The following is a 143751-nucleotide window of genomic DNA, read 5'->3' as shown; positions in this document are numbered from 1 at the left end:
TCTGGAACTTGTAATCGGGTAGAGATATGTACACTATGAAAATTTACATAGTCAATGTTGAGATGATTTTCAATAAGTATGAAAGATTTGAGGACCCTAATGGGTCCATAGTCTGATCCATGGGGCTTAAAAGTTGTTGTTGTATGTCAAATTTTGTTCAGCTTGCCAAACAGTCATTTATGGACTTTAGAACTCGCAAAACCCTCCAAATACATGCGGAAATGTCCAGTGTGTCTCAAACGGTTTATGAGATATTGGACTTACATCGACTTTTTTTTGAAAACTTTTGTCGAGGTATGGTCGGTATTTCTGAAATATAGCTATCCGTTCAAAAGTTCCAAAATTATTTCCAAAATTTTTTGATTTGGCAAAACTGTGTCGTTAGCTTTAGTGATAGGTTAGGTTAGCTTTAAGTGGCAGTCTGCCATCAGGCTCACTTAGACGTTTTCGTCCATTGTGATACCACAGGAACCGAAGAAGGAAGATGCCTTCTAGTTCCTACCGTTGAAACATCCAGATCGCTTTAAAAAGCCCAATAACTTGCGAATGTTCACATCCGCTAAATCAAAACCTAAAGTGGAACTCCTTCTAACTGCTAGTACGGGACACACACACAGAAGGTGTTCTATAGTCTCTTCTTCTTCGATGTCCCTACAGATTCTGCAAAAGTCGTTGCTGGCAACCTTCAGTCTGTCAGCATGATTTCCGATTAGACAGTGATTTATCATGACGGACACAATGACTGAGACGTCTGTTCTAGCCAATGACTGCTTTGCTGTCATTGTCTAGATGAGGCCACGAGGCCATGAGTTTTGGAATGCTCATAGCCCCCTCTTTGTGACCATCTATCATTCGTTGTCCTTCGGGCGTGGTCCTAAAAACTTAGTTTATATGTCGCTAGAGGTATACCCACAGATTCTAGTGTCCCTGGAATGTGTAAGATAGTTCTTAGTCTCGCAAGCTCGTCTTCCTTAGAATTCACTGGGATATCTCGGTGGCCCGGCACTCAGAACAGGTGAATTTTGAACTGTTCAGCCATCTCGTTGAGAGATCTGCGACAGTCAAGGGCGGTTTTTGTGTTCAGAAATACGTTCTCCAGGGATTTAATGGCTGCCTGGCTGTCTGAGAAGATATTTATGCCAATCGTCGTAATGACATTATATCTTAGCCATTCCACCACTTCCTTAATTGCAACGATCTCTGCTTGATACACACTGCAGTGACCGGGTGACCTCTTCGATATGACCAGTTCTAGATCATCAGAGTACACCCCAAAGCCCACCTGGTCGTTTAGTTTAGAACCATCCGTATAGAAGTCTATGTAACTTTTGTTACCAGGAATATCGTAGTTCCAATCGGTTCTGTCAGGAATAATGGTACAGTACTTTTTATCAAAAAGCGGCTCAGGTAGGGTGTAATCCACATTGTCTGGAACAACGGATATTCTATCAAGTATAACACAGTGTCCGTAGCCGCCACATGACCAATGAGAAAGCTCCCTTCACCTCATGGCAGTAGTCGCTGCCTCAATGTCCAGGGGCATAATATGTAGCATTAAATTCAGTGCATCAAATGGTGTCGTCCTCAGTGCGGCTGTGATGCACAAACAAGCCATCCTTTGGATCCGGTTTAGTGTTGAGCAGTAGGTGGATTTTTGGAGCGCCGTCCACCAGACCACAACACCATATAGCATTATAGGTCTGACAACTACAGTATATACCGAATGCATGACACGCGGTCTAAATTCCCAACTTTTGCCAATGGCTCTCTTGCAGGTTATAGGGGAAAAGTGGCCTTTCTTGCCCTTTCTAAAATGTTGGATTCGAAGTTCAGTTTCCTGACCAGCAAACACCCAGATATTTCGCGCTTCTGTAAATGGAACATTCCACTGTAGGCACCTTGTATCTCCTGTTGAAAAGAACTACTTCTGTCATACAAGGATTTAAACCCAGACCACTTTCGGTAGCCCACTTTGCTGTTGCACGTAGAACTTCCTGAAATATATCTATAAGAGTGCTGAGCAACTTTCCGGGCCCGCTCCGCTGCGCCTTATTTTACTTTATAAGGAACAAAGGTTTCCTTGGAATATTTATTTTCGACAATTAAAGATATTTTAGTGAAATACCATGCTAACTTGACTAACAGTTTAACAACATAAGTGCCTTTATCTGAATCCCATATGATCTTTATTGGTCTACGAATTTAAGTTTGGATGTGAGGTGTACTCCATTCTTAAAATACTTCATTTCAGCCCGATATTCTCATGATGTCTGATTTAGTGGTGTTTTCGGGGGAGAGGTGGTCCCCCAGATACTTGGCCCTGAAAAAATATCAGCATCGTGCTTTTCTCTCAAATACCGTTTAATTAAACCCCATATTGCCATTGGCTTAAGAGGAGTTTACAGGATGAGGCGTCCCCCAAACACATGGCCCCAAAATAGATTATCAAATTCGTTTTCTAATCTCAAATACCTTTCATTTGAGCCACATATTGACATGGTCGAAAATTTTTTTCCCTTTGAGGATGTTTTGGGGAAGGGGTGATGCCCTAAATACATGGTTCTACATTTGGATATCAAATTCGTATTCTAATTCCAAATACCTTTATTTGAGCCCCAGATTGCGATGGTCAGTAAAAAATTGCTGTTTGTGGGGTATTTTGGGAAAGGAATAGACCCCCAGAAAATTGGTCCCGAAAATGGGTATCAATTCTTGCTCTACCCCCGAAAACCTTTCATTTAAGCTCGACATCCACATGGTCGGTAAATATGCCCGATTAAGGGGTGTTTTGGGGATTGGGGTGGTCCCCCGAACACTAAGCGTGGAAAATATATCAGCAACGTGTTCTATTCTCATATATCTATATATCATTTATTTGAACCCCATATTGCCATTGCCCTCAAAATTGTATATCAAATTCGTTTTCTAATCTCATTTAAACTCCTTATCAGCAAATATGGCCGGTTTGGGTTATTGGCACTAAAAACTATGAATATTTAGTTCCCCTCTCTTTAAGACCCAAATTGTCTTGGTGAGCCAATACGTCCTACTTGGGGGTTGTTATGGTGGTGGGACGTCCGCTAGACAGTTGGCCCCTAATGCTGATATCAGATACGTGGTCTACTCCCACATACCTTTAATTTGAACCCCATATTTCCATAGTCGGCAAACATGACCGGCCTGGGGAGTGTTTATCGGATTCGTGTTCCACTTTAAAAACCATCTTATTTGAGCCTCATATTGCAATAGTCAGAAAATACTTACTATTTGGGTGGGGTTGTGGGAGTGGCATGGCCCCGTAGACACTTTTCCCGAATATTGATATCAAATTCGTGCTTTACTCCCAAATACCTTTCATATGAGCCCCATATTGCTATGGTAGTAAATTTGTCCCCTTTGGGGGATGTTTTTGGGGAGAGGCGGCCCCTCAAACACTTGGTCCCCTATTTGGATATCAGATTCGTATTCTATATTCAAATACCTTTATTAAAGCCCCATATTCCCGCGGTCAGTAAATAAGTCCATTTTGGAGGGGTTTTAGGGAAGGGGTGGACCCCCAGAAACGTGGTCCCACATTTGGATATCAGATTCGTATTCTACTCGCAAATACGTTTCATTTGAGTCCCATATTGACATGATCGGTAAATATGCCCGATTTAGGGGTGTTTTGGGGCAGTCCCCCCAGTACATGGTCCGACAATTGGATATCAGATACGTTTTCTTATCCTAATTACCTTTCATTTGAGTCCCATATTGTTGTGATTGGTGTAATATATGTTTGGTAGGTTTTAGGGTGGGGCAGCCCCCCTAGGTACCCCATCCGAAATTTGGATACCAAATTTTTATTGTATTTTTAGGGTACTATATGAGAGCACACAAAATTTCGCTTAAATCGCACCACCCATCTCCGAGATCTGGCGTTTCTGAAAATTAAGGTAAGGGGGAGGGTCCGCCCCCCCCTTCCCTTCAGATATCAAAAAATGTAGTACCCTATTTTCACCACGGGGTCATAATGCACCATCTGTGAAAATTTGAAGAAAATCGGTTCAGCCGTTTCTGAGTCTATAAGGAACACACAAACATACAAACAAACAAACCTACAAACAAACACAAATTGATTTTTATATATAAGATATCGTCCATTTTGTATGCATTTCCATTTGCTTTACAGTACTTGGTGTATTGAATAGTCGCCTCTCACCGACTTATGCCCTTTTGACTTCATAATTTACCGATAAATAGCATTATTGATACTTAGTATTAAAGGGTTTCATCTAAAGTACATTTGTTGACATAAATAATGCGATTAGATTAAAAAAGTAACAATATCAAATCTATTGTGTATGGTCGAGTGTAGTAATCACATCATGTATAGAAGCGTTGAGTTCAAACCATAACTATCACCAAAGATTCTATCAGAAATATATACACTCAAATAATTAATGGGCGCTACACCTGAGAAAATAAGTTTGCTGATATCAGCAGACACGGCCACGAAGCGTGTGTGGTAAATTTCATGGAAATTACATTATTTGTTTGAAGGCTATTGCATCTATAATGTCGAGAGTCAAGAGAAAATCCTTCCTGCCATATTTCGAAAGAATCGATTAACAAATAACCATTTGACTGCAAATCGGACAAACATATATATATATGGGAGCTATATATAAATCTGAACCGATTTCGAGCAAACTTTATAGACATTGTGGATGCCGCCGAGGAAAGCGTTGCACAAAATTATGGGAAGATTGGTCAATAAATACGCTTGCAGTGGCTCTAGGAGTGAAAATCGGGCGATATATATATATGAGAGCCACATCTAAATCTGAACCGATTTCCATGAAACTCGCCATTAATGTCGAGAGTCAAGAGAAAATCCTTCCTAACAAATTTCAAGAGAATCGGATCACAAATGACCATTTTATTGCATTATTGCTGCAAATCGGACGAACATATATATGGGAGCTATATCCAAATCTAAACCGATTTCTATGAAATTCACATGTAATGTCGGGAGTCATAAGAAAATACTTTCTGCCAAATTTCGAGAGAATCGGGAGAGAATGCAGTATTATTGCAAATCGCACGAACATATATATGGGAGCTATATCCAAATCTGAACGGATTTTTTAAAATTTCAATAGGCTTTGTCTCTAGGACGAAAAACAAGCCCATACCAAATTTGGAGACGATCGGATGAAAATTGCGACCTGTAGTTTGTACACAAATTAACATGGACAGACGGACAGACAGATGGACATAGGTAAATCGAATCAGAATGTGATTCTGAGTAGATCTGTATACTTATCAATGGGTCTATCTCTCTTCTTTTTCGGTGTTACAAACAAATTCACTAAGTTATAATACCCTCTACCACAGTAGTGGTGTAGGGTTTAATATATTTAATATATACGATATAGCCCATCTTCGAACTTAACCAGCTTATGGACAAAAAAAGAGTCTGTGCAAAATTTCAGCTCAATATCTCTATTTTTAAAGACTGTAGCGTGATTTCAACAGACAGACGGACAGACGGACAGACGGACGGACATGTCTAGATCGTCTTAGATTTTTACGCTGATCAAGAATATATATGTATACTTTATAGGGTCGGAAATGGATATTTCGATGTGTTGCAAATGGAATGACAAAATGAATATACCCCCATCCTTCGGTGGTGGGTATAAAAACAGCTGAACCGATTTTCACAGATGATGTAGAAAGGTCCAGTGCTGAAACTGGAATGCTACATTTTTATACCCACCAACGACGGATGGGGCTATTACCGTTTGCAACAAATCGAAATATCCATTTCCGACCCTATTAAGCATATACACTCTTGATCGTCATAAAAATCGAAGACGATTTATCCATGTCCGCCCGTCTGTCTGTTGAAATCACGCTACAGTCTTTTAAAAAAGACATATGAGCTGAAACTTTGCACAGATTCTTTTTTTTTTTTCATAGGCAGGTTAAGTTCGAAGATGGGCTATATCGGACTACATCTTGATATAGCCCCCATATAGACCTATCCGCCGATTTAAGGTCTTAGGCCCATAAAAGTCACATTTATTATCCGATTTTGCTGAAATTAAGTACAGTGAGTTGTATTTGGCCACTCGACATCCTTCTTCAATGTGGCCCCGATCGGTCCGGATTTGATAATAGCTGCCATATAGACCGATTTCTCGATTTAAGGTCTTGGCCTCATAAAAGGCGCATTTATAGTCCAATGTCGCCGAAATTTGGGACAGTAAGTTGTGTTAGGCTCTTCGACATCCGTGTCGTATATGGTTCAGATCGGTTTATATTTGGATATAGCTACCAAAAAGACCAATATTTTGGTCTATAAAATTTAACATTGACTTATTAGTTACTTAGTTACTTACTTATTAGACTACTCAATGTCCGTGCCGAATTTGGTCCAAATCATACCATATTTCGATGTAGCTCCTATGAGGGCATAAATTTGCATTTTTCTACGGATTATGACAAAAGTTGGCTTACGTATATACCCACCACCTCGGGTATCCAAAGTTCGGCCTGGCCGAACTTAACGTCTTTTTACTTCTTTGATATCTGAAGGTGGAGGGTCCCCCCTTTTCCTAAATTGAAAAGTGCCAGGCCTCAAAGATCTTCTCCAGATCAAACAAATAGTTTAGTATCCAAATTTTAGGCTGCCTTGCCTCTAAAGCTCACCAAAGGGATATGTAGACCAATCACGACTAAAATGAAAGATAATTGAGAGTAGAAAAGGAAACCAATATTCAAATGTGGGTCGCCGCCACGCAGCATGACTATGTCAAGGGAAGGTTGGTAGAGACCGCCCTGCATGAGGTTATGAAAGAGTCCTTCGATGGCAAGACAAACACATTGGGTGTATACATTGACATCCAGAGGGCTTTAAACAATGTAAAGAGCGATACACTCATCCAATCCTTAGACCAGTACAGGGTTGATCAAGTCCTTAGAGATTGAATAAACCGCATGCTAAGGAATAGATGGTTGAATTGTGGGTCTCATGACATAAGTATAAGGGACAAAGTAGAAAAGGACGTGCCACCGCGAGAATTTTATTGCCACTCCTATGGGTCTGGTGTGTCTACACTACTGTTATATTACTTTTAAGGGGTAGGTGTCCGAATCAGCTATTAGAAAGGTCGATAGGGTATTGGAGATGAATCACGAATGTGGGTCTGAATGTAAGCCTAGAGAAGATTGAAATCCGCCTGTTTACGAGGAAGACGAAGATTGGCCAATTAGAGGCGCCACATTTCCTCAACAGAAAGATTGGATAGAAAATGGAAACGCAACATCTTGGAGCGGATGTAGACGAGCGGTAAGCTCAAAATGGGTTGCCTCATTAGTACGAGGCAACTATGCCTCAACTATTGCAACTATGAGACTTAGACGATGGGAAAATGGATAGAGGATAGGAGAAGGTCATACCATCGCGATATAATTGTGGCAACGGTGAATGAATGGTTCGGATCGGATTCTTAAGACGACACTTGGCGTCGAGTCCGAGGCACTTATGCCTGCTGCTCGGGCTGGGAATGACGATACTGTGCTATTGCCATCTGGAAGTCCAAGCAAACCGGATGAATCAAAGCTAGAAGACAGAGTGGGCCTGAGAGCCGACATTGAGGACTTATGGACTGAGATTCGTTTCCGAAGGCGGAGATCCGGTCAATCATGGTATGCGTGAGATGGTAGCGTGTTTATGCGAGAAAGTCGAAAGTAAACATCTTTACATCCAGTAAACTGGTCATCAGAGCTATAACAACCAACCGGACCATGGCGAAGTAAAGCGGATCGAAAGGGTAGACGAATTGAGGGGGATGCTGTCAGTAAACTTAGTGAATGCAAACATTTTAGTGGCAACTCAGTCCGAGTTAAGGACGTGGGCAAAGAACGCATATAGCACTGTGGAACAGTGGGTAAGACGACGAAACCCTAATGGAGAGATCCGGATCTTGAGAAAACGAGGCTATTGATGAGAGGAAGTAAGAAAGACATCAGTATAGCTTAAGATATAATTACGGGTCACATAGGAATACGGCCGCACTTATTCAGAATAGGCGCGACAAGGGAGAACGTGTGTAGGACATGGGGGGGAAGCAGATGAGGCGTTGAAACGTTTCCTGTTACAATGCGGCGTTTCCTTTCGCGAAAAGGGTACAAGACTTGAACAAACCAGGGGCTATTTTTCGGATTTATGTGTACGTATATTTTGTTGGGTCTCAAAACATTACTTCGATGACTTACAAACGGAAGGACGGTGTTAGTATTACTTGAAGGGCACAAGATAATTATAGTTGAATAAATAAATGCTTTTCGAAAAAAAAAAATTAAAATAAAATCATCAGACTCGTATATCCATAGTGGCATGGGCGGATAAGAATCCACACCATTTTTTTTTCAACCTTAACTAACTGTTTGTTTACCTTGTAATTTTTTATATTCACCATCATAGTACACTTGCAGAACTTAAAATATTGATGTGCGACCCCATAAAGTATATATATTCTTGACCATTTTGAATTTCTAGCTTGTCCGTCTATCGAAATTACAATAGCTGTCGAAAGAATAAAGGAAACTTGAAAATTTTACACTTCTCAATGATATAGGTCGTTGGGAACAGCAATCGGTCCAGATTTGGATATAGCTCCCATATAAAGTTATCCATCGACTTGACTTCTAAAGCCCCTGGAAGTTTGGGTCAAATTTGGTATGTGATGTACGTTTATGCCTTCCAATACCCACACCAAGTCCCGCTCAGATAGGTTCATAAAAAGATATATTCCCCATTCAAACCCCCCATCCACCCTATTTGAAGCCTTAATTTTAGTCCCATTTAACTAAAATTGGATACATGAAGCACGTTTATACCCATAAACAAACCCTCGACAACCGTGGCAAATATATGTAGTCCAAATCGGTTTATATTTGGATATCGACCATATATGTATATCGAGCTTACGGTCTTGGACATTTTAAAAGCTGGTATATAGACCGTACTCCCTATTTCCGTTCTTGTGCCCTTAAAAGCAGTATTTAACACTCAACTTCTTTGATATTTGAGATCCCCCAAATTCTTATCAAATATAGTCTGATCTGCTTTATTTTGATATTACTGCTATACATATTGCTCTTCCGATTAAGGTCTTGAACTCTTGAAAAACACATTGCTTGCTCGATTTCGTTGAAATATGGAACAGCGAGATGCATAGTTTGGCCTAGATCACACCATCATTTGATATATTGTATTTTACTGCTAGAGACAGGGATCCGGAGCGTGTATTTTTTTCTATGCGGCAATTTTTTTTCGTTCCCCTCCGCTCCCGCTCCTTTACAATTAAATCGACTATTTTTCACATTTTCATTGGGAAAGAGATATACATATTATTTTTGTTCTTTCGATTACAACATCAAGCAATATTCAACTCCGATTATATATACTCTTAATCGCCGTCTGTTTCGGATTATATCTTTATAAAACGCCCATATAAACCGATCTCCCGAATAGATTTCTTAATCCTCTAGACGGCGCAATTCCCATCCGATTTGGCTAAATCTTTGCAAATCTGTTTCATTTATGACTTTTAAAATTCTTGTTAAGTATAGTCCCAATCGGTCCATAACCGTAAATAGCTTTTAAACCAAACTTCCGATTTTATTTCTTGAGCCTCTTAAGAGAGCAATTTTTATTCTATTTGGCTGAAATTTTGTATAATTCCTTCTAAGACTCACATATAATCCGACCTCTCGATTTAAATTCCCAAGCCTCTAGAGGGCGCAATTCTTATTTGATTTGGCTGAAATTTTGCTAAATGATTTCTGCTATAACGTCCAACACACATGCCTAGCAGGGTTTGAATCCGTATTGCTCCCATATAAAAACGGATCATCGAGGTTTACTTCTTAAGCATACACTGGAAGCAATTCTTAACCAAATTTTTTAAAAATGTTTGTTTTTTGATCATATTTAGTTTCTGCCTATAAAGAAAAACCGTGCAAAGAACTTGACAAATGCGATCAATGGTGGATGGTAACTATTGGGTTGCCCAAAAAGTAATTGCGGATTTTTTAAAAGAAAGTAAATGCATTTTTAACAAAACTTAGAATGAACTTTAATCAAATATACTTTTTTTACACTTTTTTCTAAAGCAAGCTAAAAGTAACAGCTGATAACTGACAGAAGAAAGAATGCAATTACAGTGTCACAAGCTGTGAAAAAATTTGTCAACGCCGACTATATGAAAAATCCGCAATTATTTTTTGGGCAACCCAATAGATTCGTCCCGATCCAACTTAGCTCGTTTTTACTCAAGACTAAACCTTTCTTAAATGCGTTTTCCATAACGATTTAATGAAAGTTAACTCTAAAGTTATATCGTGTTAACTTATTGACCAGGTCTCGACAATGCAAACAAGACCAACGGAGACCTTTAGTCTTATCGATAACAAAATCAAAATGTCAACCTTTAAAGCCAGCACATTTAAGAAGCATGTACTTGTCACATTAATAACAAGACGATTGGTGACGTTTTTCACGTTACAATTCCTATGAGAGCAAGACATTTCCCCCAAGAATATCATTAACCGCCTAAAAGTATGCTTTAGAAATGCAACATTCAAGTTGCCTCAAGTTGTTAAGTTTATATTTATTGAGCCTTTTTATAACAATGAAAGAAAATTAAACATAATAAAGTAAACTTATGACTTTAATGTATTATCTCACAACTAGGTATGGTAACAATGTTAAATCAATTTACTGTACAGCCTAAAGTTATGCTAAGAAAACAACAAAACAAGACAAAGAAAACCAAAAACAAACGTCAAACAAGATAGAAACACTATAGCACAAAAGAAAAAAACAAACACTGCAAATTATGGGCAAAATATTGGGTTGCCCAAAAAGTAATTGCGGATTTTTCATATAGTCGTCGTTGACAAATTTTTTCACAGCTTGTGACTCTGTAATTGCATTCATTCTTCTGTCAGTTATCAGCTGTTACTTTTAGCTTGCTTTAGAAAAAAAGTGTAAAAAAAAGTATATTTGATAAAAGTTCATTCTAAGTTTTATTAAAAATGCATTTACTTTCTTTTGAAAAATCCGCAATTACTTTTCGGGCAACCCTAAATCAAATGTGTTGAACAAATAATAACACTTGTTCGACGAAGACTTAGTACTCTTGAAATACAGCACAATATGTTTAATCGATATAGCATTATTAAAAAATTTTAATTATTACATTTGTTCCGATGATATACAAAAAACACTTGTATATATCCCTTTTTTATTAAAACTCCATTATATCCATAGATATATCCAAATATGGACCTATTTGTATCATTTTCGGTTTACATGGCAAGAATATTTATATTTCAGCGAAATCGAGCATCAAAAGTGTCTGTTATGGGCTTACGACCGTTATGGGAACAAGTTGGTCTAAATGGCAGGCTTTGTACAAGTCACTGTTTCCAATTTTAAATCTGATAATAAATGCGCTTGTTATGGCTATAAGACCCGATATCGAGACCATATTTGGTATGGATGTAGAGGCCTTTGGGTTCCAATTTGCAGCGAAATCGGTTAATGCGTGCGCTTTTTATAAGCTTTGAACCTTAAATAGGCGAATCGGCCTATATGGCAGCTGTATCTAACTAAAGTCGTATGTGGATTATACTCGGTCCGTATATAGAGAGACCTTTTCCACCTTTCAAGAAAATTGGGTAATAAATGCGACTGTTATGGCTTATGACCCTATACCTGGGTAATACATAGGATTTTCCAATGCTTTAGACCCAAAACCGCCATATCAGTCTATTTAGCAGCTATATCTAAATATAGCACGACCTGGACCACAACTCATTCTTTAAAATTTTAGCGAAATCGGCTTATAATTGCCCATGGTATGGCATATAGACCTTATACCGGGAGACGGCCTTTATTGCAGCTATACCTAAACATAGTCCAATCGTGACTATATCCATATATGGTCCCATTTAGCCTTATTACGAACTTGTGCATGTGTATGCCCAGCACGGTTTGTAAAATTAAATAAATAAAAACACATTTTTCGAAGTGATCCTTAATAACTTTGGTCAAGTCCGTCAGAGATCCGTGCCGACACCCTCATTTATTTTGTCCGGTCATAAGGCGACGCAACCGACAACTAACAAAAGGTCTCCTGGTTCCGCTGACCATGCTGTGACCTGCGCAAGGGTCCAGGAGAGCTCTGACAGGAAAATAACGGTCACCACGTAACAGTTGGATTACCGTGGTAGTAGCAAATTGGGGGCTGAAAGCTATCATTTAGCCGATTGGCCACGGGCACATCGTGCTTACCTACATGAACTTTAGAAATCCTACCCCGTTGGGTTGTCTTGGAAGGACGTGGGGCAGTTTCGGATGGAGAAGGGTGCGCTTGAAAGCGTTGGCACAATTTCTCAACGTGTGTTCCGGGATCAAACAGTTTGAGCAGCACCGATGCAATACAACTCTGCGCAGCCTCTTCTCCAACGTCATACTCATGAACAGTCCACAGTTGCGGAGGTACTTCAGATGCCCAATCAGACTTTTCCAAAGGTACTTCAGGGGGGAGGGCGGTAAAACTTTTCTCCAAAGAGGTGTCGCACTGCAGCACGCCGTTCGGACTCGACTATAAAAAGGAGGCCCCATATCATTGAGCTTAAAAACTTGAATCGGACTTCACTCATTGATATGTGAGAAGTTTGCCCTGTTTCTTGGTAGAATGTTCATGGGCAAAATTTGCAAATTTGTATTTTTACTTCAGAGGGGAAAGACATATTAGAAATGGGGGCCTTGCCAATAAGTGGGATTAATGTTTCTGTGTGAGGCGTAACCTTCATTACCATTGTATAGCTGCTCTTTTCCTCATCAGACAAGGGGACATCATCCTCGTAGTCGGGAAGATTAGCGAACATTTTGCTTAGATGCTGTTGAAAAACGGTCAAACGGTGGAAAAGAACAATAGGACCAACTTAACCACGGATCGTCTTACCCGGATGAACTTCGGCTACCTATCTAATTTTCACGAAATGGGACATGGAACGCAGTTTCCATTGGCGAATGGTAAACAAATCGTCACATAAAAAGGAAAAACGTACGATAAAACTCGTAAAGCTCTATCAAAAGACGAAAATCTCTCGAGAATATCAACATATTCCGTGAAAATGAAGCGTGGCTTCAAACCACTAGCATTTCCAAATTGGTACCAAGATTGGACAGGTCCGGAGTATCCCACTTTAAACTGTCTAAATGGAGCCAGTGTGGTCCGTGCCACCAGATCTGTGACTCAGCAAGTTCAACGGGGGGAACAACTCGGCTATCCAAATCCACAGGGTTTTTCTCAGTACGTGATACCACCTGTGATCACCAACATTCCCCAGGACGGTGTTGACACGATTAGCAATGAATGTTGTCCATGTAGAAGGACTTTTGTGAAACCAAAAAACGATTGTAGAATCCGTTCAACAATAAATTTTAGAAAATGTCACTGCCAACTCACAGTTTTAAACAATTCGTAGGCCAATACGGCTCCACACAGTTCCAACCGTGGCAAACTTATCGATTTCAGGGGAGCCACCTTCGTTGTGCAAGAAAGTAAATTCGTAAAAATTTTAACATTCTCATCAAAAACACGAATGTATACTGCTCCCGCGTATGCTTTTTCCGAAGCATCAGAAAATAAATGAAGTTCAATCGTACAACTGGGAGAATAATCAATCCAACAAGGTATCCGTAAGGAGTTTACTTCCTGATAAGTGTTGAAAAATGTTTGCCAATCACAACCCGTCGAAGACTATAAAACCATTTCGTTTTTTTATACCCATCACCGAAGGATGGGGGAATATTCATTCTGTCATTCCGTTTGCAACACACCAAAATATGCATTTCCGACCCTATAAAGTATATATATATTCTTGATCAGCGTAAAATCTAAGACGATCTGGCCATGTCCGTCCGTCTGTCTGTTGAAACACGCTCTTAAATAGAAATAAAACTTTGCACAGATTCTTTTTTTGTCGATAAGCAGGTAAAGTTCGAAGATGGGCTATATCGGACTATATCTTAATATAGCCCCCATATAAACCGATCCGCCGATTAAGGGTCTTAGGCCCATAAAAGCTACATTTATTATCCAATTTTGCCAAAGTTTGGGACAGTGAGTTGTGTTAGGTCTTTCAACATCCTTCTTCAATTTGGCCCAGATCGGTCCAGATTTGCGTATAGCTGCCATATAGACCGATCCGCCGATTTGGGGTCTTAGGACCATAAAAGCCACATTTATTATCCGATTTTGCTAAAATTTGGGACAGTGAGTTGTGTTAGGTCTTTCGACTTCCTTCTTCAATTTCGCCCAGATCGGTCCAGATTTGGGTATAGCTGCCATATATAAAAGGCGCATTTATTGTCAGATGTCGCAGAAACTTGGGACAGTGAGTTAAGTTAAGCCCCTCGACATTCTTCTGCAATATGGCACAGATAGTACCAGATTTGGATATAGCTGCCATATACATCGATATCTCGTTTTTAGGTTTTGGGCCAATGTTACTTGTAGCGTACCCATATCATGGAATCAATGCCACAATCAACAAGAATGGTTCAAACATAGAGAGTGTCAAATTACACTAAGCAACACCCAACATGAGTGAATGTCCAAACTAGGCATAAACAGCAATATGAAAATGCTTCATCATGGTTGCCAGTGAACTCTTTTCACTGTCACGGCCGCTAAACTCTTTGTGCTGATATTGCTACAATACTTATGCACTTTTCGGGAGAATGCAAAAGCATTGACCTTATAAAGAAATGGACTTCATAAATGCGCTGGATACATATTTTGTACAAAGACTTAGATGTAAGAGATATTTGCATGTATTGAAAATATTGCTTCTATGGTATGAATGCATGAGTACGCTACAAAGGGATGAAAATTCTAGTAGAAATTTATTAGTTCTGTTGGCTTTGACCTTAGATTTGAGTACAGTGAAATATTATTTAAAACATTTTAAAATTAAGTTTCTGAATTTTTTATTTTCTTTTACGAAAATCTTTTCACTATGAAAAGATTTTGCGAGTAATGATTTCATTGTGTGTCATGTACGAAAATCTTTAATGAAAGGTGGGTTTGAGTTTCACAGTAAAATACCCATGATTTTCACGATTACTACAAAACTAATACAAAATATCACTGATAACATAACACTTTTATTAAAATTTCATAAATCATAAATAACGGGAATGCTTCAATGAATGAAATCAAAATCTGTTATCTACGCAGATTTAAACCGTACTTAGCACAGCTGTTGGAAGTCAAAAAAGAACACTATACTTCAGCCAAATCGGACAAAAATTGCGGCTTCCATGGGCTCAAGAAGTCAAATCGGAAGATCGGTTTATATGGGAGTTATGTCAAGTTCTTGACCGATTTGGATCATACAGCACGATTTGGACCGTAGCACAGTTGTTGGAAGTCATAACAGAACACTTTGGCTTCCAGGGGCTCAAGAGATCGATTTATACGGGAGCTATATCCAAATCTGAACCGATATGGCCCATTTGTAATCCCCAACGACCTACATCAAAGTATCGGTGCAAACATTCAAGCGGCCAACTCTACGCGTTCGACCGCTATCATGATTTCGACAGACGGACGGACGGACATGGCTCGTTCAAATCAGGATGTCGAGAGGATTTAGAATATATATACTTTATAGGGTCGCAGATCAATACAAACGGAATGACTAGATTAGTATACCCCCATTCTATGGTGGTGGGTATAAAAATATCAATTTTCACTGTGAAACACGAACTTAATATACAGCTTAAGTGGGAAAATCTGTTAAAATAACATTAGTCAGCAGACTTTTATCAATGACAACAAGTTTTTAAAAGGGTAATTTTTTAGTTATTATCTTTTTGGCAACACCGGTTTGAACAGTTCACTCACGTTTCGATGTTGTAGCCACATTTTCATGTGAAGATGGCGATCCTCGTGAAGCTCGCTCAAGGTGAGCAAGCTCCTTCCGGTACAAAGAACCAATCGCGAACCTCATAGGCACTCAGAGCCTGAGTGCCTATGAGGTTCGATAGTTTATTGAGAATATATTTCAATTTCTTCTTCACGGAATGTCCACCTATCTTGCCCAGAAAGTCTTCCACCTCTTCTGAATACCATCATATTTGAGTTATCTATATTGACTATCAGATTCCGTTTTTCACAGTGTCCCAAATTAGATATCATTTTTTGCATTATGTGTCTGTCTTCTGCCAGAATAACGACGACATCTGCATATAGTAGTATTCTGATATTAGTATCATCAATATACAAATCCCTTTTTAGGGCATCATGCAAATAATAATAGCGACTATAGGTATTGCCATCTGGAAAATCATGTTACACGGATGGATCAAAGCTAGAGGACAGAGTGGGCTTGTGGGTTTATATTGAGAACGAGGGACTGAGATCTGTTTCAGACTGCCTGACCATAATACGGTCCTGCAGGTGGAGATCCGGGCGATTATGGAATGCGTGAAGTGGTGTGGTGCTAACGCGAGGACGTCGAGTGTGAACATCTTTACCGACAGTAAAATTACCATAAGGGCAATAACAACCAGGATGGTAAGGTCACGAACAGTCTTGCAGTGTAAGAAGGAGATTAACGCCTTCTCTGAGGATAGGAGTAAGGGGAAATGAAAGGGCAGATGATTCGGTGGTGAAGGCCAGAGGACTGCCGTCAATAAACTTGGTTAATCCGGAGCCTTTCGGATGGACCCAGTCCGAGTTTAGAGAGTGGGCGAAGAATGCGCATGCAACATTGTAGAACAGCGAAACTGTCGGTAGGACGGCGAAAATCCTATTGGGGGATCCAGATCGTGAGAAGACGAGGCTATTAATGAAAGGAAGCAAGAAGGAAGTCAGTATAGCTATTGGTATCATAACGGGACACATAGGACTACGAGCTCACTTATGTAAATTCGGTGCGGCAAGTGATAGCCTGTATAGGGCATGCGGGGAAGATGATGAGACGTTGGAGCATTTCCATTGTCATTGCCTGGCTTTCGCGTCCAACAGATACCGGCACTTAGGTGGAGACACAATATCAGACATGAACCAATGTAGGGGAGTGGTATTGAAAACAATTAAGGATTTTGTAAGTAGCACGGAATTCCTAACCTTAACATTTTTTTAGAGGTTACTTTATAGTTTTTAGAGCGCACAACAAGCCGTTTACTGGCTTAGGTGTATGTCCATAGTGGCATGGGCGGATTAATATCTGCACCCTCTTTTCAACCTAACCTAACCTTTCCAGTCCAAACAGCTGACTCTATTGTTCGATAAATGCTTCCTATTATCCCAACATATTTGGATAAAAGGCCCATTTGGTGCAGTTTAAAAATTAATAAGCTTCTTGAAATGCTATCGAAAGCTGCACTAAAATCGTCAAAGTAAACATAAACCTTCTTCCTTTCATCCACGCTATATTATTCAATATATATTATCAATTGTAGAGTACTTTTTTCTAAAGCCAGATCGGTACTTAACTGAAATTGTTCATCCGTCCATTTAACCAATCTTTCATTTAACAGGCCCATGAATATTTTCGCTATGGAATTCATGAAAGATATTACTCTGTAGTTATTTACATCTCCCTTTTTATGGATTAGAAATATTACAGTCTTTGTGATAACTTCATCAATATTAAGAAATGTTAAATTGAACAAAGTCCCTGGAGAGGATAGAATATCTTTTGAAATTTTTGTCAACGCCAATGATCATTTTCTTATACAGTTTGCTAGAACGTAATTGATATGGTGGTCCGGCCATATAGTTTCATCAACACAAAAACTGTCGACATGTGAGCAAGTTCTAAGACGTCGAACAAAAATCATTTACAGATTTCCCTACAGCGCATAAAAAAGTGTATTTTCCGACCTAATCACCTTTGTCTGTCCGTTTAATATTAAAAGGTTTTGTTCGTTATAGTTATCCAAAAAATTCGACCCTTGCTAGTGTCCTCTTTATCCATTAACTTTCTTGCATGAGTACCCGACAGAAAACTCTCTCTACATACATCCAGGATACTCTGTGATAGATCTCCTATCCTCACGTTAAGGTCTCCCATTATCACCAAGCTATCATTATCACCAAGATTTAATGAAATTTCTGATTATTCCAAATCTCATTCCATTATTTTCAATATCCACTGCTATAATTTCATTATAGGAGGTAAAAGCATTTTTTATATCGTATTTTAGCAGAGTTCTTTTAATTGCTAATATATTTTACAGTAACAGAAGAATTTTGGCAGTTTTCAATTTTGAAAAAATGTGGGGAGTGGTGCTCCCCCCCCCAAAAAAAAAAATTAAATCTTGGCTACGTCCCTGGGCGTGGGCATCAAAAAAAACGTCGATTGGCACGTTATCACAACTTTCGTCGGCTGGCTTATTTTCTTGGGTTTCTTTTAAATCTGAATTTTGCGGATCGGCAGATCTTCTTGTTATCATTTCTTCATCCGCTTCACCTTTGGCTCCGATTTGGATTAAAGGTTTTCTTGGGTGTGGGTAACATGTCCATGTCTTCGACACTGAACGCCTCAGTAACAATTTCGCCGAGAGCATCAGCAAAAAAAATCAGTGATGGCTGTCTCCTCCTAGTGCTCCCTTATCATTGAGCTTAAAGTTTAATCGGACAGCACTCATTTATATGAGAGAAGTATCCCCACTGTTCCTTAATGTAATTTTCATGGGCAAATTTGCATTATTCATGTGCGATTAAATATGTAATGCTCATAAACATTCTCATCGCACATTTCTTCTTCCACGGTATATTTCTAACTATGGCCAAGTTCCTGATCGACGGCTTTTGATCGATGGAATCACATCTTGTAACAAGTCCAGTGTTTCGATATCGGTGTACATTCAGATAAAGCTTCTATATATAAAAGAAACTGAAATTGGAAATAAAATTTTTTAACAATTTTTTATAAATTTTATTACAACGGCGGGTTGTATTTTTTCATCTTTTCTAAATTTGGTCCATATTAATTTCTTTCACCTCTTACTACAAAAATAAAATTTCGCCGAAGTCGCTTTAAATAGGTACCATAACATGTATATGTAGTTCCCAATTATACTCAACTAGCTGAATCCGGCCCGCATCGCTGCGCTTCGATTTACACCATATGTATCATAACTTTTTTCAATTACTCTTCTTTGCATTCACTAAGCTACGTACATATTTTGCGGCCAGATTTTTATAGAACTTCTAGACTATTGTGAAAGCTTGTCCCAGGGTAAGAGTGTTAAAAAAATAAAACCGAAAACAGTTAAAGGTTAGTTCCTTTCTTTTATTTATTCGTACTGTACTTCTCGCGCTCTTTTTCTTTGTTAGGGTTGGCTTTGCTATTCAAATTATTTCTACCCCCAATAGATGGCGCTGAATTTGTTGTTGGTGATGCTCGCTGTTGATTCCCATCAAGTTGTGATCATTTTGTCTATTTTTTGAATTCAATCGAATTTCTACTGTCGGCCTATCTAATGTCACCCTTGCGCATGGGTAAGTATCATCGGCTTACCCATGGTATAGATATCACAACAAATTTTCTGCACTGAATATTCCTTCAATAATAGTTGCGACAATAATCATTATTCATTTAAGACTTCAGTACAAAAACTTAGGCCGTAAGTTTTTTTTAAGACCACTAAATTTGTCTTTTTTTATACCCTCCATCATAAACTAATTTCGTCATTCCTCATTCCGTGTAAAGCATCGAAATATTCACAAAACATATATGTATATTTTTGATCGTCTTGACATTCTAAGTCGATTTAGTCATGTCAGTCCGTCCATCTCTCGAAAGCACGCTAACTTTCGAAGGGATAGAGCTAGGCGCATGAAATTTTGCACAAATGCTTCCTATTAGTGTAGGTCAGTTGGGATTTTAGATGGGTCACATTGGTCTATGTTTTGATATAGCTGTCATATAAACCGGTTTTGGATGAACTCTTGAGCCCCTAAACGCCTCAATTCTTATTGAATTTGTCTCAAATATTGTATAAGATATTTTGTTATGACTTCCAACATTTGTGCTAAATATGGTTCAAACCGGTTTAAAACTTGATATAGCCCCCATATAAACCGATCTCCTAATTTAACTCTTTGAGCCTCTAGAGGGAGAAATTCTTATGCGATTTGGCTAAACATTATTTTAACGACTTCTTCTACGACCTTCCACATACGTGCCAAATATGGTCTGAATGGGTCCATAACCTGATATAGACCGCATATGAACCGATCCCCCGATTTTAATTCTTAAGCCACTATAGGGCTCAATTATTATCCATGTTTGGCTGACATTTTGCACAATGACTTCTACTTTGGTCTCCAACAAGTCCAAACCAAGTATGGTCCGAATTGGTTGGTTACCTTAAATAGATCCAATAGCTTTGAATTTTTTATTCATTATCATTTGTTTGCCTATAAAAAGATATCGGGCAAAAAAAATGGCAAATGAGATCAATGGTAGAGGGTATATAAGATTCGGCCCTGCCGAACTTTTCACGCTTTTACGAATCGAGTGACAAAACGAAAAAAATGTGTGCTTATCGGCACGCCACTTGGAGGCTTCTCATCTTTGAGCTAAATTTTCAATCAAACCCGCTCCACTGAGCTGTCACCTCTGTAACGTAACCTACTCTCCAATAGCTCTGATTCTGTGTACGTTCGTTGAGCTTTCCCCTCTAACAGTTTAACACAAACTTGGATATTCGGACTGTACTAAATAAATTTTTATCTATGGCAAAGATAGCGACTTAAACTACCTGAAGCACTTATTGTTAAGGTCCATCTTACGGTGGGAAATTTACAAAATAATACAGCAAACAACCGCAACGAAATTTACTGTACTTTATTTTTCCTTATTTTACGGGCCCTCTCGGTCGGTTGCCATTACACAAATAAATGGTGCATGATCAATTTTTACCACTCTGGCTTCTGTCTCTGTTCGTGGTGGGCGATAAGGGAAAGGTTTAGACTTTGATACCCAAAATAACTTAAAAGTTCCCCATTCCATGTCACCCCGGATCCTTGGGCATTCGCATATAAACGACTGAGAATTTGACATTTCTCCCATCTGTTAGAGCTTTTTTGAACATATTGTTATGAGTCCTTTATCTATGCTGATACTCGCTTGGAGCGGCTTAGCGCCTATAACATTGATCATCATGTTAGTTGTCTATAACTGTCTATATGGCTACCTGTTGAAGTCATAAATTTAGTCTTTTTAAAATCAAATCAAATTGCCATATTAAAACGATTCTCAGTGGTAAAGAACTAATTTGCCTGTCTTTATTAGGTGCGGTGGCGACAGGTCTTAGTAATTAAGCCGTGTAAAACTTTTGAACCTAAAAGTGTTGCCCAGCAGCACGTTGTTTGGGCTTTTCTAGGAAAAGATGGCTCCTTGTCGATGAGCTAAAAATGGCAGACACCTTGACGTTAAGGTTTGCAACTACTCCTATCACACGGGGTATGGCGGCAGTGTCCTATTAGGTCTTTATAATTGAACAATTGTTTTGGGGTGAGGTGGTCCGCTAGATATATGAGCAGAATAAAGATATCGATATTCGCAGTCCACAACCTTATACTTTGAATTTAACCCCATATTGTCATAATCACACGGGGTATGGCGCAGTGTCCTATTAGGTCTTTATTATTGAACAATTGTTTTGGGCTGAGGTGGTCCGCTAGATATATGAGCAGAATAAAGATATCGAAATTCACAGTCCACAACCTTTTGTTTTGAATTTAACCCCATATTGTCATAATTGGTGTATACAGCCGTTTAGTGTGGGCGCCTCACTCCATCTGCCACTTGAGCACAAATTTGAATGACGCACTCCACTTAAAAATACATATCTATCACTTGATCCCCCATTGCTTTAATGGATCAAATAAGCTATGGGAGGCGACTAGGTTCTTGGTCACAAAGTTTAATGTCATATTCGTAGTCTGTTACCAAATGCCTTTAATTTGAGACTCATCTAGCTAGGATCGAATTATATTCCCATTTGTAGCTGGGGCGACCCCCAATTACTTGGAACTCATTTTTTATGTCATATCCGCAGTCTAGTCCCGAATACCTTTCATTTAAGTCCCATATTGATATTTACGTCCAATATGCATGTTTGGAGGAGCTTTTGGGGTTGGACGACCCCTCGCTACTTGATCCCAATTTTTCATACCATATTCGTATTCTACTCCCAAATACCTTTCATTTGATACCCATATTGTCCCTAACGGTCCACTTTTGATTTTAAGTGGTGTTTTTGGGGTTACGGGGGAGGGTCCACCCCCTTCCAATATCAATAAACCTGATCATTTTCGTTATCTACTCCTGAATACCTTTCATCAAGTCCCATATTGTGATTATCGTCCAATAAACCTATTTTAGGGGGTTTTGGGGTCGGGGCGGCCCTCCATTTAGTAGTCCACACCTGAATACCTTTCATTTGAATCTCATATTGTCCCGATCTGTTCACTTTTTTTTTGGGTCGTACTTTTAGGGTAAGGGGGAGGGTCCGCCCCACTACCAATATCACTAAGTTATATAGTCTATTGCTCCTTCCGGACCACTCCCCAAATAAATTTACAAACCCACAATCAAACAAACATACAAACACAAATTCATTTTTATATATATACAATAGATACACGATCTCCGCTAATTTTAGCACAGAGAGATTTTTATATACTTACTTAATTAATATGAAGTTTTATTGCGGAGAGAGAACATAGTACCACCCTTAATGCTAGAAAAAGCCAACTTATTCTTTGGGATCTTAAAAAATTTATTTAAACACTTTTTCTAATAAAAAAAAAAAAAACAAGTAAAAGCGTGCTAAGTTCGGCCGGGCCGAATTTTATATACCCTCGCATTTGTCGAGTTCTATGCGCGGTATCTCTTTTTAGGCAAACAACTAATATTGAATGAGAATTGTTATGCTATTGTAGCTATATCAAGTTATAGTCCGATTCGGATCATAAATGAATGCTGAACATTGTAGAAGTCATTGTGTAGTATTTCAGTTCATTCGGATAAGAATTGCGCCTCGGAGGGGCTCAAAAAGCAAAATCATGAGATAGGTTTATATGGGAGCTGTACAAAGCTATTGATCGATTCAGACCATATTAGACAAGTATGTTGAAGGTCATAAGAGAAGGCGATGTACAAAATTTCAGCCAAATCGGATGGGAATTGCGCGCTCTATTGGCTCAAGAAGTCAAGATCCAAGATCGGTTTACATGGCAGCTTTACCAGATTATGAACTGATTTAAATCATAATTAACACAGAAGTGTTAAGTGTTGGAAGTGATACCAAAACACCACATGCAAAATTTCAGTCAAATCGGGCCAGAATTGCGCCCTCTAGAGGCTCAAGAAGTCAAGACCCAAGATCGGTTTATATGGCAGCTATATCAAAGCATGGACCAATTTGGCCCATTAACAATCCCAACCAACCTACACAAATAAAAAGTATTTGTGCAATATTTCAAGCGGCTAGCTTTACTCCTTCGAAAGTTAGCGTGCTTTCGACAGACAGACGGACGGACGGATATGACTAGATCGACTTAAAATGACATGACGATCAAGAATATATATACTTTATGGGGTCTCAGACGCATATTTCGAGGTGTTACAAACAGAATGATGAAATTAGTATACCCCCATCCTATGGTGGAGGGTATAAAAACATTATATTTTTCTGGGTAAAAATATCATAAACACTTTTAAGAGCACTTGATTACATCAATATGAATTGTACACATTTTCTTTAATTCGTTACTAAATTTGAAATTTTAGCTGGAATAAATCAAGGTACAATAGTGATTGATTTCGACTTTACCATAGCCACTAATTTATTAGCTCCATTGCCGTTGCTTTCTTGATAATATGGAAGAGATTCCATGCGTTTTATCCAGGATGTCAATTTGGGAAATTTCGTACCGTCAATATCCTTATAGGCTACCAATGATGTTACAGTTGATATTAAGCTGAAATCAGCGATGGTCAGTTGATTTCCGGCCATGTATATCGTATCCATGAGAAATGTTTCCAAGAAATTGTAAATATCCACAATGACATCAATATGATGCTGAGGAATTTCCGTTTGATTTCTAAAAAGCAATGGTTCCGTAATGCTGCGGAGACCACGTTCAAAAGCAACGCCAGTGTCAAAATGTAGACGTTGATCGACCACAGCCCGTTTCAATATATCTTTGGGATAGAGCGTATCATCTTTGCCATATTTACTAACCAAATAAGCCATAATGGCATGGGAATCCCAAATGAAATGACCATCGTCTTCCAAAGTGGGTACTGTGTGTTGGGGATTCTTTTTCAAATATTCCTCAGACAAATGTTCCTTCTCCAGCAAATTCACTTGTTTGATGTCAAAGAGCAAGTCCAATGCCTTTAAGCTTAGCAAGCAGGCACGCACCGGTGGGCTAGCTTCCATACCATATAACGTCAATCTCACCATATTTTGCACCGACAGCGTTTAGCGTTTCGTCCGATAACTAGTTGTGCTTGCAGGCAAGCAGAGATAGCTAATAATATCAGTGGTTTCAAATTCATTACGAAATATTCTTGCTACGCGCAAGAGATTCAGTGTTGTCAATTGAATTGGGTGATTTTTGGTCAGTATTAAAGCTTAACTGATTTTAGGAGATAATTTAGAAGAGAATAAATTATATTGTTCTGAAAAATGCTTAAGTTATCCTATTATACCCTACACCACCACTGTGGTAAAGGGTATTACAACTTTGTGCATTTCTTTGCAACGGTAAGAAGGAGAAGAACTAGACCCATTGATAAATATACCGAACGGCTTAGAATCACTTCCTGATTCGATTTAGCTATGTCCGTCTGTCTGTCTGTCCATGTTTTCTTGTGCTACCGTCTTTAAAAAAAGAGATATTGAGCTGAAACTTTGCACAGATTCTTTTTTTGTCCATAAGCAGGTTAAGATCTATGATGGGCTATATCTTGATATAGCCCCCCTATAGACCGCTCCGGCGATTTAGGGTCTTAGGCCCATAAAAGCCACATTTATTTTCCGATTTTGCTGAAATTTGGGACAGTGAGCAGTGTTAGGCCACTCGACATCTTTCTTCAATTTGGCACAGATTGATCCGGATTTGAATATAGCTGCCATATAGACCGATCTCTCGATTTAAGGGGTTTTGCCCATAAAAGGCGCATTTATTGTCCGATGTCGCCGAAATTTGGTACAGTGAGTTGTGTTAGGCCCTTCGACATTCTTCTTCTTTAATTTGGTTCAGATCGGTCCAGATTTTGATATAGCTGCCGTATAGACCGATCTCTCGATTTAAGGTTTTGGGTTTTTGCCGATTTAAGGGTTTTTGCCCATAAAAGGCGCATTTATTGTCCGATGTCGCCGAAATTTGGTACAGTGAGTTGTGTTAGACCCTACGACATTCTTCTTCAATTTGGCCCAGATTGGTCCAGATTTGCATATAGCTGTCATATAGTCCGATCTCTCGATTTAAGGTTTTGGGCCCATACAAGGCGCATTTATTGTCCGATGTCGCCGAGATTTGGTATAGTGAGTTGTGTTAGGCTCTTCGAAATATTTCTGCAATTTGGCCCAAATCGGTTCAGATTTGGATATAACTGCCATATAGACCGACATCTCGATTTAAAGTCTTGGCCTCATAAAAGGTGCATTTATAATCCATTTTAACTGAAATTTGACACAGTTGGTTTACATATATACCCGAGGTGGTGGGTATCCTAAGTTCGGCCCGGCCCAACTTAACGCCTTTTTACTTGTTTAATTTAAAACCAACTTATATTTGGCAAGGCCAAACTTTTTTGGATTGGTTCATATGACGTTGTTATTTAAAACAAGTAATAACGTGCTAAGTTTGTCCGGGCCGAATCTTGGGAACCCATCACCATGAATTCTGCAAAATAGATTTAGTTGAAGGGCATAATTTTATTCTATATACCAAACTTCTATCAAACCAGCAAAAATTAAACCTTCTAGGAGCCGAAAAAGGATGATCGAGAGACCGATTTACATGGGAGCTATATCAGGTTATAGACTGATTTGGGTCGTATTTGGCACATTCGTTGGAAGTCGTAACAAAACATAGTATGCAAAATTTCAGACAAATCGGACAAAAATTGCGACTTGTAAGGACTAAAGAAGTCAAGTCGGGAAATCGGTTTATATGAGTGCTATATCAGGTTATAGACCAATTTAAACTGTACTAGGCAGAGCTGTTAGAAGCCATAACAAAACACTACATGCTCAATTTAAGCTAAATCGGACGAAAATTGCGTCTTGTACGGGCTCAAGAAGTCAAATCGGGAGATCGGTTTATATGAGAGCTATATGTAAATCTGAACCGATATGACCCATTTGCAATCCCCAACGACCTACATCAATATTAAGTATCTGTGCAAAATTCCAAGCGACTAGCTTTACGCGTTCGACCGACCGCTATCGTGATTAAGACAGACGCTATTCTTGAGCCTCTGGAGTGCGCAGCATTATCCGATTTGGCTGAAATTTAGCATGAAGTTATCTGATATAACCTGATATAGATTCCATATAAATCAATCTTCCGATTATAGTTCTTAAGCCTATAGAGGAAGCAATTCTTATCCAATTTGGCAAAAAATTTTTCACAACGACTTCTCCTATGACCTTCAACATGCGTGTCAATTATGGTCTGGAACGGTCTATAACCTGATATAGCTCCCCTATAAACCGATCTTCCGATACTACTTCTTAAACCCTGATAGGGCTCTTTTTTATACCCACCACCGAAAGATGGGGGTATATTCATGTTGTCATTCCGTTTGCAAAACATCGAAATATCCATTTCCACCTCTAACAAGTAAAAAGGCGTTAAGTTCGGCCGGGCCGAACTTTGTATACCCACCACCTCGGGTATATATGTAAACCACCTTTCATCAAAATTCGGTGAAAATTTCATACCTTATACTCATAACTCATACCGATCTGAACTATATACGACACGGATGTCGAAAAGCCGAACATAAGTCACTGTGTCAAATTTCAGTGAAATCGGATTATAAATGCGCCTTTTATGGGGCCAAGACTTTAAATCGAGATATCGGTCTACATGGCAGCTATATCCAAATCTGGACCGATTTGGGCCAAGTTGCATAAACATGTCGAAGAGCCTAACACAAAGCAGTGTCCCAAATTTCGGCGAAATCGGACAATAAATGCCTCTTTTATGGCAGCTATATTCAAATCTGGACCGATCTGGGCAAAATTGAAGAAGGACGTCGAAGAGCCTAACCAAACTCACGGTCTCAAATTTCAGCAACATCGGACAATAAATGCGTCTTTTATGGCCCCAAAACCTAAAACCTAGATATCGGTCTATATGGCAGCTATATCCAAATCTGGACCGATCTGTGCGATATTGCAGAAGTATGTCAAGGGGCTTAACTTAACTCACTGTTCCAAATTTCGGGGACATCGGGCAATAAATGAGCATTTTTTGGCCCAAAACCATAAATCAAGAAATCGGTCTATATGGCAGCTATATCCAAATTTGAACCGATCTGGACCAAATTGAAGAAATATGTCAAAGAGCCTAACACATCTCACTGTCCCAAATTTCAGCAAAATCGGATAATGAATGTGGCTATTATGGGCCTTACACCATAAATCGGAGGATCGATCTATATGGCAGCTATATCCAAATCTGGACTGATCTGAGCCAAATTAACGAAGGATGTCGATGGGCCTTACACAATTCACTGCTCCGAATTTCATCAAAATCGGATAATAAATGTGGCTTTTGTGGGCCTAAGACCCTAAACCGGAGGATCGGTCTATATGGCAGCTATATCCAAATCTGAACCGATCTGGACCAAATTAAAGATGAAGAATGTCGAAGGGCCTAAGACTACTCACTGTCCCAAATTTCAGCGAAATCGGATAATAAATGTGGATTTTATGGGCCTTAGACCCTAAATCGGAGGATCAGTCTATATGGCAGCTATATCCAAATCTGGACCGATCTGGCCCAAATTGTCGAAAGATGTCGAGTGGCCTAACACAACTCACTGTCCCAAATTTCAACAAAATCGGATAATAAATGTGGCTTTTATGGGCCTAAGACCCTAAATCGGCGGATCGGTCTATATGGGGCCTATATCAAGATATAGTCCGATATAGCCCATCTTCGAACTTAACCTGCTTATAGACAAAAAAAGAATCTGTGCAAAATTTCAGCTCAATATCTCTATTTTTAAAGACTGTAGCTTGATTTCAACAGACAGACGGACAGACGGACGGACATGGCTAGATCGTCTTAGATTTTTACGCTGATCAAGAATATATATACTTTATAGGGTCGGAAATGATATTTCGATGTGTTGCAAACGGAATGACAAAATGAATATACCCCCATCCTTCGGTTGTGGGTATAAAAAGTATATAAATTCTTAATCAGCGTAAAAATCTAAGACGATCTAGACATGTCCGTCCGTCTGTCTGTTGAAATCACACTAAAGTCTTCAAAAATAGAGATATTGAGCTGAAACTTTGCACAGATTCTTTTTTTGTCCATAAGCAGGTTAAGTTCGAAGATGGGCTATACGGACTATATCTTAATATAGCCCTCATATAGACTGATCGGCCGATTTAGGGTCTTAGGTCCATAAAAACCACATTTATTATCCGATTTTGCTGAAATTTGGGACAGTGAGTTGTGTTAAGCCATTATGGCACAGATCGGTCCAGATTTGAATATAGCTGCCATATAGACCGATCTATCGATTTTAGGTTTTGGGGCCAAAAAAAGCCGCAATTTGGGACAGTGAGTTATGTTAGGCCCTTCGACATCCTTCTTCAATTTCACTCAGATCGGTCCAGATTTGGATAATGCTGCCATATAGACAGATCTCTCGATTTAATGTTTTGGGGTCATTAAAGGCGCATTTATTGTCCGATGTTGCCCAAATATGGGACAGAGAGTTTAGTTAAACCCCTCCACATATTTCTGCATTTGGTCTAGATCGATCAAGTTTTGCATATAGCTGCCATATAGACCGATATGTCGATTTAAAGTCTTGGCCCCAAAAAAGGCGAATTTATAATGCGATTTAACTGAAATTTGACACATTGACTTATGTTAGGCTTTCGACATCCATGTTGTATATGGTTCAGATCGATTTACTTTTAGATATAGGTACTAAAAAGACCAATATTTTGTTATACACAATTGAACAATGACTTGTACTTATTAGTATTTGGTCCAAATCGGATAATATTTCGATAAACTGCTATAGGGCATAAGGTATGCAATTTTCATCGGATTTCGATGAAAGGTGGTTTATATATATACCCCAGGTGGTGGGTATCCAAAGTTCCGCCCGGCCGAACTAAACATCTTTTTACTTGTTTATTTTGTGCATATATATACTGGGGCAATTTGTGGGAGATTTCCAGTGCCCAGCAGTCCAAATGTCTGTCATATCTGACATTGTCTTCAAAGGCTTCTCTAAGACAATTTGAATTTTGTCACCGATATGGTATTTTTGCTGACATGTATTGCATAATATCCATTATAAAATTTTAAAGTCGCCAAATTCACTAACCGTGTCACCAAACCACTAACCGTGTCAAAAACCAAACAAATCAGCAATGTTTTTTCATTTTCTCTCTCTCGTACAACATTTAAACAATTTACTCTGTAGGGGACATCTTAACAGACCGCGTCGCATAAACCGTCATCTAACAAAAAAAAAAAACTTTGTTTTGTAGACTATGAAGAAGTTATCTAACTGTAGGAAGAAGAAGAAGAATGTAATGGAACGTGACCAAGTAATTTGAGTATCAACGTCATGTAAATGTTCATAAATTTAATTTTTTTTAAAAGAAGCCATAAAAGAAGAGCCTTTGGATGATGCAAAAACTGCATTTATGGAAAACTAACACCAGCCATAAACAAAATACCCGGGAACAAAAGGAGAAACAAAATTAAATAATATCTTATAAAAATTTAATTATTTTTTTGTGTATGAATACAATTTTAAAAATAAATAAATTAATCAATAATAACATTTTTTGATATCGAAGTCAAACTTGCAGAAATTTTGTTATATTGTCATTAACAAATATATGAGATATAACATATCTGTATTCATTGAAGACACGTTCGTTCACAATGTCGCTTAAAATGTCTTGCATGATTTTCGCGACTACTATATGAAAATGTCATCAACGATTTCTATGGGCTGTCGACAATATGTCTTCAACTATAAAACATGGTCATGCACCCGTCTTGACGACACGGCCTGCTGGGTTGTTTCTTTATTTCCACATTTGATAAATGTATGGCATACACATTATTAAACAAATTGTGTGAATTCTAAAAATAAAGAAGGAGAATACATATGACATCATGGTTTAATGAAATCGTCTGCTGATTGTGATCTGGAATTATCTGTTATATGTGTTTCGTTCAATAATAAAATTCTGGAATTAAAGTATTTCTGTATTTAAGAGCGTTTTTTACAAACATAACCAATTGGCATTTTCATCACCATTTAGCCGAAACATTGTTGCTCTATCTGTTAGGAACTGACTGCCTAAATAATATGATCTGATTCTTTTCAGCACTGGACGTCTGCCGACAAAATGTTTTTGCATCCATTTAAATAAAGGCAACCTGCTTTTGTTGCTCTGATTATAATCGGTATTTGCTGCTGTGTGGAGTTTTCGTTACAATAGCTAACACCTTTTGTTACATCGAATGCCTTGTAAAGTTATGGCTACTTCTTCGGTTGTTTTCAAAGTGTTTATCTATTATATATCTTATATATAAAAATCAATTTGTTTTTGTATGTTTGTGTGTTCCTTATAGACTCAGAAACGGCAGAACCGAATTTCTTGAAATTTTCACAGATGGTGCATAATGATCCCGTGGTGAAAACAGGGGATATCTGAAGGGCCAGCGGACCCTCCCTCTTACCCTTATTTGGTGGTGCGTTTTAAGAGAAATTTTGTGTGACCTCTTATAGTAACCTACAAACAAAAATATGGGGTACCCAGGGGGGGGGCGCCCAACCCCAAAACCTACCAAATATCTATATACACTAATCACAACAATATGGGATTCAAATGAAAGGTATTTAAGATTAGAAAACGTATCTGATATCCAATCGTCGTACCAAGTGTTTGGGGGACAACCCCAACCCCCAAAACACCCCTAAATCGGACATATTTACCGACCATGGCAACATGGGACTCAAATGAAAGGTATTTGCGAGTATAATACGAATCTAATATCCAAATGTGGGGCCACGTTTCTTGGAGTCCACCCCTTACCCAAAACACTCCCCAAACAGGACTTATTTACTGACCATGGCAATATGGGGTTTAAATAAAAGGTATTTGAGTGTAGAATTCGAATCTAATATGCGACCAAGTGTTTGGGGGGTCGCCTCTCCCTAAAAACATCCCCCAAAGGGGACAAATTTACGACCATAGCAATATGGGGCTCAAATGAAAAGACTTTGGGATTAAAGCACGAATCTAATGTCAATATTCGGGATAAGTGTATTGGGCCACCCTACCTCCACAACACCACCCAAACAGGAAGTATTTGCTGACTATTGCAATATGAGTCTCAAATCAGAGGGTTTTTAGAGTAGAACACGAATCCGATATATATATTCAAGCCCATCCCCATCCCACGTATCTGATATCAACATTAGGGACCAACTGCCTAGGGGTTGTCCCACCACCATAACAACCCCCAAATAGGATGTATTTGCTCACCACGACAATTTGGGTCTTAAAGAGAGTGGAACTAAATATTTTTAGTTTTTAGGGCCAATACCCCAAACGTGGACATATTTGCTGACTTTTGCAATAAGGAATTTAAATGAGATTAGAGAACGAATTTGATACCCAATTTTGAGGACAATGACAATATGGGGTTCAAATAAATGATATATAGATATATGAGAATAGAGCACGTTGCTGATTTATTTTCCGGGCTTAGTGTTTGGGGGACCACCCCAATACTCAAAACACCCCTAAATCGGGCATATTTACCGACCATGTCAATGTGGAGCTTAAATGAAAGGTATTGGGCGGTAGAGCAAGAGCTGATATCCACTTTTGGGGTCAATTTTCTGGGGGTCTACCCCTTTCCCAAAATACCCCACAAACAGCAATTTTTTACTGACCATCGCAATATGGGGCTCAAATAAAGGCATTTGGGAGTAGAATATGAATGTGATATTCAAATGTAGGACCTTGTATTTACGGCATCACGCCTTCCCAAAAACACCCATAGGGTAAACATTTTTTCGACCATACCAATATGTGGCTCTAATCAAAGGTATTTGAGATTAGAAAACGAATTTGATAACCTATTTTGGGGCTATGTATTTGGGGGACGTGTGTCCCTCAAACAGACATCATGAGAATATTGGGCTGAAATGAAGTATTTTAAGAATGGATTACAATTTACATCCAAACTTAAATTTGTGGACCAATAAAGAACAAATGGGATTCAGATAAAGGCATTTATATTGTTAAACTGTTAGTCAAGCGATATACTATTTTCGTAGCAATGTATTTCAATAAAAGCTCTTTATTGTCGAAAATAAATATTCCAAGGAAATTTTTATTCCATATATAACTAGTTCCAAAGAGTACTACTTTTTTGCCTGTTTTTCGGATACTTCTTTCAGACGATTGCAAAAAATATTATTATACGCTTCATGGAAAAATATTTTTTCAACCGTGATTCACAAGTTTTTCGTGAGTCGTGCGTGAGTGTAAAATTCTTGTCTAGTGAGCGTGCGTGAACGTGAGTCGACATAAAAAAGTAGTGCGTGAATTATTTTTTGTCTCGTGAGCACATCTCTACTTTCGACAACTGGAATAAGAATGAATACTCTTATTAAACTTTTACCATATATAAGTATGGGAGTGTCCAACTGAATGAAATCATCAAGTTTTTGTGCTTAAATATCTATTGTTGAAAAAACTAATAGCGATAAAATAAATAGCCTTTCAACGCGAAAAGCAAACAAATTACCAGCTTTAATCATAAAACAGCAGACTTTTTTGAGTCTTAAAAATTTAATTTAATTAACACTTTTTTGTTGTTTACAACATACTTATTTTAACAAGTAAATAAAAGGGTATATATGTAAACCCCCTTCCGTCACAATCCGGTGAAAATTGTATATTTTATGCACCCAAATTCGGCAATTTCAGCGAAATCGGATAAAAAATAAAGCTTTTATGGGTTTCATAGCCTTTATCAGGAGATCAGTCTATATGGCACCTATATCTAAATATAATCCGATCCAAACCATATTTGAGACGGATATCGGGAGACCTAAAACTACCCACTGTTTCAAATTTCAGCGAAATTGGATAAAAAATAAAGCTTTTATGGTCTTCAGACCCTTTATCGGCAGATCGGTCTATATAGCAGCTATATCTAAATATATTCCGTCCTCAACCATATTGAGTTCGCATATCGGGAGGCTCAAAACAACTCATTGTTTCAAATTTCAGCGAATTTGGGTAATAAAGAAAGCTTTTATGGGCTTTAGGCTCATTATCGGCAGATCGGTCCATATGGCAGCTATATCTACATATAGTCAGATCTGAACCAAATTTGGATCGTATATTGGGAGGTATGAAACAACTCACTGTCTCAAATTTCAGTGAAATCGGTTAAAAAATAATGTTTTTATGGGCTTCAGACCCTATATTTAGAAATCGGTCTATATGGCATCTATATCTAAATATAGTCCGACATCAAGCATATTAAGTTCGGATATCGGGAGGCTTAAAACAACTCACTGTTTCAAATTTCAGTGAAATCGGATAAAAAATAAAGCTTTTATGGGCTTCAGACCCTTTATCGGCAGAACGGCCTATATGGCAGCTATATCAAAATGCAGTCAGCTCTGAACCGTATTTGGATCCTATATTTGGAGGCATAAAACTACTCACTGTTTTAAATTTCAGCGAAATCGGTTAAAAAAATGTTTTTATGGGCTTCTGACCCTTCATTTGGAGATCGGTCTATATGGCAAATATATTTAAATATAGTCCGATCGGAACCATATTTGGGTCAGATGTCGGAAGGCTTCAATTAACCCACTGTTTCGAATTTCAACGAAATTGGGTAATAAATAAAGCTTTTATGGGCTTCAGACCCTTTATCGACAGTTTGGTACATATATGAACCATATTTAGGTTAGATGTCGGGAAGCCTTAAACTTCTCACTGTTTCAAATTTTAGCGAAATTGGATAAAAAATAAAGCATTTATGGGTATTAAACCCTTTATCGGCAGAACAGGTCTTTGTAGCATCTATTGGGTTGCCCAAAAAGTAATTGCGGATTTTTTAAAAGAAAGTAAATGCATTTTTAATAGCTAAAAGTAACAGCTGATAACTGACAGAAGAAAGAATGCAATTACAGAGTCACAAGCTGTGAAAAAATTTGTCAACGCCGACTATATGAAAAATCCGTAATTACTTTTTGGGCAACCCAATTTATCCAAATATGGTCCGATCTGAACCATATTTAGGTCAGATGTCGGGAAGTCTTAAACAACTCACTGTTTCAAGTTTTAGCGAAATCTGATAAAAAAATAAAGCATTTATGGGTATTAGACTCTTTATCGGCAGATCGGTCTATATAGCATCTATATTCAAATATGGTCCGATTTGGCCCGTTCAAGGACTTAGCCTGCGTGCATCAAAAAGACGTATCTGTGCTAAATTTCTGCTCAATATCTGAATTTTTGAAGGCTGTAGAGTGATTACAACAGACGGACGGGCAGACACATGGGCATCGTTAAATCGCCTTAGAATTTTACGACGTTCCGAAATATATATACTTTGTAGGGTCGGAAATTGATATTTCGATGTGTTGCAAACGAAATGACTAAATGAATATACCCCCTATCCAACGGTGGTGGGTATAAAAACACAAATTACAAACACGTTTAAGAACCTCTACATCTCTATGCACCAAATGAACTCGGCCTTTATTTACATTACTGAATTTAAGTTGCAATAAATCAAGGCACAATTGTGATTGATTTCGACTTAATCATAGCCATTAATTGCTTAGCTCCGTTGCCATTGGTTTCTTGATAATATGGAATCGATTCCATGCGTTTTATCCAGGATGTTAATTTGGGAAATTGCGTGCCGTCAATATCCTTAAAGGCTACCAATGATGTTACATTTGATATAATGCTAAAATCAGCGATGGTCAGGTGATTTCCAGCCATGTATGTCGTATCCATGAGAAATGTTTCCAGGAAATTGTAAATGTCCACAATGACATCAATTCTTTGTTGGGGAACTTCCGTTTGATTTCTAAAAAATAATGGTCCCGTTATGCTGCGAAGACCACGTTCAAACATAACTCCAGTTTCGAAATGTAAACGTTGATCGACCACAGCACGCTTCAATAGATCTTTGGGATAGAGCGTATCATCTTTGCCATATTTACTAACCAAATAAGCCATAATGGCATGCGATTCCCAAATGAAATGACCATCCTCTTCCAGGGTAGGCACAGTGTGTTGAGGATTTTTTTTCAAATATTCCTCTGACAAATGTTCCTTTTGCATCAAATTCACTTGCTTGTAGTCAAATGGCAAATTCAATGCCTTCAAGGTTAGCAAGCAGGCACGAACCGGTGGGCTTGCATCTATGCCATACAACGTCAATTTCCCCATTTTTTACACCGACAGTGCTTGGCGTTTTGTCCGATAACAAGTTGTGCTTGTAGGAAAGCAGAGATCGCGACTACCATCAGTAGTTTTAAATTCATAAGTTCATGTTAACGAAATATACTCTCGTGCATAGGAGAGATTCAATGTTGTCAATTGGATTGGGTGATTTGTTGTCAGTTCTATAGCAGATAATTCATTGTCAGAAGAATAAATTATAGTTTTCTCAAAGATTGATATAATAATCATTTCTCTCTATTGATAAGACTTCTATTAAGGGGCATGCACACCCATATTTCAATTAAATATAATGAAAAGAGATACACGGTGAAAAAAGTCTAAAAGTTTAAACAAATTTTAAATTTAAAACAAGTAAAACTAACTTATTTTGATTTGAGCAGGGCAAACTTTCCTATAACCTCTACTATGGATTTCGGCGAAACTATCAATGTAAACCTTGTATATTAGACTTTCATAAGAATGAGCCGTTCGAGAGCTCAAGAAGGCAATTTGAAAAGTTTGTCTATAGTAGTAGTACGTGAACAGTACTTGGAATAGACTTATAATTCATATACACCTCCTGTGCTCTGAAGAAATACAATTAAAAGATTGGTTATATGTGTATCATACATAGCACAAACATAGAAGGGCCGTATAGAACTCACCATACCAAAATGTTATCGAAACTGAAAAAAATATACTCTGCGCCCTTGGGAAATAAAATCTTGAGATCGATTCTTTCAGGGCCGTCGTACCAAATTTTGGACTTATGGTACCACTATTGGCGTAGCCAGACTTTTTCGCAGCCTAACCAAAATCAAAGAAAAATTGACTGCTGCAAAATTTGTTTGGACTAAGAAATGCACATTTGTGGTCTGATTTTTATAACCTTCACCATAGGATGGGGGCATACTAATTTCGTTATTCTGTTTGTAAAACCTCGAAATATGCGTCTAAGACCCCATAAAGTATATATATTCTTGATCGTCATGTCATTTTAAGTCGATCTAGCCATGTCCGTCCGTCTGTCTGTCGAAAACACGCTAACTTTCGAAGGAGTAAAGCTAGGCTCTGGAAATTTTGCACAAATACTTTTTAGGTCGCTTGGGATTGTAAATGGGCCAAATCGGTCCACTCCTTAAGTGGCCAGGCCCTGATGATGTTTCACCGGTTGAATTACAAGCTCTGTCTGATAGACTGCTTCCCTGGCTTAGGGAGATACATTATGCTTGTGTTAGCATGTCATATATACCTGTGGGATGGAGGGTCACGAAGTTTACTTTCATTCCGAAAGCAGGAAAACCTTACCACACGAAGGCGAAAGACTTTCGTCCTATTAGTCTGTCATCCTTTATGCTGAAGACTTTGAGAGGTTGATAGAAACATATCTTAGGGTAAAGATCCCTGGAGATCGCCTGTCGCGGCAGTAGCATGCATATAGTAAAGACAAATCCGCTGAAACAGCCCTTCACGACCTAGTCGGCTACATAGAGGGTTCTCTTGCTGTCAGGGATTATACAATGGTAGAATTTTTTGACATAGAAGGTGCTTTCAATAATGTAAAACCGACGTCAATCATGAAGGAGTTGGAGTTTCTAGGCATCAACTCTACCGTAAGAAATTTTATTAATAATTTACTTACTAAAATATGCTTACGGCAGGCTTGGGATCTGTGGATCTAAAAAGATGGGTCAGCAGAGGAACATCTCAAGGAGGTGTACTATGTCCTCTACTTTGGAATATAGCCATTAACAATATATTATTGTCTCTGGGAGAAAAAGTTGTAAAAGTGGTGGCGTATGCTGATGACATGGCAATTGCGGTTAGGGGAAAGTTTCACAGCATTCTAAGAGATATACTTCAGGAAGCTGCAACAGCGAAGTGTACTACCGAAATTGGACTAGGTATAAATCCGTGCAAAACGGAACTAGTTCTTTTCAGCTTTAGAAAAAAGTTGTCCACAGTGGCACCTGTCTCATTCGGAGGAGAGAATGTTCCATTTACAGAAAGGTACCTAGGTGTTTTGCTGGACAGGAAATTGAACTCCAAATCCAACATTTTGGAAAGGGCACGAAAAGCAACTCTTGCCCTATACACCTGCAAGAGAGCCATTGGCAAAAGTTGGGGGTTTAGACTGCGTGTCATGCATTGGGTATATATTGCAGTTGACAGACCTATAATGTTATTTGGTGTTGTGGTTTGGTGGACGGCGCTTCAAAAGTCCACCTACTGCTCAATACTCAACCGAATCCAAAGGATGGTTTGCTTGTGCATCACAGCCCCACTGAGGACGACACCATCGGATGCACTGAATTTAATGCTACATCTAATGCCTCTGGACATTGAGGCTAGACAAATTGCAGCGACCAATGCAGTGAGGTTAAGGGAGCTTTCTCTTTTGGCGGCTACGGCAGTGTGGATTACACCCTACTTAAGCCGATTTTTGTTAGAAAGTACTGTACCACTATTCCTGATAGAACCGATTGGAACTACGATATAACTGCTAATAGATGTTTTATAGACTTATATAAGGATGGTTCCCAACTAGACAACCTGGTGGGCTTTGGGGTGTACTCTAAAGATCTAGAACTGGTTATATTAAATTGAAAGACTACTGCAGCGTGTATCAAGCAGAGATCCTTGCAATTAAGGAATTGGTGGAATGGTTAAGATATAATGTCATTATGACGATTCGCATATCTTCTCAGACAGCCATTAGATCCCTGGAGAATGTATTTCTGAACACAAAAACCGCCCTCAACTGTCGCAGATCTCTCAACGAGATGGCTGAACAGTTCAAAATTCACCTGTTCTGAGTACCAGGCAACAGAAATATCCCAGGGAATTGTAAAGCGGATGAGCTTGCGAGACTATGAATTACGTTACACATTTCAGGGAAACTGGAATCTGTGGGTATGACTCTGGCTTTTTGGGTTCTCCTATCTTTGAGAACCTGTCTGATTTCACGGATGTGAACATTCGCAAGTTGTTGGGTTTTTTAAAGCGATCTGGATGGTTCAACGGTAGGAACTAGAAGTCATATTCCTTCTTCTGTTCCTGTGTTATCACATGGACGAAAACTTCTAAGTGAGTCTGATGGCAGAGCTTTAAGCTTTAAGAGCGCGCAATTCTTATCCGATTTAGCTGTAATTATGCACGTGGTATTTTGATATCACTTACAACAACTTTGCTAAGTATGATTCAAATCGGTTTATAACGTGGTATATAAACCGATCTGGGATCTTGACTTCTTGAGCCGCTGGAGTGCGCAATTCTCATCCGATTTGGCTGAAATTTTGCATGAGGTATTTTGTTATGACTTCCAACATCTGTGCTAAGTATGGCGTTAATCGGTACACAACCTGATATAGCTTCCATATAAACCGATCTTGGATCTTGACTTCTTGAGCCTCTAGAGGGCGCAATTCTCATCTGATTTGGCAGAAATTTTGTTCAACGCTTTCTCCCATGACCTTCAACATACGTGTCTAATATGGTCTGAGTCGATCTACATCTTGATACAGATCCCATATAAACCGATCTTCCGATTTTACTTGTTGAGCCCCTACAAGGCGCAATTCTTTTCCGCATGAGCCGAAATATTACACATTGGATTCTACAATGTTCAGCATTCAGTTCATTTATGGTCCGAATCAGACTATAACTTGACATAGCTCCAATAGCATAAAGTTCTTATTCATTATTCTTTGTTTGCCCAAAAAGAGATACCGCGAAAAGAACTCGACAAATGCGATCCATGGTGCAGGGTATATAAGATTCGGCCCGGCCGAAATTAGCACGGACTTCAATCGGATAATAATTGTGCCCTCTAAAGGCCTAAGAAGTCAAGATCCAAAAATCGGCTATATCAAAACATGGACCGATATAGCCCATTTATAATCTCAACCTACCTACACTGATAAGAAGTATTTGTGCAAAATTTCAAGCGCCTAGCTTTACTCCGGACATGGCTAGATCGAGAAATGACATTACTATCAAGACTATATATATTTTATGGGGGCGTAGGCGAATATTTCGAGGTCTTACAAACGAAATGACGAAATTAATATACCCCCATTCTATGGTTAAGGATATAAAAATCGCAAGAGCAAACAAGAAAAGACTATTAACAATCGGACCACAATGGTGCCTATTGTCGACCAAAGCCTTAGTCTGATTCAATGATATATGGGTTGATTTCATCTGTCTTTTCGTGCAGCGGATCCATGTGTTTTTCGGGCGTCCCCTCCTTCACTGTCCTTGCGGGTTGCAGTCTAGGACATTTCTCGTTATATGATCGCGAGGTCGGCGTAAGCTATTACCCAACCAAGTCCACTTTCTCTTTCGGATTCTACATTAATGACTCGTCAACACCACGCATGTGGTGTTTACGGTGCAATGTTAGCTGAATTTTCGGTTTAGGTTAGGTTTAAGTGGCAGTCTGCCATCAGACTCACTTAGACGCTTTCGTCCATTGTGATACCAGAGAAACAGAAGAAGGAAGATGCCTTCTAGTTCCTACCGTTGAAACATCCAGATCGCTTTAAAAAGCCCAATAACTTGCGAATGTTCACATCCGCCAAATCAGACAGGTTCTCAAAGAAAAGAGGATCTAAAGTGGAACTCCTTCTAAAGGGACACACACACAGAAGGTGTTCTATAGTCTCTTCTTCTTCGATGTCCTCACAGCTTCTGCAAAAGTCTTTGCTGGCAATCTTCAGTCTGTCAGCATGTTTTCCGATTAGACAGTGACCTGTCATGACGGACACAATGACCGAGACGTCTGTTCTAGCCAATGACAGTAAAGCAGAAGACCTCTTCAAGTCTAGATTAGTCCACATAATTTTGGAATGCTCACAGCCTCCTCTTTGTGACCATCTATCATCAGTTGACTTTCGGGACTGGTCCTAAAAATTTAGCTTGCATGTCGCTAGAGGCCTATCCACAGATTCCAGTATCCCTGGAATGTGTAAGGTAGTTCTTAGTCTCGCAAGCTCGTCTGCTTTACAATTCCCTGGGATATCTCTGTGACCCGGCACTGAGAACAGGTGAATTTTGAATTGTTCTGCCATCTCGTTGAGAGATCTGCGACAGTCGAGGGCGGTTTTTGTGTTCAGAAATACGTTCTCCAGGGATTAAATGGCTGCCTGGCTGTCTGAGAAGATATTTATGCCAATCGTCTTAATTACATTATATCTTAGCCATTCCACCACTTCCTTAATTGCAAGGATCTCTGCTTGGTACACACTGCAGTGGTCGGGTTACCTCTTCGATATGACCAGTTCTAGACCTTTAGAGTACACCCCAAAGCCCACCTGGTCGTTTAGTTTGGAACCATCCGTATAGAAGTCTATGTAACTTCTGTTACCAGGGATATCGTAGTTCCAATCGGTTTTATCAGGAATAGTGGTACAGCAATTTTTATCAAAAAATGGCTCAGGTAGGGTGTAATCCACACTGCCTGAAACATCGGATATTGTATCAAGTATAATACAGTGTCCGTAGCCGCCACATGACCAATGCGAAATCTCCCTTAACCTTACGGCAGTGGTCGCAGCAATTTGGGTAGCCGCAATTTCCAGAGGCATAAGATGTAGCATTAAATTCAGTGCATCAGATGGTGTCGTCCTCAGTGCGGCTGTGATGCACAAACAAGCCATTCTTTGGATCCGGTTAAGTATTGAGCAGTAGGTGGATTTTTGAATCGCCGTCCACCAGACCACAACACCATTTAGCATAATAGGTCTGACAACTGTAGTATATACCCAATGCATGACACGCGGTCTAAATCCCCAACTTTTACCAATGGCTCTCTTGCAGGTGTATAGGGCAAGAGTGGCCTTTTTTGCCCTTTCCAAAATGTTGGATTTGAAGTTCAGTTTCCTGTCCAGAAAAATGCCCAGGTATTTTGCGCTTTCTTTAAATGGAACATTCTCCCCTCCCAAGGAGACAGATTCCACTGTAGGCAACTTGTACCTCCTGCTGAAAGGAACTACTTCTGTCTGCCTAGACCACTTTCGGTAGCCCATTTCGCTGTTGCACGTAGAGCTTCCTGAAGTATATCTCTTAGAGTACTGGGAAACTTTCCCCTAACTGCAATCGCCACGTCATCAGCATACGCAACCACTTTTACACCTTTTTCTTTCGCCACAGTTCAGTGTTCAAAACTTTGGCAAAATTGGATGACAAATGGGTCTTATATGGTTTTTAGACTATAAATTGAGAGATCGATATATAGGCAGCTATATTAAAATCCAGCCTACATCATATTCGGAGAGGATGTATAGGAGTTTAATTTATGTAGATCATAGTCGGCACCAATGTCGGAAGTCTTAGCGCAATTCAATGTGCCAAAGTTGAGCGAAATCGGCTAATTAATGTGGCTTTGAAAGGCCTTTATTCAGAAGATAGCGCCATATAGAGACTATATTAAGATATAGACCGATTCGAACCATACTCGGCACTAAGATCGAAGCTCACTGTGTTAATTTAAAGGAAATCGATTAATAAATGCGGCTTTGATGGGCTTAGGAAGATATAGACAGATTTCGGCGATCTTAAACTCAGCAAAATTGAGTAATTTTATGGGTCTAAGACCTTAAATCATGAGATCGGATTTTGTCAAGATATAGTCCATCTTCCAACTTTACCAGCCAATGGACAAAAACAGAGTCTGTGCATAGTTTTAGATCAAAATCTTCATTTTAAAACACTGTAGAGTAATTTCAGATGGACATGGCTAGTTTGGCTTAGATTTTTACGATGACAAAGAATATATATACTTTTTAGAGTCGGAAATGAATATTTCAATGTTTTGCAAACCAAATGACAAAGCGGATATACCCCCGTTCTTCTGTAATGGGCATAAAAAACAAATTTAGGGCGATAGTCCGACTACTTTGGACTACATCTACGAGTTTATATAAATAGGATCAACATTCACTCTTCTGCGTCAAATGGTATTAGAATAAAAACGAAAATAGGGAGATATACATATTCAGAGTGGGTCTATATAACCATGAATAAATAATACATATACAGAAGAAGGAGATATACAAAGACCCATTGTTAGGTATACCAATAGACTCAGAATCACTTCCTGAGCCATATCCGTCTATTCCTCCTTGTACTTTTGTGTATAAGGTACTGATCGCATGTTCGATTGAATTATCTTAAAAATTTTGCACATGGGATTTTTGAGGTCTAGAAGCGAAATTAGAAGAAATCAATTCTGACATAAATATATTTGCCATATTTAAGTATCAGCTAATTTACATTGACAAAAACATTTGTTTGTACGTTTAATTATTGTTTTACTCTATAATATAAACTTTTTTTTAAATAAGAATATTGAGAGCACTGAGTTTTGCTTCCAATTTTGGTCGGCTAGGTAAGGATATGATAGGTTATCTTCGCAAACTTTTTGTCCGGATTTTTTTTCTAGTGGCAGCACTTGTCCTAAATAAATATGGTTAGAGCTTGTGGAATTATGCCAAAGTATTTATTAAAAGCATTTAAGGCTTAGATATACTTATGGAAAAAACTTCCAATAAATTATACAGCTTCTCATTTCACCACACTCCCTATTGCTTTGCAAATAAATAATGCTAACAACTTTCGTAAACAAGTAAAATTTGCCTCAACTGTTTATTCTAAGAATAGAAAGATTTGAAATTGTACATTGGAATACAATTAATAGTTAACAGTGGTTAATACTTACTGAGCGGTGCTACAGATTCACTGGTGGGTGCTTAGCAATGGGTACCATACTTGACAGATATGTACAAAAAATAATACGTGTGGCTTGCCATCAACCCTACCGTAAAGGGTTGGGTATCGCTTAACTAACGCTTTACTTACTTTAATTGGCTGTGACAGAACATTTGTCCCTACCCAAACTCAGAAAATATTTCCAAGCGCCTCGATCTTTTGCGCCCGTTTTTCTATTTCTGATACCTTGTTTCGATATGTCTTTCTCCATTTGATCTTTCTAACGGAGTTTTGATCTTCTTATTTGACGTATACCACAGAGTTTATATTCAAAGTGCTACTTGGACGGAACTTTTTCATTCACCTAGTCTAGTATATACAATACATACAATGCGACTATATATATACAATGCGACTAGTATATACACTTTACGGAGAATATTTTTTTAAAAACACTCCAAGCACTGTCTCGTCAGCTTTCACAAGTACCCATATCTCGGAACCTCTAATATCAATGTCTTGTAGAATGTAATTTTCGTCTGTCGAGAGGGATCCTTGTTTCTAAACTACTTTCTTAATTCAAAGTATCATCGGTTTGACAATATTCTTTGTTTTTTTTTTTCAAAACTATTGTTCATTCATAAAGGTTACGGCGTTGCCAAGGTAGAAGAATTTGCTGACCATCTAAAATTATGCACTCACCCAAATTTGTTGTTCAAAACAACAGAAATGTTTGCTTAAACAGCAGTTTTTGTCTGCTGAAAATGAGAAAGCAGACATTACTGCTGTTTCAGCAAATAAAGGGCTGTTGTATTAGCAAACATTTTTTACTGCCATTTCAACTAACAAAATCTGCTGTTTTGAATACACAGTCTGCTGAACAAAAAAAAAAATTGTATGCCACTTTTTATGGTTGCTTGTTACTTATTTTGATTACTTTATTCATTTTTTTAGTAAATTTGTTGGAAGATATGATTTTAATTTGTAGAATATTACTGTAAAGAAGCTACCTGATCCATCCACTGGTATACATTTTGAAATGTGGCTAAACTAGCTCGCGTTTTTGTTATTACTCTATTAATGTGTATATGACTGGCATGGCCTTTTGTACCTAAATTGGAAGAAAAATTATTATGGAACGGTGATTCTAAACATCCAATGAGACACACATTTACATATGTGTTTTATTTTTATACCCCTCTTGAGGGCGCAATTCCTATCCCATTTGGCTGACATTTTGCATGCGGTGTTTCGTTATGACGTTCAACAACTGTGCCAAGTACGGTTTAAATCTGTTCATAACCTGATATAGCTGTCTTGGATCTTGAGTTTTTGACCAACTAGAGGGCGTAATTATTATCCGATTTGTCTGAAATTCTGAACAACGGCTTATTCCATGACCTTCAATATACGTGTCAAAAATCGTCTGAATCTGTCTTCAGCCTGATACAGCTCACCTATAAACCAAATGCGATCAATGGTGGAGGGTATATAAGATTCGGCCCGGCCGAATTAAGAACACTTACAAGTTTCTTCTAACATCCCCTTTAGTCATTTTCAGCAAACGACAGACTTTTCAGCAGTTAACCTGCTACTCTGAAATTGCAGTACTACTGCTACAATAGCAGCAAAATTAACTACTTATATTCAGCAGACAGTGTTTGCTATTTTCAGCTAACTTTTTTTATGAGTGTGGTTTTCAACTTTCTTTATTTGCCGGAGTTCCACATTGTAACATCTACATTTACCTGCTAGGGTCCCTAAGTTTTACAAACTTTTTCAAAAACACCTCAACATTGACCGTGAAAAGTTTCGTATACACTCAAAGAAAAAAGTTTGCTAAAATAGAAAACACTGTCTGCTGAATATTGGTAGTTAATTTTGCTGCTATTATATCAGTAGTTCTGCTATTACATCGGTAGTACTGCAATTTCAGAGTAGCAGGCTTACTGCTGAAAATTCTGTTGTTTGCTGAAAATGACTGCTGCTTAATTATGAACGGGATGTTAGAAAAAAAAAAATAAAACATATATGTAAATGTGTGTGTCAGTGGATGTTTATAATCACCACTGAATGTATACTCTCCATAATCTTCTTTCTTTAAAGTAAGGTACAAAAGGCCATGCCAGTCATGTAGACATTAGTGAGTAATAACAAAAAATGCTTGCGAGCTCAGCCACATTTCGAAATATGTACCAATGGATGGACCAGGTAGCTTCTTTACTGTAATATTCCACAAATTAAAATCATTTCTACCAACAAAATTTCTAAAAAAAAACCTTCATAAAAAAATGACTAATATAACCAAAATAAGTAACAGACAAACAAAAAATAGCATACAAATCGTTTTCAGCAGATTTTTGTACTTTAAACAGCAGATTTTGTTTGCTGATTCAGCTGACCGAAATGTTCGCTAATACAGCAGTTCTATGTTTGCTGAAACAGCAGTAATATCTGCTTTCCCATTTTCAGCAGACAAAAACTGCCCTTTTTGCAAACATTTTTGCCGTTTTGAATAATTTGGATGAGTGTAGATATATTTAGCCGTTAAAAGCATTATTTTAAATATTTTTTGATTTGAAAACTCTTTGCATTGGACCAAAGATATTTTCCATTTACATCTTACCATTAAAATCTTTTAGCAAGACTTTAATGAAGTGTGCGACGCAGCATTCATATGTTCGCTCTACACTGAAAAAAATGTTTCTCGTAATTTTAAAGATTCGTGCCAAAGATTAGCAAACTTCATTTAAAGATGATCAATTTTCCAAATTTTTAAGGAAACGTTCCCTTTTTTCAGTGTAGGCGCTCATAAAATATATCATTGGTCTCAACTCAACTTTTTTTGAGTGCAGTTAACATTTATTTAAAATTAATAGATCGTATTCACAAAAGCCTTAAAATAAGTTTACTTGACAGTTCTATAAAGGAAATCTTTCAATAAACCTTTTTCAAATCTACATTAAGTTTTGCGAATACCAGTGAAATACTTTGTTGTTTTGTATTCTATCTCGTTATACATCATCATTTACGAATATATATACCTACATACTAATGAATGTATAATTAAGTAACAACTTACATCACAGAATTTAATAACATGAACACAAACAAGTAAAAGCGCGATAAGTTCGGCCGGACCGAATCTTATATACCCTCCAACATGGATCGCATTTGTCGAGTTCTTTTCCCAGTAGCTCTTTTTAGGCAAACAAACTATAAAACCAAAGAACTGATTTAATATTGGAGCTATATCAGGTTGTGATTCGATTCGGACCATAATTGAAGTGAATATTGGGCACCATAGTAGAAGTCATTGTGTAAAATTCGAATAAGAATTGAGCTCGAATAAAAATTGAGCTCTTTAGAGGCTCAAGAAGTAAAATAGGGATATCGGTTTATATGAGAGTTGTATCAGGCTATAGACCGATTCAGACCATATATAACACGTACGTTGAAGTTCATGGGAAAAGCCGTTGTACAAAATTTCAGCCAAACCGGGTAATATTTATGAAATCTAGAGGCTCAAAGCCGATTTGAACCATACTTAGTACAGTTGTTGGAAGTCATAACAAAACACGTCATGCCATATTTCAGCCAAATCGAAAAGGAATTGCGCCCTCTAGAGGCTTAAGATGTAAAATAGGGAGATCGATTTATATGGGAGCTGTATCAGGCTATAGACCGATTCAGACCATATTTTACACGTATGTTGGAGGTTATGGAAAAAGCCGTTGTACAAACGGCCTCTAGAGGCTCAAGAAGTCAATATCCCAGATCGTCATATAAACCGATCTGGGAAATTGACTTCTTGAGCCTCTAGAGGGCGTACATCAGATTAAGGACCGATTTCAACAATACTTAGCACAGTTGTTGGAAGTCATAACAAAACACGTCGTGGCAAATTTCAGCCAAATCGGATAGGAATTGCGCCCTCTAAAGGCTCAAGAAGTCAAGACCCCAGATCGGTTTATATGACAGCTATATCAGATTATGGACCGATTTCCACCATACTTAGCACAGTTATTGGAAGTCATAACATAATAAAACACATCATGCAAAATTTCAGCCAAATCGGATAAGAATTGCGCCCTCTAGAGGCTCAAGAAATCAAGATCCAAGATCGGTTTATATGGCAGTTATATCAAAACATGGCCCAACAGACCTATGCTAATAAGAAGTATTTTTTGCAAAACTTCAAGGGCGGGCGGATGGACAGACGGACGGACATGGCTAGATGGACTAAAAATGTCATCTCGATGAAGAATATATATACTTTATCGGGTGTTAGACGAATATTTCGAGGAGTTACAAACAGAATGACGAAATTAGTATACTCCCATCCTATGGTGGAGGGTATAATAAATGTAAAAACCTGTTATCAAATGGTTAAACAAGTTTTAAAACTATAAACAATTAAATTGAGATTGCGTGCATAACAGGTATATTACAATTTTACTCTGTCTCTGCATTGTTAAGTGGAAATAAACTCGAATTGGAATAAGCTTGGATAATATTAAAGAGTATATTTTTAAAAATTTTTTTTTAAGATTTCGAGCCCATCATTAGAGAATCAATGGTTTTTTCTTTCTCTTTAATATAATAAATTTTAAACTCCTTTTTATGAAGTTACGCAAACTATGCTTATGCAAATGCCAACTAAATGTAACGTTGTGGGTATCGACGAATTAAATCCAATTTTTATAAAACATGTCTACTTTTCCTACCTCTACTGGAGGCCACCGCGGTGCAGAGGTTAGCATGTCCGCCTTTAATGCTGAACGCCTGGGTTCAAATTATGGCGAGAACATCAGAAAAAATTTTTCAGCGGTGTTTTTTCCCTCCTAATGTTGGCAAAATTTTTGAGGTACTATGCCATGTAAAACTTCTCTCAAAAAAGAAGGCTCCTTATTATACCCTCCACAATAGGATGGCAGTATACTATTGTAGTTTCGTCATTCCGTTTATATGCCTGCATTGCTGGCATATAAACTGAACATGTATCTTAACTTCTTGAACCACTGGAGGGCGCAGTTCTAATCCGATTTGGCTGAAATTTAGCATGAAGTTGTTTGTTATGATTTCCAACAACTGTGCCAAATATGGATCAAATCGGTCTGTAACCGGATATAGCTGCCATATAAACCTATATTGGATCTTGACTTCTTGAACCACTAGAGGGCGCAATTCGTATCCGATTTGGCTGACATTTAGCATGAATTATTTTGTTATGACTTCCAACAACTGCGATTAATATCGTTCAAATTGATACATAACATGATATAGCTGCCATATAAACCGATCTGGGATCCTGACTTCTAAAGCCTCTAGGGGCGCAATTCTTATCCGATTTGGCTTACATTTTATATAACGAATTGCGCAGATAAGCAGATGCATACGCCTTATCAGCGTGTCGCCTCCGGTTTTAAATAGTTCAGCGGGTAACCTGTCGGCCCCTGTTGCCTTGTTGTTCTTTAGTCGGGTCTCTGCTACCTGGACCTCATTCTTACTAGGAGTTAAACGGTTCCATATCCTCAGCATTTTATCTGTGTAAGTTACCAGATTTCCTTCTTTGTCTTTGCAGAAGGATGTGACTGCACCAAAGCCATCGGTTTGTTGTTTAATTATTTGGTAGAATTTCCTATTAAAGGCGTTTACTTTAACATACGGCATTATCCTTGAACTATGTTTTCTGTTTTACTGATTTCGGGTGTTTATATAAAGTTTTGGGGTTTTAACCCTTTTTCCAAAAAGGGGCCGAGAAATCATTTTATACAAAATAATCCATAATATTAAATTAGTGCAAGTTGGTGCAGCTGAAATTTAGGTTTTCTGATTCTGGACACTTCACTGAAGAACACTGAAAAAGAAATAAAGCGGCCCAAGTCGGCGCTTTTTTCTTCAATTTGGCTGATTCATGGTCTTAAGCCCACAAAAGCCACATTTATTATCCGATTTTGCTGACATTTGAGACAGTGAATTTTGTGCTGGGGCCCTTCGACATTTTTCTTCAATTTGGCTCAGATGGGTCCAGATTTGGATATAGCTGCCATATAGACCGATCTCTCGATTTAAGGTTTTGGGGTCTTAAAAGGCGCATTTATTGTCCGATTTCGCCGAAATTTGGGACAGTGAGTTATGTTAGGCTCTTCGACATTTGTATGATACTTGGCCCAAATCGGTCCAAATTTGGATATAGCTGCCATATAGACCGATATCTCGATTTAAAAATCTTGGCCCCATAACAAACGCATTTATAATCCAATTTCACCGAAATTTGACACAGTGATTTATGTTAGGCTTTTCGACATCCGTGTCGCATATGGTTCTGATCGGTTCATATGGTTCATATAGTTCAGATTGGTTCATATGGTTCAGATATAGCTATTAAAAGATCAATATTTTGTTATACACAATTGAACTTGTACTTATTAGTATTTGGTGCAAATCGAAACATATTTCGATATAGCTGCTATGAGGCATAGAGTATACATTTTTCACCGGATTTTTGAAAGATGGTGGGTATCCAAAGTTCAGACCGGCCGAACTTAACGCCTTTTTACTTATTTAGTACACTTTTACATATTGCAATTATTTATTATGGAACATGTATAAAACATGGCAAATTATTTAAAACGAGTTTTTATTTTTGTTCATTTCTCTATCGATACAAGCTCAATGATCGGAGATTGTTTTTGCAAGTGGAAAAGGAAAGCTAGAGATCGCAACACACACCAACCACTATGGGACTCGTTTCGTAATTTGGTTATAATTACTCATCAGCCATATTAGGTGTGAAGGCTTCAAGGGCCGTACGTTGACATGTTGTACTTGTACTGAATTTATTGCGAAAATGCCTCTATGATAGAAATATCACATTAATCACGCTCGACAACCCTGTCTATTAGCTGTACCTTTACCAATGCATGTGTTTTTGTATAATGGCAAAATTTCTGTCTGCACAAATTACACTACTTCCATGGCCCGCACAAGATTCCGTGCATCTGTATGAAGTTTTATATTAGTTTCAAGAACAGAACCTTCGTTAGCCTAGACGCATCAGATGTATCCTCCAAAGAGGATTTGTTCTGAGTCCTTCTCAGCTCGCCCTTATATTGCCTTAGCTCAGCCTTATAGATGTCCCAATCATGTGATGCTTTCGTGGCTTTCGCTCTGTTGAAGAGTTTTCTGCAGTCCTTTCTTAGACCAACCAGTTATGGGGTTGATCGCTGTTTGTCTCTTGGCTTGGTACTGGGACATGCTGACACAAGCGAGTCATTCAAGGCCTTCGTGATCCGACGTACCATTATGTCCATATCCTCCGCAGTTGCCACTTCCTTTTCTGGTCTAGAAGGGATAGACGTGCAGAATTTGTGCCGAAATTTTTATTCCAATCCGCCTTTCCTCAGTATTTTCTCCAAGCCTGAAACTAACGCTAGACTGCTCTCGCTGTTGCTCCGTGTGCCCAGTTTCGAATGTCGGCTGGGCCCCGCCGAATTTTTTCATTTTCAAGTTTTGTTTTTTGCCTGTTAGGGCGAAAATCATACATTTTTTTTTATTTATTTAGTTACTATTAAATATTTTTGCATGCCTAGGACTTGTATATACTCCGAAATCCTGGCAGGAGGCAAGGGTGGTGTTTATACCCAAGCCCCTCAAGGCAAGTTATGCGACACCAAAGGCCTACAGACCCATAAGCCTTACGTCCTTTCTACTCAAAACCATGGAACGTATTGTAGACACCATGATAAAGAGTATGACATCCAGCGAAATGTTCAAATACAAACAGTATGCCTATGTCAAGGGAAGGTCGGTGGAGATTTCCCTGTACGAGGTTGTGCATAAAATAGAAGAATCCTTCGATACCAAAACGTACACACGTTTTTCCCCCTCGATGCATTGACATTGAAGGGGCTTTTAACAATGTGCGGAGCGACACATTGATCTAATCCTCAGACCAGTATCGGGTGGACCCGGTCCTTAGAGACTGGATAAACCACATGCTAAGGAACAAGTGGATAAATTGTGTGTCTCATGGTATAAATATAAGGTAGAAAGTGGCTCACGGCACGCCACAGGGGGGCATTTTATCGCCACTCCTATGGGTGACCACCATAAATGACCTATAACGGATGATGACTGGGGAGGGATTTGAACCCGTCTGCTACGCAGACGATGTTATAATACTTCTAAGGGGTACGGATCCGAACGAGCTATGCAGAAAGCCGAAAGGGTCTTGCATATGGCATATGACTGGGCTAGACCCAGAAGTCTCCATGTTAACACAGAGAAGACTGAAATATGCCTGATCACGAGGAAAACGAGGTGGGCGAATTTAACGCACCACGTTTCCTCAATAAGACGATTTCGATATCTGACAAGGTCAAATACTTAGGTGTGATCTTGGACAGGAAACTGAATTGAAAGTGTCCTATTCAGGAGCGTACTGAGAAGGCTCACAGATGTTGGGCACTATGTAGAGGCCGTAGGCTCGAAATGGGGCCTGAATCCTAGGATACTCCACTGGCTCTACAGGAGCGTGATTAGACCAATACTTACTTACGCCTCAGTAGTTTGGTGGACTACTATGGAGAAAAAGTGCAACATAAGGACCATACAACAGGTTCAGAGAACATGTTGTCTTGACATAGGTGGAGCGATGATAACCAAGACTGTGCCGATGGCAGCAGTGCCTCGACTTCAAGGTTCGATCGGAAACCTCTTCCCTTCCTTCCAGGTTTCCTATCGTCGCCTCGATTATACCGCGATGGTATGAGCTGCTCCCATCCTCAATCCATTCTCCCATCGCCTTAAGACTCACAGCAGCAGTGGCTGCCTCACACTTAATCTGTATGTCAATGAGTCGGATATCTAGAATAGTCTCCAGTACCCAGTAATAGAGTTCAGAGAACATGTTGTCTTGACATAGGTGGAGCGATGATAACCAAGACTGTGCCGATGGCAGCAGTGCCTCGACTTCAAGGTTCGATCGGAAACCTCTTCCCTTCCTTCCAGGTTTCCTATCGTCGCCTCGATTATACCGCGATGGTATGAGCTGCTCCCATCCTCAATCCATTCTCCCATCGCCTTAAGACTCACAGCAGCAGTGGCTGCCTCACACTTAATCTGTATGTCAATGAGTCGGATATCTAGAATAGTCTCCAGTACCCTCATGTTCTCTGAGACTATTCTAGATATCCGACTCATTGACATACAGATTAAGTGTGAGGCAGCCACTGCTGCTGTGAGTCTTAAGGCGATGGGAGAATGGATTGAGGATGGGAGCAGCTCATACCATCGCGGTATAATCGAGGCGACGATAGGAAACCTGGAAGGAAGGGAAGAGGTTTCCGATCGAACCTTGAAGTCGAGGCACTGCTGCCATCGGCACAGTCTTGGATTGACGGAACCCTAGTATTGCCATCTGGAAGATCATATTACACGGATGGATCAACGATAGAGGACAGAGGGGGCCTGGGATCTGTTTTAGACTGCCTGACCATAATACGGTCCTGCAGGCGGAGATCCTGGCGATCACGGAATGCGTGAAGTGGTGTGGTGCTAACGCGAGAACGTCGATTGTGAACATCTTTACCGATAGTAAAATTGCCATAAGGGCAATAACAACCAGGACGGTAAGGTCACGAACAGTCTTGCAGTGTAGGGAGATTAACGCCTTCTCTGAGGATGGGAAAATCCGAAAAAAGTAAGGGGAAATGAGGACTGCCGTCAATAAACTTGGTTAACCTAAAGCCTTTCGGGTCGACGCAGTCCGAGTTAAGGGAGTGGACGACGAATGCGCATGCAACATTGTGGAACAGCGAAACGATCGGTAGGACGACGAAAATTCTATGGGGTGACACAGATCGTGAAATCTATTACTGAAAGGAAGCAAGAAGGAGGTCAGTATAGCTATTGGTATCATAATGGGACTCATAGGACTACGAGCTCACTTATGTAAAATCGGTGCGGCAAGTGATAGTATGTGTAGCGCATGCGGGGAAGATGATGAGACATTGGAGCATTTCCTTTGTCATTGCCCGGCTTTCGCGTACAACAGATACCGGTACTTAGGTAGAGACACAATATCAGACACGAACCAACTTAGGGGAGTGGTATTGAAAAAAATTAAGGATTTTGTAAGTAGCACGGAATTCCTAACTTAAATTTTCTTTTTATAGGTTACTTTATAATTTTTAGAGCGCACAATAAGCCGATTACTGGCTTAGGTGTATGTCCATAGTGGCATGGGGTGGATTAATATCTGCACCCTCTTTTCAACCTAACCTAATCCTATTATTTTTTCTTCTCCAAAATCGATAACTTTGAGATGACTACGTAAGTCATCATCCAATTATTATTTATGAAACGGAATTAACCTCGAGCAAAAACTTGCTCGATAACATATGCAAGAATTGGGACTCTGTTGTTTTCAAAAAAGTGATCCACCGTGTGATCAAAAGAACACAAAACAAATAATAGGCAATTATCCACCAAAATAGATTAAAAATTTTCCAAGTAGGTGTGAATTCAATGGTGTACTGGTTGAAATAGTAAAAAGTTTATTGGAAAAAGCTCAATTTATATAGGTGTATTACTTACGTCTTCCACAAAAACAAAAAACTTGATAAACGGAGAACTTATTTTGCAAGTAGGTATTGCCTTTATGTTGTTCAAAGAAGTATTTATGATAAAAACTAAATATAAAGTAATAATAAATACAAATAATTTTATATAACTTATTCTTAATGTGTATGTATGTATATAAAAAAAGGGAAGGGTTTTCGTTATATATAATGTAAATGGATTTCAATCAAGTAATAAAATATGCGCAAATAAGAATGATATAACATACTACAAATGTAAAATTGTAACAATAAAACACTTAAATGCTTACAAATTAGATATAAATAAGTAAAATGTGTGGAATAGAGTATAGAAACAAACAAAAAAAATGAGGATAAATGAAAATGTTGTGGAAAGAGTAAATTGTACAATAGTTTATACAAAATACTATCTTAAGTTTAACAATAAACAATTGGAAAACATCTACTTAAATTATACTCTATGTATGTATGTATGTATGCATGTATCTGTATATGCTACTATTCGAAATAATCTGTTGTAAATGTAAGTTTGCCAATAGTTTGCTGATCATCGAAGACACTCGAACTGTATGTATGTTTGTAGTTTTTTCTTCTAATGGGGTAGATTATGTGATAGGCATGCGTGAGTGTTTTTGTATATTTCGAATTAGTTTAGCCCTAAGTGTTGTTTTAAACAATCATCATTATCAATAAACCTAGAAATCGTTTGCCTTCATTGATTCACAATTTTGGTTGTTCCAGCCTTGCTCGAAATTCGGACTTGTTTAAAAAAATAATGGCAATACATTTTGTGACAAACGTTTGGGCAGATAGTTTTCTAAAACAAGTTTTTCTTAGGTTATGAAGTTCGAACATCATGCAAGACCTTAGCAACTTTTATTCTAATTTTTTGTCTTTTGTTGTCATTCACTTGTTCATGTAAGTTATATGGTGTTTTTTTTTTAGGAAAGAAAGCATGATCTTCATATTTTCTTAATTTCCCAACTATACCCATGTATTAGAACACTCATAACTTAAAGTTTAAAAATAGCCTTACTCAAAACAAAACATTATACCCATAAAATAAGAAAATCTGTTTAACTTTGTAAAAACTTTTTTTAAATAGATTAAAAAACTAAAAAAAATATATACCTATATATTTCGTTGGCATGCACGACATGCAAGAATATTCAATGGATCATTGCCCGTTAATAGAATACAGATTATGAGATTAAACAAGTAAGAGCGTGCTAAGTTCGGCCGGGCCGAATCTTATATACCCTCCACCATGGATCGCATTTGTCGAGTTCTATGCGCAGTACCTCTTTTTAGGCAAACAAAGAATATTGAATAAGAATATGCTATTGTGTAATATTTCAGTTCATTCGGATAAGAATTGCGCCTTGTAGGGGCTCAAGAAGCAAAATCGGAAGATCGGTTTATATGGGAGCTGTATGAAGCTATTCATAGATTCAGACCATATTAGGCACGTATGTTGAAGGTCATGAGAGAAGCCGTTGTACAAAATTTCTTCCAAATCGGATGAGAATTGCGCCCTCTAGAGGCCCAAGAAGTCAAGACCCCAGATCGGTTTATATGGCAGCTATATCAGGTTATTTACCGATTTGCGCCATACTTAGCACCTCATGCAAAATTTCAGCCAAATCGGATGCGAATTGCGCCCTCTATTGGCTCAAGAAGTCAAGATCCAAGATTGGTTTATATGACAGCTATATCAGATTATGAACCGATTTGAATCATACTTAACACAGTTGTTGGAAGTGATACCAAAACACTACGCGCAAAATTTTAGTCAAATCGGACGACAATGGCGCCCTCTAGAGGCTCAAGAAGTCAAGACCCAAGATCGGTTTATATGGCAGCTATATCAAAACACGAACCGATTTAAACCATACTTAGGGCAGGTGTTGGAAGTGTTACCAAAACACCACGTGCAAAATTTCAGTCAAACCGGGCAAGAATTGCGCCCTCTAGAGGCTCAAGAAGTCAAGACCCAAGATCGGTTTATATGGCAGCTATATCAAAACATGGACCGAATTGGCCCATTTAAAATCCAAACCGACCTACACTAATAAAAAGTATTTGTGCAAAATTTCAAGCGGCTAGCTTAACTCCTTCGAAAGTTAGCATGCTTTCGACAGACAGACGGACGGACGGACACGGCTAGATCGACTTAAAATGACATGACGATCAAGAATTTATATATACTTTATGGGGTCTCAGACACATATTTCGAGTTGTTACAAACAGAATGACGAAATTAGTATACCCCCATCCTATGGTGGAGGGTATAAAAAGATTTCATACAGAATTTAAATGTGACGAGTAAAACAAGTGGATCTGGCCAGATGTTGTTATATATGTTTTTTTTTGTCCCTTCTATATTTCATTAACATCTCGATGTCTATGCTTTGAGAAATAATATTCTATGTAGGCGAAAACATCTGAAGGCATCAATCCTAAAAGCAAATCATGCAGTATCGAGTGGAGAGTCTCAGTAAGAAGCCATGCGGCACCAGCACCGTCTTCTGCTTAATAACTGAGTGCCTATGATGCTAGATATGACATGACGAGTTATAAGTGCCTCTAAGTTGCCAATGGCCAAAACGTTCCCACGAAGATCGGTGCTTTCGAAAGGTTCAAATTCACTACCTGGACGAAAGAGGTTTCAATGGAGCTTGAAGTTATAGACTATGAACAAAAATAATTCCGACAATAAATCATTTGATGATTTTAGGGTTGACCCTTGATAAGGCAAGAAGCAGAAGAAAAATCCTCAAATCTTTGGAAGACAACACTCGAGGTATGAACAAAAAGATATTATTTACCACTTATAAAACGATTGGCCGGCATGCAGTGAATTATGCAGCGTCAACGTTGTTGTCGTTGTAGCAGTTTGTTGTGTTCTATCATTCGTTTGCTTGATTCGGTAGAGTGTCAAGACCCAAGAACACTGCGACTAAGATGGGGTGCGTCCACAGGGATCTGGGTCTGAGTCGAGTGGGTCTGGCTGGGCAGTTAAATAGGTGACGTATATTGTGCGGTCCCTGGTTACAATCGGCACATACATCTTGCATGTCGGCCTAAATCCTTGCTCTGTAGGAGTTGAGGCGGCTACATCTGCCAGAACGTAACTGAGCCAGAACTACTCTGGTTTGCCGGGGGAGGTCAATTTCTTCAGGTGCAATGGGGGGCGGTCGTTCTCCAAGGACTACATTCACCCATGAATGTTGTCTAGACCTGCTTGATATGCCGCTTGCTCTAGAGGTTCTCTGTTGTAGCGCTGAACCTCACGCTCTATATCATGTAGATCTACCTTAAGGCTTCTGGGCGTTGGATATCCATCCACAAGATGATTTGGATGGTCTCTGCGATAACAGCCCAAAAGGTATTGTTTAGACAGCATGTAGATATGTCTTCGCACAGGTAGGATCTTTATCTCCTGATAGAGGTGGTTCACATGAGATAAATACCATGGCAGCCGGTTGTACGCACCGGATTGACCCGATGGAACCCTTCATCGGCAAGGGCTATCGCCTCAGTATACGTGTACGTGGGCCATACGCAGTGGACAACCTACAGACCTGTCAAAATGCGCCCAAATGACAACAAGGAGCTGCCTGCAGATGACAAACATCGAAAATCATGGCTGCCACCAGGAGACCCACTCGAGCTAGCTAGGGTCTGAGCTAGAAGATCCTCGGAGACATACCGGGAGGAGTATCTGGATGTTTAGAGACCCGACATCATATCACCAATCCACCTACAACCTTGCAGCGTTTCTTGCAAATACTGTAAACAATGCTGCTTTATCGAATCAGCTGCATATAGTCTTTGGTAGATTCCCACCACTAATAGTGAATTATGAAAAAGACCTGCAAAAAAACCAGGGCTACACTGGTCCAATTAAGATCAGGATGGTGTAGCAAACTGAAGCTTAGACGATACCATCCTCAATATTCGTCCTACATACAACACAGAACCTCATGAAACCAATCATCGATTTACATGCCCGGAAAACCTACTAATCTGAGTACAGAATCACTATGGTTTCTGGAGCCAGATCTGGAAACGGTAGCCGCATCACAATAATTTTGGAATCAATCAATCTGTATATTTACAGTGAATGTGGCTACAATAACAACAAAAGGTCCGTAACGTTGGATTGAAAAAACGATTAACGCTTACACCACGTAGGCATCGGGTTATTTGGGTTCCGAGGCGCAGTGGGATAAAAGGGAACGAAAGAAAAGGCAGCCATTTCGGCGAGCGTGAAGCCCTTAATGGCAGTGCGATCCGAGTTAGGAACAGGGGTGTAAGGGACACACTGGAACGAAAAGGCACCCGGCATGGGATAACTATGAACACCATACAGGCTGGAACTTTGAACTCTGATCTGTGTGTGTTGGTGATATGTAAGTTATTACGAGAAGCTCAGATAAGAGCTACCGGGCGCTTCCAAAGGTTGCGGATAGTAGGATGCTTCGTATACGGGTAGCTGCACCTGCAGTCTCGGACAATCAGCGGTATCGAGTGGTGAGACTCAGTAAGAGGCCGGACGGCACCGGCTCTTGCTTAAATACTAAGTGACTATGTTGCCGGATATAACAAGGCGAGTTATTGGCGCTTTTAAATAACCAATGGCCATAACGTTTGCGCAGTGATCGGTCCTATGGACCGGAACGAGCTTACTCGTCTAGGAGTTTGACAAGGATTTCTAATTCCACATGCAATTGTGGCTACAACAACAACAAAGGCTGCCGGAAAGACATCAAAAGTCCTGCAGGGATATCCCGACCCAACAAAACGAGGCCAACATTGAGAGAAATTAGAAAAGAGATTAGTACGACAAACGGCATCCAGACGGTACACATAAGTTTACAGTTGCGCCTATATAGAATTGAAACGGATAGTGAAGCTGTGCCAATGAAGGCTTTCAGGAAAGAAAGTTCTCACTGAAGTAGTTTAGGGGCATATAATCTAAAGATTTTGAAATACATTCTTCTTAGCAATTGCTAGAGCGCTCAACAAGACAATTAATTCCCTGGTACGAGATGACTATAAGCACCACAAGCTCCGATTTGTGTGGTGTTTATTATCATCACGACAAGCTCAGCTGGGAACTACCGGGAGCGTCCACTATTGCGTATAGTGAAATGCTTCCTACACGAATTAGCTGCACTGGCAGTCGTAGAAAATCAGCGATATCGAGCGGAGAGTCTCTGTGAAAAGCCGGTGGCACCAGTTCTTACTGAGTACTTATGATACTCGCTATGACAAGCTTAGTTTTTTGCGCCTTTATTTAACCAATGGCCATAACGTTCCCGCGGCGATCGTTATTATGAACCGAAACGAGCTTGCTCAAATGTGGCTACGACGACAACAACAAGACGATTCCGCACTCTCTTCTTTTTTGAAATTTCTTCCTTTATTATTAACCTATCATGGATTTCCTCTATTATTAGCCCATCATGGCTTGAGTCATGGTATATAGCTCTAATCATATATAACTAGTTTTGGGATCTAATTTTATTACAATTCTTTTACTCGAGCCCAATATGTTAAGAAAGCGCATTATAGTAATCGTTGGCTATGTGGGGAAACAGATTTTCTTTGTTATAATGTCATGTTGTATATAATTTTTTTTATTTTAAGTTTTTAAAAAATATATGCAAAAAGGACGAGATTAAAATTGTTTCTTCACGGAAAAAAATTACAAACTTTTAACCTTTTTTTTATATTTCAAATGCAAATTTTGGCCATAAACATTCCACTAAGAAACAGAGGCAAACTTCTCACATATCAATGAGTGCAGTCCGATTCAAGTTTAAGCTCAATGATAAGGGCCTCCTGTTATAGCCGAGTCCGAACGGCGTGCCGCAGAGCGACACCTCTTTGGAGGGAAGTTTTACATGGCATAGTACCTCACAAATGTTGCCAGCATTAAGAGGGGAAAACCACCGTTCAAAATTTTTTTCTGATGGCCTCACAAAGATTCGAACCCAGGCGTTCAGCGTCATAGACGGACATGCTAACCTCTGCGCTACGGTGGAGGCCACTATACCTAAAATCACACGATGTTCAGATGAAAGCCTTAGTGCTTTTTACTTCAATTGGCTTTTATAGAACTTTTGGCCGATGGATTTCTAGAGATGTTTTAAAATCTAAAATACTTGCAAGTGCCGTCAACATTAGTGATGGAATAGTATGGGCTTCTCATAGGATTTATATTTTTTCTGCAAATGCAAGTTTGCCCACCAGCAATTCATTAAGGAACAGCTGGCAAACTTCTCATATATCAATGAGTGCTGTCCGATTCAAGTTTAAGATCAACGATAAGGGACCTCGGGTCCAAACAGCGTACCGTAGTGAGACATCTATTTGGGGAGAAGTTTTCCCATGGCTGTAAACATGACATAGTACCTAACACATATGGCGCCAGCATTAAGAAGGGAACATTAAGGAACAGGGGGCAAACTTCTTACATATCAACGAGTGATGTCCTATTCAAGTTTAATCTCAAGGAGCAAAAACCACCATATTAAATTTTAACTGACCAGATTCACTTTGTTTACTTGAAATGACAATCAAGTTTTTTCCAATACTAAACTTATGATTCGAGCTGTCAATACCCATCAACAAATTTAAGATCACTTATACAAAAAAAATGAAATTTGAAAATGCCCTAGAATTGTTAAAGGTGAGAGCAAATTAAAAACAAAACTATGTAGTAGCATTCCTAATAAAAGATTCCCTTACTCTTATAAGGTAGAATATATATACTGCATATGAGAGAATGTGTTTGTGAGTGAGTTAATATATATAAAAAATATGTATAAACTTAAGCCATATATATAAAAGTGTTGATATCATCATCATCACGTCGCATATACTTATGTTCGATCAACCATTCCAATTGTTCCTTGATCATTTTCTTCGAAGGCAAGAACATATTTTTCAGAATATCAATCAACTCGGCCTATAAGGAAATTTAAAGAGAAAAAATAATTATGTAAGTAGAATATATTTTTTTTTTTCATTGCATATTAAAGATATAAAAAATAAAATGATCTGATCAGCAACAACATATTCGGGAAGGATATGTAGGTTTCTATTGCAACACACCTTACTAAATTTCAGCAAAATTGTGTTAGAAGTTCGGAATTTAAGGGTGAAAGACCATAAATCGGTAGATTGATATATATTGCTGTTATATCCAAGGCGGCCACCGTAGCGCAGAGGTTAGCGTATCCACCTACGATGCTGAACACCTGGATTCGAATCCTAGCGAGAACATCTGAACAAATTTTCAGCGGTGTTTTTCCCCTTCCAATGCTGGCAACATTTGTGCGGTACTGTACCATTTGGTATGGCAGCCATGTAAAAGCTTCTGCAGCACGCCATTCGGACTCGGCTATAAAAGGGAGGCCCCTTATTATTGAGCTTAGAACTTGAATCGGACAGCACTCATTGATATGGGAGAAGTTTGGCCCTGTTCCTTAATGGAATGTTTATGAGCAAAATTTGCATAGCCAATTATGGTCCAATTTGAACCATATTTCGCACGCACGACGAAGGTTCTTACAAAGCTCACAGTGTTAAAAATCGGTTAATAAATGTGGCTTTTACTAAAATCTGGAGATCGGTTGTTGTTGTTGTTGTAGTAGTTTCTTGTGTTCTATCTTCCGTCTGCTTGATTCTGTTGAGTGTCGAGACCCAGGAACTCTGCGACTAAGATGGGGTACGTTCACAGCGAACTAGGCTGAGTCAAGTGGGTCTGACTGGGCAGTTAAACAGGTGACGCGTATTGTGCGCCAGGGACAATCGGGACATACATCGTGCATGTCGGCATCAATCCTTGCTCTGTAGGAGTTGAGGCGGCTGCATCTGCCGGAACGTAATTGAGCCAGAACTACTCTGATTTGCCGGGGGAGATCAATTTCTTCAGGTGCTATGGGAGGCGGTCGTTCTCCAAGGACTACATTCACCCATGAATGTTGTCTAGACCTGCTTGATATGCCGCTTGCTCTAGAGGTTCTCTGTTGTAGCGCTGAACCTCACGCTCTAGATCATGTAGATCTACCTTAAGGCTTCTGGGCTTGTATCCACAAGATACAAGCCTTGATATAGCCGTATATATTACGGCTATATCAAGGCACACACACTTATTCCGGTTTTCGAATGCATAGTCGAATCTCAACACTTTTACAAATCGGTATTATCGTTGGTGAAGGCAAACAATCTATTACATTTCTGGCGAAAACTGTCGATCAGCATTTTCATTAGGCTTGGTTTTAAAAAGAGCATGGTGCCTACCTTAAATCATGCACTGGCGTATAAAATTACCATGAGATGGTGCCGTTGACTTGTTGGCATTATGTTTTGTGAATAAGGCCATTAGTGTTTTCGCGTTCATTATTGGGCAGCAGGAGAGAGCGTTAGTGGTTAGTTATTGAGATTCTAAGTTTCTTGCAAATTTTGTCCAGGGAAATTCGACTGAGAAACAGGGGCAAACTTCTCACATATCAATGAGTGCAGTCCGATTTAAGTTTAAGCTCAATGGTAAGGGACCTCCTTTTTATAGCCGAGTCCGAACGACGTGCCGCAATGCAACACCTCTTTGGAGAGTAGTTTTTAGATGGCATATTACCCCAATAATGTTGCCAGCATTAGGAGGGGAAACCACCACTGAATTTTTTTTCTGATGGCCTCGCCAGGATTCGAATTCAGACTAACCTCTACGCTTCGCTGGCCTCCATTCTAAAATTCTAATGTAGGTATTTCTAGTACAAATTTGAAGCTTCGAACATATTTTTATGAACAAAACAGCATTTTTAAAGTTTTATCAAAATTAATTACAAATGAAAAAAAAAGCTTCCTAAAACAAGGGGAACGGACCATATGTTTTTTTTTGTTTTGATAGTTGAACATTCTTTTACATTTGATGTTACTTTGATACCATTACTAAAATGAGTCGAAGGCAAAAACTTTACAGAATACCACGAAATATGAAATTTGCCTTCGACTACGACTGCTAATGATTTTCGCCTTCGACAACCGGAATAAGAGTGATTGTCCAATCTGAACCATATCCGATACGAATTTTGTGGGTCAAAAGACCACTCACTGTGCCAAATTTCGGCGAAATCAGATAATATATAGGCCTTAAGGGGCTATATCAAAATATTGTCCAATCTAGACCGTATTCAATACGAATGTCGAGTGTATTAAGACAATTTGCTGTTCGAAATTTCAGCGGCTTCTATTAGCAATAGATATTAAAACGGGAGATCGGCCTTTATGGGGGCTATATCAAGTTATAGCCCATCTTCGAACTTAACCTGTCTGTGGCAAAAAAAAACCCGAAATAGTATATTAAATAATAAAAAGTAATCATTCTCATTAAAAACCGATCACAACAGTAAAAGCGCGTTAAGTTCGGTCGTAACGAATGTTATATACCCTCCACCATGGATCGCATGTGACAAGTTCTTCTAATGACTTTTTATACCCTCCACCATAGGATAGGGGTATACTAATTTCATCATTCCGTTTGTAACACCTCGAAATATACGTCTAAGACCCCATAAAGTATATATATTCTTGATCGTCATGACATTTTAAGTCGATCTATCCATGTCAGTCCGTCCGACCGCCTGTCGAAAGCACGCTAACTTTCGTAGGAGTAAAGCTAGATGCTGAAATTTTACACAAATACTTCTAATTATTGTAGATCGGTTGGGATTGTAAATGGGCCAAATCGGTTCATGTTTTTATATAGCTGCCATAAAAACCGATCTTGGGTCTTGACTTCTTGAGCATCTAAAGGGCACAATTCTTATCTGATTTGGCTGAAATTTGGCGCCGTCTATCGAAAGCATGCTCACTTTCGAAGGAGTAAAGCTAGATGCTTGAAATTTTGCACAAATACTTCTTATTAGTGTAGGTGGGTTGGTATTGTAAATGGGCCAAATCAGTCCATGTTTTGATATAGCTGCCATATAACCCGATCTTGGGTTTTGACTTCTTGAGCCACAAGAGGATGCAATTCTTATTCGAAATTTTGCATGAAGTGTTTAGTTATGACTTTCAACAACTGGTTCAAATCGGTCCATAACCTGATATAGCTGCCTTATAAACCGATCTTGGATTTTGACTTCTTGAACCAATAGGGAGAGCAATTTTCATCCGATTTGTCTGAAATTTTGCATGAAGTTTTTTGTTGTGGCTCCCAAAAACTGCGATAAATATGTTTCAAGTCGGTACATAGCATTATATAGCTGCCATATAAACCGGTCTGGGATTTTGACTTCTTAAGTCCCTAGAGAGCGCAATTCTTATCCGATTTTGCTGAAATTTTGTGCGACGGCTTCTCCCATGATCTTCAACATACGTTTCCAATATGAACTTAATCGATCTTTATCCTGATATAGCTCGCATATAAACTGATCTCCAGATTCTGCTTCTTAGCCCCTACACGGTGCAATTCTTATCCGAATGGACTGAAATATTATGCAATGACTTCTACTTAAGTCGTCCACTCCTACTTAGGGTGACGATCGATTTAGATAATACTTGGCGCTATTATTGGAAGTCATAGTAGAGCATTACGTGAAAAATATCGGCCATATCGGACCGTAGTGGGAACAGTTGTTGGAAGTCATAACAAAACGCCACGTGCAGAATTTCAGCCCAATCGGATAACATTTGCGGCCTCTAGAGGCTCAGTAAGTCAAATTGGGAGATCGGTTTACATGACAGCTATATCGGGATATGGACCGACTAAAACCATACCTGGCACAGTTGTTGGAAGTCATAACGAAACACCAAATGCACAATTTCAGCTCAATCACATAAGAATTGCGCCAAATAGAGGCTCAAGAAATAAAATCGAGAAATCGGTTAATATGGCAGCTAAATGAGATTATGGACGGATTTGTACTATCCTCCACAAGTTGTTAGCAATTATAACAAAACGCCACGAGCAAAATTTCACCCAAATCGCATAATAATTGCGTTTCTTAAAGCTCAAAAAGTCGATATCGGTTGATATGGCAGAGATATCGGTCTATATGGCAGATATATCAGATTATGGACCGATTTGGATTATCTTCGACACGGTTGTTAGAAGTTATAACAAAACGCCACAAGCAACATTTCAGGCAAATCGCACGATAAATGAATTTCTACAGGCTCAAGAAGTTGTCATCGGTTTATGTGGCAGATATATCAGGTTATGGACCGATTTGATCCATACCTGACACAGTGATTGAAAGTCATCACCAAACATAACATGCCAAATTTCCGGCAAATCGGATAACAGTTGCGTCCTCTAGAGGCTCAAGAAGTCAAAACGGGAAATCGTTTTATATGGCCCCTATATCAAAACAAGGACCGATGTGGCCCATTTACAATCCCAACTGACCTACAATAACAAGAAATATATGTGCGAAATTCCAAGCACCTACACAAAAAAAAAAAACAAATCAGTTTCAATCATGTAATTAATTGAATCAATTAATTTTTTAATTGATACAGCTTTGATTACGAAAATGATATCAATCGCAGTTTTTAAAAAAGTTTCAATTAAAAATATGATTAAAATTTCAATTAATTTTTAATTGATACAACAAAAAATTATTAAAAATTTTCCAATTTTGGAATCACATTTAAAAAAATTTGATTATTTTTTTATATTTTCGAAAAATGTTTTTGAAAAACTAGGGGCGCCGAAATTTGTTATTTTTTTATTTTGATAAGTTTCTTAATTGTAGATTCAATTGCGAAAATTTTTGGAAAATTTTCAAACACAATTTTAATTAAAAACAATTTCATATTCAATCAAAAAATGATTGAATCAATTAATTTGTTTAATTGAATTCATTTTTACTTTAAATTAAATTGTGAACTAAAAATTGTATGGTGAAATTGTTTCTGTGTTATATGGAGTTATCATAGGCAATCAGTGTTTATGCAAGAGACGGTGCCGCCTGGCTTCTCACTGAGACTCTCCACTCAATACCGCTGATTGTCCGCAACTGCAATTCCAGTTACTCGATGTGGAGCATTTCACTATTCGCAATCTGTGGATGAGGCCGGTAGCTTCCAGCTAGGCTTCTCGTGAATACGATGAACACCACACAGGTCTGAGCACAAAGTTCCAGACCGTGTAGTACTCATAGTTATCCCGTGCCAGGCTACGTACTACATAGTAGATTATATTTAAATTTTTTCTAATATTTCTCAAATATGCTGTATATTGTCTCATTATAATACAACAAGAAAATCAAAACATAGAAGGCAGCATCACTTGTCCTTATACAAAGAAAGGTACCACCAAACAACGTTTTTTGTTTTTGTAAATTGGCATTGTTATTGAAGGTCACCATCGCGCAACGGTTAGCATGTTCGCCTATGATGCTGAACGTCTGGGTTCGAATTTTAGCGAGAACATCAGAAAACAAGTAAGAGCGTGCTAAGTTCGGCCGGGCCGAATCTTCTATATCCTCCACCATGCACCGCATTTGTCAAGTTCTTTGCGCGATATCTTTTTTTAGGCAAACAGGTAATAAAGGATAAGAATTGTTGTGCTATTGGAGATATATCAAGTAATAGTTCAATTCGAACGATAAGTGAATTGAATGTTGAAGAACATATTGGGTTGCCCAAAAAGTAATTGCGGATTTTTTAAAAGAAAGTAAATGCATTTTTAATAAAACTTAGAATGAACTTTAATCAAATATACTTTTTTACACTTTTTTCTAAAGCAAGCTAAAAGTAACAGCTGATAACTGACAGAATGAATGCAATTACAGAGTCACAAGCGGTGAAAAAATTTGTCAACGCCGACTATATGAAAAATCCGCAATTACTTTTTGGGCGACCCAATAGTAGGTTATATTTCAGTCCTTTCGGATACGAATTGTGACTTGTAGCGGCTTGCAGCATAATCGGAAGATCGGTTCATGTGGGAGCTGTATCAGGCTATAAATCGATTAAGACCATATTAGACATGTATATTAAAAGTCATGGGAGAAGCCGTTGTACAAAATTTTCAGCCAAATCGGATAAAAATTGCGCCCTCTATATTCTTAAGAAGTCAAGATCCCAGATGGGTTTAAATGGCAGCTATATCAGGCTATGGACCGATTCGAACCATACTTGGCGCAGATGTTGGATAAGTAATAACAAACAACTTTATGCAAAATTTCAGCCAAATCGGATGAAAATTGCACCCTCTATTGGTTTAAGAAGCAAAGATCCAAGATCCGTATATATGGCAGCGATATCTGGTTATCAACCGATTTAAATTATTCTTAGCACAGCTGTTGGAAGTAATAACAAAACACTTCATGCAAAATTTAAGCCAAATCGGATGAGAATTGCGCCCTATAGTGGCTCAAGAAGTCAAGATCCTAGATCGGTTTATATGAGAACTATATCAGGTTATGGACTGATTTGGCCCAAACTTAGCACAGACATTGGAAATCATAACAAAACATTTCGTGCGATATTGCAGCCGAATCGGATGAGAATTGCGCCCTCTAGTGGCACAAGAAGTCAAGATCTCAAATCGGTTTATATGGCAGCTATATCAGGTTATGAACTGAAACCATACTTAGCACAGTTGTTGGAAGTGATACCAAAACACAATGTGCAAATTTTCAGCCAAATCGAATAAGAATTGGGCCTTCTCTAGATACTTAAGAAGTCAAGATCCCAGATCGGTTAATATGGCAGCTACCACCGACCTACATTAATAAGACGGACAGACATGGCTAGATCGACATAAAATGTCATGACGATCAAGAATTTATATACTTTATAGGGTCTAAGACGCATATTTCGAGGTGTTACAAAAGGAATGGCGAAATTATTATACCCCCCATCCTAGGGTGGAGGGTATACAAATTTCAGTGGTGGTTATCCCCTCCTAATGCAGGCGACATTTGTGAGGCACAATGCCATGTAAAAACTTCCCCCCAAAAAGGTGCCGTTCGGACTGTTCGTCTTTGTCCTTTAATGAAATGCTCATGGGAAAATTTTCATAAGTTTTCCGCTCCTAAAAATAATGTATCTGATTAGCATATAGCCATTTATGGCCTACATGTCCGATGTGTTTTCATTTGCTACCATTAAAGACCTTTTAACTTTAACCTCTTATTGCCATGTTGGGTCTACATGTCCGGGTTGGAGGTAAGACGAAAGTGGATACATATTAGATTCGTGATATACATTCTTATTCCTTGTGTATAAGTTCCATTGCAATGATCGCTAAATATATCAGGTTTGAGGGAGTTTTGGGAGTGGGGTGGCAGTCCAGACGCTTGACCCCGAAAATGGATAAAAGATTCATTCTCTATTTCTAAATACCTTTCATTTGAGCCTCCATTGCTATGGTCGGTAAATATATCCGGTTTAAGGGTTGTTTTGGATGACAGATAAATTTTTCACTGTCAAGTACCTTTCAATTGGGGGTTTTGGGTTGGAGAACACGTGGGGTTCTCCCCCTTTAAATAGCGAAATATGATGTACCATAATCCGGCATCATTTAAAACAAGTGTAAAATTTTTCAGAATATTGATTCAGCAAAAAGAAGCAAATACAAATAGGTTTTTTATAGGTACATAATTTCAAAGCAATCAAATTCTATCGGTAGCTTATGGACTGTTTCACAAAGCAGAACAGACTAAAATAAATGTTACTAAAAACATTGATTTTGTCTTAAAAAATACTTGTTAATATTACGTGTCAATACTATTCGAACCATTATTGCGTTGGAAGGGTCCCATTGTATTTTTATTTCTTATCTTTAGTCTATAATTGAAGTAACATTAACTACGCGAATATTACCTAACAACACCAACAAAAATAAAACCTCCACTACCTAATTTCAACTTCTGTGTACTCATTAAGAAAAAAGTAGAGCATCTTACCTGTAGTGTAGCATTGTTCATGCGTTTTCGCATTTTCATAATTTTAATAATGGCTTCCTGAACACGCAAAATACGCAGCTGAACAATCGACTGATTATCCTCTTGTATTGAGCGTTCAGTGCTCAACTGTAACCGACCAATTAGATTTAACTGCAAAAGAAAAGAAAAACAGAAAAACAATAATATAAAAAACAATTATGGCGGAAAATATAGGTCACATACTTTGCCCCTACGTTGTGATTTGCCATTCTTTACTACGGCAAAATCTTGGTTTACATAGAACAAAGTGTTCTCAGCAAAATCCTTGGGTGAGGGACAATTTGGTTCCATTGATAGTATTTGTTTTTTCAATTTAGGAAATGCCACCAATGACCACAAAGTGCGCCTAAGCTCAGGATCTGTATAGAGAAAGGGCAGATTTGGCATAGTATTTTGCGGTTATAAAAATTCTAAAAACCTCAATTTACCTGGCAATTCTGTGGCTAATCTAAGATTTTCATATGATATTTTATCATGCTGCCTTTGATTCCATGCAAAGAGCACGGCCATTTGAAATGTTGTGACATCGAGATCATATCGACCAAAATTATTGACAAATGTAATTGTGCCATTACTCATGTGATGATACCATTGTAATTTACGGCCGGAATGTTTCTTCTTATAGAATTCCTCAACATCGGGTATATAATCCTCCAGTTCTAGGGGTAGACTTACTGATACACGTTCAGAGCAACGGGCCCAAGCACCAGCATTTAGAATTTTAATATTAATGGCATCGTGTCGACCGGTTGAATTGCGGAACTGAGTATTTAAGTCTTCACTAACCTATTGTAGATAAGAAAATGAGTGGTTAAAGACATCGTTAATGTTATACAAACGAAAGGCAAAAATAAACACTCACTTTTATGTCTTGGAACATACGGGCTAAACGATTTACATAGTCGGCAGGCATGCCAACTCCTCGTAGCCATTCAACTATATCTTCTTCCTTTTCGCTGTCTGCACTAGTGCCCAAAATAAGTCTGAAAGTGGTTATTAAAAACACGTTAAGCACAAAAGACACTCATTTAATAATTCATTGAAAATCGAATCCACTCACCTTCTTGTTAGATGCACCTTGTGATAACGCATAAATACATCCTTATTATTAACATATTTCAACACCAATAGTACATCCTTGAGACGTGCATCGATTTGCTCGCTCGTCAGTCGCTTGCTTAGTGGCGTTCGACGCAACAACATGTCACAGTAGTTTGCCAACAATTCCGGACATTTACTCTCTGGCGCTGTATACTTAACACCACGATTCTGTATACCTGTGGGCAATTCCAATTTAAAGACACTAGTGTCGTTTACCACCGTTTTAAATGCTTTGTCACGGGCTGTGAGGAAACGAGGATTATCACTGAATGCATTCTTAACAAGTGCGCTGAATTTCTTAAACAACTCCAAGAGACGTTCCACATATTTCTCCGAATCTTGCGTAATAATCTCCGAAGCCGAGAGCATGTCAGCAAGACCAGCGGAGACTATGTGATTTTCCAAATCACGCAACATCGGATCGACACCGTTGGGAACTCGATCGAGCAGACGGAACATTAAATTCAAGCGATCTGTCTCGTATTCTTTGATAAGTGGAGCACATTCGGCTATTATGGTGTTCATGTGATCGCCTACGAGTACCTTGACGCATGTTTGGGCCAAGACTGCATAACTACTAGGTTCCAAATACCGCTCAGCTCTAGCTTCCTCCTCTCGCAACTTTGCGTCGGCATACTTCATGAAAGCAAGGACTCCGTTGGCCTGCTGTTGTTCTGTGGCCTTCAGACGATAGAAGGCAGTGGTGGCCTTCAGATAGGCTGCCTCGAAATTTTCGCGATATATCTGGAGTTTGTCTTCGGGATTAGAACAGAGATTAACATAACTTTCCCTCACACCGATCACCAACTGCGCGTCGTAGGCATCACCATTGCGTTCGGCGTGTACGATTTTCATAGCCGACTCCTGCAAGCGGTCTTTTATGTCCTTGAATATGTGCTCGTTCCAAGAGTCTAACATCAGCTTCCGAACAATACTGTCTTCGGTGGGATTCTTCTTGGCCGCCGACGACGTTGAAGCTGCCGCAGAAGACGCAGCCGCTGATGTCGACGCAGCCGACGTTGAGGAACTTGAGGCGGAAGTGGAAGCAGAGCAGCCGGAGGAGGATGAGGGTGCTTTCGACTGAAACCAATGTTCCAACTGGCGAAATGGTAAAGGCAGGTAACTGGATTGCGTGAAGAATTTTCGCCACTCTACAATGTAGGTTGTGAGTAGAGCATGTTCGCCCCGCTGTGACTGAACTTTAAGCTGGGCATGGGATATAAACTCAACAACATCATTACGAAGGCAGTCGTAAATTTTAGCAGCACCCTTCTCATCCCACAGACACACCAAATGAACGCCATAAAATAAATCTTGCCATTCGACTTGTGAGACGGTTTCCTGTTTTAGCAGCTTCAAGACTATGATTCTCATATCAGGCCATACTTCCTCAAAGGAACGTTGTCCTTTACCCTAGACATGGAGTAACACACAAACACACAATGAGAAAAAAATGAGAACATAATACCAAAAACGCTTATTATAAATTTCGAGCTTACCTTCAGCATAATTCTGTAAAAATCTAGCAAACCACGTAATTGTAACACATTTACAATGCAAACTTGAGTGTAGTAATATTTTTTTAATTAAATTTACATAAAACACTTTTTATGTCGCTGTCGCATCTGAAGACGATATTTTTCACGCGAATAAATTATTAACCTTTACTTTGGCTACAAGCACTTTGTCTCTGTTCTTTTTGTGGTATTGTCGCAATTACAAGGAAGGTTTTCAGGCCGACACAAACAAAAAAACAATTTTTTTTTGCAAATTGCAAATTGTTGAGGTTGTAAAATTCAATCAGGGCCTAAACAGTGACGATAACGTAAAGTATAGTAACATTGCAGCGTGTCAGCTGATTATGCGGCTTTAAAAAACTGCAATTACTGCCATGCGTAACATTGACGGAGCAAGTATTACAGTCTGCCTCACTAATTGTTGTGGTGTGTGTGTTTTTTTAACCCTGTCCAAAGCAAGACAGATGGTGCGGGTCAGAGGTGGACACATATGTTAGATATCTATCAGGTCTGATAAAAAATAAACTTATTGTAAATTTTTTCAAAAAGTAGTTATTTATCAATATATACCTCGTCCACTTTAAAGTAATACTAACATCGTCCTTCTCTTTGTAACTCATCGAAGTAATGGTCTGAGACCCAACATAGTATACGAGGTCTGACTGAAAACTAATTGTTATTTAAAATTTTTCCAAAAAGTATTTATTTATTCATCAATAACCATCTTGTCCCCTTCAAAGTTGTTGTAGCAGTTTGTTGTGTTCTATCTTTCGTCTGCTTGATTCTGTTGAGTGTCAAGACCCAGGAACTCTGCGACTAAGATGGGGTGCGTCCACAGGGATTTGGGTCTGAGTCGAGTGGGTCTGGCTGGGCAGTTAAACAGGTGACTAGTATTGTGCGGTCCCTGGTTACAATCGGGACATACATCTTGCACGTCGGCATCATTCCTTGCTCTGTTGGAGTTGACGCGGCCGCATATATTTTTTTCAAGTTTTTTGTTTTTTTTTTTCAATCTTCGAAACATTTCTGAAACGCGACATTGATGTCAAGCGTAGCCACTTACATTTCTTTTTGCCATTTTCCTCACTTTTAACAGAGTACTACATTTCGCAAATTTTCCTCCAGCGTTTCGCCGACGTTTTATTTTTTAATGAAGTTTGACAACATTCCGCCTGAAAAGCTGAATGGAATACTCAGCTTTAGGTGGATTTTCCCGTCACCACACACATAAACAATGAAAACTGGCGCGTACTAGTAACAAACATAAAATTAGAGTTGCACTGATCACTGATTTTGACAGATAGTAAATGTATATATCTTGGGTTCATATTGCCACTCAGGTAGATTTACATACTATGCGCGCAATAAAGCACATTAAAATTCAAATCTGTAAACCAATCCCACAAAAGCAACGCGCATTAGTGGGATTTGTTTGCATAGTTACTTTTTTTAATGCCTGTAACTCTACATTGACAGTTATTCACTCGACTACTGTTATCGCTTTTCAAGGTAATTGTTTTGACAGCCGTCCGCGTTAATAATTTTAATTAAGGTTTTACTCTGATGTCGTTTAAATAAATCGAAAATCGCAAAAAATCGAAAGCACGAAATGATATCGAGTATCGCAGATTCGATCTCAGTTTCTCCTCATTTCGCTCCCTCCCTCCGCTAGTCGACAATTAACCTTTTACTCTCTTCCGTGTTGAGTGTTGAAACAATTTCAATTTTCTTTAATTCATTTATATTCTATGCAAATACCAAACAAACATTATCAAACCAACAGCAGCAGCATGGGTGAAATGCCAACACCAGCACTTGTTTTACCCGTAATTTTGAGGCCTATTTTGGCACAGGTGAGATAAATTCGTTTGGGAAATTTGTCAGCATAAAGATAAACAATCAGCTTGCCACTGCAGCCAGTGTGTGTAAATTAATATTAAAAAATAATTTCACTTCCATGTTTTCAGTTGGAACGTCGTGATGTGGGAGCTGCACAATCATTACGCTCGTCCATCCTTAAGACGGAACAGAATAACCCTGGATTTTGCTACGATCTAATTATGGCCATTGTACGTAAGGCAGAACTCAATGTAAACCTGAATGAGTCGGTCTTGAGGCTACAGGGAAATTTACCAGAAACGGATTGTAAGTTAAAACCCACAAAATTCTGTGGTATATTGGCCGATTTTATATTCTTTGTGTCCCATTTGCAGTGAACGAATATCGTTTGACACGAACAGAAGAGCCATTCCAGGAATTAAATCGCAAGTCTGTAGCTCTCAAAGTGATTCTAAGTCGTATACCCGATGAAATTCAGGATCGCAAAACGTTTCTTGAAACCATAAAGTAAGTAGATGGTATGCTCCATATGCAGAAAAAAAGTAGCGAGAGGCTAGATCTCAACCTTAGTGTTGTTTGGCATATTAATATCATAAATTTATTTCTGGCTAAGAGACCGAGATATCTAAGATTATCAAACAACTAAATTTGAAAACATGCTGTATTTCATATATTTTGTGGTAAATTTATTTGAAATTATCATGGCCATGTTCTATTTACTTACTCTGGAGTCTATTACGCACAAAAGAATATATCCTCTTTCAATATTAACACTCTTAATCATTCCTATTTTTAGGGAAATTGCCAGCGCAATTAAAAAACTGTTGGATGTAGTTAATGAAATTGGAAACTTCATTCCCGGAGTCACTGGCAAACAAGCTGTAGAGCAGCGGAAGAAAGAATTCGTAAAATATTCGAAAAAGTTCAGTACAACACTGAAAGAATACTTCAAGGAAGGACAGTAAGTATTTTATATTTGTAAATCCTATCTTGAACTTTAGGGAAGAAGATTTAATGCATATGTATGTGAAGTTCATCATTTTACTTCAATAGTAAACGGCCAACGGCCAGCAGTGGTATTAAATGCTGCCTAATATCATTTATTATGTTTTTTCCACTTTTCTCCGAGAAAAGTTCGGCACAAAGTTATTTGGTCAGCATAAGTTAGTACAACGGACATGTTATTAAATATAGATTTATGCAAATTGATTTGCTTTACGTAAGGTTAGGTTCTAGTAATAGTCTAACATCGAAATTACTTAAACAGTTTTTGTCTATTGTGGTACCACAGACCTCTGGTGGGATAAGAACTTCATATTGTTATTTGCCCATACAGACAAACAATTATGTCTCTCTGTAATACATAGTCTGGTCATCTAGCCAATAAATTACAAATGGGTGTGAATGTCTGGCCCAGCACGGGATAGCTGTGAGCACCACACAGGTTGGAACATTAAGGTCCGATCTGTGTGGTGTTCATTGCTGTCACGAGAAGCTTAGCTGCGAGCTACCGGGCGCGTCCACAGGTTGCGAATAGTGGTATGCTCCATACGGAGTAGCTGTCAATCAGCGGTACCGAGCGGAGAGTCTCAGTGAAAGGCCCAGCGACACCGGCTCTTGCAAAAATACTGAGTGCCTATGATGCTCAACATGACAAGGCGAGTTATTAGCGCTTTTAAATAACCAATGGCCACATTGTTCCCGCGGCGATCGGTCCTTAGCACCGGAACGAGCTTGCTCATACAGGACGTTGACGAGGATTGCCACCTCCACATGAAGATGTGACTACAACAACAAAAACAACAACAATGCCTGGAAAATTTAGTGTTTCTGATAAACATACATCAGAAATAAGAAGACAAATATAAGTTAAACATACACTATGAACCACTGTAGAAAGAAAGAGTAAGTCACTTCCTGCCGTGCTAATGAAGCATTGAAAAGTTAGTTCACTAGCATATGTAGGATTCCTGTATTTATTAGATAAGCCTGAAAGGACTCCAACTTCACAATGTTAGAAGTCCCTTCTTTATCTAATTAAGCCTCAAGAGAGAAACCGCCTCTACTTACCATTTAAATCACCAACTCATGAGAGAGGATTTTCCTCCTCGACATTTCTTGGGTATTTAGTGTAGCAAAAATAGCTGCTGTCAGGATTTCAGGAGGTCCTATACAAATCACTGTTGCAAATTTCCCATCACCCGGAAAACTTGAAGAAATTACTATGAAAAAACGAAGAAGATTACAAACGGATCCTCCTATGTTGACGACCTGCGTAAACGTTTGAAGGACCATGATTTGCGTATCTGCACCTGGAATGTCCGCACTCTTTGTACAGAGGGTGCAGTATACGCACTCGCGGATGTGTTGGCGAAATACAGGGCGGACATTACTGCTCCACAACAATACCGAGGGCTGACGCCATATATTACAACTGCCATGAAACGAGGCATGGCATTGGTGGTAAATGTTTGGTTAGTTGGAGACTGAAACACCTTGTCTCCAGGTATACTCCGGTGGATGAGAGGCTAGCCATAATGCTCATAAAGGACAAATTCTAAAATATCAATCCCATGGCAGCCGGTTGTATGTACCGGATTGACCCGATGAATTCCTTCATCGGCAAGGGCTGCCGCCTCAGTGTACCACACCCTGCTACTACACAACAACAACATTTTCTACAAGTGCCTAGAAAGAGAATATGACCGCCTATGATATTAAAAGCGCTCTGGGAGATTTTAATGTGAAAATAGGAAAGGTTAATGTCTTTGGCCCAACAATCGGAAAATTTAGCCTACGCGAAGAAACTTCCGATAATGGATTGAGGCTAATAGACTTCGCAACGGCAAAGAACATGGTAGGCAACGGCATACTCCACTCGGCAATTGCTTGAAGAAAGCACTCCCTGTCTCGATTGTATAGCAGCGCAATGGCAAACCATTGCCCTCTCCATAGGAAGAGCCGCTACAACTGTACTTGGGTACCAAAAGCCTCCCCCAAGGAACCCATGGTACGACCAGGAGTGCGAAAAAGCTACTGAAGCCATGAATGCGGCATACAGGGCAACAATAGAAACGCAGATGAAGGAGAAGTATCGGGAGAAAAGGAAAAGTCTCTTCCGCAAGAAGAGCCAAAATGACGTCCGAAAATTCTACCAAAGAATTAAACATCACACCGTGGCTTTGGTGCAGGCACATCCTCCTGCAGAGACAAAGAAGGAAATCTGGTAACTGATAGTGTGCTGAGGAAATGGAAACAACAATTTTCCCAGCTGCTTATATCCGATGATGGTGGCCATGAGTATACCGCAGAACCAATCCCTAATGATGAGTTATAATGTGTACCACCTAGTCAAAACAAGGTTCACGTAGCAGTAACCCGGCTTAAAAACCATAAGGCAGCAGGAGCCGACGGGTTGAACAGTTTAAGACCGGAGGCGACAAGCTGATAAGGCATATGCATCAGCTCGTCTTCGCAATTTGGCTAAAAAAATTGCATACCCGGTGATCGGAACCTTAGCATACTATGCCCCGTACACAAGAAAGGGGAAAACATGGTACGTGCCAACTACAGAGAAATAAGTCTCCCCCCGCCCCATACAAAATACTATCGAGAGTACTTTGTGAAAGATTAAAGTCTAAAGATAAGTAAATAATTGGGGCCCTATCAGCGTGGCTTTAGAGCTGGTAAATACACCTTAGACCAGATATTTACACAGCGTCCAAATTCTGAAAAAGACCCGAGAAGGACAAATCAACCTCTACCATATTTTCGTTGACTATAAAGCCGCATTCCATTACTCTATACGTTCAAAAGGTATTTCAAGCCATGTCTGCGTTAGGTATGACGCTTTCTGATACACGCTCCTCAGTGAAAATAGGAAAGAACCTCTCCGAACCGTTCAATACCAAACGAAGTTTCAGACAGGGAGACAGCCTATCGTGTGAACTCTTTAATATCCTGATGGAGAAGATAACACGAGATGCAGATGTGAATAGGCATGGCATACTACTCACAAAAGAACATATACTACATGCCTATGCCGACGACACTGGAAGAAGCAATCGCAGCCTTTGAAAGTATCGAAAGAGAATCAACAAAAGTGGGGTTGACAGTAAATGGAGATAAGACAATGTGGATGATATCAACTCCCACAAAGCGCTGTGAACCCGATCAGATAAAGAAAATGGAGAAAGTTGAGTTTGTCAGCAACTTTATCTACCTCACCGTAACCGAAACAAACTACACCAGTTTTGAAATAAAACGAAGGATAATATTGGCTAACAGATGGTATTTTGGACTGAGTAAGCACATGAGCAGCAAAGCCACCTCTCGATAGACAAAAATTATACTATACAAGACACTGATACTGCCGGTGCTGATATATGGCTCCGAAGCATGGGTACTTGCAAAAGCGAATGAGGCAGTGCTTGGAGTGTTTGAGAGAAAAATGTATGGACTAGTTTACATTGATGGAGAGTAGATGGAAGACGTCGATGGACCCAAAACAATCCATAGAGGAAAACAATTGCGGCTTCCAGTTGCTCAAGATGTTAAATCGGGAGATCGGTTTATATGGGAGCTACATATATCAGATTATAGACCGATTTAGACCATACTTGTCACGGTGGTTGAATACTAATTGCAATATTTCTGCCAAATCGGACAACAATTATGGCTTCCAGGGACTCAAGATGTTAAATCGGAAGAGCAGTTTATGTGACATCTTTGTCAGGTTAGAGACCTATTACGACCATACTTGTCAGTGTTGTTTGAAGTCGCAACAGAACGTTACGTGCAAAATTTCAAATTCGTCGTATCCGTGGTCTCCGAGTAGATGGACGGCAATCACAATTTACCGTGGGCGAACATTCAACGAAGTTATGACGTTGGGCCCCGACGGAATCTCCAAATTGGTGCTGATGAATCTGAATCTACCTGTTGTTGTTGGTGTTAACACATTTTCATGTGGAGGTAGCGATCCTCGCCAAGCTCCTGTAGGTGAGCAAGGTGGCAACGTGGTGACCATTGGTTATTTAAAGGCGCCAATAACTCGCCTTGTCATATCGAGCATCACAGAAAGTCTTCTACTATCCGCAACGTGTGAACGTGGCCGCTAGCTCGCAGCTAAGCTTCTCGTGAGAGCAAAGAACACCGCACAGATCGGACCTCAAAGTTACAGATTGGAGTCTAGTACCTAACAACTGCCCTCAAACTGTATTTGAACACTTTTAGTACTCGATGTCTGGAAGGTGGGCAGAGTGATCCCGCTACTGAAGCCTGGAAAAGACCCGAGTAAGGGGGATTCGTACAGATCGATCTCCCTACCCTCACCAGATGCGCCAAGATGCTTGAGGGACTACTTCTATCGAGCCTCGTTGGAGAATTTCCATTCGCCGAGCATCAACATGGATTTCGAAGACTGCATAGGACGACAACAGCTTTGCATGCCATCACCGCACACATTTGCCGTGGCTTCAATCAGCCCAGGCCATGTGATAGGACGGTCCTCGTGGCACTGGACCTATAGAAGAGATTCGACGGGGTCAGCCATGCCAAATTATTTGAGGACATCGCCAATACGTCCCTCCAGCCAGGCCTGAAACTCTGGGTCGCGAATTATCTGTATGGTCGCTAGTCATGGGTGGAATTTAGGGATAAGAAATCGAAATACCGTAGAGTGAAACAGGGAGTTCCCCAATGTCGGGTGATATCTCCGGCATTGTTTAACCTCTACCTAGGCTCCATTCCACCCCCTCCAGACGGACGATTGTACGATCATTTCATCGGCAAGGGCTGCCCCCTCAGTGTACAACACACTACAACAACAACTTGCCTCTTATTTCGCTGCAAGAGATCTGAAGATATCTGCCACCAAATCTTCAGTAACATTGTTCACTACAAATATGCGTGAGGTGAATAATGAGCTGAATGTGCTAGTCGATGGAGATACGATTCCGACCATCAAGTGTCCCAAAATACTTGGTGTCACATTTGTCAGCTCTTACATATTCTCCCCACATGCCACGTCAATTAGCGATAAAGTCAGAAGTAAAAACAAGGTCCTCAAGTCACTAGCCAACAGCACTTGGGGTGCTGACAAAGGAACCTTGTGGACCACGTACAAAGCACTTGACCGGTCTGTGATAAGTTATGCATGGTTAGTGTGGTCTCGTCAGCTCTGTGACACACAGTGGAATAATATTCAAATCTGTCAGAATATCGCTCTTCGAACTGCGACTGGCTGTCTCCTCAGTTCTCACGTGGAACACCTCCATCAAAAGACAAAGATCCTATCCGTGCAAAGACATATCTACATGCTTTCTAAGCAATACCTTCTGGGCTGTTATCGCAGGGACCATCCAAATAATCATCATGTGGATATATAACCAACGCCCAGAAGCCTTAAGGTGGATCAAAATGATCTAGAGCGAGAGATTCAAGGCTACAAGAGAGAACCTCTTGATTAGATCAAGCTGCATATCTAGCGTGCCTAGACAAAATTCATGCAGACATGGTAGCAGATGCGGTAAATAGTTACCGGGTGAATGTAGTCCTTGGAGAACGACCGCCTCCCATTGCACCTGAAGAATGGTTCTGGCTTAATTACGTTCCGGCAGATGCAGCCGCCTCAGCTCCTAGAGAGCATGGATTGATGCCGACATGCAAGATGTATGTCCCGATTGTTACCAGGGACCACACGATACACGTCAACTGTTTAACTGCCCAGCCAGACCCACTCGACTCAGACCCAAATCCCTGTGGACGCACCCTATCTCGCAGAGTTACTGGATCTTGACACTCAACAGAATCAGGCAGGCGAAAGATAGAACACAACAAACTGCTACAACAACAACTATCCGTCAGATACAGCCGCCACAACTCCTACAGAGCAAGGATTTATGCACAATCCCACGGCAGCCGGTTGGGCGTATCGGATTGTCCCGATGGAGTTCTTAATCGGCAAGGGCTTCTGCTCAGTGTACAACACTCTGCTACAACAACACAAACAAGGATTTATGCCAACGTGCAGGATGTGTGTCCCGATTGTGACCTGGTCATTAAACAGGTGTCGTGTGACCTGTTTAATGACCTGTTTAACTGCCTAGCCAGACCACCACACAGGCAGGAACCTTGAGGTCCGATCTGTGTGGTGTTCATTGCTGTCACGAGCACTCCCTAAAACAACACGGGATAGCTGTGAGCACCAAACAGGCTGAAACTTTGACGTACGATCTGTGCGCACGTCCACAGGTTGCGGATATTGGAATGCTCCATATGGAGTAACTGCATCGGCTGTCGCAGACAATCAGCGGTATCGAGCGGAGAGTCTCAGTGAGAGGACGGGCGTCACCGGATCTTGCACAAATACTGAGTGCCTATGATGCTCGATATGACAAGGCGAGTAATTGGCGCCTTTAAATAACCAATGGCCACTCTGCTCCCGCGGCGATTGGATCGGAACGAGTTTGCTCACCTACTGGAGCTTGACGAGGATCGCCACCTCCACATGCAAATGTGGCTAAAACAACAAAAACAGCCTACACAAATAAGAAGTCTCTGTTCAAAATTTGAAGTGGATATCTTTATTTTATTCCTTCGACAAGTATTGTATTGGATTTTCGTGGACGGACGGTCATGCCTATTTCAAGACGATGAACAATATATATACTTTGTAGGGTTGCAGATCAACATTTCGAGGTGTTACAAACGGAATGACTAGTTTATTATACCCCCCATGCTATGGTCGGTATAAAAACAGCATACACTGGTTAGCTGTTCACCAAACCATATCCCATTGATTGCTGCTATTTGACCTCGCCTGATAGTCTGCTTAATTAAGAGGCTGAACTTTGGCCCTACATCATGAAGATCCATTAATTGATGCTATAAGCGGTACCTAGCTTATCGAGCAAAATGGTAAATTGATAAAAAAGTAGCGAAAAATCATTAAAGCGCTCTAAAGTATAAAATTGACCCACATCTATTTCTAAAGGTATTTTACAACACGATTTTTTTTTATAAAAATCTATTTTACATAGCCTTGAAGACTTGTAAAACTAATAATTTGTATATTGTTGTGGAACTATGTGAGTAATTAGTATTGTAGTTTAAATTTATGAAAGCTTATCTACTATTTATAGGCAGTAAAACAACTATTCTACATACATATTTCCTACAAAGGCACACTTCTACATTATAAACAAAAGATAAGATAGATAGAAAAGTTTGTTACAGTTTGTATTTGAAAAAAAAAAAACTATGCTATTGCGTTGTTACGACATTTTATTGGAATGCATATTCAAATTAAAAATTTTTGCCCATGAACATTCCACAAGGGACAAACAGGGGCAATCCATATCGTCCTTTTCTTAAGTAAAAGCGTGGCCGGGCTGAATCTTGGGAACCCACCACCATGTATTCTACTAAAAATTTATACAAAATAAATTAAGTTGAAGGGCATATTTTTATTCTACATTTCAAACTTCTGTCAAACCAGCAAAAATTAAAGCTTCTAGGAACCGAACAAGGATGATCGAGAAACCGGTTTACATGGGAGCAATATCAGGTTATAGACTAATTTGGACCGTATTTGGCATAGTTATTGGAAGTCGTAACAAAACACCGTATGCAAAATTTAATCCAATTCGAACAAAAATTGCGGTTTGTAACGACTCAAGAAGTCAAATCGGGAGACCGGTTTATATGGAAGCTATATCAGGTTGCAGACCGATTTAGACCGTACTTGGCACAGTTGTTGAAAGTAATAACAAAACACTACATGCTCAATTTCAACCAAATCGGACAAAAATTGCGGCTTTCAGAGGCTTAAGAAGTCAAGTCGGCAGATCGGTTTATATGGGAGTTATATCAGATTATGAACCGATTAGGACCGTACTTAGCACAGTTGTTGGAAGTCTTAACAGAACTTACTTTAACTTTAACAGAACTTACTTTAACATTTGTTCCACTACCCGAATAGCGTTCGGGTAGAAATCGTTCCAAGCGCCTCGATCTTCTGCGCTCATTCTAAAATCTCTGACACCAAGTTTCGAGGTGTCTCTCACCACTTGATCTTTCCATCGGGCCTTTGGTCTTGCGTGTGCCACCGTGTTTGCCTTCAAAAGACTTCATCCATTCTAACAATATGACCTAGCCAACGCTGCCGTTGTATTTTGATGCGTGTAACTATGCTATCGTCATACAGCTCGTGGTTCATACGACGCCTATATTCTCCATTATCGCAAACTGGTCTTTCTCTCAAGTTCTCCAAGCACTACCGCATCTGATTTCACAAGTACCCATGCTTCAGAAACATATAACAGCACGGGTAGTTTCAGTATGTATAGTGTAATCTTCGTCTGTCGAGAGATGGCCATGTTTTTAAACTGCTTACTTAGTCCAAAGTAGCATCTGTTTGCCAGTATTATTCTTCGCTTAATCTCAAAACTGGTGTCATTCGTTTCGGTTACGGCGGTGCCGAGGTAGATAAAGTTACTGACTATCTCAAAGTTGTGGTTCCCAACTTTCTCCATTTTTTTATCTGCTCAGTTATACAAGGCGTTTTTGGGAATTGTAACCATCCTTTTCGACTTACCTGCATTTACTGCCAGACCCATTTTCACTGACTCTCTTTCGATTCTTTCAAAGGCTGCAGTTACTACCTCCGGTGACCGACCTATGATGTCGATGTCATCGGCGAGTGGCATGTGTTCTCTTGTGTTAAGTGTGTCATATTTATTCACATCTCGTGCATCTCGTATAATCTTCTCCAACGGGATATTAAAGAGATCACACGATAGGCTGTCTCCTTGTCTGAAACCTCGTTTGGTATTAAACGGTTCCGAGAGATTCTTTCCTATTCTTACTGAGGAGCGCGTTTCAGAAAGTGTCATCCTGCAGTCTTATTAATTTTGCAGGGATACCAAACTCGGACATGGCTTGAAATACCTTTGAACGTAAAGGAGTATCGAAAGCGCCTTTGTAGTCAACAAAGAGATGTAAGGTGTTGATTTGTCCTTCTCGGGTCTTTTACAGGATTTGGTGCAGTGTGAAAATCTGGTCCAGGGTAGATTTACCAGGTCTAAAGCCGCATTGATAGGGCTCAATTATCTCATTGACTTTCATCTTTCACACAGTACGCTCGAGAGTATCTTGTATGCGTTGGGGAGGAGACTTATTCCGCTGTAGTGGGATAGTCCTAACAGAACACTACATGCTAAATTTCAGCCAAATCGGACAAAAATTGCGGCTTGTAAAGGCTCAAGAAGTCAAATCGGGAAATCGGTTTATATGGGAGCTATATCAGGTTATAGAACGATTTGCCCGGCACGGGATAGCTGTGAGCACCACACAGGCCGGAACATTGAGGTCCGATCTGTGTGGTGTAAACTGCTGTCACGAGAAGCTTAGCTGCAAGCTACCGTCTACAGCTTGCGGCTAGTGGAATGCTCCATACGGAATAGCTGTCATGGCAGTCGCGGACAATCAGCGGTATCGATCGGAGAGTCTCAGTGAGAGGCCGGGCGGCACCGGCTCTTGCACAAATACTGAGTGTCTATGATGCTCGATATGACAAGGCGCCTTTAAATAATGTTCCCGCGTCGATCGGTCACTGGACCGGAACGAGCTTGCTCACATCAGGAGCATGACGAGGATCGCCACCTCCACATGAAAATGTGGCTACAATAACAACAACAACATAGACCGTTGGAAGTCATAACAGTACATTACATACAAATTTCAGCCTAATTGGACAAAAACAGCGGCTTCCAGAGGATCAAGAAGTCAAATCGGGAAATCAGTTTATATGGGAGCTATATCTAAATCTGAACCGTTATAGCCTATTTGTAATCCACAATGACCTAAATCAATATAAAGTAACTGTGCAAAATTTCAAGTGGCTAGCTTTACGCGTTCGACCGCTATCGTGATTTCGGACATGGCTAGATCGATTCAGAACGTCGAGACGATCAAAAATATATATACTTTATGGGTCTTAGACGAATATTTCGAGGTGTAACAAACGGAATTACTAAATTAGTATACCCTCATCCTATGATGATACCCACCAAAAATGAATTTCTGTTTGTTTGTTTGCCGGTTTGTTTGTTCCGTATAGACTCAAAAACGGCTGATGTGATTTTCTTGAAATTTTCACAGATGTTGCATTATGGACCCGTGGTAAAAATAGGGTACTTAATTTTTTTGATATCTGATGTGGGTGGACCCTCCCCCTTTACCCAAATTTTCAAAAACACCAGATCTCGGAGATGGTATAGGGCTCTTTTGTTTGCACACTTACAGTAACCTAAAAACAAAATTTTTATATCAAAATCTAGGAGAGCAGCTTACCCCAAAACCCCGCCAAACGGATATATTGACCAATTACTACAATAAGGGTATCAAATAAAAGGTATTTGCGAGTAAACAAGCAAAAGCGTGCTATGTTCGGCCGGGCCGAATCTTATATGCCCTCCACCATGGATCGCATTTGTCGAGTTCTTTTCCCGGTGTCTCTTTTATTTATAGCTATGCTATTGGTGCTATATCAAGTTAAGGTCCGATTCGGACCATAATTGAATGAATGTTGGAGACCACAGTAAAATTTCAGCCAAATCGAATATGGATTTCGCCCTTTAGGGGCTAAACAAGTAAAATAGGGAGATCGTTTTATAGGAAAGCTGTATTAGGTTATAATGGGTTGCCCAAAAAGTAATTGCGGATTTTTCATATTGTCGGCGTTGACAAATTTTTTCAACGGATTGTGACTCTGTAATTGCATTCTTTCTTCTGTCAGTTATCAGCTGTTACTTTTAACTTGATTTAGAAAAAAGTGCGCGAAATTTTGTTTACATTTGTTTTTAATATGGAGCCCAAAAAGGAGCATTTTCGTCATATTTTACTTTATTATTTCCGTAAAGGAAAAAACGCGGAGCAGGTTGCTAAAAAGTTACGAGATGTGTATGGTGATAAAGCCTTAAAAGGAAGACAGTGTCAAAATTGGTTTCGCAAATTCCGTTCTGGAGATTTTTCACTTAAAGATGAGCCACGTTCAGGTCGGCCAAATGAAGTTGATGATGACCAAATCAAAGCATTAATCGAATTGGATCGTCATGTAACTGAGCGTGAGCTAGGAGAGAAGTTAAATATACCAAAATCAACCGTTCATTATCACATAAAAAGTATTGGACTGGTGAAAAAGCTTGATATTTGGGTACTTGGGTATTTGGTGTCATATTCCACCAGGACAACGCTAGACCGCCACATCTTTGGTCACTCGCCAAAAACTGAGTGAGCTTGGCTGGAAACTTTTGATGCATCCACCATATAGCCCTGACCTTGCACCATCAGACTACCATTTATTTCGATCTTTGCAGAACTCCTATAACGGTAAAACTTTCGGCAATGATGAGGCTATAAAATCGCACTTGGTTCAGTTTTTTGCAGATAAAGGTCAGAAGTTCTATGAGCGTGGAATACTAAATTTGCCAGGAAGATGGCAAAAGGTTATCGAACAAAATGGCAATTATATATTTGATTAAAGTTCCACAATTACTTACTTTTTGGGCAACCCAATAGATAGATTCAGACCATATTCAACACGTTGAAGGTCATGAGAGAAGCCGTTGTACAAAATTTCACCCAAATCTGATAACATATGCGCCCAATAGAGGCTCAGGAAGTCAATATTCAAGATCGGCTTATATGGCAGCTACATCAGGTTATGGACCGATTTGAACTATACAGTTGTTTAAAGTAACAACGACACACGTCGTCGTTTCAACCAAATCGGTTAGGAATTGCGTCCTCTAGAGCCCGAATAAGTCAAGACCCTAGATCGGTTTATATGACAGCTATATCAGGTTAAAAACCAATCACAACCATACTCAGCACAGTTGGTGAGTATGGTTGTATAAAAAACACCTCATGCAAAATTTCAGCCAAATCGGATAAAAATTGCGCCCTGTAGTGGCTCAAGAAGTCAAGACCCAAATTTTCAAGCGGCTAGCTTTACTCCTTCGAAAGTTAGCGTGCTTTAGACAGACAGACGGACGGACATGGCTAGATCGACATAAAATGGCATGACGATCAAGAATATATGTACATTATGGGGTCTTAGACGAATGTTTCGAGGAGTTACAAACAGAATGACGAAATTAGTATACCCCCATATTTTGGTAGAGGGTATAAAAACGAATCTGATATTCAATTGTGTGATATCCATTGGAGGCCACGGTGTCGCAGAGGTTAGCATGTCCGCCTATGACGCCGAACGCCTGGGTTCAAATCCCGGCGTGAAGATAAAAAAATGATTCAGCTGTGGTTATCCCCTTACTAGTGCTGGCTACATTTGTAAGGTATGCTGCCATGTTCAAACCTCTCAAATTTCCAAATTTAGAGTACTTCTCTCCAACAGAGCATTATCAAAAGCAGCGGAGCGGCCGATCTCAGCTAGTAGTTGTATAAAATTAAAAAAAAAAAAAAAATAGATTTGAAATTGCCGAGCTTTGGTTAGGCAGGTTAAGGCTCCTTGCCGCTGCAACTTATCATACCATCTGTTCTATTTGTGGTAGATAAGAATAAATATATATTGTAATATATGAGCTTTAATGAGGAAAAGAGATTGGTAGATGTTTATAAATTGTTTTTATCGTTTTGATTTTGAGGCATCTTGTCATGGTGTTTTTTATACCCACCACCATAGGATAGGGAATATATTCATTTAGTCATTCCGTTTGCAACACATCGAACTATCAATTTCCAACCTAACAAAGTATATATATTTCGGATCGTCGTAAATTCCGTGTGTCGGTCCGTCTGTCCGTCCGTCTGTTGTAATGAAAAGATATTGAGCTGAAATTTGGCACATATACGTCTTTTTGATGCACGCTGGTTAAGTAATTGAACGGGCCAAATAGGACCATATTTGGATATAGCTGTTATATAGACCGATCTGCCGATAAAGGGTCTAATGCCGATAAATGTTTTATTTTTCAACCGATTTCGCTGAAATTTGAAACAGTGAGTAGTTTTAGGCCTCCCAACATCTAACCTAAATATGGTTCAGATCGGACTTTATTTAGATATAGCTGCCATATAGACCCATCTCCTGATAAAAAGTCTGAAGCTCATAAAAAGCTATATTTTTTAACCGATTTCGCTGAAACTTGAAACAATGAGTTGTGCTTCAATCTCGGGCCCAAATATGGTTCAGATCAGACTATATTTAGATATAGCTGTCATATAAATCGATCTGCCGTTAAGGGGTCTGAGGCCCATACAAGCTTTATTTATTACCCGATTTCGCTGAAATTTGAAACAATGAAATTGTTTAGCCTTCCAACACATCCGACCTTAATATGGTTTAGATCGGACTTTATTTAGATATAGCTGCCATATAGACCGATCTCCCGATAAAGGGTCGGGAGCTCATAAAAAACTTTATTTTTTAATAGATTTTGCTAAAATTTAAAACATTGTGAGTCTAAGATATTCGATCCAAATATCGTTCAGATCGGACCATATTTAGATATAGATGCCGTATAGACCGATCTGCCGATATAAGGTCTGAAGTCCATAAAAGCTTAATTTTTTTATCCGATTTTGATGAAATTTGAATCAGTGAGTTGTATTAGGTTTCCCGTCATCCGGCCCAAATATGTTTTAGATCAAACTATATTTAGATATAGCTGCCATATAGATCGATCTGCCGTTTAAGGGTCTGGAGCCCATTTATTACCCAATTTCGCTGAAATTTTAATCAGTGAGTTTTTTAAAGCACCCACCATCTGACCCAAATATGATAAAGATCGGACTGTATTTGTATATAACTGTCATATAGACCGATATGCCCCATTTCGCTGAAATTTGAATCAACGAATTTTTTAAGTCTTCCGACCTTAATATGTATTTTGATATACCTATCATAGAGACCGATTTATTTATTACCTGATTTCGTTTAAATTTGAAATAGTGAGTTGTTTTACGCATCCCGACCCAAATATGGGTCAGATCAGACCATATAGATATAGCTGTCATATAGACTAATCTTTCAATTTAGGGTCTTAGTCACATAAAAGGCAGATTTATTGTCTGACAAGGAAGAGCATGCTAAGTTTGGCCGGGCCGAATCTTATATACCCTCCACCATGGAACGCATCTGTCGTGTTCTTTGCGCAGTATCTCTTTTTAGGCAAACAAAGAATATTTAATATGGACGGAGGAGGAGCTATATCAAGTTATTGTCCGATTCGGGGCTCAAGAAGCAACATCGGGAGATCGGTTTATATGGGAGCTGTGTCAAGCTATAGATCGATTCAGACCATATTGGACACGTATGTTGAAGGCAATGGGAGAAGCCGTTGTACAAAATTTGTGCCAAGTCAGATGAGAATTGCGCTCTCTAGAAGCTCAAGAACTGAAGATCCCAGATCGGTTTATATCACAGCTATATCAGGGTATGAACCGATTTGGACGATACTTCGCATAAATGTTGGAAGTGATACCAAAACACCACGTGCAAAATTACAGCCAAATCGGATAAGAATTGCGCCTTCTAAAAGCTCAAGAAGTCAAGACCCAAGATCAGTATATGTAACAGCTATATCAGGTTATGAACCGATTTGAACCATACTTCGCACAGTTGTTGGAAGTGATATCAAAACACTATGTGTAAAATTTGAGTCAAATTGGATGAGAATTGCGCCCTCTAGAGGCTCAAGAAGTCAAGACCCAAGATCGGTTTATATGGCAGCTATAACAAAACATGGACCGAATTGGCTCATTTACAATCCAAACCGACCTACACTAATAAAAAGTATTTGTGCAAAATTTTAAGCGGCTAGCTTAACTCCTTCGAAAGTTAGAATGCTTTCGACAGACAGACGGACGGACGGACGGACATGGCTAGTTCGACTTAAAATGTCACGACGATCAAGAATATATATGTACTTTATGGGGTCTTAGACGCATATTTCAAGGTGTTACAAACAGAATGACGATATTAGTATACCCCCATCCTATGGTGGAGGGTATAAAAATGCTACTTGTATATGAGTTCTGGGGACCTGAATAAAATATGATCGAGACCAGCCCCTATTAAGATATAACTACGGATATAGTAGTGGAGTTATAATAAAATAGGGTGATTATCATATCCTTGTTTAATTTGATTCATATCGGTCCAGATTTAGTAATAGGTGCCATATAGAACGATCTCTTATTATCCGATTTCGTTGAAATTTGACGCATTGGCATGTATTAGGCTTTTCGACATCCGTGTCCTATATGGCCCTACAAAATTGAACAGTGACTTATATTTATTAGACCACTCAATGTTCGTTCCGAATTCGGGTGCTTAAGTTATCAAATTTTCACCTGATTGTGACGAAATGGGATTTACATATATACCCGAGGTGGTGGGTATCTAAAGTTCGGCCCGGCCTAATGCCTTTTTACTTGTTTTTTATTGAAATTCGCCTGGACTCCTTTGTGCTTACTATTCTAAACAAAATGATTAAAAATTCTTTCCACCTTCTTATGATTTCAGACCTAATGCAGTATTTATAAGTGCCCTGTATTTAATACGACAAACAAATCAAATAATGCTTACGGTGAAAAGCAAATGCGAGTAGAATAATTTTGTGCTAAACCTAGTGGCATTTTTTTATAATTATTAATTTTTATTATTTTATAAATTAAATATTTTATTGCGAAGAGAGTATAATTTTAATTAAATAGAAAAAAAAAACTGAAAAGAACACTTATTTTCAAACTAACACTAACATTTATTCTTATAAAATAAAAATTAAAAAAAAACAGTAAGAAAAAAAGATTTTTGCAAATATATAACATAGATATAGTGCAAGGTAAGCCTCTTATGAGTGCAGCAATATCAGTGAAATGGAATTTCATTAAATAAAAAAAAAACAAAAGAAAAAAATTATGGACAGCAAACAACAAAAAGAATTAATTTACTCTAGAAAACCTTATTTTTGAAAGATAGAAAACTTTTACAAAAAAATATATATATTTATCAATTGTTTATTATGTAGTTTTTTAGTATTTTGGAAGAAAATTAAAATGTTAATGGCGATAGGAAGGATGATGATGATGACATTTAAGGAAAAAAAAAAAAATAGTACATAAAAACATAAACAGATATTGTAAATGTAAATATTTATAACCTTTTTTTTAACCTTTAGATTTTCGTTGTTGTTTGATTGATTGTATACTGTTTAACCTTTGTTTTGTAACCTTTATAAAGTCCCCCAGCAAAAGAGTGTGGGCATTTTTTTTTTGGAAAACACTTGCAAAAGAAGACAAGATGAAATGGATTTCCGTAAAAGTAACTAGACAGCATTAACAATAAAAAAAAAGAAAAACTAATAATGTATTAAAAAAACATAAATTAATTCAAAATATATACTATCTACACATCCATACATATAGAAATTATTAATGAAAATTTTATTATTATTTTGTTTTATGTTAATGAGAGATAACAAAAGAATATTAAAGCGAAATGACAAATAAAGATGTATTTATAATCGATATTGATAATTTGTTGTTCCTTCTTTTTATTCATTCGTTTTTGTGGCTTGTGGAATGGTTTGGACTTAAAGTACAACTAAAACAAAGTTGTGATTGAGTAACAAAATTTGGTTATCTTTGACTCCTCTTGGGCCTTAGGAATTAAAATCCCAGAATCGATTATAAATTTACATTTATAGGGGATTCGATATTGGTTATAGGTGTTGCACCCTGAACGTACTTAACTAACCAAATTAGAGGGGCTCAAGCAAGTCGTTGTACAAAATTTGCGCCAAATCGGATGAGAAATGCCTTCTCTAGAGGCTCAAGAAGTCAAGATCCCAGATCAGTTTATACGGCTGCTATATTAGGTTATGTACCGATTTGCGCCATACATATCACAGTTTTTGGAAGTCATATCAAAACACCTCATGCAAAATTTTAGCCAAATTGGATAAAAATTGCGCCTTCTAAAAGCTCAAGAAGTCAAGATCCAAGATCGGCATATATGGCACCTATACCAGGTTATGAACCGATTTGAACCATACTTCGCACAAATATTGGAAGTGATACCAAAACACCACGTGCAAAATAACAGCCAAATCGGATAGCAATTGTACCTTCTAAAAGCTCAAGAAGTCAGGACCCAAGATCGGTTTATATGGCAGCTATATCAGGTTATGAACCGATTTGAACCATACTCAGCACAGTTATTTGAAGTGATATCGAAACACTAAGTGCAAAATTTCAGTCAAATCGGATGAGAATTGCGTCCTCTAGAGGCTCAAGAAGTCAAGACCCAAGATCTGCAGCTATATCAAAACATGGAACGATTTGGCCCATTTGCAATCCCAACCGACCTACACTAATAAGAAGTATTTGTGCAAAATTTCAAGCGGTTAACTTTACTCCTTCAAAAGTTATCGTGCTTTCGACAGACATACGGACGGAAACGGCTAGTTCGACTTAAAATGTCACGACGATCAAGAATATATATATATACTTTATGGGGTCTTAGACCCCATAAAGTATCAATCAGAAGAATGTCGATTGGGCTGGCTTTAGAAAGTATACCAATCGCCGCTTAAGTGAAGTGCCACCCCCCTCGGATGTGCTAGTTGCCGAGAGGAAATTCCGAGATATCATTAACGCATCAGCCGCTCGCTTTTACCAGCCGGTCGAATACCCCAAGTGCGGCCCAATTTCCCGGCGCAGGCAGTGGTACTCGCAGACGAGCGTAATGGGATTTGTTGTATGGACCCCACTAACCCCCGAATCAGCGAGCTGAATCTGGAAATAAACAGGGTAGTCAACGAATATGGCGGAATTTGTAGCTGGAACACTTGGAGCAATGTAACTTAGGCGCCGGTTTGGGCAAGCTGTGGTCTACTGTTATGTCACTTTCGAACCCCGGTAGACGGGATGACAGGACCTCAGTCACTTTTGGCAATGTAACCGTGACTGATCCGAAGAGATGCGCCAAGTTGTTCAACCGTCAATTTATTGTGCATCCCGACAGAGACAGGGCAAGGATGAGAGCCATTTGCCGTATCCGTGGTCTCCGAGCCGATGGACAGCCATCAAAATTTACCATGTACGAAGTTACGAATGTCATCCGTGGCGCCAAATCATCTAAGGCGTTGGGACCCGACGGAATCTCTACATTGATGTTGAAGAATCTGGTTGATGTATGGAAAATGGGCAGAGTGATCCCGCTTCTGAAGCCTGGAAAGGACCCGAGTTTGGTCTCCCTTCTCTCACCAGTAGCAAAGACGCTTGAGGTATTACTCCTCCCGAGCCTCGTAGGAGAATTTCCATTCGCTGAGCATCAACATGGATTTCGAAGACTGCATAACACAACAACTGCTTTGCATGCCATCATCGCACACATTTGCTGTGGCTTCAATCAGCCCAGGCCATGTGATACGACGGTCTTCGTTGCACCGGACCTGCAAGAAATCTGAAGATATCCGCCACCAAATCTTCAGCCACACTGTTTACTACAAATACGCGTGAGGTAAATACTGAGCTGACTGTGATGGTCGATGGAGAAATGATTCCGACCATCAAGTGTCCCAAAATACTTGGAGTCACATTTGACAGCTCTCACACATTCTCTCCACATGCCACAGCAATTTGCGATAATGTCAAAAGTAGAAACAAGGTCCTCAAGTCACTTGCTGGCAGCACTTAGGGTGCAGATAAATAAACCTTGTTGACCACGCTCAAAGCAATTGGTCGATCTTTGGTAAGTTATGTGTGGTCCAGTGTGGTCTCGTCACCTTTGTGACACGCAGTGGAATAATATTCAGATCTGTCAGAATGCCGCCCTCCGAACTGCGACGGGCTGTTATCGCAGAGTCCATCCAAATCATCATCTTCTGGAAAGATATCCACCGCCCAGAAGCCTTAAGGTAGATCAACATGATCTAGAAAGTGAGGTTCAGCGCAAGAAGAGAGAACCTCTAGATCAAGCGGCATATCAAGCAGGTTTAGTCAACATTCATGCAGACACGGTAGCAGATACGGTAAATGGCTACCTGGTGAATGTAGTCCTTGGAGAACGACCGCCTCCCATTGCACCTGAAGAAATTGACCTCCCCCGGCAAACCAGAGTAGTTCTGGCTCAATTACGTTCCGCCTCAACTCCTACAGAGTTAGGATTGATGCCGACGTGCAAGATATATGTCCCGATTGTAACCAGGGACCGCACTATACAGGTTACCTGTTTAACCGCCCAGCCAGACCCACTCGACTCAGACCCAGATCCCTGTGGATGCACCCCATATTAGTCGCAAAGTTCCTGGGTCTTGACACTCAACAGAACCAAGCAGACGAAAGATAGAACACAACAAACTGCTACCGCAACAACTTTGGTACAGGGTATTATGAGTTAGTGCATTTGTTTGTAACACCCATAAGGAAGAGAGATAGACCCATTGATAAGTATACCTATCAACTCACTCACTTTCTGATTCGATTTAGCTATGCCCGTCTGGCTGCCTGTCCGTCAGGTCGCAATTTTTATTCGATCGTCTTCAAGTTTGGCACATACATTCTTTTGGCGTAGAGACGAAGCCTATTGAAATTGGAAGAATTCGGCTCAGATTTGGATGTAGGCCCCCCGATTTCGACTAATATTGCAATAGTGTCATTGGTTAACCAATTCTATCGATATTTCACAGGATTTTCTATTGACTCTCGACAGTACTGGAGAATTTCGTTAACCAATTCTCCCGAAATTTGGCTGAAAGGATTTTCTTATTACTTTTAATATTGCTGCTGAATTTCATGGAAATCGGTTCAGATTTAGATATTGCTGCCATATGTATATCACCCGATTTTCACTTGCCGCCGCTGTTGCACATTTAATGACCAATCTTGCCAAAATTTTCCACTGATATAGCTCCCATATAAACCGATAACCCAATTTGACTTCTTGTGCTCTTATTAGACGCAATTTATGTCCGATTTGGCTGAAACTTTGCATGTGGTTTTCCGTTATGACTTCCAACAACTGTGCCAAGTACGGTCCGTATCGGTCTAGAATCTGATATCCAATAGCTCTCATGGTAACCGGTCTCTCGATCATATTTGTTCGATTCCTAGAAGCTTTAAATTTTGCTGGTTTGACAGAAGTTTGGTATGTAGATTAAAATTATGTCCTTCAACTAAATTTATTTTTATAAATTTTTAGCACAATCCATGGTGGTGGGTTCCCAAGATTCAGTCCGGCCGAACTAAGCACGCTTTTACTTGTTTTAGTATAAAAACCATCAAATGCAACAATACTCCAATTTGGTTTCCATAAATCTCACTCCTAAGAATTTTGAGAAAAATTTGAGCTTAATTTTTTGTGCTATAAAAAATTGCCGGCCTGTTCATTCGTCCACTTTATGCCAATTCAAGTTTCATTAGATTACCTCCTTCCTAACTAGAGCTAGAATTTTTCTAAGACAGTTCTTTTCCTGGGTAATTTTATACCCATTAGCCATTAATGGGTTAAGTCTGTCTACCCATATTCGTCCATCCGTTCAACAGATAGCCGAAAGCACGATAGAGTTCGAACGAATGAGGCTATCCGCATGAAATGTTTCATAGATACTTCATATTGACCTAGGTCGTTGGCCGTTGCAAATGGGTCATTTGGTCCAGATTGATTTTAGTTTATAATACTGAACAATTTTAAAATACTTAATAATTAATTCGTTTAACGTTTCTGAGCACGTACTTTCAAATTGCTCGAAAACTGAGCTTATTAAAAAAATTTGTGCAAGTTTTTAATATTTTGATGTCCTACACCGCTACTGTGTACAAAGGAGAGTGATAGACCTATTAACAAGCATACCGATCAACTTAGTTTATCTGTCTGCCTTTCTGTCCATGTTAATTTGCCTAGAGACGAACCCTTTTGAAATTGGAAGAAATGGGTTCAGTTTTGGATATAGCTCCCATATAAATGTTCGTCCGATTTGGACTAATACTGCAATAATATCGTCATTTGACAGTCGTTCCTCGCGAACGATTTTCACTTCTAGAGCCTTTGCAAGCGCATTCATCAACCGATCTACAAGAAATTCTACAAACAGACAACATTTTAATACAATTTTCCAAAAACAAAATTTAATGCAATTTCTTAAGACAAAGTTTCAATGAAAATTTTGCTAAAGCTTTAAATTTTAATGAAATTTTTTCTAAATCATAAAATTTTAATGGAATTGTTTCCAAACATAAAATTTTAATGACATTATTTCAAAACCCTGGCCGACATGGGGTAACCATGAGCACCACACAGGCTTCAACTTTGAGCTCCAAACTGTGTGGTGTCCATCGTTATCACGGGAAGTTAAGCTTAAAGCTATCGGGTGCGTCCACAGGTTGCGGATAGTGGAAAGCTTTGTTTTTATGCGAAGTAGCTGCACTCAGCGGTTTTCGAGAGCAGAGTCTCAGTGAAGAGTCAGGTGGCGCTGGCTCTTAATAAAATACTGAGTGTCAATGATATTCGAGATGACAAGGCGAGTTATTGACGCTTTCAAATAACCAATGGCCAACATCAGCGTTTGTTCCCAGGTTAGGGGCGGCTGGAGGCGAACGTTGGATCTTGGATCAAGCGGCTTGCGACAACATGTGCGATCCCACAAAATCCATACGGTTGGGGCGCTGTGCCAGTAACCCGTCCCCGGAAAACTATAAGAACCAGTATGAGAAACAAAGGAATAGTAAAAACGGATCCCCCTAAAGTTGACGACCTACGCAAACGAAAAAAGGACCATGATTTGCGGATCTGCACCTGGAATGTCCGCACACTCTATTGAGAAGATGCAGTATATGCGCTGGCGGATGTATTAGAGAAGTACAAGGCAGATATTACCGTCTTACAGGAAGTGCGATGGACTGGGAACGGCGTCAACAACAACACCAATCTGTGACGAACTATACTATAGCTGTCATAACACGGGGTATGAATTTGTGGTTAGTCGGAGACAGAAACACCTTGTCTCCAGCATTACTCCGGAGGATGAGAGGCTAGCCACAATCCGCATAAAAGCCAAATTCTTCTACATCAGCCTTATTTGTGCCCATGCCCCGACGGATGATGGTATAGAATGTTTACCTCCTAGTCAGAATGAGGTCCAAGTAGCAGTAACCCGACTAAAGAACAACAAGGTAGCAGAAGCCGACGGGTTACCCGCTGAACTATTTAAGACAGGAGGCGACACGCTGATAAGGCGTATGCATCAGCTTATCTGCGCAATCTGGCTAGAAGAACGCATACCCGATGATTGGAACCTCAGCATACTATGTCCAGTACACAAGAAAGGAGACAATACGGAATGTGCCAACTACAGAGGAATAAGTCTCCTCCCCATCGCATACAAGATACTCTCGAGCGTACTGTGTGAAAGATTAAAACCTAAAGTCAATGAGATAATTGGGACCTATCAATGCGGCTTTAGACCAGGTAAATCCACCCTAGACCAGATATTCACACTGCGCCAAATCCTGGAAAAGACCCGAGAAGGACAAATCAACTCCTACCACCTTTTTTGTTGATTACAAAGCCGCCTTCGATACTCCTTTACGTTCAAAGGTATTTCAAGCCATGTCTGAGTTTGGTATCCCTGCAAAATTAGTAAGACTCTTTAGGATGACACTTGCTGATACGCGTTCGTCAGGAAAGAATCTCTCCGAACCATTTAATACCAAACGAAGTTTCAGACAAGGAGACAGCCTATCGTGTGATCTCTTTAATATTCTGCTGGAGAAGATTATACGAGATGCAGAAGTGAATATATATGGCACACTAATGACAAGAGAGCACAAGCTACTCGCCTATGCCGACGATATCGATATCATAGGTCGGTCACCGGAAGTAGTAACTGCAGCCTTTGAAAGAGTCGAAAGAGAGTCAGTGAAAATGGGTCTGGCAGTAAATGAAGATAAGACGAAATGGATGGTTTCCACTCCCAAAAAGCCTTGCACAACCGAGCTGATAAAGAACATGGAGAAAGTTGGGAACCACAACTTTGGGATAGTCAGTAATTTTATCTACCGCCGTAACCGAAACGAATGACACCAGTTTTGAGATAAAGCGAAGAATAATACTGGCAAACAGATGCTACTTTGGAGTTTAGAAACAAGGCCACCTCTCGACAGACGAAGACTGCACTTTACAAGACACTGATACTACCCGTGCTGTTATATGGTTCTGAAGCATGGGTTCTTGTGAAAGCAGATGCGGCAGTGCTTGGAGTATTTGAGAGAAAGATTCTTCGTAAAATATATGGACCAGTTTGCGTTAACGGAGAATATAGACGTCGTATGAACCACGAGCTGTATGAGCTGTATGACGATGATAGCATAGTTACACGCATCAAAATACAACAGCTGCGTTGGCTAGGTCATGTTGTCAGAATGGATGAAGAAGCTCCAACAAAGAAGTCTTTTGAAGGCAAACACGGTGGTACACGCAAACCGGGAAGACCAAAGGCCCGTTGGAGAGATCAAGTTGTGGGAGACACCTCGAAACTTGGTGTCAGAAATTTTAGAATGAGTGCAGAAGATCGAGGCGCTTGGAACGCTATTCTACGTTCGGCTAGTGGAAGTGGATTCTGTCATAGCCAATTAAAGTAAAGTAAGCCCCGACGGAAGACAAGGACGAGCAGATCAAGGCTATTTTCTACGAGTGCCTAAAGAGGGAATATGACTGCTGCCTCGATTAAAATCGTTCTGCATCAGCATCAGATTTCAACATAAAAATATTTACAAACCCACATAGATGACTTCCAGAAGAAGACAGCCAGTGGTGTGCTCTCTTTAATATTCTGCTGGAGAAGATTATACGAGATGCAGAAGTGAATATATATGGCACACTACTCACAAGAGAACACATGCTACTCGCCTATGCCGACGACATCGACACCATAGGTCGGTCACCGGAAGTAGTAACTGCAACCTTTGAAAGAATCGATGTAGAGTCAGTGAAAATGGGTCTGGCTGTAAATGGAGATAAGACGAAATGGATGGTTTCAACTTCCAAAACGCCCTGTACAACCGATCAGATAAAGAAAAGTTGGAGAAATTTAGGAACCACAACTTTGAGATAGTCAGCAACATTATCTACCCACTATTGCCTAAGGTTGTCTCCATCTCTGGCAAACAGCATCAATCGTTTTTGGAACAACAACTGATTTTGGACGACCTTCACGAAAGTCGTCTTGGAGTGAACTACGACCTCGGTTGAATTCACCATACCATCGATAAACACTGGTCCTTAATGGAGCTTCATCGTCAAAACTTGAGTTAAGTTCATCGATGCACTGTTGTTGAGTTAATCCACGCCGAAAGTTGTCGCACGAAAATGTTCACGATTTAAACCCATTTTTTGGGCGAGATGAATCTTTTATGTTACTGTAAACAACACAAATAGCGGTCCTATGTCAAAACGTTCAGAGTACATATAACGTCAAAAATGTCATGCTTTATGATAGGTCTGTAAATTGGCCCTGTTTCTTAATGGAATGTTAATGGGCAAACTTTGCATTTGAAAAAATACACTGAGACATACATTTCCATTGGCTTACTGGCCAGCATCTCAGTTATGAAATTTCCTGAAATCTGCCTGTGTCAAATTGTTTTCCATTTTTGGCCTACCTACCACAACATCATTTATTTCTTGCTGTCCCTTGATAGAATGTACAACAACAGCACTTGTGTGCAATGCAATGCGACAACAACTTCCTGTCGCTTGCTTTCTATCCCATGCTGATAGATGTTGTTTTTTTTTATTTGAAACTCCTTTTTTATTGCTACTTTTCATTGTTGGGTGTTGTTGTTCGTTACTTTAAACCTGTTCTTATTGCTATTGTTCGTCACTTGAATTTTGTTTTGTTACGCACACCACGAGCTATCTGTGGAATGTTGGGCTATTACTTATGTTGGCCTGTTCCTACAGATCACATGTTTTGATTATATAAGGAATTTTTTCAGGTTACGATCGGGCAATTTTGTTTCTTTCAAAAGTATTAAAAATTTTCTGTTTACATTTATTTATTCAGCTGTCACACCGGTGTTCATAAAATTGCAAACATTTAGCTATAACAGCAGAACTACTGCTGTAATAGCAGTAAAATTAACTACTAAAAGCCAGCAAACATTGTTTGCTACTACCAGCAGACTTGGAAAATGGAAATGCTCAACGTCTCATCATCTTCCCCACACGCCCTATACATGCTATCACTTGGCGCACCGATTGGTTATTAGTAAGCTCGTAGTCCTATGTGGCCTATTATGATACCGAAAGCTATACTGACCTCCTGCTTACTTCCTTTCAGCAATAGCCGCGTCTTCTCACCATTCGGGTCCCCCATAGGATTTTCGTCGACCTACTGGATTTTCGTCGTTCCATAGCGTTCGATGCGTTCATCGCCCACGGCCTTAACTTGGACTGCGATGGGGTAACCATGTTTATTGACGGCAGTCCTCTGGCTCTCACTGCCAAATCGTCCGCTCTTTCATTTCCCCTTACTCCGTTATGGCCCGGCACCCAGACGATGCGGATCCTGTCATCTTCAGAGAAGACGTAAAGACAACCCAACTACTGGGGCGTAAGTAAGTATTGGTCTAATCACGCTCCTGTAGATCCAGTGGACCATCCTCGGATTCAAGCCCTACGGCCCGTCTACCAAAATCTGAGAGCCTTCTCAGTAAGTTTCTTGTCCAAGATCACTCCTAAGTATCAGATATCGAAATCGTTTTATTGAGGAAACGTGGCGCGTCAAATTGGCCCACGAGAAAGACCTCGTGAACAGGAAGATTTCAGTTTTCTCTGGGTTAACATTGAGGCCCTAGGTCTAGACCAGTCATATGCCATCTCCAAGACCTTTTCGGCACTTCCACATAGCCCCCCTCTGGCGTGCCCTGTGCCACTTTCTCCGTTATCTTTATACCATGAGATCCACAATTTATACACCTGTTTCTTAAAATATGGTTTATCTAGTCTCTAAGGACGCGGTTTACCCAGTACTGGTCTAAGGATTGGATCAATGTGTCGGTCCGCAAATTTTTAAAGCCCCGATGTCAATGCATGTGTAGTTCTTGGCATCGAAGGATTCTTCTATTTTAGGCACAAGCTCGTCAGGGCAGTGTTCACCGACCTTCCCTTGACATAGGCATGATGTTTGTATTTGAGGAGTTTGCTGGATGTAGGAAATCCATATGAATCCTTCGATGCCAAGAACTACACATGCATTGACATGGGGGCTTAATGTAAAGTTTATAGGTTTGTAGGTATTTGGTGTGACATAACATTTCTTCTTCCAGGCTTTAGGAATATTTGCAAGTCCTAGTACTTTATTTTACGTTAATTGGCCATTACTGAAATGTATTCATCGATCTTCGGCGCTTCTTCTCAAATATCTGACATCCAGTTTCGAGAAGTTGCTCTCCACTTGGTCACTTCATCGGAGTTTTGGTCTTCCCCTTTTGCCTTTTCTTTTATGGTCGCCTTTAAAATACTTCTTTGCTGGAGCTTCTTTATCCATTTTGACAACATGTTATAACCAACGAAACCGTTGTATTTTGATGTGTTTAACTATGCTTTCGTCTCATACAGCTCATGGTTCATACGACACCTATGTTCTCTATTGACACAGGCTGGTCTATATATTTTACGATTTTTCTCGCAAACACTCCAAGTACCACCTCATTTGCTTTCCCAAACTCCCATGCTTCGGAGCCATACAGCAGCACGGATAGTATCAGTGTCTTGTATAGTGTAATTTTCGTCTGTCGAGAGGTGGCTTTGCTCCTCATCTGCTTGCTTAATCCAAAGCAGCATCTGTTAGTCAAGGTTCAAAAAAAAAAAAAAGATCCCCTATGCAAGTCCGTGGGAGGCTGTGAAAATAGTGGTCAGGTCCGGGCAACTGATAGCGTCTACTAAAGTTTCATTCAGTTTGGACTTGGATTTTTGAGAGAAAATTTTTGGCGGCGTCATTATCGCTATCGACCTGCTCGCAGAAAAACTTTCAGGAGGCACATTTCTCGCTCTGATAATCTCATGGTATCCCTTGAACCATGTGTAATACACATCCCAATAAAATTTCGCATTTTTACGACGAGCTCTGTTATAAAGTCTGCGACCTCTTTCCCAATATTGGGATTCTCCCCGGTCATCAAGCGATTTTCCAGGGCATATTTCCTTTCTCGAAGAGGAAAATCATATTCGAAAGACTCTACTAGTGCAATCGTAATCCTGTTGACAATCTAAATTATCTTGACCAGGTCTTATTCTGAGTAGTCTTTCGAATTTTGTCCAGTTTGTTTTCAACTTATTCCGGAAGCTTATCGAATTCGGCGCTGGCTGTGCTATTCTAAACCGAATGTAGCGATGGTCTCAGAAGGAATGCGCCATAGAGACCCTCCAATCCTGAACCACATCGATTAGATTTTTTGAACATATTGTCACATCTAAAACTTCCTCCCTAATCCAATTAACAAAGACAGCTGCCAGGGTTTGGCCCCGCTTATTAATGTTGGTACTACCCCACGAAACGTGGTAGGAGTTCGACGTGTGTCGTAGACAAAAGAAATCTATAGACTCATAACAATATGTTCAAAAAAACTGTAACAGATATTAGAACTGTCAAATTCTCAGTCGCTTATATGCGAGTTTGCAAAGAACGGGGAACTTTTGAGCTATTTTATTAACATTTTGAGTTCCAAAGTCTATATCTTTCTTTTGTCTATGCTTGTGTTTTATTTGCCTATTTTATTTATTAAGGTTTTGTTTTTTAATTTTTGGAATTTTCAGTATCAGATTTTGGTTTATGATTCTTTCTTCTTCTTTTAACCAAAGTAAAATAACAATCTTTTTTGATCTGTACGCATTTTTTTGCTCACTGTATGCCGTCTGAATAAAGAGGCCATGTGCTCGCCTTGCCTTAAGCATCTTTCCATCGTCGCCTTGAGGTAGGCAACACTTTGCTATGACATTTGAAACAAAACGGATATGAAATACACAACAACGGAATTGCTCCATTGACACATTAACGGCAAAGAGCATCAATGTTTTCTCTTTTAATAGCCTTAAACTACCGCTACTTGCTAACATATTGGTTTACAGTGACACAAATGGGAGAACAGAGAGAGAGAGAGAGAGAGACAGAGCCAGGAACGAACAGTTATGTTAGCAATGTAAGGCATATACAGCAAAAATCGATTGCTGTGTGTGCTAGCAAGTGTAGATGAAAAATACAAGTAGACCGAACCGAACGACCGAAGATGACCCACTTTTCGGGGTTTTTTCGCATTAAACCAAAAGAATTTTTTCTAATTACAATCTGAAAAAAGGCAAATGTGACAAAGAAAAAGTGTAAAATAATTCACAAAATTCCATAGCAAGCACCAAACGAAATTGTTGTACATATTCATCAACAAAATAATAAGGGAGTTATACAATTGTGGGCAGACCGAAAACTGCAGAAAACCAGTCAACAAATTCGATTAGAGTGAAAAAGTGAAAAGCCTTAGACCATAAGCAAAGGAAATTCCCAATATATATCAAGAAGAAAGGTCCATGGATTCGCTGAATATCTTCTGGCCACACTTTTCAGGTTCCAAACAGCCGCACCATAACCATAAAGGGAATATTGGCACACTTGCCTTGTATTTTCCCATAGTACATATGTTGTGTATATAGATATAGAGTGGAAAATTCAGATTCAAGTATTAAACGGAAACGAGGCGGAGCAGAACATTTATTGCAAAGAATTTCCTATGCTTGGTATACCAATTTTCTTTGGGAGACAAGATGAAAGCAATTCCAAACGTGAAAACCCCGTACGAAAAGTGTGAACAAATCTGAAAGTCCGCCCGAGTGAAAAAGTGGAAAAATGAAAGCTTGTGAACACATCTCAAACGATTGACAAAAATTGAATTGTGTGTATTTCTGTAGATAAGGAAATATGTAAAAAAAGGAAGAAATCACTCTAAGTGAAGAACAAAACCCATTATCAAGTAGTTAGTAGCAAACAAATAAAACAAAAAATTTAAATATAAAAGGAAACAAATTGAAATATAACCACAATAAAATAAGAGAAGAGAAAATTAATTGCATTTATAGTATTAAATGTGTTATAACAAATTATAATCGTCGTCTAAGAATCGTGTAAAAAATCGCATGAAATGTGGGAGCCCACGAGAAGGAAATCGCCTCAGAAAGTAATGAAAAAATAAGAAAAATTTATCTTTTTCATAAGCATATCGAAAAAAGTGTAACAAAAAAGAAGAAAATTATATAGAAAAAAAGTATTACACCAATATTTTCACACACACATACATACGCTCTCTTGCTTGCTAGTTCTCGCGCTCTCTCTCTCTCGCTCTCGTTCTCAATCACAAACACCAATACATACTACACTTGTTCTTGCCTCTCTCTTTCACAAACCACTCAAAAGCAGCTACCATACACATGGTCTTGCTCATCCATTGACAGCAACAAACATACCAATACACAAACCCACACTTACATACGCCGACCTACCCACATACCCACACACACAACCACGCAACCCAAAAAAAATGCTTGGACGTACTATGTATGTATTGGACACGCATACTCTACTAGTACTACTGCTACTGTTAATAACAACCTAAAACTGCTGCCTTCTTCCTTCGTTTGCCGTTTTTGCGTTGTCGACGTCCCATCACCGACCATCGAACCGTTGTCATCGTTGTCGTTGTCGTTCTCCCTTGTCGTCATCGCCCATTGTCGTGTGTGTTTCATAAATGTCGTTGACATTCTTCTATCATTATTATTGAGAAATCGCAAACATACAAGCGTACGCAAAAATATCGTCAGCGCAAAATAAAAAACACGAATGATTTGGACAAACAAAATAATACAACAACATATGAAATAAACAACAACTCCATAAAGTTCACATAACTTCAAAGGACTCACATCGCCCCAAAGCAAATGTAAGTACAAAATTTGTCAAAGTATTGAAATACCACATGCTTGTGCTTATTCATTTCATTTTCAATTGCCCCATTTATAAAAAAAAATCTATTGCTATTCTCTCTTTTCATCTTTGTCTCTGTGAACATAGAAAAAGAGAACATTCGATTGAAGGAGCGAAAGAGAATTCGGTAACAGGGAAATAACCATACTGTTGTTATCAGTGTTGCCACTATGCCAAACGAGGCAGAGAAAAAGGCGAGAGAAAAATCATGTTGCAATCGTTTAAAGTGCGGGCAATGTAAAGGAATTTCTTTTGTTGGTGTCTCAAAGAATTTTTTAAATCTTGCGGATTATAACGCAACACCACTAGAGTAAGATTTCTCGAGGTTTCATTTTTTTTTTTATTTTCCTTTACTGAAAATTGAATTACTAAAAATTTGTAGAGAAAGAGAAGTTTGTGAATGCAACAGGTTTTTAATTGGAATGCATCCTATTGTCATAAATTGAACCAACATTAAACATTAACCAACATTAAACATTAACCAACATTAAACAATGGACACTCAGTGACAATTTATCAAAGGCGTTTTAAATAGAAAATTTTAATGTAGTATAATTTTAGGGTATAAAACTCAAAACCATTTTATTTTCTGAAAGAAAATTGGTCTAAGTCAAGTTTTTCTTTGCATTGAAAGGCTCAAAACCAACATAATTAATGAAAATGTTATATACAACACAGGAAACAGATTTTTGTTTGATCCTACTAGCATCCTGGTGGTCCGCTTCGCTACCCCTGTTTTTGGAACCCACTTTTTAGTGTAGGACTTCAAAAAACGTAGGTAGTCGCTCAGTTTATAAGATTATGAATTTTTGTAATAATTGCGTATAAAATTTCATAAATCTGTCTCCTTCTGTAAAGAAATGTACGAACTAAAAACAAATCTTTGAATTGAATGTTTTAGCTCAATTCGAAAGGAGAGTACCATTTTAACCGTTTTAGTACCTAAATACATGATTTAGAATAATCTTCTGGTCATCCAAAATTTATAGTCAAGGTGTACTTGTATACCAACTTTGGAGGCATTTGTTCACTCCGTTAAGAAAGTACTATTTTGTACGTTTGAGTACCTAAATATATGAATAAAAGATATCTTATAGTTGTCCGATATATTCTTTCAAGATACAAATTACACCACAATTAGTACGTTTTCTTGCACATGTCGTATTTTTGTCCTCTAGCTCCATCTGTAAAGAAAGTTACAATAGGTACCAAAATATTCGAATTTTTAATAGAACATTTTATCAACCATCATATATTTAGTTGTACTTACATTCCAAATTTCAGGCCTTACGCTCCATCTGAACACAGAGTACAAAATGTAACCAACTTCGGTTCCAAAATGTACGAATTGTGAGTTGTGAACAGATTATTTAGTCGCCCGTCATGCCAAATTTCCGACCTCTAGCTCCATCTGTAAAGAAAGTACCAAATGGTACCAAAATGTATGCATTTTTAATAGAACATTTAATCATCCATCATATATTTAGTTGTATTTACATGCCAAAATTCAGGCTTCACGCTCCATCTGAACACAAAGTACAAAATGTAACCAATTTCGGTACCAAAATGTACGAATTTTGAGTAGATCATTTAGTCTCCAATCATATGTTTCTTAGTTGTACCTATGTGCCAAATTTCAAACCTCTAGCTCTATCTATGAAGAAAGTACCAAATTGTACCAAATTTGGTACCAAAATTTACGAAATTTAAATAGATCATTTAGTCACCCATCATTTATTTCCTAGTTTTACCTACATTCAAATTTCAAACCTCTAGCTCTTTCTGTAAAGAAAGTACTAAATGGTACCAATTGCGGTGCTAATCGTACTTTTTCTCCCACTATGTACTATGTCTTTTAAGTCAAATTTAAAAATTTTACGAAATGGGTGAACATTTTGAGACGCCCTTTAATTTGAGCCTAAGAACATTATTCTACCCCTTTCCGTTCGCACAGGGTAAATATGTTCCATTTCGTTCTTTTTAGTATCTAAACGTACGAATATCACTAAAGCCAGCCTTATCCCGTGCTTACGACTCAAGATCAACATTCACGCAAAATTTAATCAGTCAGTCACGCAACTCTTTTATAAAAAGTGATTCTTATGCTACTATCTTTTGGGCAACACTGTTTTAATCAGCTCACGCACGTTTTGTGTTTTGTTGCACTATCAAATATCTTCACTTTGGTCTACAATTTAACCATGAATCGTCTTACTAACGAACAACGCTTGCAAATTATTGAATTTTATTATCAAAATGCGTGCTCTGTTAAGAAAGTTCATCGCGCGCTTCATCCATTTTAAGATAATTTTTGGCCTAATGGGTACGTAAATAAGCAGAATTGTCGATTTTGGAGTAAAGATCAGCCAGAAGCGTTGCAAGAGCTATAAATGCATCTAGAAAAATTTACAGTTTGGTGCGGTTTATGGGCTGGTGGCATCATTGGACCGTACTTCTTCAAAGATGATGCGAATCGTAGCGGTGAGAGCTATCGTGAGATGATATCCAACTTTTTTGCCCAAAATACAATAGCTTGACTTGCATGACACGTAGTTTCAAGAAGACGGTACCACATACCACAAAAAAAGCGTAACAATGGACTTATTGAGAGGCGAGCTCGGTGAATTTTTTTTTTTCACGATCGGGACCGGTCAATTGGCCGCCTAGATCGTGCAATTTAACGCCTTTAGTCTATTTTTTGTGGGGCTATGTTAAAGGTCATGTCTTTACAGGCAAGCCTGCTTCAATTGACTCATTAAAGACAACGTTGAAGCATTTATTCTTGAGATACCGCCGAAACGTTGGAAAGAGTATGCCAAAATTGGATTGAACATTTGTATGAAATAATCTTCAAACATTAAATTATATGGACCGACTATAGATTCATATGAAGATTTCATGCATTTTTCTGAATTTTGAGGCCTTCGTGGCGCATAGGTAAACATGTGCGCTATCTGAATGACTCTGAATGCCTGGTTTCGAATCCTGGAAATATCAGACACAATTTTCAGCGATAGTTATCCCCATATGAATGCAGGCGACATGTGTGAAGTAATAAGCCGTGATTTCGTTCTGCGGCACATCGCACAGTTTTGCCTCTTTACACAGTTGTTGAAAAAAATTGTAAGATTTAAGATAGAGCTCATGTAAAACTGCACATAGTTTTGCTCTTAACACAATTGTGGAAAAAAAATTAGTTAGTTATGATAGAGCTCTAAAATTTTGCCCAGATGCATATAATACCTTAATATAGCAAAGAGTGAAGTATGGTCGAAATCGGTCTATAGCTTGTTATATGTAGCTGCCACTTAAACCGATTTGACTTCTTGAGCACCGAGACGGCGCAATTTCTATCAAGTCCGGGGTTCCCATACTATATTTCAGAAATGTGTTGCATGGCTACTGTTATAGTCCGAGAACCTCTTACACAGCACCAATAATTTAAAATAATTTCTGTATTAAATTTATTGGACATTGTTGCGTATGATTACTTTTGGATAATTTTTTCCATATATGCCATATGACATACGCCACCTGGGCAACTACTTTTTGTATCCACCACCATTTCCATTTCCGATCCTGCAAAGTATATATATTTCGGATCGTCATAAAATTCTAAGACTATTTAACGATGTGGGATATGTTCTCGCCAGGATTTAAACCAACTCCTTTAGCATCATTGGTGGACACGCTTACCGCTGCGCTTCAATGACACAAATTCGATATACACATTTGGGCGAAATGTTCCCATTTTAAAACTCTACCAAGACAGGACTTATATATCGACCATTGCATTAAAGGGCTCAAATTAAAGGTATAAGAGCGTTAAAGTTGGCGCTGCGGAGCGCTCGGTACGGTTAGTAGTGATCTAAAAACAAAAATTTGGTATACAAATTCGGGGTCACGTACATGAGGGAGCCACCACCAAAAACCGACAAAGAGTTATATGACCCAATCATGCCAATATGGGATCCAAATGTAAGGTATTTGAGAGCAGAAAACGAATCTGATATTAAACAAGGGTTTGGGGGCCGCCACCACCCCAACAGCTCTTAAACCGGACATTTTTATCGACCATGACAATATGGGCCTCAAATTAAAGATATTTGGGAGTAAAGTATTGATTTGGTATCCACATTCGTTTTGATAAGTCTGTGAGGCCATCCCACCCCCAAATGGATTATATATGATTCAAATGAAATATATTAAAGAGTGAAAGGAGAGGCCCGGTTCAGCTAGTATAATATACTGTAAGAAAATATCAGAATAAATTTTGGAAAAACATACGAAATTATTATACCCTCTACCATAGGATGGGGGGATGTACTAATTTTTATCTAACGGTCCATATAATTTATTTTTTGAAGATTATATCATGCAAATGTTGACCGTGACTACGCCATAAATGGTCCATCCGCTTAATCTCACGAATAAATGCTTCCATTGTAACGCGTTCTGTGTGGCATGTGGCCCCGACATCTTGAAACCACATGTCATGCACGTCAAGCTCTTGTATATTGGGCAAAAAAAGTTGGATATCATCTCACGATAGCTCTCACCATTTACAGTTACGTTATGATTCGCATCATCATTAAAGAAGTACGGTCTAATGACCGGTCTAAACCTCACGAAACTGCGACTTTTTCTGGATGCATTGGTAGCTCTTGCAATCTTCACTTAAAAATCGACAATTCTGCTCATTTGCGTACCCATTAAGCCACAGATTAGTTTCGGCGTAAAATAGGAAAAGAGCGCGATGAACTTTCTTAGGTTAGGTTGAAAAGAGGGTGCGGATATTAGTCCATCCTATACCACTATGGACTTACACCTAAGCCAGTAATTGGCTTGTTGTGCACTCTAGAAACCAAAAAGTAACCTCGAAAAAAAAAATGTAAGTTAGGAATTCAGTGCTATTTACAAATCCTTAAGTGTTTTCCATGCCACTCCCCTAAGTTGGTTCGAGTCTGGTATTGTGTCCCCACCTAAGTACCGATGTCTTTTAGCCGCGAAAGCCGGCAATGACATAGGAAATGCTCCAACATCTCATCATCTTCCCCATATGCACTACACATGCTCTCATTTACCGCACCGATTTTGCATAAGTGAGCTTGTAGTCCTATGTGTCCCGTTATGATACCAAGAGCTATACTGACCTTCTTCTTACTTCCTTACAGTAATAGACTCGTCTTCTCACGATCTGGATCACCCCATAGGATTTTCGCCGCCCTACCGACTGTTTCGCTGTTCGACAGTGTTACATGCGTTCGTCGCCCACACCCTTAATTCGGATTGCGTCGACCCGAAAGGCTTCGGGCTTATTGACGGCAGTCCACTGGCCTTCACCGCCAAATCGTCTGACCTTTCACTCCCCCCTACTCCGTTGTGGCCCGGCACCCAAACGATGTGGATTGTGCCATTCTCAGAGAAGGCCTTAAACTCCTTCTTACATTCTAGATTTATCTTACCGTCCTGGTTTTTATTGCCCTTATGGCCGTTTTACTGTTAGTGAAGATGTTCATACTCGACGTCCTCGCGTTAGCACCACCTCACGCATTCCGTGAACTTTCTTAACAGAGCACGCATTTTGATAACAAAATTCAATAATTTGCAAGCTCTGTTCGTTTGTAAGATGATTCATGGCTAAATTATAGACCAAACTGAAGAATGTTTGACAGTGGAACAAAACACGAAAAGTGCGTGAGCTGTTTAAACCAGTGTTGCCAAAGAGATAATAGCTAATAAATCACTCTTTACAAACTTCCTAACTGCCGAACATTGTCCTCTTTTTGATACCAACTGTTCAATCTGTTTCAGTATTGTAAGTTTTGACAAGAAGTCTGGGGTTTAGTGTCCCCAAGTCACCAAAGTCTCCATATTGCATTTGTATATTTGTGTCATTTTAAATTGGCACTTCGTAATTAAATTAATAACTGCATATTCAATGTTTTATATGAACCATGCAGTTTCAATAACTTCCCCTTGGCGGTTTGATCCCATGAAAAATCAATATCTATTGTTCCAAAATACGAACAACAACATATCAAATGTAAATATTGTACAGCAAAGTGATGTACAACACAAATGTTCAATGCCCCCGTTGTCTTTTTTGCAATGCATCTATGAAACCATTTTTGTTGGCCAAAACTCAATTGTTTCCATAAGTCATATTTATTGCCATACAAACGGAAGTACTTCAGAGAGCAATGAACTCATATCTAGGTTGTAGACACAATCAAAGTTATTCGTTTGCCAAAAAATAGAAGCTTATTAAGCAATAAATTTTTAGGTAAATTAAAATGTTAGATGAGAAAATAGAAAAAGAAAGAATTGGTATTAGAAGGTGGACCACAAGGATTTGGGTTCATAAAGTAACGAAAAAACAAATGAGAACAAGTAAAAGCGTGCTAAGTTCGGTGGGGCCGAATCTTATATACCCTCCACCATGGATCGCATTTGTCGGGTTCTTTTACCGGCATCTCTTCTAAGGCAAAAAAGGATAAAAGAAAAGATTTGTTCTGCTATTAGAGCGATATCAAGATAGGGTCCGGTTTGGAGCACAATTAAATTATATGTTGGAGACCTGTGTAAAACGTCAGACATTTCGAATAAGAATTGCGCCCTTTGGGCGCTCAAGAAGTAAAATAGAGAGATCGATTTATATGGGAGCCGTATCGGGCTATAGACCGATTCAGACCATAATAAACACGTATGTTGTCATGTCATGAGAGGATCCATCGTAAAAAATTTCAGGCAAATCGGATAATAATTGCGACCTCTAGAGGCTCAAGAAGTCAAGATCCCAGATCGGTTTATATGGCAGCTATATCAGGTTATGAACCGATTTAAACCTTATTTGACACAGTTGTTGAAAGTAAAAATAATATAAGTCATGCAAAATTTCAGGCAAATCGGATAGGAATTGCGCCCTCTAGAAGCACAAAAACTCAAGTCCCCAGATTTGTTTATATGAGAGCTATATCAGGTTATGAACCGATGTGAACCATACTTGGCACAGTTGTTGGATATCATAACAAAATACTTCGTGCAAAAATTCATTCCAATCGGATAAGAATTGTGCACTCTAGAGGCTCAAGAAGTCAAGACCCAAGATCGGTTTGTATGGCAGCTATATCAAAATATGGACCTATATGGCGCATTTACACTATTAAGAAGTATTTGTGCAAAATTTCAAGCGGCTAGCTTTACTCCTTCGGAAGTTAGCGTGCTTTCGACAGACAGACGGACGGACGGACATGGCTAGATCGACATAAAATGTCGCGACGATCAAGAATATATATACTTTATGGAGTCTCAGACGAATATTTTGAGTGGTTACAAACAGAATGACGAAATTAGTATACCCCCCATCCTATGGTGGAAGGTATAAAAATTTTGAATATTTGACACAATCTTGTATTTGTATACCCACAATAGGGGGTAGCTATTCATTGCGTTTGTATTTCTTCCGGTTTAAAATAATTTAAAATAATAGCAGCATTGAATTAAGTCAAGAAGGAAAATATTCCGTCCCGACCAATGATCCGTACTTAAGAGACTACCATTCCGACAAATACTAAAACTTCAATAATAACCTTTAGATCCCGAGTCCTTACTTGAGAGATTAAGGAACTGCAAATCTGATCATTCAATCGAATGTATATTTTTCCATGATCATTCCACTAAGGAACAGGGGCAAACTTCTTACATACCAATGAGTGCTGTGCGATACAAGTATAAGCTTAATGGTAAGCGGTCTCCTTTCGATTGCCGAGTCCGAAGGGCGTACCGCAGAGCGACACCTCTTTGGAGAGAAGTTTATACATGGCGGATGTTCTCGTCCGGTTTCGAACCCAGGCGTTCTGCGTCATTGTCGGACATGCTAATCTCTTCGCTACGGTGGGGTCCTCTCTTAGTCACTGATTGGGACAATAGTTAATAGGATGAGGCTGCTGGAAAGCTGAAACATGCAGTATTCGTACTGACTATCAGCTGACTCGAATATTTTATCTAATCAGAATCAACAATGTTAAAATAAAGGTTTTTACAAGTAATGGAGGGGAGAATCCAATAGATGTCCAACAGCTGTTGCTGGGGTCTAACGGATTGTTTAAAGCAAATACTGTCTTAGCGATCAAACATTAAACGAAACACTTTTTTATAAGGTCCGATAAAGATATAGCCAAAATGCAAACTTGCTTATAAACGGAGATTCATTTCTCATATCAATGTCTCTTATATCAACGGCTGTCCAATACAAGATTTTAAACTCATTAATAAAGATACAGCAGCTGGATAATTTTTTTAAGAGTAGTGCTCGTTTTTTGTCAAATGCGCCTGTATGTTAAAGAAAACTCATCCGACGAAGTTGAGCTCTTATCGGGCAATAAGTGGTGTAGAATCTGAACCCTGGATCGATTTCTGCAATATTGTAAAGTATTTGCGGTGGCTCTCGAAGTTCTTCTGATGGTAGAGGGAAAGGAGTTGTTTTTGAAATAAATGATCTAAAGATTGTCCGTTGCTAAGAAGATTTAACATAGTCAGCCGTTCATATGGATACAATTTAGAGAAGCAACTTTCAAATCTAAAGTTGCTGGAGCAGTTTCTGTAGGGAAAAGAACCTTACACAGAATACCAAGTTTGCATGTTAGGTTAGGTTATTACTGTGCAATAATGCTTATTGAGTTATTTCATCATGAATAAAATGATGTCAATTGGCTAGAGTGTGCGTACTACCACACATGTGATCATGAGTTCAAATTACACGGAGGCAAAATTAATAAAATTTGATTTTAGGATAATGGTAGAGAGAGTGACAGAGATAAAAAAACCCGTGATCAAAGAAGCAAACGAACGAGACAAGCAGCGCAGGCCGAACAGAATACAAAACACAAAACACAACGCCACACCGAAGCTGTGCAACGAAGCACATGTGATGGCTGGTTAAATGATTTGTTGTCTTACTTATGGATATTGTCGTTGTTGTTATATTTTGGATTGCAAAGAGTGCTGTTAAACAATAAATTTATATTTAGGTTGCTGAGATTCAAAATAAATTGTTGCAGGAAAATCAACAAATTTCGTCGTCGTTTTTCGACAAAAGTTGTTGTGTTTCAAAATTATTTTTATCTGTGTATTGTTGTAGGGATGCTAATTTTTGTAATCGGTTTTGGCGAAGTTTGGAAATTTGTCAAAGTGTAAACTATTTATCGAATATATAAAAACCCGACTTTAATTATTGGGAATACGGAGAAGGTATTGAATATTTCATTCGCATCAGAAATTATTAGCAAAAAAATATGTGACGTGAAAGTCTTGGATGATTACACCTTCTCTAATTATTTTTATATTGGTCCTTACTCTAAACTGAAAGAAAAAGGATTGGAAATGAGTTCAATAGGACTATCTCTCAAAAGCCTGAAGCATAAGTAAAAAGATTGATGTTTGGTCAAGTGAGACACGAACGCTCTAAGCTATATGCTGAAAGTACGCGCTCAAACTAGGACAATAATAGTAAGCAAGGACACTACAGGGCTAGGTTATGTAAAGGGCAAGGTAAAGAAAATACAAAATTGAAAAATGTTTAGAGCGAATGAACACCTGCAAATCCGCGAATACATCCTATAGCCTGCGTAAGGTTTCAGGTTGGTACTATGTTTGATTTTTGGTAAATTATTTAGAGCAAACAACTTTCTGATTTCATTCAATAGATCATTGTTTCATTACTTATGAACATTTTTTTATTTACGTATACAACATTAAAAAAAATCTCAATGTATGTTATCATTGTCCTTCTGAACGAAATCAGTAAGTTTATTGCTTCAAAATCTCTTATCATATGTTATCTTTGAGATGTTTGTAGTGTTTCAAGGAAGTAAACCATATGTAAGTAAACGAACATAGTACCAGCCTTTACATCGATGTTGTACATTCAGAAGTCAAAGACAATATATGTACGATTTTGTGTGATAAGTACTGTTTCTGGTAAACTAATGTTCACGCAAACTAACAGATAATGTGTACCAGAAAATGCCGTCACTGTCATGAATTCTTTGCAGATTTTAGAAAATACTGTAAATTTGTGAGAAGGATTATTTGCCTCATCTTCATTTAAGTTGAAATTCTGAAAGCTTCGTATCTCACATAGCAAATTGCTGGACTGGTCATATCAAGGAGTTTACCCGACCATTGTAGTGTGCATCAAAACCGTCCTCGACTGTCGCAGATCTCCCAACGAGATGGCTGAACAATTCAAAATTCACCTGTTCTAGGGGAACTGGAATCTATGATTATGCCTATGAAATTTCCGTTTATCTGTGGAAATCTCGATAGCGGTCGAACGAATAAAGATATCCGTTTGAAATTTTGCACTGATACTTCGTATGGATGTAGGTCGTTGGGGATTGCAAATGGGTTATATGGGTTCAGATTTTGATATAGCTCCCATATAAATCAACCAGTTTTGACTTCAGGGACAAACTTCTAATATATCAATGAGTACTGTCCGATTTAAGTTTAAGCTCAATGATAAGCGACCTCCTTTTTATAGCCGAGTCTGAATGGCATGCCTTAGTGCGACACCTCTAGTGGCCGATACTTCAAAAATCCAGATACTTTTCAATACTAAGTCAGATCCAAAGAATGGCTAGTCTTTGCATTAAACCCTGTGGCAACTCCGTCTGATGCATGGAATGAAATTCTGGATTGACATTAGGCTAGTTAGGCATGAGGTTAAGTCACCATAGTACTTGGTTTACAAGAGCTACTGATCGAACAAAATGGCAATTATATATTTGATTAAAGTTCATTCTAAGTTTTATTAAAAATGCATTTACTTTCTTTTAAAAAAATCCGCAATTACTTTTTGGGCAACCCAATATGTTACCCTTGATACAATCCCTGATATTCCCACCACCATGTATCAATTTCTAATACTATCCGTTGTCAAGAACTCTAATGAAAGCCGAAATCTAACAGGATGCAGGAAATACAGCCTATTGAAGTTTATATTTGGAACGGTTTGCCAGGCAAAGGTCTGTATCTTAAGATTACGAATTGAGAATCTGTACATGGATGTCGGACTGCCAGGACTTTATGAGCTACCGTCACAGGAGGACAAAGAAGTTGCTAGCTGCCGATAAGAGGTCTCTGTGCAATATGACACGAATCTTTGTTCATGTTTGGGTCTACAGGGGCACAGGTCTTCTATCTTGGGAGTAGGCGTAAATCGTATATGTGTAGTAGGCGTAAATCGGTGCACTTTTGGAAGATGCACCTACATATGGCTGCTACAGATAGACCCTAGTATTTTGTTATATCTCTTCATCTCGCTTCTGGATCTGATCTGGGGACATATTTTTATTTTCTTAACTGCACTTCTTTACCGCTAGACTTCCACAATGCGCCGAAATAGCTTCCAAGTAAACTTACCTTAACGTTGTGCTATCCATTCAACCTAAAACTAAACTTGAGGCAGTTTTGTTCAAACAAATTTTTAATTTTAATCTTATCAGGCGAAAGTGCAGAATTCTGAAAGGGATAGAACTGATATTACAAGCACTTCTGCGGAAGCTGGGAAGTGAATAAAATCTCCCGAAGAGCATAACATTAAAAAATGGTGAAAAAGGAAAAGGGCTCCCCGCTTTAAAATACTCTGGGAAGATTATTTTAAAGCGGGGAGACAAAGTCGTAACAGGAACGAAGAAAACGCGCACAATCCCCGAGTCTTCATGGGGGACTGAGACTTTCAAAAGGATGGCACAATCATCATGGAAGAGAAGATAGTCTCTGAGAATGTTAGGGAGCCGTCCCCTTACGCCAGAGTGCCAAGGAAGCACAACACAGATGAGATGATTAATACAGTCATTGAGGATTCCACCAGATCATGGGTCCCAAGTGGAGGATCTGGTTTACGAGAGTATTTTCGAGCATGTGTGGAACTCTGTAGAGTGTCAACCCATACAAATGATGAGCTGCTGGTGTAGAGTTGACATTGATACCGTCAAAAAGCTCGTTCGAAATATCACGCCCTTGTGAGAAGATAGCATTCCCCCGCTCACAAAGGCGACGGTCTTCATTAAGGGTGAGGGCGGCAAATTTGCAACGGAATGCATGATGGAAGTTATACACAAGCAAAACCAAGATTTGGTCTTGGAGAAATGGGAGGTCTTCCACAGGGAGGAGAAGGAACTCTCCTGGTAGACATTAATCAAGTTTCCGCGACAAGTTTGGCTAGGAGTGAAGACATGGAGTACTACGGGACCAAGGCCTTCTTTTTCAAGATTAGGAAAACTAGGATAGTCAAATATCCTCATATTGAACCAACATGCAGTGCAGTGGCGGGACACTCAATACCGCCCAACGAACAGGGCCGACGACGCGACAATCACTGACTCTTTCAATATTGGAGAGACTAGGATAAGCAAAGATTCTAATACTAAAACATCAGGCAGTGCAGGTGCGAGAGACTAAACACAGTCTAACGAACAGGGACCCGACAATGAAACCATCAACGGCTTTCTCAAGATTTGATAGGTAAAGATCCTAATATTAAAACATCAGGCACTGCAGTGGCACGAAACTCTGTCTACGAAACGAAACGAAACTGCAGTCTAAAGAACAAGGAGCAGACGACCTACTCCCAAGATGATGTTTTACTGGAGGACCAATGATTGAGGTCATCCAGGTAAACCTCCACCAAAGCGAGACGGCTACACACGCTCTGATGGAGAAAATCAGCAAGGGCAAGATTCAAATTGCCTTAATTCAGAAGCCATGGACGACCCGGAACAAAGTTTCTGAACTAAACCATATCAACCACCAATTATTCTATTTTAATACATTTACTCGGCCGAGGACCTGCGTTATTTGTCATAAAAATTTAAATTATGTATTTTCCCCACATTGTCAACGTCGGTTGCAACAGAGATTAGACAGGGAGACGATGGAGCATGTCTGGCATCACTTTATCTGCCTTTCGACTCTTCAACATCGCCACGTACGTCGGAGCTGCAACGGCTGGTGAGGAAAGCAAAACAGATAGGAAATGAGATACTAATAGGATGCGATGCGAACTCTCACCTCATTTCGAGGGGTAGTACCCTAGCATAATTCTAGAATACTAACGACCTAATAACTCTAAATATTGGTAACACCGCTAGCTTTGTTTTAGATGTGACAATATTTTCGGAAAATCTGATCGATGAGGTTCAGGATTGGAGGGTCTCCAATGAGCACTCCTTCTCACACCATCGCTACACTAGGTTTAGAATAGCACGGCCAGCGCCGAATTCGATAAGTATCCGTAAAAGTTGAAAACCAACTGGACAAAACTCGGAAGACTAATCAGAAGAAGACTTGGGCAAGATAATTTAGATTGTCGAAACATAGAAGACATGGAGGACAATGTCAACAGTATTACGACTGCAAGTGGGGACTTTCGAAGATAGTTTTTCTCTTCGAGAAAGGAAACCAACAAAAACAAATCCTTGGATAAACGGGGAGATTCGCAATATTGGGAAAGAGGTCCGCAGACTTTATAACAGAGCACGTCGTAAAAAAGCGAAGGTATATTTGGATGTGTATTACACACGGCTCAAGGAGCACAATAAGATTACTAGAGCGGCAAAACGTGGCTCCTGAAAGATTTTCTGCGATCGGGTCGATATCGTTAATGACGCCGCCAAGATGAAAAATTTCTCTCAAAAACCCATGCCCAAACTGTAACGTTAGTAGACGACATGGGACATATGTTGAGAATTTTGATGAAAACCCATTTTCCACAGGATACGACGGGACAACCTCATAATGAGGTTGATCGAAGGCTTATCATAACGGAATTTATGCTCAAGGAAACCTTAAGAAGCTTCAAACCATTTAAGTCACCCGGACCTGATGGAATATTTCCGGTGTTACTACAAAAGGAGGCTGACTATCTGTCGTCTCATCTGGCAACTATTTTCACAGCGTGCCTAGGACTTGCATATGTCCCCAAAGCCTGGCAGGAGGGAAGTGTGGTATTTATACATAAGCCCGGCAAGGCAAGTTATGCGACACCAAAGCAAACAGACCTATAATCCTTACGTCCTTATTACTCAAAACCATGGAACGTATTGTGGATATCATGATAAGGAGTAGGATAACCAGCGAATTTCTCAAATACAAACAACATAATCAAGGGAAGGTCGGTGGAGACTGCCCTGCACGAGGTAAAATAGAAGAAACCTTCGATGCCAAGAAGTACACTTTGGCGGTTTGCTTTGACATCGAATAGGCTTTTGACTATGTGCGTACCGACATACTGATCCAATCCCTATTCCCGTACCGTGTGGACGGTCCTTAGAGACTGGATAAACCATATGCTAAGGAACAGGTGGATAAATTGCGGATCCAATGACATATATATTAGGGAGAAAGTGAAAAAGGCCACGCTACTAGGGGCATTTTATCGCCACTCCTTTTTGGTGACCACCATAAACGATCTATTACAGATGCTGGGTGAGCACCATAAATTACCTATTACGCAGACGATGTTATAATACTTCTAAGGGATAAAGATCCGACCAGCTATGCAGAATGGCCGAAAGGGTCTTGCATATGGCATATGACTGGGATAGACCCAAAGGTCTCAATTTTAAACCAGAGAAGACTAAAATATGCCTGCTCACGAGGAAGATGAAGGTGGGCCAATTTGACGCATCCCGTTTCCTCAAAAAACGATTTCTATATCTGACAAGGTCAAATACTTAGGAGTGATCTTGGATAGGAAACTTAATTGGAAGTGTCACATTTAGAAGCGTACTGAGAATGCTCACCAATGTTGGGCACTTTGTAGATGGACCGTAGGGTCGAAATGGGGTCTGAATTCGAGGATAGTCCACCGGCTCTACAGGAGTGTGATTAGACCGATACTTACGTACGCCTCAGTAGTTTGGTGGATTGCTATGGAGAACAAGTGCAACATAAGGACCATACAACGGGTTCAGAGAACATGTTGTCTTAGCATAGGCAGAGCGATGAGGACCACATCCACTAGGGCACTGGAGACTTTTCTAGATATCTGACCCATGAACATACAGATTAAGTGTGAGACAGCCACCGCGGCTATGAGAGTTAAGGCGATGGGAGAATGGATTGAAGATGGGAGCAGCTCTTCCATTGCGGTAAAATCGAGGCGATGATAGGAAACCTGGAAGGAAGGGAAGAGGTTTGTGCGAGGCACTGCTCCCAGCGGCACAGTTGTGGGTTGATGGAACCCTAGTATTGCCATCTGGAAGATCATGTTACACGGATGGATCAAAGCTAAAGGACAGAGTGGACTTGGGGGTCTTCGTTGAGAATCCAGGGAATGAGATCTGTTTTAGGCTGCATAACCATAATACGGTCCTGCAGGCGGAGATCCGGGCGATCACTACGAGCTCACTTATGCAAAATCGGTGTGGCAAGTGATAGCATATGGGTGAAGATGATGAGACGTTGTAGCTTTTCCCATTTCATTGCCCGGCAATGAAATGTCCCCACCGTTACTTAGGTGGGGACAAAATACCAGTCATGAACCAATTTAGGTGAGTGGTGAGGAATAAAAATAAGGATTTTGTAAGTAGCACGAAATTCTTAACTTAAAATTTTGTTTTTAGAGGAAACTTTTTAGTTTTTCAAGCGCACGACAAGCTGATTACTGGCTTAGGTGTATATCCATAGTGGCATGGGGTGGATTTATATCCGCACCCTCTTTACAACGTAGTCTAATCTTACCTAAATGTCTTCAAGTGGCTTAAGAACTCAAATCGAGTGATTTGGACTATACTTGTTGAAGTTGTTGAGATTCGTAATCTGATAATAATTGCGACTTATATAGGCTTAATGAGTTAAATCGGAAGATTGGTTTTTATGGGAGCTATATTAGCTTATTGACTGATTTAGACTATTCTAAATTTTTTCTATATTACACTAAAATATAGCTCTGCGGAAAATTTCAAAGCTTGTTAATTCTCACTATTTTTGTCCAACGAATATATGAAGAGGCAACACTGTGCGGCGTGCCGCATAGCGACACCACTTGGAAGAGTATTTTAACATAGCAGGATACCGCACAAATATAGCCAGCATTAGTAAGGGACATTTTTTTTGCCCTTACCGGTGTCTAGCTTTTAAAGTTATGAACACAACTTTCTAAAGACGCACAGAAACATGGATATACCAAGGAAATAGTTGTAGTTGTGTGGACAAGAAATCCATCACTGCAACACAAACACATGGATTGGAAAAGAACAGCTTTCGCCAGCCCTGTCAGGGCGTCGAGCTTAGTTAGTGTCGTACTTACATCATAAAGGCGTTTTCACAATGAATTCTATATAAGTGCATCCTACCAATGTATGGCGCTTGAAGCCTTCACACCTAAATTAAATAACCGCTTAAACTTAGAGATCGAAACGTGCCATACTGTTTTTGGTGTTGTGGTATCTTCTTACTTCACTTTTTTATTGTGAAAAAAATCTTCGATTATTAAGATCGTCTCGAAAGAGAAATAGAATTAGGATTTTATTTTTTTCTATTTTGCTGTACTCATGTGAGTACAAGAGCCGAGAAAGGCTTCAATGGACTATTTGTGGGCAAGATTACTTTGCATAGTAGTGCTAGTAAAACATTTCAAACAAATAAAATTGTTCTTACAAACAATTTTGCCTAGATTGGGTTAGATCGAAAAGAGGGTGCCGACCTTAGTCAGTAATCGGCTTGTTATGCGCTTTAAAAATAATAATAGTGTTTGCTTTTGCTTTGCTTGGTTTTCTATTTTAAATATAGACATAAAATAATTTTGTTTAAAGCTGGACATTATCCTGCTGAAATCACAAATGGATTAAAATATTATTAGGGCAATATTAGAAACTGCAAGCGTTCGTTTTATATGAAAGAATTAAACAAAACATACAACTGTATTGCAAATTTGCCCATGAACAATCCATTCAGGAACAGTAGCAAACTTCTTACATACCTATGAGTGCTGTATGATTTAGTTTAATCACAATGATAAGGGGTCTCCTTTTGATAGTAGAGTCCGAAAGGCGCGCCGCAGTGCGACACCTCTTTGGCGATAAGTTTTTATTTGGCTGCCATAGAATTTTTTCATATGACATAGTTACTCACAAATGTCGCCAGCATTAGGAGGGGATAACCACCGCTTAATTTTTTTTTTCGTTTGTTCACGCTAGGATTCTAACCCCGACATTCAGCGTCATAGGCAGACAAGCTAACCTCTGCGCTACTGCGAATACCGTATTAACACTTTTTATTATAAAAAAGTTTCAATATTTGCTTAAATCTGCATATGATTCTCTGATGCTGAAGCGAATTTTTATTGCTGAGATTTGTTTAACAAATCCTTGATCAAATTACCACTGCCTTGGCAACTCTACAATGAAAGTCATCTGCTCTGTTGTAAAAGAAAGGAGAACAAAGCCATGTACATTCATTTTTGTTCTCTCTCTCTCACACACTTTGTCATACACACACACTCTTTTTGTTTAGCATGTGCTCAGTGTATAAGAACGTTAAACTAACACACATTCCACATTCGTAATGTCTCAGTTACGAATTCTTCCCCTTGAGATATGCAGGGATTTGACGTTGTTTCGGTTACCCCATTTTTTTTTTTCGTTTGCTTAGCCCGTTATGCGTTTTGGCGCTGCCTGTCTACACGAGATAACATTTGTTTCTTTTCCTTTGCTTTGCTCTTTGGCTCTGCCTTCATCACGACATTGGTTGGGTGAGATGTAGGGGTTTTGCGGATAATGGGTGTGGAAGAAGGGAAGGTTTCTATGCGTGCCATACATTTGTCCATTGCAATAATGGGAAATACAAACTCTAAGCAAAAAGCGAAACGGGGAAAGTGGCAAAACTAAGGAAAAACTAACACACACGCACGACTAGTCCAGAGGAAAAATACAAAGAGAGGGAAGAAAAAAAAAACTTTAAATACAACTATTTGCTTTTTCAAGAAAACTACCAAATGCGTAACTATTACTATCAATTCAATAGAATTCCTATACAAAGCATGTATGCATGTAAGTTTAGAAAATACACACACGTACACATACAAACATATACTTAAACATTCCATACACGCGATTATAACCTTTGCTTGATTGACAAGGGTTATTTTTCGTTATGAGTGAGAGGGTTAGAAGGGTGCAAAAGGTGCAGAAATGATCAGTGTATAATAACTTTCTGGCTAATATAATAAAACTGGAGGTAAGTAAGTGTGTTTGTGTGTAGATATAACGAAACATTCCCTCACTAATGTTCTCTGTAGCCGTTGTGGCCAATGCGACCGCAAAAAAGGTTAAAAGAGGCCTTAGGTTTTTGAACTTTCTCAAAGCTCCGAAAATTATTACAGCGCAGCCCTACATTTTCCCTTGCCAAAACCAACCGTCACGCATTTGTAGGCCAAATCAGTTGCTACTTGGGGTGAATTACTTGAGACATTTTTATTTTTCGTATACTTTTGTATACTACACTCAGTAGTTTTTGTTTTTTAATCCACAAATATGTGCTGTCTAGCTGGGCTATAGCCGGTTGAATGTTTCTATTTGATGAACTGGTGGTATGCAGATAAATGACTGCATGTGAGCTATGGGTGTATGGAATAAATCTACTGTGGGGGGTACGAGTTGCAATGGATGACATTTTTATTTGGAAAAACTCTACAATATATACGTATATGTTATCAAATGTAGGATAATGGCGTTCTAAAATACTCCAAAAGAGTCTTTAACCCATTGAGGGCGAATAACAAGAAACGTGAAACATAAACACGAATATCAAGCTCGAAATGGTAAAACGGTATCCTTATGTGGTTTTTAACGACATTAAGTGGACGAATGAAATTTAAGTTATTGTGGCAGTGTATTTTCGAAACCGACCAACTTACCCATAATGATACCACATTAGTATCAGACCAGGAATTAAACCCACGACCCCCGCACTGGTAATCTGGTAATCTAAACAGGCTACAGGGGTAACTCGGACGAATTAAATTTGTTACAACAAAGTTAAAGCGTGCTTAGTTCGGCCGGTCCGATTCTTATATACCCTCCACCATGGATCGCATTTGTCAATTTCTTTCCCAGATATCTCTTTAAATGTAAATAAAGGATAATAATTGGATAAGAATTGCTATGCTATTAGAATTATATCAGATTATGAACCGATTCGCACCATACTAGGCTTGGATGTTGGAAACGATAGTATATGTCATTGTGCAAATTTTCAACCAAATCGGACAGGCGAGGGAAGTGAGGTTGAAAAGAGGGTGCGGATATTAATCCGCCCCATTCCACTAGGAAAAAACCCTAAGGTAGTAGTCAACTTGTTGTGCGCTCTAAATTCTAAAAAATAATTCCGAAAAAAAATCTAAGTAAGGAATTCCATGCTACTTATAAAATCCTTAATTGATTTCCATACCACGCCCCTAAGTTGGTTCATATATGATTTTCTTGGTTTCTGGTTCACCACCTAAGTACCGGTATCTGTTAGCCGCGAAAGATGGGTAGTGACATAGGAAATACTCCAACGTATCATAATCTTCAACGCATGCCCTACACATGCTATCACTTGCCGCACCGATTTTGCATAAGTGAGCTCGTAGTCCTATGTGTCCTGTTGTGCTATCGAAAGCTATATTGAGCTCTTTTTTACTTCCTTTCAGTAATTGCCTAGTCTTCTCACCATCCGGATCTCCCCGCAGGATTTTTGTCGTCCTACCGACCGTTTCGCTGTTTCACAGTGTTACATGCGCGTTCGTCGACCACGCCCTTATCTCGGATTGCGTCGACCTAAAAGGCTTCAGGTTAGCCAAGTTTATTGATGGCAGTTCTCTGGTCTTCACTGCTAAATCGTCTGCTCTTTCATTTCCCCTTACTCCGCAATGACCCGGCACTCAAACGATGCGGATTGTGCTATTCTCAGAGAAGGCGTTAATCTCCTTCTTATACTGTTAGACTGTTCGTGGCTTTACCTTCCTGGTTGTTATTGCCCTTTGGCCAATTTACTGTCCGTAAAGATGTTTACCCTCGCGTCAGCACCACACCACCCCACGCATTTTGTGATCGCCAATGGGTCGGATATCTAGAATAGTCTCCAGTGCCCTTGTGGGCGTGGTTCTCATCGTTTCGCCTATGCTAAGACAACATGTTTTCTGAACCTCTTGTATGCTCCTTATATTGTACTTTTTCTCCATAGCAGTCCACCAAACTACTGAGGCGTAAGCAAGTATTGGTCTAAGCACGCTTCTATAGTCCACTGGCTTCTATAGAGCCAGTGGACTATTCTCGGATTTAGACCCCATTTCGAGCCTATGGCCCGTTTACATGGTGCCCAACATCTGTGAGCCTTCGCTCCTGAATTAAGTTTCCTATGGAAGGTCACTTCTAAGTATTTGAATTTGTCAGATATCGAAACCTTTTTGTATAGGAAATCCTACGTTGTGGTGTGTTAAATAGTTCTGCGTTGCTCGTGAACAGGCATACTCAGTCTTCACTGGGTACACAGAAAAAAAGACGTCAAAAAAATTTTGATAAAAATGTTTATCAGATATTGATAAAATATTTCATTTAATATTTCATTTTCATTTAATTTTAAGCCGCACAGTTCATTTTTAAAATTATAAAAGAACTAGACATTTATATTAGATATTATAACAATGCTTCACATTAAAAAAAAACTTTTATCAAAACTTGACATTTATAAGATATTACTACAATTCATTAAAATATTTTATCAAAAATTTTCAAAAAATTTTATCAACTTTTGTCAATATTACAAATTTTTTTCATCACCAAAAAATCGATGGAAATTTGGTTGAATCTTTGAAAAGTTTTATCAAATGGCAATAGATTTTTTTTTGTGTAAACATTGAGACCCTTGGGTCTAGCCCAGTCATACGCCATTTCCAAGACCTTTTTGGCCCTTCTGCATAGCTGGTTCGGATTCTACCCCTATATTATAACATTGTCTGCATAGCAGATGGGTTCAAATTCTTCCTCAGTCAGCATCCATAATAGGAGTGGCGATAAAATGTCCCCCTGCGGCGGGCCCTGTGCACACTTTCTCCCTTATATGACATGGGACCTGCAATTTGTCCACCTGTTGCTTAGTAAATGGTTTATCCAGTCTCTAACGGCCCCTCGATGTCAATGCAAACCGCCAATGTGTACGCCTTGGCATTGAAGGATTCTTCTATTTTATACACAACTTCGAGCCTATGTCAAGAGAAGGTGGGCATGCCCCCTTGACATAGTCATTCTGCTTGTTTTTGAGCAGTTCGCTGGATGCATTACTCTTTATAATGTTATCCACAATACCTTCCATGGTTTTGAATAGAAAGGATGTAAGGCTTATAGGTCTGTAGGCTATGGTGGCGCATAACGTGCCTTGCTGGGCTTGGGTACAAATACCACCCTTGTCTCCTGCCAGGCTTTCGGGGTATATGCAAGTCCTAGGTTCAGTCCAGAAACTTTTTTCCGGGTCATCCATGGCTCCTGAATTAAGGCAATATGAATCTTGGCCAGAGCGTGTGTGTAAATCTCTCGTTCTGGTGAAGGTTTATCTGGATGACATCAATCATTGGTCCTCCATTAAATAGACTTATTGGTTTTTTTAGGCTGCATTAAGTTTACCGTCTCTGCACTGCCTGATGATTTAATATTAGGATCTTTGCCTATCCCAGTCTTCTTTGTTTCTATATTTCAAAAATACATTTGTAGCCATCGGCCTACTACCTTGGACTACAGGTACACTTGGACATTCATCTAAGGAACAGGTGATACTTTTCTCATATCGATGAGTGCAGCCCGATTAATGTTTAAGCTCAATGATAAGCGGCCTCCTCATTTATGCTGAGTCCGAGCGGAGTGCTGCATAGCGACACCACTTGGTAGAGAAGTTTTAACATGGCAGGATACCTCACAAATGTAGCTAGCATTAGTAAGGGGATAACAACCACTTAGGGGAATGGTATGGAAAACAATTAAGGACTTTGTATGTAGCACGGGATTCCTAACTTACAAGCCGATTCAAGGTTTAGGTGTATTTTCATAGTGGCATGGGGCGGATTAATATCTGCACCCTCTTTTCAACCTAACCTAACTTAACCTACCTCACAAATGTTGCCCAGGTGTTCGGCGTCATAGGCGGACATGATAACCTCTGCGACACGGTGGCCTCCTGCCAATGTCATTAAAATCCGCTTTCTTCGCTATATTCTACTCGCCTGACCCCAGATGTCGAAATCGTACAAGGACATCCGGGGTCAGGCGTTAATGGGTTAATGTGTAAGAATTTAAAGATTTATTTTATGGAGCGTATGTTCAACATTTCGTTTGGATCGTATTCATACGCACCTGTGCATCCGAGCAATCCATTTAAATGTGGGCTAACACTTAAAGGACATGCATAGTTATTCAATGAGATAAAAGAACAAAAAAATAAGCACGCCTCATAAAAAAAAGATTGAAATCAAATAAAGCCTTGCGAAACAATTTTAGCTGACATCTCAAGTTAAAATATGCAGGAATCCCTATGAGCCTTTCAGTGGCAAAACAAGAAGACAGACTATAGCGAATAACTGTTTAAAAAGGTTATACAATACATGGATGGCCCAATCGCTAGTGTTTTTTGGATAAGCGGACTTAGTCAGCTGTTGCAGCCAGTTGATAAGATAGAATGGCTAAGTGCAAGGCCAGCTCTGGAAGCCAATTGAATAAAGCTGTACAAGATATGAAAACAAAAGGTCGACGATTGGAACCGTAATTTGGGGAGATATGGATCGTGAGGCTATTACTGAAAGGTTGTGTGAAGAACGTCAGTACTTCTTTCGGGTTCATAACGGGACACATAGGACTACGAGCTCACTTATGCAAAATCGGTGCGGCATAAGTGAGCTCGTCCGGCTTGGACGGCTAATAAACACCTGTACTTAGGTGGGTACATAATACAAGACATGAACCAACATAGGAGCGTGTTATAAAAAACTTTATAATTATAGAGGTAAATTTATAATTTTAGAGTGCACAACAAGCGGAATACTGGCTTAGGTGTATGCCCAAAGTAGCATGGGGCGGATTAATGTCCACACCCTCTTTTCAACCTAACCCAACCTAACTGGCTTTGGCATGAGCAACCTCGTTTGGCAGTAAAACTTTATATAGAAACAAGTAAAAAGGCATTCAATTCGGCCAGGGTGAACTATGGATACCCACCATCTCGGATATATTTATTAACCACCTTTCGTGATAATAAGGTGAAAAATGCAACATTTATGAGCCCATAGCAGCTATATCAAAATGTAGTCTGATCTCTACCATATTCAGGAAAGTAATGTAAGGGTCTACCACAACTCAATGTACAAAATTCTTCGGCTAAAAAATTCAACTTTTCTGGGACAAAGAACTTAAATCGAGAGATCGGTATATGTATAAGGCAGCTACATCCAAATATAGATCGATCTGAAACATATAGGGCACGGATGTAGAAGAGCTTAACAGAGTTCACTGTATCAAAATTCAGCGAAATCGGATAATAATTACGCCTTTTATAGGTCGAATACCTTAAATCTTAAGATCGGTCTATATGACAGCTAAATTTGAATATATACCGATCAGAGCTATATTGAACACGAAATCGGATAATAAATGCGTCTATTATGGGCCATTGGAAAATATCGATTGAGATTTAGATAAAGCTTCCATATATATGTTCGTCCGATTTGCAGTAATAATGCAATTAAATGGTCATTTGTTAACCGATTTTTTCGAAATTTGGCAGGAATTTCCCAATACTGGGGAATTTGAAAGAAATCGGTTCAGAGTTAGATAAAGCTGCCATATATGTATATCGCCCGATATTCACTTTCATGGTCACAGCAAGGGCATTTATTGACCAATCTTGCCAAAATTTTGTACAGCGCTTTCCCCGACGACTAGCATAGAAATCGGTTCAGATTTAGATATAGCTCCCATATATATGTTCGACAGTTTTGGACCAATATTGCAATAAAGTGCTCATTTGTTAACCGATTCTCTCAAAGTTTGGCAGGAAAGATTTTCTTATATCTTTTAATATTACTGGTGAATTTCATAGAAATCAGTTCAGATTTATATATAACTGCCATATAACCATTTCGACCGATTTTCACTTCTAGAGCCTCTGCTAACGCATTTATTGACTCATCTTGCCAAAATTGTGCTTTCCTCGATGCCTACCACAATATCTAAGAAGTTTGGTCAAAATCGGTTCAGATTAAGATGTAGCTCCCATGTACGTCAGATTTTGGCTTATTGGCAATAATGTTGTAATTTGTCAATCGTATTTATTACACTTTGAACATATTTGCTCGAAATTTGATACGGATTATTCAATAACCCATCCGAAAACATCCGCCGAGGTCCATCAAAAGTGGTTTAGAATACGATATAGTTTCCACTTTGTACCTATAATGTAGGTGTAGGGTATTGTAAAGTCGGCACCGCCCAACTTTTGCTTTCCTTACTGGTCTTATATATAAAAATGAATTTATGATTATTTGTCTGTTTGTTCCGTATAGACTCAAAAACGACTGAACTGATCACCTTGAAATTTTCACAGATTGTTTAGGTTGGTTTGGAAGGAAACATAGGCTACATAATTTTTTAATATCGGAAGGGGGCGGATGCTTCCCTTACCCCAAAAGTACTACCCAAAAATAAAAGTGAACCGATCGGGACAGTATGGGACTCAAATGAAAGGTATTCAGGAGTAGAGTCCTCCTCTAAATGATCATGACAATATAGAAGTCAAATGAAGGGCATTCGGGAGTAGATTACGAATATGGTAAGGAGGAGCAATTGGCTAATTTGGTGATATCGGAAGGGGACGGACCCTTCCCCGTTACCCCAAAAACATCACCCAAAATAAAAAGTGGACCGATAAGGACAATATGGGAATCAAATAAATGGGTTTAAAAAGTAGAATACGAAGTTGCCTTACCCCAAAGCTTCTCCAAGCAGACAAATTGAACGTTCCCACCAATATGAGGCTTAAATGAAAGATATTCAAAAGTAGATTACGAATCTGGCATACCAAATCGGATCGAACTATAGGGAGTCACCCCATCCCCCAAACACGACCCAAATGGGCATATTAGACAATCACAACTATATGGGACTCGGTTTATTTGTTTGTTCCGTAAAGACTCAAAAACAGCAGAAACCTTTTTCTCGAAATTTTCAAAGATTGTATAGGTTGGTCTGGAAGGAAACATAGGGCATAAATTTTTTGATATCGGAAGATATCTCCTTAACCCAAAAATACCACTCAAAATCAAAAGTGGACTGATCTGAACAATATGGGTATCAGATGAAAGATATTGGAGAGTAGAATACGAATATGGTATTAGTTATTAAATTAAATCTAAGTACCCAGCGGGCCGCCCTAACCCCAAAAATCTCTCAAAAAGACATATTGGGCGTTCAGGTCAATATGGGACTCAAATGAAAGGTATTCGGGAGTAAATTACGAATATATGAAAAAAATGAAGTCCATATAATGGGAGCGTGTCCCCACCCTCAAAAGCTCCCTCAATGGGCATATTAGGCGATCATGGCTATATTGGATGAAAGGTTTTTGGGAGTAAAAAACGAATTTGATGGTTATTTTATAGGGAAAAGTGGCGGAGTGCCATACCCAGCTCCAAAACGCCCTCCAATCCGTACATATTTATCAACCATGACAATTTTGGACTTAAAAGAAAGGTATCTGGGAGTACAGTACAAGAAACACTCCCCGTCAAATGGATATATTGACCAATCATAACATTATAGGGCAGAAATGAAACAGGACTTTTTTACCGACTATGGTAATATGGGGCTCATATAAAAAGTATTTGAGAGTTTTGCACGAAGCTTATATTTACTTTAAGCCCCAAGTGTCTAGGTGACCACCTCGCTCCCAAAATACACCCCAAACAGGAAAGGATTTGAATTCAAGTGTTTAGCATCATTGGCGGACTTGTTTATTTTTGTGCCTAAATGACACGAATTCGATATCCACATTCGGGGCGAAATGTTCCCATCTTAAAACTCTATCAAAAAAGGACTTATATATCGGCCATTGCAATATAGGGCTCAAATAAAATGTATAAGAGCGTTAAAGAAGGCGCTGCCGAGCGGACCCGGTTCGGCTAGTATATTATAATAATTAATTTTCGCATTTACAAAATATTTCTGCTCTATGACATATTTTGAGCTATAGCTTGGTACTATAAATTGAATTTGTGAAGAAACCGTTCGGAATGATCCTAATATCTACTTTACTATTTACGGACAATGTCAAAGGCCATATTATTTCTCCAAAGTCCGGCAAAATAGAGAAAACTTATCGAAATGTGGGTTATGTACGTAAACTTTTTTTTTTATTGTTTTTATGATTTTTTATACCCACCACCGAAGAATGGGGGTATATTCATATTGTCATTCCGTTTGGATATCGAAATATCCATATCCGACCCTATAAAGTATATATATTCTTGATCAGCGTAAAAGTCTAAGACGATATAGCCATGTCCGTCCGTCTGTCTGTTGAAATAACGCTACAGTCTTTAAAATGTATTGAGTTGAAACTTTGCACAGATTCTTTTCTTGTTCATAAGCAGGTTAAGTTCGAAGATGGGCTATATCGGACCATATCTTGATATAGCCCCCATATAGACCGATCCGCCGATTTAGGGTCTTAGGCCCATAAAAGCCACATTTATTATCCGATTTTGCTGAAATTTGAGACAGTGAGTTAAGTCAGGCCCTTCGACATCCTTCGTCAATCTGGCTCAGATCGATTCAGATTTGAATATAGCTGCCATATAGACCGATCCGCCGTTTTAGGGTCTTAGGCCCATAAAAACCGCATTTATTATCCGATTTTGCTGAAATTTGGGACAGTGAGTAATGTTAGGCCCTTCGACATCGTTCGTCAATTTGGCCCTGATTGGTTCACATTTGGATATAGCTGCCATATAGACCGATCTCTAGATTTAAGGTTTTTGCCCATAAGAGGCGCATTTATAGTCCGCTTTCGCCGAAATTTGGGATAGTGAGTTGTGTAAGGCCCTTCGACATTCTTCTTCAATTCGGCTCAGGTCGGTCCAGATTTGGATATAGCTGCCATATAGACCGATCTCTCGATTTTATGTTTTGGGCCCATAAAAGGCACATTTATAATCTGATTTCACTGAAATTTGACACAGTGACATATATTAGGCTTTTCGACACCAGTGTCGTATATGGTTCAGATCGGTTTATTTTTAGATATAGCTACTAAAAAGACCAATTTTTTGTTATACACAATTGAACAATGACTTGTACTTATTAGTATTTTGTCCAAATCGGAACATATTTCGATATAGCTGCGATGGGGCATAAGGTATGCATTTTTCACTGGAATTTGACGAAAGATGGTTTACATCTATAGCCGAGGTGGTGGGTATCCAAAGTTCGGCCCGGCGGAACTTAACGCCTTTTTACTTGATCTTTTCCATATATACTAGGGCACAAACAACAGTGATATCTGAACTTTAGTTATACGTATTAGATAGATGAATATGTGATTCAGTAAAGTAGAAAGAGTCATTTTAAGAAATTCTACACCATAAGCAATTTTCACTATTTTTTTGTTGAATAAATGAAGTGTATATACATCTATGTGGTTGACTGTATATACTTTAATACTGTCGGAAATGGATATTTCGATGTGTTGTATTTTTGCATTTCGTTGGTGCGGAGTTTTAAAATTGCTATCAATGTCTCCCAATGTTCGACATTTGCATATTAGAAGTACAGTTAAATACAACGAAATTGTCTGCAAAGTTTGCTAGAACATCGAGTATGAGCCGTAACGCTTCAAAATGGATATACGTTTCAATGATGTATTTGCTATCATTAACCGAAAAAACGAAAATAGAAGAGTGTTCGTTATTTTGGGACACCCCTGGGGGCCATACGTATAAAAAGTGTTAATTACTTCGAATACTTCGCCAAATTCCCCTTTTATGTAGTGTCCTGCAATGGCCATGAAGTATCGCACTATTTAGTGAATACATTACGTCCACAGTCTTTGTTTTTGTTTAAATTGCCAGAGTGGCCTTCGGATTTAATCTCTTAATACTCAACGTTGTGTTTTGTTTTTATTGATGCCACAACAAAAAATATGCAGCTTTCCTCTTATTGCCACCGTTTTCTTTCCGGTTCCTTTGAGATTTTCCATAACGAGAGGCTGTAAGTATGTCTGAGTTTCGCGTTTGATAATATTCAAACGAGTATTCATGTTCATGTGGGCAAGTGTTTGTGCGATGAATGTTGAGTATGTTTTGGTTTTCTCCAACACACTGCCTTGTTCCGTTCTTCTTTTTTCATTATTACATTATTTTTACATGTAAATTATATGTACGCACGCCTAATGTATGTATAAATTTCAAATAATTTATACAAAAAAAAGAGGAAAAATTCTAAATATTTCCTTTTACTCATTTGCTGATGGTGTTGTTTGGTGCTGGTATTGGTGTTGGTTGTGTGATGTTCTTGTTGACTGGCTTTGTTTTATTAACACCATAAATTCATATTCTCCACAAGGCTGTTTATTTATATAACCATGTCATGCCATTTTTATATATACTTTTTTTTCTTCTTCTACTTCCTTTCGTCATTTTTCTCAATTTTTATCCACACTTTTGTTCATTTTCCGCTCTCTGTTTTTTATCGCTTGAGTTGTGGGAAAGCGTGTGGTGTAGCTTGCTGCTGCTGTTGTTGTTGTTCTTGGCTTTGTGCGGTGATACGATACATGAGAAGGCGACTTGTTCCTTTTTTTGCGGCGGGAAAAATATTTTAAATATTATGTTCTCATTACGTGTCCAAAATGCATCATGCAAACAAAGAATGTTTTATTATTATCCTCAAAACAGAAGTGAAAAAAACTAACTCCCACGTTATTGAACACAGAGAAATGTATGTTTATTAGGGTGGGAATTCAAATATATACTGACATCATTAAATGCATTGGCCAGTTACTCTAATGACTTCATGACTTGCAGTTTTGCCAGGAGTTTAGTATGCAACACAGACCAACAGTGTGCATCCTGCCTGGAAAGGGTTTACAACTAAATTTTTATACCCACCACCGATGGATGGGGGTATATTCATTTTGTCATTCCGTTTGCAACACATCGAAATATCCGTTTCCGACCCTAAAAACTATATATATATATATATATATTCTTGATTAGCGTTAAAATCTAAGACGATCTAGCCATGTCCGTCCGTCTGTCCATTCGTCTGTCCGTCCGTCTGTTCGTCTGTCTCTTGACATCACGCTACAGTCTATAAAAATAGAGATATTGAGCTGAAACTTTACATAGATTCTTTTCTTGTCCATAAGCAGGTTAAGTTCGAAGATGGACTATATCGAAATATATCTTGATATAACCTCCGTATAGACCGATCCGCCGATTTGGGGTCTTAGGCCCATAAAAGCCACATTTATTATCCGTTTTTGCTGAAATTTGGGCAGTGAGTTGTGTTGGGCCACTCAATATCTGTCTTCAGTTTGGCCCAGATCGGTTCAGATTTGGATATAGCTGCCACATAGAGCGATCACTCGATTTAAGGTCTTGGACTCAAAAAAGGCGCATTTATTGTCTAATTTTGCCGAAATTTGAGACACCGGGTTGTGTTAGGCCCTTCAACATCCTCCTTCTGTTCGGCCCAGATCGATTCAGATTTGGATATAGCTGCCATATAAACCGATCTCCCGATTTAAGGTTTTGGGCCCATAAAAGGCGCATTTAATGTGCGATGTCGTTGAAATTTGGGACAGTGAGTTAAGTTAGTCCCCTCGATATCTTTCTGCAATATGGCCCACATCTGTTTAGATTTGGATATAGCTGCCATATGGACCGATCTCTCGATTTAAAATCTTGGGCCCATAAAAGACGCATTTATTGTCCGATTTCGCCGAAATTTGAGAGGACAGTCAGTTGTGTTAGACCCTTCAATATTATTTTTCAATTTGGTTTAGACCGGTTCAGATTAGGATATAGACCGATCTCTCGATTAAAAGTCTTGGCCCCATAAAAGGCACATTTATAATCCGATTTCGCTCAAATTTGACACAGTGGCTTATGTTAGGCTTTTCGAGATCTGTGTCGTATATGGTTCATAGACCACAAAATATCCGTGTCGAATTTGGTCCAAATCGGACCATATTTCGATAAAGCTGCTACGAAGAGAAATACATTTATGATATACAATAATTATATGTAAGAAATGATCCATTTGCCTTGACATAACTTGTATATGATAACTAGCTGACCCCGGCTCGCTCCGCTGCGCCTTCTTTTGCTTTATATGAAACAAAATTTTCTTGGAATATTTACTTTCGACAATTAAAGAGTTTTTAATGAAATACCATTATCGCTTGACTAACAGTTTAACAATATAAGTGCCTTTATCTGAATCCCATATGATCTTTGTTGGTCTACGAATTTAAATTAGGATGTAAAGTGTACTCCATTCTTAGAATACTTTATTTCAGCACGATATTCTCTTGATATCTGATTTAGGGGTGTTTTCAGGGGTGAGTTTGTCCCCCAGATACTTGGCCCTGAAAAAATATCAGCATCGTGCTCTTCTTTCAAATACCATTTACCAAATACATGATCCAAAATAGGTTATCAAGTTAGTTTTCTAATCTCAAATACCTTCCATTTGAGCCACATATTGGCATGGTCGAAAAATTTTTACCCTTTGGGGGGGTGTTTTGGGGAAGGGGTGATGCCCTAAGTACATGGTCCTACATTTGGCTATCAAATTCGTATTCTACTACCAAATACCTTTATTTGAGCCCCGTATTGCGATGGTCAGTAAAAATTGCTGATTGTGGGGTATTTTGGGAAAGGGGTATACCCCCAGAAAATTGGTCCAGAAAGTGGGTATCAATTCTTGCTCTACCCCCCAATACCTTTCACATTCACATTTCAGCCCCACATTGACATGGTCGGTAAATATGTCCGATTTAGGGGTGTTTTTGGGGATTGGGGTGGTCCCCCAAAACACTTAGGCCGGAAAATATATCAGCAACGTGCTCTATTCTCATATAACTATACATCATTTATTTGAACCCCATGTTGCCATTGGCCTCAAAATTGGATATCAAATTCGTTTTCTAATTTCATTTAAACTACTTATTGCAAAAGTCAGCAAATATGCCCGGTTTAGTTCCACTCTCTTTAAGACCCAAATTGTCGTGGTGAGCAAATACGTCCAATGGGGGGTTGTTATGGTGGTGGGACGTCCCCTGGACAGTTGGCCCCTAATGTTGATATCAGATACATGGTCTACTCCTAAATACTCTTAATTTGAGCTCCATATTTCCATAGTGGGCAAACATGACCAGCTTCGGGGTGTTTTGGGGTATGGGCGGCTACTCAGTGAGTTGGCCTTGCAAATATATATCGGATTAGTGTTCTACTCTAAAAATCCTCTTATTTGAGCCTCATATTGCAATAGTCAGAAAATACTTACCATTTGGGTGGTGTTTTGGGGGTGGGGTGGCCCAATAGACACTTTTCCCGAATATTAATATCAGATTCGTGCTTTACTCCCAAAGACCTTTTATTTGAGCTCCATGTTCCTATGGTCGTAAATTTGTCCCCCTGGGGATGTTTTTAGGGAGAGGCGGCCCCCCAAACACTTGGTCCCTTTCCTTTCATTTGAGTCCCATATTGCCATGGTCGGTAAATATGTCCGATTTAGGGGTGTTTTGGGATTTGGGGTGACCCCCCTAGCACTTGGTTCGACAATTGGATACCAGATACGTTTTCTTATCCTATATACCTTTCTTTTGAGTCCCATATTGTCGTGATTGGTCTAAATATATGTTTGGTAGGTTTTAGGCTGGGGCGGACCACCTAGGTACCCCATCCAAAATTTGGATACCAAATTTTTATTTTAGAGTACTATATGAAAGCGCACAAAATTTCGCTTAAATCGCACCACCCATCTCCGAGATTTGGCGTTTCTGAAAATTAGGGTAAGTGGGAGGGTCCGCCCCCCCCCCCCCTTCAGATATCAAAAAATGTAGTACCCTATCTTATTTTACGGGGGTTATATCAATATATAGTCCGATATAGCGCATCTTCGAACTTAACCAGTTTATGGACAAAAAAAAAAGAATCTGTGCAAAGTTTTAGCTCAATATCTCAATTTTTTTAACTGTCGCGTGATTTCAACAGACATAGCTAGGCGGACGGACATAGCTAGATCGTCTTAGATTTTTACGCTAATCAAGAATATATATACTTTACGGGGTCGGAAACGGATATTTCGATGTGTTGAAATACCCTCATACTTCGGTGGTGGGTATAAAAAGAGGGGTTTCTTGGTAAGCCAACAGTTCGACTTGTGAAACTTAATTAATCTTTATTAAAAATTTGCCTCCTTAATACCATACATAGATAACGGTTCCCTAATTCTTCTCGATAGTTATCCTTAAAACTAAGCATTGCAGTTTGTACACAATCATTTGTTCTAAACAGATGTATTGTGCTAAACAGCTGATTCATATCAGGGTATACTCATGAAGGTATCGACCATTTCGATAACACCATAATAGATATTGCACTTTGCGAGAAAAAATTGTACTCTGCTGTTTTATGTATGCTTTATCATGATAGATCCGTAAGTGCGCGGATACAGTATCAACTGATCTTTAGATCAGTCTCGGTTTTTCTATTGAAACATACACCATCATATCATAAGTTCGTGACTTTAATACATATTGTGCTATAAAACCTAACTTCCCAACCATTTAGGAGTAAAAACAAATTTAAATCGTCCCTCCCTAATTTTTATTTTGAGTTTGTAAATGGTTTCACATTTCTCCATTTAAACATTCAGACGAGTGCTGCTAGTATATCCATATGTATGTATATACATACCCTTTGCATTAGTATATAACATACTACATATATGCATATAGTTGAAATAAAACAAAACACAGTGGTAAAGATTCGTGTTTCAAGTGCTGTCACGTATTTTAGTGTCATATTGATGTTGTTGTTGCCTCTAATATCGTTTATGTCAAAGAGATGACGAAAGAGAGGCAGACTTTTCATTTGTTTTTCAAAAAACGCTTTGAATGTATCAGCATGAAATGGGGTATTCTAACGTTTTTGGATTATTGCTCTACTTGCAAAAAAAAAGGGCTCAATGAATTCTGTTGTTCGTCAGATTATCAACATTAATATATGCGTTGATGAGTAAGCACATATCTATTCACATTGGAGTTGGTTGAGGGAGAACATTCTTCTAATGCTTGCAGGTTTTGGCACAGACATCTATTAAATTTCGACTGAGTGAAAAGTATTTTACTTTAAAAAATATTCTCGTTTTCCATTGACTGTTTAGACTCAATGATGGCTGTTTCTGACTATATCATAATATTGCCTGCACATAATCGGATCTTCAGAGAAGAAGTTTTGACATCTTAAAATCCTATTTTTAAGCCGGTTCCGCTGATATTGGAAGCATCATGACCTTAAGTTTACCATCCACTGTCTTCCAAATAATTGTTGGTCGGTCTTGCAACATATGACCGAGTTATGCCATTATAGAATATGGCCTTGTGTTAAGTGTCTGATCATTTTTCGTTGGTTTCCTCTTCAAACAGGTCCCTGTGTAATCGTTTGATCATCGCTGTTCAACGCCTTCTGACTTAAATTTGTATGACTTGTTCGACTGACCAGGCCTCTCATTGTCTTCAGTGTTATTTTAGATTGAAAAGAGGATGCGGATATAAATCCGCCCATGACACTATGGACATTGGGGTGGGGACTTTTTTTTAAAACCTAATAAGCTTTTATTTCATATTAGATAAAATGCTTCATTTAAGGTGGTTCGATAAAATAAATATCACGAACAGTTATATAATTGAAAACAAGCTTTGGAGCCACATATATGTAACATCATTCAACAGTCAAGGAACTAAAATATCCACTTTGTCTTTGGAGAGAATGAATCTTAGTGGGAGGTTGTCCCTATTGCGGCAGGAGTAATATAAGGAACTTAAATATCCACGTTGTCTTTGAAGAGGATGAATCTTAGTGGAAGGTTGTCCCTGTTGCAGCAGGAGTAATATAAGGAACTTATATATCCACGTTGTCATTGGAGAGGATGAATCTTAGTGGGAGGTTGTCCTTTTTGCGGCAGAAGTAATATTAGTCTTGCGTAACTTAGATCGCACGCCCACAGCACTGGTTGCTCCAGGCAATATTGATTGGAGATTCATCTTTTTTCTAGTATGCCTTCAAGCGTTTTGAAAGCTTTTGTTTAGTCATTCAGAGCTACAGATAGTTCTTCAAAGTCTTCAGTGTGAAACAAATGACTACTAAGTTAGTGATAAGCTCATGAGTCAGAAGTGAATGATCAGATATTACGCAACCTGTTCCGGGTTTCAAGGATCAGAATAAACGCAAGAGCTGGAATGGCACGAGAGTTCCAGCTTGAATTGCAGACGATTGGGATCTGGTTGAACTTTACAAAAGGAATCTCATTCCTCTAAGTGAAGTGACGGAAGGCACCACATGTCGTTTCTTCAGCCGCCAGTTTTCATAATCTGAGTTTTACAATTTCTGAAGACTGCTTTCAATTCATCATAATTGCTCATCGAGTACTTCTTTTTGCAGGAATTGAATTAGAATTGGTGATCTAGACGATCCATAGAGTCCATCGTGCATGACAAAGCCATACAGCCCATGGTGCTGGTAGCTGATGAACTAAGGTGTGGGGTAACCTTTTCTTCGAACATTTACTGGAGTCAAACTAAAGCTGGAGTTGAACTAAAACGCCTGTCTTTTTGCAGGTATTTACGCTTGTTGCATCGGCAACAATCATCACAATTTATCCTACAGTTTGAAGTCATCCAAAACATTCTGGAGTCCTTTTGAGATTGTTTGAACTTTCCCATCTTTCAATTTGAGCGCAGTCAATTTAATTTCTTTGGATTCATTCTTCAGGACCACGGTCTGATATTCAACGCTCTCAAGGTGTATGCCGTCAAAGTTCAGGCTCCACTTCTCCAGATAATGCGTGTTTGCAAGTACCCCTTCACACGAGCACCTTTCTTGTATATAGCCTTGTGGATTGCTGGCTGACATAATGTTGAGATTTCAATGCCGTCAGCGAAAAGCTGATGACAAACAGTTGCTACTCCGTGGGTCGACAGCTTTGAGCTTGTAACAAGGCGCTTTGGAATGTTTGTTGGGTTATGCTTAATTTTTCTCGTTGATGTTTCATTGTCCTACCCTCCTCCAAAGGACTATCTGTACTGTTGTGAGATGAGTCCGTGCTGCTTTCGTAACAATCAAATATCGCAATGTTAGTAAATCTGAAAACAGTCGCTTCTATTGCTCTCTTTCGCTTGGATGGGTGGATGGTATTGGCAAAAACATGTTTGTTAACGCGGCCTTTGCTCTCAACTTGTAGTTTGAAGAAGTTCCCATCTTCTTTGAATATTCATTCGCCTTGGTTATGACAAACAATTCCTTCAATAAATCAAAGTTTTGTTCGTTTCTGTAGCGCTCGTTGTCTTTCAGAAGTTTTGTTAGTTTTGAACAAATGGCTTGAGCAGAAATACGCGTTCTTTGGTAGTGGACTTAAGAAATTTGAAGCGTATAATTACGTGGTTTTTGAGGAACAAGTAACACCGTTCACTTAATGGTCCATCAACAATAGCCAAGTGCCAATGTGGATTCTGTAACAAAATCATACTCAACAGCTAGCCAACGAAAAACAACATATCAGTAAAAAAATTAATTTTCCTTTTCCTCCTTAAATTGAATGTAAACAGCATAAATTAATGAGAGTTTATTAGTTTCCTAACAAAATTATAAAAACTAACAAACTTTTGTTTCTTACTAATTTTCTTTAAGTCTGAGAATCGTAAGAAAGCCGTTAACGGTTTTTCCAAAGATGAAAAAATGTTTAAAAAAAAGTCAAGAAGTCATCGCTCTAATGGACATACACTTTAGACAGTAATCGGCTTATTGTGCGATAATTGCTAAAAGGCACCACGAAAAAAAAAAAAAATCAGGAACTCCGTGCTACTTACAAAATCCCTAAGTGTTTTACATACCACGGCCCCAAGGTAGTTCATGTATGGTATTATATCCCCACTCAAGTGCTGATGTCTGTTGGCCGCAAAAGCCGTCTGATCATCTTTCCCACATGGTATCACATGACGCACCAATTCTGCAAACGTGATCTCGTAGTCCTATATTTCCCGTTATGATACCGAAAGCTATACTGACCTCCTTCTTAATTTCTTTAGTAATAGCTTCGTCTTCTCACGATACGTATCTCCCCATAGGATTTTCGCCGTCCTACCCGCTACTACGCCCTTAACTTGGACTGCGTCGACCCGAAAGACTTCGAGTTAGCCAAGTTTATTGACGCCAGTTCTCTGGTCTTCTCGGCTAAATCGTCTGTTCTTTCTTTCCTTCTTATTCCTCTATGGCCCGGCATCCAAATGCGAATAGTGCCATCCTCAGAGAAGGCGTTAATTTTCTTCTTACACTCTAAGACTGTTTGCGACCTTACATTGGTTGTTATTGCCCTGATGGCCAGTTTATTGCCCGTAAAGATGTTCACACTCGACGTCCTCGCGTCAACACTAAACCCCCTCACGTATAACCTATAACCTTATTAACTCTCTTTTTTATACCCACCGAAATATCCATTTCAGACCCTATAAGTCGATCTAGCCATGTCCGTTCGTCCGCTTATCACTCTACAGGCTTAAAAATTAAGATAATTAGCTGAAACTTTGCACAGATTTTTTTTGTCCATAGGCAGGTTAAGTTCGAAGATTTGTTACATCGGACTATATCTTGATATAGCCCCCATATAGACCGATCTTCCGATTTAAGGTTTTAGGCCCATTAAGGCCACATTTATTATCTGATTTCGCCGAAAATTTGGCACAATGTTTTGCTGTAGGCTCCTCGACATTTGTACTGAGCATGCTATATAGACTGATCTCCTGATTTAGGGTCTTGGGCCCATAAAAGGCCCATTTATTACCCGATTTGGTTGAAATTGGGCACAATAATCTATATTAGGCTTTCCGACATCCGTGCCTTATATGGTTTAGATCGGTCTATATTTGGATATAGCTGTCACATATACCAATATCCCGATTTAAGGTCTTGGACCCATAAAAGGGGCATTTGTATCCCGATTTCGAGGAAATTTTGCACAACAGGCTGTGTTAGACCCTTCCACATCCGTGTTCAATATGGCCCCCATCGGCCTATATTTCGACATAGCTGCCATATAGAACGATCTCCCCATCTGAGGTCTTGAGCCCATAAAAGACGCATTTATTATCCAATTTCGCTTAAATTTCGGCAGAGTGACCTATGTTAGGCTTTTCGACATCCGTGTTCTATATGGTTCAGATCGGTCTATATTTGGATATATCGGCCATAAAGACCATAAAAGGCCATTTATTAACCGATTTCCTGAAATTTGTCACAAGGACCTATGTTAGGCTTTCTGTCATCCGTTCGCTACATGGTTCAGATCGGTTTACAGTTGAATATAGCTGCCATTTGTATTGATTTCCCGATTTTAGTCCTTAGACTCATAAAAACAGCGTTTATAATCAGATTTCGATGAAATGTGACACAGTAAGCTGTGTTAGGCCCTACGAAATTCGCATTGAATATGGCTTCCGTTTCAAGGTCTTTGGCCCATAAAAGGCGTTCTTATTATCCGATTTAGCTCAAATTTGGCATAGTGACCTGTGTTAGGCTTTTCGACGTCCGTGTTCTTTATGGTTCAGTTCTGTGTATATTTAATATAGCTGCCATATTGACCAATATTCTGTTTTAACAACTTGAACAGTTCATTGTATATATTAGACCACTCGACGTCCGAGTCGAGTTTGGTCCAAATCGGACTATGTTTAAATATAACTGCCATGGGTTCAAAAATGAAGCATTTATCTCCGGACTATGACGAAAGGTAGTTAACATATACACCTGAGGTGATGGGCATCCAAAGTTCGGCCCGGCCGAACTTAATGCTTTTTTACTTGTTACACATTATTTTACTCTATTTTACCCCATAGAGAAATTTTTTTTTGAATGTTTAGCCTCCTTGTGTTTGGTATGGTTGTAATACTTTACTATGGTTTGGTTTGTATTACACTTGGTTTTTGCATATACATATTTAAATCCTATTTGGACATTCTGCCTATTGCTTCCGCCATCTTATATAGATGTCAATGTTAATCCTTTATTCTCATGATGACAATGATGACCGTATCCTTTTTGCTGTCAAATAAGAGATTGAAATTTATATTTTAATGATTGTAACTGACAAAAAAAATTTTTTGGCATCAACCTCAAAGACTTTGTGGCTATGGACTAAATGGAGATGTAGATACTCTTTTCAATAGAGGTTGAGAATTGGTCCACATTTCAGTGGCCATGATAGAAGGGACACGCGGTGGTGCAAAAGCCCGACATAGTCAGTTTTGGAGGGGTTGTGGTGTGTGCTGAACGGGCGAATGCCTTGGTAATTAACACTAAAAAAAGTAATTATCCATTATGCATAGTCTGTGTACCAACATATTTACACGTTGGGGCATACCTATATATGTATGCATGTATTTGTATAAAAAAAAGCATTGGCCTGTGTACATTCAGATATATAATGTGATTGTGTAAGTGTGAAGGCTTGTAAGGATATTTGTTGTCCCCGTACATGCATACATACATATATATGTATATTAATAATATTCTCTTCCGTAAATGATATACCAGGACATAGGAAGGAAATCTCAAATTAGACCATTGTGCTGAAGAACTAACTGACTGACGATGGCTGTGTGGTTTTCCTTGCTCGCCATCGTCCGTTGCTGTTACATTTCCCCGCTGTTTTTTTTTTGCTGCTTGAATTTTCCTTGCTTTTAACCGTGGTTTCCTCTTCTGGTTGTGGCAATCACCCGTTGTTGGGATTTCTTTTTCCTTTC

General features: G+C 39.1%; 5 protein-coding genes across 19 annotated transcripts in view; 2 read left to right on the top strand and 3 right to left on the bottom strand.

Annotated features, from left to right (window-relative positions):
• Positions 1-23743: 23743 nt before the first annotated feature.
• Positions 23744-24635, bottom strand: LOC106081632 (glutathione S-transferase 1). Its single transcript, XM_013243736.2, has one exon. The coding sequence runs from the start codon at positions 24572-24574 to the stop codon at positions 23906-23908; it is 669 nt and encodes a 222-aa protein (XP_013099190.2). The 5' UTR covers positions 24575-24635; the 3' UTR covers positions 23744-23905.
• A 10484-nt stretch (positions 24636-35119) lies between these two features.
• On the bottom strand, positions 35120-35891 carry LOC106081631 (glutathione S-transferase 1-like). The gene is given in 1 exon segment (NM_001311232.1): positions 35120-35891. A coding segment is annotated over 1 exon segment (669 nt). The 5' UTR covers positions 35843-35891; the 3' UTR covers positions 35120-35173.
• Positions 35892-54325: 18434 nt separating this feature from the next.
• Positions 54326-72037, bottom strand: LOC106081651 (cullin-5). The gene is made up of 7 exons (XM_013243780.2): positions 71729-72037; positions 70189-71642; positions 69991-70111; positions 69557-69914; positions 69312-69487; positions 69090-69239; positions 54326-61132 (listed from the first exon to the last, which is right to left on the bottom strand). The coding sequence occupies exons 1-7, from the start codon at positions 71735-71737 to the stop codon at positions 60995-60997; spliced, it is 2406 nt and encodes an 801-aa protein (XP_013099234.1). The 5' UTR covers positions 71738-72037; the 3' UTR covers positions 54326-60994.
• A 1358-nt stretch (positions 72038-73395) lies between these two features.
• Positions 73396-91141, top strand: LOC106081637 (programmed cell death protein 10). The gene is made up of 5 exons (XM_013243740.2): positions 73396-73599; positions 73714-73891; positions 73960-74092; positions 74382-74546; positions 90138-91141. The coding sequence occupies exons 1-5, from the start codon at positions 73495-73497 to the stop codon at positions 90220-90222; spliced, it is 666 nt and encodes a 221-aa protein (XP_013099194.1). The 5' UTR covers positions 73396-73494; the 3' UTR covers positions 90223-91141.
• An 11761-nt stretch (positions 91142-102902) lies between these two features.
• The window catches only part of LOC106081644 (uncharacterized), a 235329-nt gene continuing 194480 nt past the window's right edge, over positions 102903-143751 (top strand). For all 15 annotated transcript variants that reach the window (XM_059363308.1, XM_059363310.1, XM_059363309.1 and 12 more), the window contains exon 1: positions 102903-104599. The gene's annotated coding sequence lies outside the window, so the exon portion shown is untranslated. The remainder of the gene's footprint in view (positions 104600-143751) is intronic.

Source organism: Stomoxys calcitrans, chromosome 2 (genome assembly GCF_963082655.1).
Source record: "Stomoxys calcitrans chromosome 2, idStoCalc2.1, whole genome shotgun sequence".
NCBI lineage: Eukaryota > Metazoa > Arthropoda > Insecta > Diptera > Muscidae > Stomoxys > Stomoxys calcitrans.
The sequence above is the reverse complement of the archived record's forward strand: the minus strand, read 5'-3'. Positions and strand labels throughout refer to the sequence as shown.

Bases quoted from the DNA above. Each gene is read 5' to 3' on its own strand.
- LOC106081651 (XM_013243780.2), bottom strand. The intron at 69,915-69,990 runs GTGAGTGTTTAT...TATCTACAATAG, and splicing joins GTATGTTCCAAGACATAAAA to GTTAGTGAAGACTTAAATAC. The intron at 69,488-69,556 runs GTAAATTGAGGT...TTCTCTATACAG, and splicing joins ATTAGCCACAGAATTGCCAG to ATCCTGAGCTTAGGCGCACT.
- LOC106081637 (XM_013243740.2), top strand. From the start codon at position 73,495: ATGCAAATACCAAACAAACATTATCAAACCAACAGCAGCAGCATGGGT. The intron at 73,600-73,713 runs GTGAGATAAATT...CCATGTTTTCAG, and splicing joins TGAGGCCTATTTTGGCACAG to TTGGAACGTCGTGATGTGGG. The intron at 74,547-90,137 runs GTAAGTATTTTA...TTATGATTTCAG, and splicing joins GAATACTTCAAGGAAGGACA to ACCTAATGCAGTATTTATAA.
- LOC106081632 (XM_013243736.2), bottom strand. From the start codon at position 24,574: ATGGTGAGATTGACGTTATATGGTATGGAAGCTAGCCCACCGGTGCGT.